Genomic DNA, 144,179 nt, shown 5'->3' on the forward strand with positions numbered 1-144,179 from the left:
TAAGTGGAATAGACCTTTAGTCCAACCAACTAGATGCTCTTAAGTTTTGTTTATTAAAGTTTTTTAGTTGAACTTTTGCATCCACCTGAAAGTTCACATAACACAGTGTAATTAAGTAAATTAAACCAATTTGTAAAAATCAGTTATGTTTAGTAGATTCAGTGATTACTTTTTACAGTGACAAAGACATTCACAGTTTACAATAAACATTTTTATGACAGCTTTAAAAAAAGTGTAAGATACAAATATTCTGTTTCCATGACACACTGTATACTGTATACTGTATATATATATATTCCAAAAGTCAGGGATTAAACCAGGAAATAAACTGTTTAATTTAAGGAAAATTGTGATAAGGAAAAATGGGCTGATTATACAGTGAAATTATGATCTATTCACCTTTAAGCAGTGAGTATTTTACATGACAAACCTTCAGTTTTAGTAACCATGACAGACATTAAATAATTTCCCAATATAATACTAACAGCTGGACTATCAGATTTGCTGTATCTGTCCACAACCTGCAATCTGCTATGAAGCCTGCAGTGTAGCCTAAAGTGTAGTATTAGGTTAAATTACTTTATTTCTTTGTGCTTTCTCCCCTCATGGTAAATACACACTTGTTGTATATTTGACATGTAATCTTTAATTGTAGATAGCCTGCGCGCTAATATACAATTTATGAATAATATTACAGATCAATGCACTGCAGCCTCTATATTCCTTTTCGTTGTGACCAGTAGATGACAGCATTCTCACTGATAGTCTGGTCCTTGCCATTCTTACATTTTAGTAGGTGTATTTTGATCTCCAGTAGGTGGCAGTGTTTTCTTTTTGTCTATTAATGCCATTCATGATGTCTACGATTCAACTTCCACTTCTGTGCGAATATAGTTGAAATGTTTATGATAACGTCTTCAATATTTGTCAAATAATAACATATTTAAAATTCTAATGTCTTATAAAATACACTAATCTTTATGAAGAAATTCCATAACAATCTTGAAGAGAGACATGGTATTGAATTGAAGAATTGTTTATTTTCTCATTTCATCAGTGTAGCTTTTATAGATTACATTTAAATATCCCCGAGACATATTTAGACGGACACACTATATACAATATAAAAATAAATAAATAAATATTTTTTGTTCGATTGGCATATCGCTTTGGATTGTTTAACGTTTAAAACGCTGATTCACACGTGGTGACGTCACCTGCACCGCCCGCGCAGGTAACGCTACTGTTGTCAGCAGCTCAAATGGCGCGCTTTTATTCAAATGTTTCCTAGCAACGAAAGATGACCAGAGCAGAGGACACAAAAGGAGTCACAACTTGTCTGACAGGAACTCTGTGGAGGATCAACCAGGTAACATTAACAGAGCTCAGTCAGGTAAGAGTGATTATTGCAAATATTATCTACAAAAAAAGAAAGAAAAAAAAAGAAGTAGAAACTAGATGAAATAAACTGAGGTAAATTATATGAATATGAAGACAAGGTTGTGCTTTATAACTTTTTTTAGAAACTGGGTGTAACGTTAATCGAAAATGCATCACTTTTGACTCATAGAGTGCTATGACTGTGTTTACATGCACAAGAATGATCTGGTTGGTATTAATCAGTCGATGAGTAAATGTATTATCATGACTGCCAAAACTAGATTACCGGTAAGTCAATATTCCAGTTTATAGGAGCCTCTAGACTATATGTTGTCAATCTGGAGGCTACAAGGAAATACTAGGGGGTCCATGAAAAAGTTTAGGTGAAAACTATGTGGGAAAATGTATAAATAAATAGACAATAAAAAAAAAAAAGGATTAAGAATAATTATATTAAAATAAATAAATACAGTACAGTACTATGAATAGAAAATGCAATAGAAAACTTAATAAAAAAAAAATCACTTTATAAATAACAACCTATAAAAAAAAGTATGATGTGGGGGTCCTTCAACATGAATATGATTATATTTTAATTATAGTTTTATCTAAACAGCTGGCATGTGACTGTATTAATCTGTTATTATTTTTATTTATATTTTACAAACTGTAAAAGACATGCTGCTGTGGATTGTGTCCACATGATTTATAATTAATAAGCTGTATTAATTACTAATTGATCTGCATAAGTAGCAGCAAATGCAAGCATTTCCAGTATTACCAGAAGAGAACAGCAGGATCCATTGGAAAATTAAACCAATGTGATGTCCCCTATTCCATGCAGAATTCAGAGAACTGACTTCAATGATTTCTTGGAGGCACCTGGATCTTCTCTATGGCTGAAAGGGAATGTGATTTTGCTCCCCTGGTGTTCAGACTACATGGAGGAGCTCCTCAGGTGGTACGTGAGGTGCTGCTGGAGCGTGGCTGGGATGAGTATGATGAAGAGGAGCAGGAGGAAGGAGACTGGAACCTCTATTGGAGAAGCTCTGGCTTCAGAAAGTCTGACTACGAAAACATCCTTCCCTGGCAGAGACTGAACCACCATCCCAAAATGAGCCAGATTACACGCAAGGACTGTCTGGCACGACACATGAGAAGAATGAAGATCGCTTTCGGCACAGGCCTGTATGACTTCAGCCCTGCTGCTTTCATATTGCCAAACGAATACACAAAGTTTCTAGGGGTGTACACTAGGAATCGCACGACTGATAGAGGGAAGTCCCACTACTGGATTTGTAAGCCAGTTGACCTGTCAAGAGGAAGAGGTATATTTCTGTTTGAAGACATCAAGGACTTGGTCTACGACTCTTCGGCAATCGTGCAGAGATACATCAGCAAGCCGCTTCTCATTTCAGGCTACAAGTTTGATCTACGCATTTACGTTTGCGTAAAAAGCTTCTCCCCTCTTGTGATTTACATGCATCAGGAAGGCCTAGTGCGTTTCGCCACCGAAAAATACACCCTTGCTTCTTTAGACAGCCTGTACTCTCATTTGACAAATACCAGCATTAATAAGTTTGGAATGTGCTACGCTATGGACAAAGAGCGAGTAGGCAGAGGATGCAAGTGGACCATGAGCAGATTCCGTAGTTTTCTTCACAAACAAGATATTAACGAACTTCTGCTGTGGCACAGGATTAGCAATATTGTTACGTTGACTCTGCTCACAGCCGTTCCTTGCATTCCCTCCAGCCCCAACTGTCTGGAACTGTTGGGGTTTGATATCCTCATCGATGCCAGCTACAAACCGTGGCTTCTAGAGGTCAACCACAGTCCGGCGCTAACATTGGACTGCCCTGCTGATGTAACGGTCAAGAAAGGGCTGATCAATGATATCATCGACCTGATGAACTACAGGATGATTGATAGCTTCAGACAGAAGGGATACTGCAGGAAGAGATTGGTTAGCCGCTATTTACGGCCAAAAATCTCTCGAAGGTTTTTGTTGCCCAAGATTTTGCAGGCACCTCCATCAGGCAACAAAAGCTGGAATCAGTCTGTCTCAGGCTCTTCAAGTTCCGAAGACACTAGAAATAACACTGGTTATGCTACTTGCCCCATTCACCCCAATTCAAAATCCATTGGACATGAAAAGGATCCTCAGAAGTTTGAGGAAATTAACAATGAGGTGGGATCTGATGACCTAAAACTCACAACATTCAACAGCACCAGGCAATTGCACAGAAATGCACCATCTACCGTGTGCAAGTTACCATCTCTTCGCTTACATAAACTCAAGTCTCCAGCCGTCCCGTGGAACCGCGTGACTCAGGATAGAGGTGTCCCTCCTTGTCGTGTTGGCGACTTCATACTTACATTTCCCTTTAATCAGGCTACGTGGAAAGCCTGTCAGGACCAAGCAGATGTTAAGGCTATTGTGAACGAGGTTCATAAACTCACAAACCGACTGGTGTCCTCCTTTAATGAAAAAGAAAGGACGAAGATGGAAAGCAGTCAGAGCATTGGTATCGGTGACAAATTTGAGCCTCTGCTTTGGGGGCCGAAAGATCCCCCTCTTCTCAGCAAATGCTGCTCCTTAAATTCAGAAGTCAAGTAAAATGGTTCAAGCTGATCTAATTTTTCACAGTTTATAATTTCTTACAACACAACATAACACAAGAGGAGGAAACTAGGAAGAGCACATATAGTATATAGTAATTGAACATAAAATAATGGATTTTTACCAATTTAGTCAGAATTTACTTTTTGCCTCAAACTATTGCATCAGATATCTTTGACGTGTTACCACTGATGATCCATGTCAATTAAATTCACATGTGTAAATAAAGTGTATATGTGTGTGTGTATGCATGTATATACATACACTACAGTTAAAAAGTTTGTGGTCATCATTATCTGGTAATGTTTATTTTTAAGAAGTCTCTTATGCTCATCAAGGCTGAATTTATTTGCACGAAATCAAAGTAAATAATGTGAAATATTACAACTGAAAATAACCGTTTCCAATTTTAATATATTACTTTTTTTTTACATTTTATACATGTAATGTAATTTATTCATGTAATGGTAAAGCTGAATTTACAGCAGTCATGACTTTAGTCTTCAGTGTCACATGATCCTTCAGAAATTATTCTAATATTCTGATTTGTTGCTCCAGAATAATTTCCTCTTATTGTTAAATGTTTCTGTGCTGCTCTATATTTTGTGGAAATATGATTTTTCTTTTATCCTTTGAGATCCCTTTATCCTAAAGAAATCTTGAAACAGAAACCTTTTGTAACATTATAAACATCTTTATTGTCACTTTAAATCAATTTAATGAATGCTTGTTTAATAAAAGTATCAATTTCTTTAAAAAAAAAAAACATCCTGACCCCAAACTTTTGAATAGTAATGTACATTTCATGTTCATATACTAAGGTCAGACAAAAACATCTACAACCACAAAACATAGCACCAAGACAGATAAACTGACACATATTTTAACATTTTAATAAACGTAAAAAAAAGTGTTTTAAAGGCATAACAGGAAATATACATAACATGGAAGTGAAACTAATCTTAAAAATCCTCCCTTCGAAAACAACAGTAAATGGACACAGGTTTAAACCTTCTCTAAGTGCCAATTTCTATTATATTGAAAAGTAACATGACGATATTTGATTAAATTGATGTATTATTCAATAATAATGTATGGCTTACTGTAAATAAAATAAAGACCAAAAATGACATAAACTGTTCCTTCAGCCCCCGAACTGTTCCTACAGTGGGGTTAAAGTTAACAATGTTACCAGCTCTTCTTTACTATTTCAGGAATGTTTCTCTACTGAAACCAGAGTGTTTTAATGTAATACAATGTCAGCACTAGTTCAGAGGGACACAAGTCTACACCTGCATACTGTATCAAATGTGTTCATGCTGAGAGAAACTCTTAGAAATACAAGACGCCTGCTGTCAGTACATGTAAAAATAAACCGGCTTAGTTCATCCGATTGTCATAAAGTTTATTGATATCTTTAGATCAAAAAAGGTTTAGATGATTTTAGCCAGTTGAAATCATAATAAAGAATATTCTTCCTGATTATGCTTCCTGATTATGGCTTCAGTAAAGTTGTGTCTATAGTACTCACCATAAATAAAATGCAAAACAGCACCTGAAACTCCAAAAAAGTATTTTTTCAATATGTGGTCAGGGAAAGATGCTAAACAATAGTTACTAAATTCTATCAATAAAAAAACAACAACAAATAAATAACATGAAAAGGGTTTTTATAAGTTCATTTTTTGTCCATTATAATGAAGCCTTCATTGTTCTTAATGCGAACTCTCCCAGATGAGAACTTTGTTTCTTGCCTCCCATTCGTGTAGACAGTTTTAACCGTTCCATCCGGGTACATCCTTCGCTTGTACTGTGAAGTATGAATCTCTCTCTGCCCATTAGCAAACTCCACCACCTTTTCCCCAGTTCTGTGGAAACAGTGAGTAAGGGAGTAAATCAGAAGAAGAAAAGAAACAAACAAACAGGAAAGGCACACATTAATCTTACTGTGATATCTTGACAACAGTTCCATCTGGAAAAATGCTCTCTTCTCGACCATCAGAGTGGAGAATCTTAGCTGTGCCATCTGGGAAGGATATTTCCCTTGTACCATCAGGATGATGTTTTTCTAGGAAAAAGTAACATTTAAAAAGACATTTAAAATTCCAAACTTCACTGAAACGTTCTGTAGAAGTAAATTTCACAAATAATTACAAAGAAAGCAAGTAACATGCTATAATGATCCATGTTTAATGTAGAACTTTGCATGTCTTTCGCATTATTTTTCTGACCTCTCTGGTTGTTTGGAAACTGTACAACCTCCAATCCAGATGGATAGGTTGAGTGTGTTGTCTGAGCATCACAATGGTAGTATATCTAAATGTAAAGAGGTAAAATTGTTAACTGTGAAATTTAAAAGAGTTTAATTGGTAATTGAACCCTCAGGTTGTGTATTTGTCATATAGAAACTGGAAACCAAAATATAAAATGAAATAAAAAAACTGTAATAATCCTGATCTGATGACTTATTTAAAGAATACAAATGCAGGAACAGACAAAAAAGTGTGACACACTTGTAGAATTGTGAGACAAAAATCAAAGGCTTGGACCTGTAGGAACATGTTTATGTCCTGGTGGATAACCATAAAGTAATTACTGAATTTTGATATGTTGCAACACACCAGTAACTGTGGGAACAGACGTGACAAGACTTCCTCATTCACTCATGATACACACCACTGTCCCGTCAGCCAGCATGCGTTTAACATCGCCATTGAAGAACGTAACAGTGACTGACTTATCAAGACCGATCTCTTTCTTCGTTCCGTTGCGGAATGTGATCACATGACATCCATTCCAAAAAAAACGCTCTACCTAATGAAAAGTTGAGCATTTTGAAAAAGTACTGCAAAGCTTTGTGTAATAAAAATTTCAAATCGCAAAACACCTTCATTACCCTTCCATCTGGATAGCAGGTTTCCTCACGTACATGTTTTTTTTTGGCCTGGGATGCCATTTGGGTATCATTGCAGTCAGTATGATGATAAAACAAACTTCCCTGTGGACAAAAGTGTCATTATGAAACTATGATGCGTTGTACATTTCATAAAAGAAACTGGTTCAGACTATTCTGTAATAATGAGTGATACAATGGAATAAAACACTGTACAAGTGTGTGTCAACTTTATGTTCTAATTCTGTGTGTACTGATATTGGCTGACTGCATCAGGTGAACTATCCCTTAAGAGTAGTTTAAATACCTTTCCGCCTTGTGTAATCATGGCATTGTTCAGTGGAGTGTCAATAGAAAGTGCAGGATTCTTTCCTTTTTGGAAAAGCATAACACACAAGACATGGCAAGTTGTACACTGTACATCTAATATGTGATGACAACTTGTATGTTGGTTTATAGGAGATGAAGCATGAGAGGACCTACTTACTCAAAGAGTTGTCTGTGCATTCTGTTAGCTTATTAGCTTTGGTAACAGAGCGTCTATTTGCCTGGCCATTCAAGGAGAAAAACAAGAAGCTTTCAATAAAATGAAAAAGTATCACTCCACAAAAATGTATCAGTATTTCTGTTCTGTTTTCCAGTACAGATATCTGGACATTTTTTATAAATCTTACAAATGTTTATGCTTAAAAAAAAACATGTTTACAAGAAAAGTACTGATTAAGTACTAATTACTTAAGTGGGTCAATAAAAGACAAAGACTGAATAAGAAAGTGATGCTATACACTGGTCTGACTAAATGTTACATTTATAGTGAATAGCTCTATGTGTTCATAAATTATAAACAGGGAAAACAATTACAATATAAAATCATGATTTAACACTTACTCTGTATGAAATAGAGATGGGTAGATACATTACCCATGAATGAATTAATTATAAAGAACCGAGTCAATTATCTGACACTGGGCTTTGAGAGGCACCATGAATTATTTCTGACGAGCTTAAAGGCACTCGAGAACATATTAAACACCTCAACGGGTTTACAGGAAATGAGTTTAGCTCAACTAGTTGAATGGGTCCTTACCTAATAAATAACTAAAAATAAAAAAGTACACATTTACTTTAAAGCTCTAAAAATATTTTGCAGATCAAAAAGCAGTTTAATGATGTTAGCATACTGTAACATTGTCCTGTTGCGTCCTATGGATGGAGGGTTTGTTAAAGGCAGGAGTTGCGCTCCTTATATGAGTCCTCTGTGGTTCCTCTCTTCTCTTCTCAAACTGAAGTAAAACACAGTATTAAAAAACCACAAAGTGTTTTAACAGATTAAAATCACATACAATAAAAAGTGAACACCATATGCATTTTTTTTTTTTGAGTAAAGATCAAAACCTGCAATAGGTAATATTCCCTCCATTTTTTTTTAATATTGAATAATTAAAATTTGTTAATTACATTTCCATTTAAAAGATGTTTCTATAATTTTAGTGGAAATCTAGTGTTTTAAATGAGCTCTCACAGTGTTGTATGATCCAGCCTGAAGAGCAGAGGAGCCAGCACTCTGGTACGATCTCTTGTTCACATTGAGCCTGCTGTGAAGCTCCTGGTTCTCTCGGGTGAGTGCTTCAACACGGCTCTGGAGGAGACTGTGGGCCTGTGACCAGTGAGACTCCCTTACCATCAACTTCTGCTTCAGAGATGAGATCTGCTGTCTCAGCTCCTGCATGCACAATGATTTAAATATATTAAGTATTTTCTGGATGGGAATCCCCATTTTAAGTACTTGGATGTTTTTTTTCTTCTTCTTCTGGTTCATTAACTGCTTCTATGGGAAGAATGAGGTGGACAGAATTTAATAACCATTGCACAAAAGGTGTTTTAAAGTGTAAAAAAAGTTATTTAGATTATTCAAATGTTCTTCACACTAAGAACTGTTCAGCGAAAGGTTCTTTGGAGAACCAAAAATTATTCTTGCATGGAATTGCTGTGAAAATAAAATAAACTTTTTGGAATCTTAAAGTGGTGATTCTATACTCTATGCAGGCGTGATGTGAAAAAGAAGAAAAATTCAGTCTAAAATGTGTTGTTGATTCTACCTGAGGTTCATGAAGTTCTTTCTTAAGCCTGAGCAAAGGTCTGCAGCCATTCTCACCATTAAAACCACGCTCTCCCATCTCTTCCCTAGTCAAATTCATGAATATGTTAAAAACAGAGATACTTGAGCTTGAGGGCTAGTTTCTTCTCAAAATACCAAAAAACAAAGAAAAAACAATGTGAAAATCATCTTTCTACAAAACCTGATTGGAGTACGTGGTTGCTCTAGTGCCATGGCATGAGTGGTGTCTTCTGGATTAACTTTGTCTTTTGGAAACATCTTTGTGAGGGGTTCAGGAACAGAAGGTTGTCTAAAGTCACTGTCAGTCCCCCTCTGTTCTGTTTTTTTGGAGTAGTTAGCCATAGACCCCTGTAAGCTCTTGAGTTCAGAATCGCTGCTGAAGCTTGAGGAACTGGACGTAGGAGTAGAAGTGCGCTGTCCTTCATTGAATCGAGTCTCACTCGGGGCATCACTAGCATAGTCTCCGTCTGACAAATCCAAACTCTGATCTTTGTGATCTATGTGCCTTGAGAGGTAATGAAGTAATGGCTGCTGAGACTGAGAGCTGGGTCCGTCCTCACTGGTAGTGCTGTCGTGGGAATCGCTAAGAGCCAGTGACTCCATCACCTCGTCAGTTAGACTGACTTCTTTAGATGTATATCCACTCTGGCTGTAGTTTGTAGCTAGACCATTTTTCTCAGAGATTTTGACAATGTGGTCATTAATTTTTTTAAAACCAACACTTTTTCTACTTTGTGCCAGAGCAGATCCACTTGACTTGCTTCCATTGGTTTTACCATAATTCCCCACGACTCCTACACTGTGCTTACTTTTAAGTGAGACTGCATTGTTATTAGCAGTCAAAGCTTTGAATTTCTCTTTGTTGTTTGATGATAAATAATCATCTTGTAGAAAAACGGTCTTCTTTTGAGAGTTTTCCAGGCCCGATTTTTGGTCACTGAAGTTTCCTACACCCTTCAGTCCAGGACTGCTCCTATTTGACATCTCCTTCTGATGAAATTCAGTGAGACATACCGTCTGCTGACTGAACTTCATGTTCAGCATTTGTGGACTAACAGAGCGTCTCCTCTGGAGTCTTTGGGAGCAGTCCTTACCCTTTGAAATTCTGGATGCCCCTTCTCCTTTACGAAGGAAATTCTTCTTCTCTGCTTCCCCGATTTGTGTATTAGTCTGTAAAATAGAGAGGACATTGCTTAGAACACACTTTAACTGTGTGAGTTACTTTTTGAATGCTGCTCATACCTGATGCTGGTGTTGGAGAATAGCTAGGTCTGTTTTGAGATGTTCTTCAACAAAATCTTCAAATGTTTTTTGCTCTTTTCTCAGTCCTGGTCTAATAGGCCTGTGTTTAAAATATAGAATTTTTATTAAACCGTGAAGCTTATCTTATTTACACTACTGTTCAAACGTTTGTGGTCTGTAAGATATTAATATTTATGAAAGAAGTCTCGTAAGCTAATGAAAGCTGCATTTATTTGGTCAAAATGCAGTAAAAACAGTAGCCTAATGTTTTAGGCTAATATTTAAAATATATTTTAATATAAAAAAAATTAAATATGTGTTTTAAATGTACATTTTAAAATGTAATTAGTTCTTGTGATTACAAAGCAGAATTTTCAGCAGCCATTACTGCAAAAAAAGGGTTCAATAATATAAATCATTTTAATAATAATAAAATAATTAAATCAAGTTATGTATATATATACAGTACAGACCAAACGTTTGGACACACCTTCTCATTCAAAGAGTTTTCTTTATTTTCATGACTATGAAAATTGTAGAGTCACACTGAAGGCATCAAGGGCTATTTGACCAAGAAGGAGAGTGATGGGGTGCTGCGCCAGATGACCTGGCCTCCACAGTCACCGGACCTGAACCCAATCGAGATGGTTTAGGGGTGAGCTGGACCGCAGACAGAAGGCAAAAGGGCCAACAAGTGCTAAGCATCTCTCGGGGAACTCCTTCAAGACTGTTGGAAGACCATTTCAGGTGACTACCTCTTGAAGCTCATCAAGAGAATGCCAAGAGTGCGCAAAGCAGTAATCAAAGCAAAAGGTGGCTACTTTGAAGAACCTAGAATATGACATATTTTCAGTTTTTTCACACTTTTTTGTTATGTATATAATTCCACATGTGTTAATAGTTTTGATGCCTTCAGTGTGAATCTACAATTTTCATAGTCATGAAAATAAAGAAAACTCTTTGAATGAGAAGGTGTGTCCAAACTTTTGGTCTGTACTATATATATATAATATATATAATACCTTTCCTCTGGGTTTGGTGGGAAACTTTGCCTCGATCCAAAAGGACTAGGAGGACAGTCTTCTTGTGCAGGTTCTGAAGACTCTTCTTTAATAGGAGACAAGCCTCTGAGCTCTGCTGATGGTGCAACATCTGCAATGCAAACCGAAATCTCATTTAATATTATTACCTACCATATTTCAGCTAACCTGAACTGTTGTTATGAAATGTTATGCAATACATTTTCCAACATTATGCAAGATATAGTCCTAAAACTATATCAGGACAGGTCATGTCCTTTTGCTAAAAAGGCAATACTTGCCCCTCAGCTAATTTTCTTCACAAAACCCCTGTCTACTCAGATCTGTTTGGACAAGCCACTAAACAGTCCTACTATACAAACTAAGGTGTTTCAGACAGAAGATCAATAACCGTCAAATTTTTTCATATACACATGTTATAACTTGCACAGTGAAGTCAACACACCCTACTATTGTACTGCTACAATATGCTCTGTTCTTATGAGATACGATCTTTGCAAATACATAAGACTATGTCTTTAGCTACTTTTTTTAAAAGTGTGCATTAGCTTTGTCCATTGTGTCAGCCTTCCTGACACTTGATCTTATCAGTGATGCTCACTGATTGCTCTATAAAAGATTTACATGTAAACATTAGTTGTCTTTGATGACAGCCCTTTCTTGTCTTTATCACGGCAGTTCGTGAGATCAGGCTTTTACTGTAACCTCTCAACAAGTAGAGACTTGAAAGCTCCAGCAGAGGAGGTGCTTTGCCTTTAAGTCCAAGCAGCGTTTAAATGCTCTGCTTTGGTAGAACAGACGTTCACAGTTGTGTTCGCTACTTACATTAGCAATCATTTTGGATCAAAATTTGGGAATATGGACAACTCAAGCTTGGACAACACAGACAAAAATTGTCAGGAAAACATCGACCATAACCGAGCGCTGTATATTTTCTACTCTTCTGTGATAGTGCTGGAGTTGATCTTGGGTCTTCTGCTGAATGTTACAGTTATCCATCTCTTCGTCTTTAAGCTCAAGTTCTGGAAATCTAAGACCATTGACATTTTCTTGTTCAATCTGGTCCTGGCTGATATTTTGTTGCTGATTGGATTGCCCGTAAAGGCTTATAACTTTCAACAATGCAGTGAACACAAGGTAGTGTGCAAGGTACAGCTCTTTCTGCAGTTTCTCAACCGAGGAGCCAGCATCGCCTTCCTGACAGTCATCTCCATTTATCGATATTACAGCGTGGTCCATCCTGGGAAGAGGAGAGTCCTGAGGATTTTGAGAATGTCGCCTCAGATTTCTGTTTTCATCTGGGTGTTGCTTGCAATCTTGACCATTCCAGCCATGTTGCAAAGTTTTATCAGATGCAACATCAGTGAAAAAGATGAGGAACTCACCACCATTGTTCTACTGAGAGAAATTGTGTTTTTTACTCAGATTTTCATACCCTTTTTTGTTCTTGTGTATTGCTCAATACGGATTATCAGAAGACTCAAACAGAAGTCAGTGGGTGACAATACTAAGCTCCGGAGAGCGATGTTCCTCGTCACTTCGGTGGTTTTCGTCTTTGCTGTCTGCTTCTTGCCTTATGCCATAACAAGAGCAGTGCAGCTATATAAAACTGGGCATGTGTTGCCAGAAGAGAAAGTTACTGTCGTAAAACTGTACGATGGGCTTATTTGTCTGTCTTATCTGAACTGTCTGCTGGATCCAATCCTGTACTGCCTGAGCAGCAGTAAATTTAAGAAGTTATACATATCAATGTATCTCCCCTTTCTACTGGAGAAGGTACAACCTGAAAGTGCAGAAGATACTGGAGATGACTAAACTCTGTAAAAAAAAAATCCTTTGAAAAGGATGTTGGGAGAATTTCAGTCAGTTGCTTAAAATTGCATTTTAATACATTTTTAATAGTATATGGGTAGTTGACATGTACAGTATCATGTACCAGATTTATTTATTTAAAAAAAAAATGTTTTTAAACCAAAGTCTAGATTTTAGCTTAAAATTGATAGGAATGGATAAATTACAGAAATGTATATTTTAGACCATTTTAAATCACATTTGTTTTCTGCCTTCCCTAGTTAATTTTAAATAGCCCTGTGGTGTGACAGACAGTCAACAGTCCATGCAGTCATTATGAATTCAGCGCATGACCCCTTTAACAATAAATAAAATGATATAAGGTCATGAGAGCTAATGACATAAGAATTAGCCATATGCTTTTAAAAAATAGTTTTAGATGAAGTAGCAATGTCACACTGAAGCATGTAAATTAAGTTTTGAATTCACCTCCTGTTTACGCATCTTGCCTATATTGGACTTTCTGATGGAAGTGATTTACATTTGTAAATGTGATTAACGATTTTTATACTGGAAACTAGAAACGCATGAATTAAGAAATTTCTCTGTCAGGCACAGAGGATGAAATGTGCAAGATTTCATGTTTTAATTGCATCTTATAATTTTTACATGTATGATTTGTCTACTGATATGTGATATATGTGAAATTTTATTTTATTTTCTTGCTATTGTATATGTAAATTTGTCTAAAGACTATAAAGATAAAGACTTCTTGATTCCTACCATTGGTGTTATTTGTTGCCAGAGCCTCTGACTCATTCTCAATCTCACCAGAACATGAGGCTTTGGTTGAGCTTTCCACGAAGGCATCTAAACCAGCAGGTTTGGGGGGAATAGCATCTGAAAAGCGCGGAGGTGTCTGGACTTGCCAGTGCGCTAAGAATGTGGGAGATAATATCTGTCCTGAAAGAAAAAAGTAAAGTTCTGTAATGAAGAAAAAGAGTGGTGCATTTAGAATTGAAAACCTAAAGACTGATGATTTTCTCTATAACAGAAACATAATAAACAACTTTACCTTTAATTAACCCTGTTACGCAAGAGTTTCTCCAAACGTACCTGGACTGATAAGAGAGAGCAATGCGTTCTGTTCCTGTAAAACCCTCTCCAACTGCTTCACCTGAAGCTGAAGGAAAATTTTCTCATTTTGGCCTGGATTCTGTTCAGAAAGAGATATGATCAAGATATAAAATCAAAAATCTTTATTGAGATAAAATAAAATTATAGGATCTATACTTTATAAGTTGTGTCTATATTAGCATGACAACACATTAATCAGATTTGCTACATCAACCACATTAACCATGAAATTTGTAGTTAAAAAAAGGTTTGTTATACAAATGGTAATCTACATAACTACACTTTTAGTATAATACATCCATTTCTTAAGGGATTTGTATCGGTGTAGACCTTTTTATATATTTTTCTGTTAGATTTTTATAACTGTACTGTAAAGTATAAGCTGAAAGCATCCAGTCATCTCAAACAATTGAAGCGAATGTTAAATTTAATCAGTATATATTGTAATAAATATATAAATATAGTCAATAAAGTGTTATAGTAAATGTAAAAAAAGGGCAAATGGGAAAAGCAGATGAACATAAAACAGCAGGTGAAGGTTTGATTTTGACATTTCCAACTACCTTAACATCTTTACATTTATGATCAACTTTTGACCAAACTTTCATGTCATCTGACGTTTATTGCTATTGTAGCCAACATACATTTATAGCTATGTAGCCACTAGCCACATACTCATAAATGTTTTTTTTTTTTCAGCAAAAAAGATTTTTTCCAAGACATTTTCTCAGTTTCTTTGTACAGATAAAATTTTTGTCAAAGTCAGGACAATTAAATATCAAAATATTATTTTCTTTGCAAATTTCCTGCAATGCCTCTTTATGCAACAACACTATCTAAAGGTGGTATTAAGACAACAGATAACTTTGTAAATGTGGATTCATCTCACATCTACAAATTTCAACCTACACATTATTTACTGATGATGCTAAAGGACACATTCAGCATCAATCATGCTCACTGGCTAATAAACGATAAATGCATAAAAAAGCAGCAGCAAAGACTTGAGACTAACTTCCTGAGGGGATCTTTGAGACATTATATGTTGGGCAGGTTGGCAGGCAGCTCTCCCCATTTCAGATCTCTGCTGTTCCTCAAACGTCTCTTGATTCACAGACTGAGATGAGAAACCGGGCTCAGATTCACTCATCTGAGGCAGCTGACAGCTCGGCTGGTTTCCCTCATGATGCTGGACAACAGAGCAGACAGAGTGAAGGGTCCCCAAATAGTCTGTCTTCGGACTCAAACTGGTTTCTACCACAGTTCGGTTTCGGGGTATTTCTGCAGACATTGCCCTCAAGTTTGACTAGAACTTAGGAGGAAGAGGTTTTTGTTTGATTGTTATGAAATTAGTATCAGTTATCATTACAGCATTAGTTAGGGACAAATAAATCAAACTGAAATCAATATAATCCTAACAAATCTTACGATGTCACAGCCTTGAACAACTAAATGCAACTTCACAAAACTGAAGCAATTAACAAAATGTATAATGCAACCTAATCTGTGCAATTTAAAGTCAACAAAACTACAGTTTACCTTGATCAATGTGTCCACATGCGTAGACACCACACAGCTAACAGCTTCATCTGCAGTAGTTATAGTAACTGTAAACAGTGGACGTTGATACCAGATTAAAAAGCCAAACCTTGATTGCTTTCTATAGTTTTGCTGAATGGAGGTAGAGTAGGGAAAACAAGCTTAACTAGTGCATTTTTCTGAGACTGCATTTTTTTTCTTCCTTATTGCACTATTGGCTTATTTTGCCATCATTCCCACCATTTTCCCTTCAGTTAAACTGCAGTACAACTGCAAAACTGAGCTGTTCTGTTTAAGACGGCTCCTGTCTTCTCAGTTGATAATTAACTTGTTGTTTTGTGACATTGATGAGAATATACTTGACTGAATTTATATGTTATGTAATTAATTGTATTATTTTAAATGCTTTATTAAAATTATGAAAATAATATTAAATTGTCTGGGCCTCAAGAAACAGCAGTTTCTGTAATCAGTTGCTTTACAATTATTGACTTTATCTGCCTGTCCTTTTTCACTATATCTCATTGTTTTTCAGTGCAAAGTAAAACCACTAATGTTAATCAAATAAAAAGTCCTACTCTGATAAATCATGCAAACAAACACATCTTGACCTGGTCCATGTCCTTGTTTGGACAATGATTGATGGATGAGTAATGGCCTTATGATGTTTGTTTTACTGACATGCTTAAAAGACTGAAATCCTCTCAAAGTGCCTGCCTGTCAATGCTCCGACATGGAGGTTCATAAAGAAGTTCTTTTACTTTGTCTCTTCCTTTTTACAGGTAAGCCAACAGAAATTAATTCATAGCACTTAAATATTTCTTCTATGCTATACATAATAAAATGAACCGACTTAAACTTATGACTAATAGCATTTATTAATCTGTATATGATCATGTTACCTTCAGGTTTCCTCAGGTGCCACAGCCAAAACACAGGTAAGAAAATCTAGTCATCTGCAAATATAAAGCAGATGTGCACATTCAGTTCACGCTTTCGAACAAAGAGTACTGCTGATCAAGTTTAAGGATCTTTGCATTTTAGAAATATTCTGTATTTTAGTTTGGTAGGAGCTTACATGGGCTCTAGTTTAGGGCGTTTTGACCTTGTTTCATCGAGTCTAGGAGAATACAGTAGCACAGTTCAAAGAACCTATAAATCTTACTTCATCTTACTTAGCCTTTTTTCCACCCTTTCTTACATTCTACAGATGTTCTGGAAGCATATATTAAAACGGATGGGGCCTGGATAGTGAAACTGCCTAAAAATCAATATACTGTGAAAACAGAGGAGGATTGTGCCGTCAAGTGTAACAAAGAAACTTCCTTTACATGCAGGTGCAAGTCAGGCCATAACTTAAACTCTCAAAAAATATTGTGCTGTACTAGTGTAGACTGATCTGATGTTAATAAGTGATAAGTGATGCCTTATTCTAATCTATAATTGTAAAATATATGTGTTTTTATATGTGTTATGTAGGTCCTTTTTGTACATTGAAAAAGACCAGGATTGTGTAACATTACCCGCAAACTCAAAAACTGATCAAATACTGCGAAGAATGAGTGCTACTCTCTATGAGAAAAAGGGTAAGATTTTATAGCCCAGTCTTTTTTTATTACTTTACATATTTGTAGGTTTAATAGCAGATGATGGACCCCAATAAAATAATTTCAGCATGCATTAATATCTTTCATATTACCTTTTAATACATTATGAATTATAAGTAGTTGGCTATGCTATTTCAAAAGTCTACCTGAGTTAATAAATAATCTACATTTATCAAAGGGTAGTTTGGTTCGTGTCAGTAGATTTTTAGATAATCTTTACTTTGTTTACAGTCCAATGAGGAGGTGCTTTCTTTTGCTAAATGCAAATTATTATTTTTTTAATTTTGGGTGGTTCGAAATATGACTGATAGATGTTGTCTTAAGCTTTCTGAAGGTCAGTTGTTCTCAGCTGGTGCTTCAGGACCAAGATTTTACCATTTAAAATCATGTTGTGATCCAACACAGTACCAAAATTACTATTATCTATTATCATAAAAAATATTTAGTGATACTGTGTTAGACCATACAACATAGAAAACAAAAATAGATACTTTTTTGAATCCATAAACAGCAGAAGTGAGATTTATAATGTTAGCGCTAGGCTATCACATAGAAGAAGAAACATTGGGCCAAAATACTGAGTTTGTTTCGCCTTACAGTCTCTGACACTGGAATCAATAGATATGGGAAGCATTTTTGCCATCTTTAAATACACTTCAGTGATCACACCTTAGTGTTAGCAATTATCATATTTTACTGCTGTCAGAAAAGACATGAGATTCATTATTGTGTCATACAACAAACCATTTAGTGGGTAATAAGAATGTACAGTAATGTGTTTTTTGCATTGAATTCCTTCTTACAGAGTACTTACTGGAATGTGTGAATGGCATTGGCACGGACTACAGAGGGACAAGATCCAAGACAAAATCAGGAAAAAAATGTCAGCAATGGGAGGAAACATTCCCCCATGTGCCAAAGTATATGTTTTATTTTGACTTTTTCATTCATGATGCTGCAAAAGAAAAAAAAAATGGCTATGGGAAATACAAAAACTACAGTGATCAGCTAATTAACCAAAACTTTCCACAGCATTACTCCAAAGACACATCCAAAAGCTGACTTGGAGTTCAACTTTTGTCGAAACCCAGAAGGAGATAAAGGGGGTCCCTGGTGCTACACCACAGATCAAGAGAAACGATGGGAGCACTGCGATATCCAAGACTGTACAGGTACTTTTAGTGAACAAACTGCTAAATAGTGGTCAGATATCAAACTGATGGGCAAATCTCATGCAGAAGTTATTCTCCCACAGGTCATTACTTGTGTCACTGCCACTTTTCCTTTATCATGTGAACATATTTACACTTAATTTACAGTATTTCAACTTTTTAAGAGATGTACAAGGGTGCAAAAAGAATTTGTTTAGAATTTGCCCCTTGAATGTACTCTTGAATATCTGCAGAGGAATGTATGCAGTGCAGTGGTGAAAACTACAGAGGCAAGATCTCCACCACTGCGAGTGGATTTACCTGCCAACGCTGGGACTCTCAAAAACCCCACAACCATGAGTTCATCCCTTCAGAGTGAGACGTTATCTTTTATAGTACAAATGGGACATGGTCTATTTTGTGCATATTTTGACTATGGTCTGTTATTTGTAGCCTTCCTGATAAGTTTTTGGAAGATAACTATTGCAGGAACCCCGATGGAGCATCCAAGCCCTGGTGCTTTACCACTAGTCCGTCTAAACGCTGGGAATCCTGCTCCATTCCTCAATGCAGTAAGCAATGTTCTTATCAACCTGAAACACAAAGTTGTGTGTCAAATGATTAGTTCTTCATTTAGTGGTCATTGTTTTCTTGTAGCAATGGAACCACCCACGATTGTACCAGAGCTTACCTGTGCAAGTGGAGAAGGTAGCTCCTACAGGGGCACCATTGCGGTGACAGTCTCAGGAAAAACTTGCCAGGAATGGTCATCTCAAAGTCCCCACAAGCATTCTAAAACTCCAGAGAACTACCCATGCAAGTAAGCATCACCATGATGGTTTTGAGGGACAAATTTGGGGGGTTCATTTGTTTTGGGGGTTCAAACTCTACACATGGAGGACTACCTTTGTGCAGAGTAACTAATCAAGATAATCACAATTACAGGCAGGTGTTTGAACAGGGTTAGAACTGAACTCTGCAGGACAAGGCCCTCCAGGAGCATTATCGCACACTTGAACTAGAACAGGTGTCCATTTCTGCTCCTGGAGGACCACTGTTCTGAGTTTAGCTCTCACCACATTTTAGGTCTAAAGAATTACTAGCAACTTCCAGGCAAGTGCATTGGAGCTTATCTCTGTGAGACAGGACCCTCCAGGAGCAGGGTTTGACAGTTGAAGTACCAAAGAGAAATAGATTTTACTTGCTCCAGTATGCCAAACACAATACTGACTGCACAGAGAATACAACTAAAATTTGTTTCCATCTCAGAGGTCTTGATAAGAACTACTGCAGAAACCCTGATAAAGAAAGAAGTCCATGGTGTCACACCACAGATCCTGAGACCCGCTGGGAGTACTGCAGTGTACCTAGTTGTGGAGATCAGCGTAGACCTGGTCTGTGTTAAAGGAGCCATTACAAATCCATATCTCATTAATTGTACATTTTGGTGTCCTTTCTTTATTTACTTAAAGAGGTCATATGATGCATTTTCAAGTTTTCCTTTCTCTTTGGAGTGTTACAAGCTGTTTGTGCATAGATAAGATCCCTAAAGTTGCAAAGACTAAAGTCTCAAACCCAAAGAGATATTCTTTATAAAAGTTAAGACTTGTCTGCACCCTCGTAAAACATCGTTTAAACATCCCTCCTACGTCTGCGCCACTGTGTGGGAAGATTTGCATAACACCGCCCAAATGTTTACGCAAAGAAAGAAGGCTTAACTTTGATTCTTGCTGTAGTATTGTTGCTGCCGCCGCCATGTCATCGAGACAAGCAAAACTACTTTGTTTGTGCCGAGTGCCGAGCATTTTACAGAGGACTGTTTCCTGAAACAGGGAGAGTAGCCTACATGTTGTCTGTGCACAAAGGCTGTATCTTTAAAGTGGGGCAATTCCAACTTTGCAAGGACAGTCTGGCGCCTCTTACTCATAGCCTGTAAGTTTTCATATTTAAAGAATTTGCAACTGATGATTCAAATGCAAGTGTTAAGCAGCGTAGAGTAGCGCTTGTTTGTCTTTTCTCTGATCACAATGCAGACATGGTTTTATGTTAATGTGGCGCGATGCAACGCAACACGTAAAAAGACAGTATAAGTCATTATAATGCCTCGTTTGTAATGGATTTAATTGTTTTTGTCTCATCGCACTGGGACAAGGCATCATAGTAGGGCAAGGGGCGTAAAATTTCCGTCACACGCTTATTTGGCCTATCACAACGCACTGGATAGATGGTTATTCAGGGCACACCTTGCTTTTCAGACCGATGAGCTTTGTAAAAATGTACGTGTTTCAGAAAGACGGGTATAGAGGAGCAACAAAAATGAAAATTTAGTGGAAAATAATTAGTTTTTTTAACCTTAAACCGCATAAACACATTGCATTACACCAAATACAAAAAAATAATGTTCTTTTTAGCAACGTCAGATGACCCCTTTAAGAACAGTTATAAGAGCTGTGTATGACATAAATATGTTATTTGCAGGGGAGCCGGTGATCCCTGTAGGTGAGGAATGTTATGAAGGTGATGGAAGATCTTACCGCGGTAACATGTCAGAGACTGTCAGTGGAAAGAAATGCCAGTTCTGGACATCCATGGAACCTCATCAACATTCCAAAACACCTCAGAAATTCCCTGCAGCGTAAGACACTACACCCAAATGCATCAAAATGAACTGTGGCAGCCTTTGGTTCAACTCATTTCATCTCTGGCTGCTGTCATGGTTTCACACATCATGCAGAGATCTGAGGAGAAACCTGTGCAGGAATCCAGATGATGACAGAGCCCCTTGGTGTTACACCACAGATCCCACAGTTCGGTGGGAATACTGCAACATTGAGCGGTGTGACAGCAAGCAAGCAAGCACACAAGAACCCCCTACCAATTCAATAGAGCCTGCAGCTTCTCCATCCATTTCTCAGGAAACAGGTTTATCCACCTTCAAGCTAATAAATTTATCAAATGTCAAGAATACCATAGTATTGCCTAGGGGTATGGGTTACAATGCGCTTTGTTTATTTTTGCAAGATTGTAAGGTTGGCAACGGAGCAACTTACCGGGGTCCCACATCCACTACTATAATGGGAGTGACTTGCCAAGCATGGAGTTCTATGACCCCACATCAGCATTTCAGTTTTACCCCTGAAACACATCCAGACAAGGGTCTAGAGTCGAATGTAGGTCTATGTCTATATTTTTAGCATTTTTGAGGGAAATAACTGACATTTTAATAGTTTTTACTTGGTTACTTTGTTAGCAATGTAGAAACCCAGACAATGATGTGAATGGACCTTGGTGCTATACAACAGATCTATTTAAGAAGTGGGATTACTGTCAGATCCCAGACTGTGGTAACAATTCTTAATATTCCTCTTTGGAAAGTTTTGACTCCAACTGCAAGGGAAATTATTGAATGCTAATTGCTGTTACTGGGGCTTAAATACAAACTTTTAAATACAAAATTACTTTATAACCAGATGTGGAAAACTTTATAACCAGATGTGGAAAACCAGCAATAAAACCCAAGCAATGCTTAGGGAGGATTGTTGGGGGATGTATTTCCAAAGCACACTCGTGGCCTTGGCAGATCAGTCTTAGGACCAGGTAAACAAATAAGTTAGCTTTCTTTACCTTTGTGCTCATTAACAGGCAGAAAATAAATTGTATTTATCAACCATTATCTTCTGTCATACCAGAGGCAAAATTCATTTCTGTGGTGGAACACTAATTGATGCCCAGTGGGTCCTAACTGCAGCTCACTGCCTAGACAGGTAAGTGACTGTTTTTTTTTAATTGTTTGAAAGCACAAAAAGGCAAATAAAGGGTTTATATGATGCAAAAAAGGAATTGTATCAATATAGGAGTACAAACGTGCAGTGGATCTCACTTTGCTTCTGGGAATACACAACCCCGTACAGTACATTTTGTTTGTTTGTGGATCTCTGAACTGGAGTTGACAACCATGCACTGCAATAGCATATAGATGACCTTAAAGCCCCAAACAGACATGGAGTAAAAACCAACTCTTAATGGGTTCATACAGCTAAATGTGAACGTCCCATTATGCAGGTCTGAGAGTCCATCTGCCTACAAGATCTTGCTTGGAATCCACACAGAACGTGCAACTGAATCATCAAAACAGGAGCAAGACGTTTCTAAAATTATTAAGGGACCAGGCGGAACTGACATCGCTCTTCTTAAATTGGACAGGTTAGTCTTCTGTTGTCCACTTATCATGTCTGTAACTGTTGCTTTGCCATTGCAAATAAAATAACACACTGTGTTGTGGGGACATCTGGTGAAGTCTGTAATGTTTTAGATTTAGATGTTTATATAAAAAAGTTAATTCCCCGACAATGACTTAATTATTGGTATGAGTTTATGGTGGGACTTTCTGTTTGTTTGACCAATGGCCGATGGAGAGTGATCAGGAATCCTGATTAAAAATAGCCACTATCTTTGCATTTACAACTGGTGACACTAGTGGTGAAAAATGTGCACACTTCTCTTTTAAAGTGCTCCTATTTTGCCATTTTTAAGGTTCCTACAATAGGTTTACAGTGACAAGGTCAAAAAACACTTTCATTTTCTCAAAATATCACTTCATTCTTCAAAGATTCTGAAATAATTAATTCAAAGCAGTTATAAAATTAGTCTCTCTAAATCCTTTCCTAAAGCCTACTCTGCTATGATTGGTCAGATGGCCCAGTCTGTTGTGATTGGTCTACCGCGTACAGCGAATGTCGGAAATGATACGCCCATTTCCATAGTTACATATTTTAAACGATCGATAGAAAATACAAACATCTATTTTTCAACTAACAGGCTGTGATTCAGTGAAACACTGGTCCAAATAAACTGGGTACTGAGCCATGTTGCAAGAACAAGCGCTTTGTGAATCCTGCATTGAACTCCCCGAGATGAGAGTAAAAAAACGGGAACACAAAAAAAGAATGGGATTGTACTGCTGTGGTACAGTGGAAAAAAATGTATTGTAGCCTCATCATTCTAAAGTGTAAATAAAACTAATTTACTTTCACAGCATAGGCCATACTTTCAAGGCATAGGCCACAGCGTCTTCTCGAAATGATGTTAACCACACAAACAAGCCTCAGTGTTTGTGGGCGGGGTTTCACATACAGCTACATTAAACACTGCATGAAAGCCAATATTGGAAATGGCGTAATGGGGCACTTTAAGAATTATTTGACTTTGCTACTTTGTGTTAAATTAAATGCAGATCTGGCTTTTGAAATTGTACTCTAGTGTAATATATAATAACCTAATTTTATTTATAATGACATTAAGACATTATGTCTTATGATATACTCATGATTGTATCCGATTTTAGGCCTGCATTAATAAACGATAAGGTATTGCCTGCTTGCCTACCAGAAAAGGACTACATCGTACCAAGCGATACTGAATGTTATGCAACAGGCTGGGGGAAGACAGAGGGTAGGTCACTTCAATAAGTACATATAGCCAGATGGATTCTTTATCCGTTTAAAACCATTTTTGACCTGTATATAAAAATAAATAAAAGACTTCATAGTTTCAAGCATATCTTTTTCCTAGAAACTGGTGGAGAGGGTTTCCTGAAAGAAACTGGCTTCCCTGTAATTGAGAATAAAGTCTGCAACGGTCCATCGTATTTGAACGGCCTTGTGAAGGAGCATCAGATGTGTGCAGGAAACATAGAAGGTGGAACAGACAGTTGTGAGGTAAGGGAGTGTGGACTACAGTCACATTAGAAAAAAATTACTTTAGGTTCTTCTAGATTCAATTACTTTATTTGCTCAATTCCAAACCCAAAACATTTTTAGGCACAATCATGAATACAAACATTAGAAGCCTTATGAAGTGCCTCACTTGGGCCAAATCTTAAGGGAGAATTGCGAATATGTTTCTCACTGATTCAACAATGCCACAATGTATTTCAACAAACTACACTTTATTCGGTACTAGACAATAGATCCATCCGAATGAGATTTGAGATCAGAGTGACAGATTTTCGGTGAATAGCAACTTCAATTGTGACCTGTTCTTCACACTCATTTAGGGTGACAGCGGTGGGCCTCTCGTCTGCTACTCACAGAACACCTTCGTCCTTCAGGGAGTGACATCATGGGGTCTTGGCTGTGCCAAGGCCATGAAACCAGGAGTGTACACCCGCGTCTCCAAGTTTATCAACTGGATAGAACGGAGCATGAAAGAAAACTGAGAATGGAATAGTCAAAACTTCCCTTAAAATGGATGTGTGGAATTTAAATGTACAACCAAGAATGTAATAATGAAAATATGTTATTAATTCATAAGCTGTTCTAAAGTAAAGTAACACACACTGTTCAGAAGTTCAGCCCACTCTCAGTGTGTACAGTTATATGCACATGCTGGACATGCTCCGAAAGATCATATTTTATTAAGTTCTTCAACGACCCTAAAATGTAATCAGATCTAATATTAAAAAAAATGTTCCTACATTAAAGGGGCGGTAAACATCTTTAGAGAACATCTCTTTATTTGTGCTCCAGTTTTTCTGTTGCAGTAACAATGCTCTTAAATATTTAAAACCTAATAAGTGACAAAACAAATACAATAACATTTACTATTAGCATGAATAATTTAAGCCAACATTTTAAAACATACATAGATATTTTACTGAGTTACTTTGCATTTTTTAAAATAAGCATTTTGGTCAAAAATGTATTTAAAAAATGTAAAACTAAAACACAATAACTATCTACGAGAATAAAAAAACAGTAACTACAGTCAATAAAGTTTTTTAATTAAATAATTACAGTTTGGAACAATTAATGGTCCTCTGAATTTTTTTTTTTTTTTACCTTATTACTAAATCAAATTAATATTTAAGTTTAACTTTTATTGGAATGATAAAACTTTGATTAATAAGAAAATGATTTCATACTGATATTTGGATTAAATCCTCAAAGGAGAAGGGATAAGCGGCATCAGTTAATAATAAAGTTAATGAGGTTGCAGTGTTCTGTCTCAGCTCAATCAGACTGCTGTAACTTCTTTGTTTGATGTCACATCAGAGGGCAGCAAATTCTCTAGCTGTTGACTCTTCAGCTGGTTTTCTTTGTTTCTGCATGTACAATTCACATTTGTGAAGAAAGGTTCAAGGTGACAAAGGTTACCATGGCGAGCGTGCAGGGAGTCAAACCTCACCTGTTTGGACATTCGATGTCATCAATGGTTTCTGGAAGAGGCACACCTTTGGTTTCAGGTAACAGCAGAACCAGTCCACCGGCCACGAACGCAAGAGCACCTGTGAGAGAGAACATTCACTTCAACAGCCTCACACTGCAGCTAGAACATACTCAACGTCACAATATCATGGCCAAGGGTGACGTGTGTCTGTTTATTTTTAAGGGACACCAGCAGAGGTTAAGCTAGAAAATATTTTTTTTCATCCAAAGAAAAAAAATATTTATAGTATATTTATGTGTAGCTTACAGAGGGGGCCAGGGTTCAAATGCTGCAATATTATATATATATTATATATCATCTTGTAATATTTCGATTTGATTGGAATGGATGTAGAAATGTTGATCCAATGGGTCATAGTTTGTCTAGTTATCATGACTAGCCCCTGGTGGTAGATGCAGTAACTACAACATTCAGGAATTAAATAGAGTGGATCTATACATTAACATATATTTTGCCAATTGTAAAAAAATTTTTTTTTTTGCAAGAAACATAAGCTGTGTATACATTCATGCATGTATACATTTACACACACACACATATGATATATACACACATATAATATATACACATTATATATATATATATATATATATATATATATATATATATATATATATATATATATATATATATATATATATAATAACTTTTATTTTTCTCTGCCGCCTTTAATGTCACTCCTATAGTTTTCTAGTGAAGTGTTTGGGAGTGTGCATGTGTACCATCAGCCAATCAGCTGTCAGGACATAATTTTCCTGCATCTCAAGGTACATTAGTAACATTTGGTGACATTTGACAATACAAACAAAAGAGTTTGTGTGCAAAATACACATCTGTTTTAGTACCGAAAATAATGAGAGGTAGTTCTAGCCATATGACAGCAAGCCTGTAGAGCAGGAACGGCGCTATGATCCCGCCAATGTCACACAGTGTGGAACAGACCGAAACACCCAGATTTCTGAGCCAAACAACATCACAGTAGCATTAGCAGCATAGTAGCATAAACCAACCTGATACTTATTTACATAAAGTGTGGAAGTCTAGAAATGATTTACATACTGAATCTTTACGATAAATATTATTTGATACATAATGAAAAAAAAGAAAAAAAAAACATGTTGCATTTTAACTTACCTGATAACAGTGGGATAAAGTTCAGCATTCACAAACACTACCATTTCAAAAGCCATAGTGATGCCCAACCGTCCAACACAAGCAACAGCACTTTTTAACCAGAACATACCTGTGGAAGAAATATAATTTAAAGTTATACATAATAACCACCCTTCTTCAGTCAAATTTAATTCTAAGTTGAAATGATAACCCACTGTCGGGGATGAACACTGTGATTAAGCAGGCCGCCCCTGCCACGATATTTGCAGCTGCAAAAGGAAGCCGTCGACCGATCCGCTCAATAGTGAGGAGGATGAGGAAAGCTGCTGGCAATTCCACGATTCCAGAGATGAGGAAGTCCACATACACGTTTCCTCCGAGGATTCCCAGCCTCATAATGAGACCCTGGTAAACCACAGCACTGGTGAACCTGGTGAAGCAATGGACAGGTTACAGATTGTTACGTTCACCCCACTGGACGTAATGTTGCGTTTTGGATCTGACGTACCAATTGAAGCTCAGGATGAATGTGAATTTTCTCAATTTGGCAGTCTTGAACAGGTCCATGAAAGACACAGTCGAGACGGAGTCTGTGTTTTCATCAGTCAGTGTCTGATAGATGAATTTGAATGTTTAAGAGACATTTGAGCATTCAGTGCTATTTTATGATCATCGTTGTAATGTAAACCTTCTACCTCAATATTCTTGGACAGTGTCTTTTTGTTCTCCTTGGCTATTGCTTTCATGATCTCTAGTGCTTCGTTTCTCTTGTTTTGGCTAAGGAGCCATCTTGGTGATTCGGGGATAAACCTGAAATTCAGAGTGTATTTAAATAATGTAACATTGCTCCATTTATCAAACATAGTGTAAATTTTCCAAAAAATGGCAAATAAATAAATAACTACATGTAAATATCCTAAATGTATTTAAACCCTGGTTCTTTGTGATCATCCTGAAATCACACATGGTTAAACATTAATTTCTTTAAACAAAAAAAAAAAGTGTATTTTGCAGATGTACATTTGATATTGAAAGTCTGCCTGTAAACACAACAGTATTTGTATCTTAATTTATATTTTTATATTCTAAACTAGGAAATAGATAGAAAACAAGTTTAATGAAGGTGGGTTGGTGAGGATTATAAAAGCACACAATATTCCTATAAACTAATTTGCACATAAACAAGTAAATAAATCTGAAGACTTCATCTGTAAGGCACATCATGCACCCGTGTACAGGCCCTTACCAATAGTACGTCAGAAAACAGATGTAAGGTATGGTGAAGACCACCTGTAGCCAGCGCCAGTTTGGTATGAAGTACGCTAAGAGAGGAAGGATGAGAATGCCCAGGCTGAAGAACATCTGATAGGTCACTCCCACCGTTCTCCTGTATTCCACTCCGACCAGCTCTGTGGCTGCAGCCAGGAAACAAGACATAATGGAACATGAGGATTTCTGAAATATCAAGGATGCTAGTAAACGGTTAATGCATTACCACTGCATCTGAGGAGAAACAAACATACTTAACAGAAACATAAGTGTGGTTTAATAATTTAAAAATTTTTTGTTACTTAGCACGTATCCAACCATCCAGCCGCCCTTCACCCCGAAGCCAAAGAGAACTCTGAACACCAGCAGGGCGATGTAATTAGGGGACGTGGCCACAAGTATCCCTGCTACTCCGATGAAGAAGTTGGTCATCAGAAAACTCTTTATTCTGCCGTATCTGTAAGAAAAAATAAGAAAACATTTGTGAATCAATTAGATGGTTACTGAAACAACCATTTCGTGCATGCCAATTAAAATAATTACTTGTCTTTTATTTTGTAGGCTGACTGATAAAATGTACACTACTGTTCTGTTCAAAAGTTTGTTAGCAACAATTTATGTTTTTGAAAGAAGTCTCTTAGACTGCATCAATTTGATTAAAGAAAAAAAAACTGTAATATTGTGAAATTTTATTACAATATAGCATAGTTGTTTTCTATTTGAATGTATTCTAAAATGTAATTTATTCATGTGATGCAAAGCTGAATTTTCAGCGTTATTAACATACCTGTAAAAATGTATCATCAATTGTGAAAACATTTGTGCTGCTTAGTATTTTTATAGAAACCATTATATATATTCTATGAATAGAAAGTTCAAAAGAACCCCATTAAGTTATTCTGTGACATTATAAAATGTTTTAATGTCACTTTTATTTAAATTTAATGCAACGTTGCTGAATAAAAGTATTATGTATTTCTTTGTATAAAATCTTGGTCCCAACTTTTGAACTAGTGTAGGAATCTCGATTGCACTGAAACAAAAAACAAAACAATTGAATATTTTATAATGTGCATAATAATGGGAATCATTCTTTTCCTGTAAATAATACTATAGATTTCAGAAACAAGATTTTCTTTTCACTGCATAAAATATTAGGAGTTGTTTTCAGAGAATATCTTTAATATGAGAGCATTTTATCTTCCTGCAATGGCAAAGTTTTAGCCATGTTTAACTATAAACAAACTAGAACAAGATAAAATATGGAAAAAAAAGTACCTTCATGATACAAATTTATCTCTCTCTCTCTATATCATATGTACACACACAGAGATACACTGATCTGTATATATATATATATATATATATATATATATATATATATATACATACATATATACACACACAAACACACACACACACACACACACACACACACAGGAAAACAAGTAAAAAAAAAAAAAAAAAAAGGCTAATTAAAAACTCAAAATGCATCTATATAACATTAAAAATAATAATAGAGGATTAGGAAACCCTGTGGTAAGTGTGGGTCATACTTGTCTGCCAGGTATCCAATTGTAATGCTGCCCACTAAGAAACCAACACTGAGCGTGGCCTGGAACATGTCAACATACCAGGCATCTGCACACACTAGATCAAACTGCAACATACAGGTCTCACATCAGACATTTAGCTCTCTCAATGCACTTCACACAATTATTACCAAAAGAAAAGGCTTGTTTTGTGATCACACTACTCACCTCCGTCACGAAGGACTGTCTCCCTTCATAGTCATACTCCCAGCCGTCTTTACAGCCCGTCATGGGTAGAGTAGAAATCTGGGCCTGGATGAGCTCACTTTCTGGATTGTCACAGGTTAGACCGGTGGTGTTCCAGTCCATGTCCAATCTCTGACACTGACTGTATGTCACCCCAGCGGAGCTGTTCATCAAGGGTACAGTTGCCCTCCGTGCGTCTTGAAGGCTCCAGCCGCATGTCTCCCGGATCCCACTGACGACTGGGTCACGGCACCAATGTTCAGGGGTGAAGCCCTGGAAAACAATCCCTACGTATACGAAAGAAAACGGTACGGAGACCAAACAGAAAATGGACACAATTCGCATCTGGCTCCGACCGAATGCGCCGACCTCCTCTAAGATGTCTTCAAAAGTGATCATTGTCAATGTATGCCTGGCGGTGGAGGACCTGAAGGCGTCCGCAGCTGTAAAAAGAGCTCCTCTAAGTTAAGGCAGAGTATTTACCCGCAGCTGGCTGACCAAAAGTCCAAAGGAGGTTGAAATTTAATATATATTTGTGCTGTGATTGATCAAATACATGCTGTGATGGGACAAGGGCCACCAAGTTACATTTTAACCAAAGAGACATCTGAAGCCTGTTACGTAATTTGTCACTTTATAATTTTTGTTCAGAAAGTGTTGTATGATAACGGTTCAGTAAGTGGTTTATTAAGCAGTCTTTGAAACTGTACCAACACACACGGCCAGACTTACTAAACAATTAATAATTTAACTAAACCCTGAAACAGTCTGGGAAAACTTTTTAGACTTTAATTGCGAAAGCACATAACACATTAAACATATTTAAATTATTTCAAATAAAGCTGAAATAACAAAATATAAATATAAGATGAAAAATAATTATAGACTTTATGAACTTTAAAAATGTTTCCTTGAAAACTAAATGAATTAATTTGAAACATTAAAATTAATTGGAAATAAATAAAAGCTAGTAGAAAATTGTTAGCCTGAATGCAATGTAAGTCACTTTGGATAAATGCATACTTTTAAATTTAAAAGCTAAAATTGAACTAAACCAAAAAATTAAAATGTAACCCTAAATAGTAATTTACACTTCTAAATGACAAAAGCACATTAAAAATTGCTAAATTATAGATAGATAGATAGATAGATAGATAGATAGATAGATAGATAGATAGATAGATAGATAGATAGAAAGAAAGATAGAAACTGTAAATCGATATAAAAAAAATCTAACTGAACTACTCCTAAAGCGGAAAGAAAAATAATTAAACCTAAATATTAAGAAAAAAAAATTTGTAAAAAAATTGAACAAACACAAAATTGCTCAAATTTAAAACATAAAGCTGATAAAAAAAATAATACAAATATTAAATGAAAAACATCTAATTCAGTTTGATGCAAAGGCAACATTTCTAATGTTCATTTTAGTGTGTTAAAAACAGGAAATAAAGTAAAACTAACAGAAAATAAATAAAATTTAAATGGTGATGAAAATGACAACAAAAAACAACAAAATGATATAAAATATTATATAAAAATATATTATTATTATTATAAAAGACAAACATATTAATAAAAACTAAAACAGTGGTTTGATTCAAATTGCTTGAGCAAGCCTTCAGAGACTAGTGAGATAAAACACAATAAGAACAACTCCTAATAAGAATGCATGCTGAGGAGCTCATAGTTTTATTGAAATAATGGTATAATATCTCAGCATATACTGTTTAAATCCCAAAACAAGATGCTATAAAATATGACAAATACAGTCTGAGAAGAGCTAAAGCCTCCATCACAAAAAAAAAAAAAACTATCTCAGGACCTTCTCTTTAAGTATTTCAGACAACTGTATAGTACAATATCTCATACAGCAGGCACAGTAATTTTCCAGCGAGGGGAAGCACATGATGACCAACAGCCATCAAGTGCACCACGCACCTTCTGCCCCTAAAGGACAGGAGAAAAAAAACTGTCCACCAAGGTGCAGAGTGCTAACATGCATGCTTTCACACATCTTGATGTACCGTCTCGCATATACAGAACTGTTGTGGCTTTAATTGGCAACTATATATGTGAGCAATACCCTGACGGATGGTAATACAAGCCTATGAGACACAATATTAGAGCACAGAGCATTGAGCCAGAGTGAAAAACACTGTACACATTCTGCCAAACAGGACCAGTGTCCCATTGTACCGTCACTGTCCTGAGAAAAAATCTTTTGGTAAATCATTTCTGGAGAGCTGACAGAAAACCTGCAACACAACTGTAAATGTTTGCATCTTTTTAAAAACCCGAGTTAGTCAGCAAAAAAACATGAGCTGGAACCGATTCAACAAATAAAACATTATTTTTGCAGAGGTTCGGGGTGTTCCGTTAATGCAACTGAAAACAAAACGGTTCACGCTAACAGGAAAAGTGCTTTGTAAAAGACTTTCTATCACCTGGTATACTTTTGGCTTCTTTCATAGGCACTGATTTCTTCTGTGCAAAACATAAAATGACAAAAAATTGATTAAAAGAAAAAGTAACAATTTACAATAAAGTTCAATTTGTTCATGTTAATTAGTGCATTTGGTGTCACCAACTAACCATAAACCACACTTTTACAGAATTTCTTAACGTTATTTCCAAATATTCGAATACATCCACAACATTTCAAGTTGTATAAATAAACATTAGTTAACGTATCATGAACAAACATGAAATAACAAGTAACAGAACATTTATAAATTAACAGATTAATAAATTCTGTAAAAAAAAGAAAAGAAAAGGGAGACAAGGGTAAATGGTGATTAGAGGCAAAATTTGAGTCTTTGCATTCATTCGCAATCCTTTTTAGAAGTAAATTGGCCATTTGCTCGCAAAACAATTGTTCTTTCGCAAAACTATTGCGTTCCCCTGAGAAAATTTGCACTCACTTGCAAAAGCACAAATATAGTTTTTCCTCCCACCTCATATTATTTCCATCACAAAAGTTTTGTTAGTGAATGAAAAAAATCTTGGGGAAACGCAAATGTTTTGCAAGCAAATGCTTTAGTTTTACAAAAGTTTTTCAGGGAAACAATTTTTTTTTTTTACAAACAATAGTTTAGTGAGCAAACGGAAGAGATTATGGGGAAAGTTTCATGCTCAAACACACGAAAGCGAATGAAAAACAAATTATCTGGGATTTTATGATCAATTAGTTCTGTGAGCAAACAGAGGTTCTCAAGATAACGCAAAAGTTTTATGACTTACGAGTTTTGTGAGTGAAAACAGTTTCTCTAGGAACCGCAAATGTTTTACCAATGCAATAGTTTTGCAAATGTTTCTCCAGGAAATTAAAAAGTTTTACACTGAAATGCTTGCGAACAAACAAACGAAAGAATGTTTCTCAGGTGAGAGCAAAAGTTATACAATCAAACAAAAGTTTGGGGAGTGAACAAAATGTTTCTTGAGGGAACTGAAAGGTTTTACGAACGAACGCAAAAGAACTAAAATACAGTTTTTCCTCCCATTTTTATTTTTTTAACCATCACCATGTCCCATTAATGAATTGAATCTTATCGTAAAGTGCAACTAAACAATAAAGCAAATAAACACGACAATGAATACAATCATTTTTCTTCTGATTGCAATGAGGAATTATGATTCTAAAGGAAGTCTGCAGCAGTCATACATGTAATGTCATTCCTCCATGGCACTAAATCTCTGTCTGTGCTCGGTGCTCTCTCTCTTAGGGCAAGTAGAACATGCGTTTTGTCAGAACAAGGGGGAAAAAGCATGATGTTCGAAGGTTTTTGATTTAAATATGAACTTGGCAAAGCGGATCAGTCTCCTCTCGGTGCTACATGGCTCAAGATATGTGAAATACTACTTCAGATTGTAGTTTAGAAAAGATCTTTGACTGTATCTGCCACAATCATTCACAATCATTTCAAAGAACAGTGTATTTTTAAAGTGAGTTTGTGAATTAACAAAAAAACAGTTCCCAAAAATCTTTAAATAACAATAAGAAAATCTATATAGTCCTTTTCTGTAAGTTTGTTGGGAGTGACTGAATTCACATACGATGTTGTACAAAATTCATCTTAATCAATGGAAAACAGAACACACAAACAAATAAACGATCAAATGACAAAAACGTATTTTGTCAGAAAGGCATCAAATTTATTTAGTGGACGAATCGACCAACTTGCTCGTGAATGTGGTCTTGCAAACAGCTCATAGAGAGATTTCCCTTTAGAAAACCCAAAATGGAGCAACTAAACAATTGGAGCGTTGTGGCAGAGATATTTGAAAGTTTAGTTTGGGCCGCCCAGCGCCCTCAGACTTTGAGTAGGTCCTCGTCGCTGTCATCGGGGTCTGGCTGAGGTTTGCTCTGGTTTCTGCCGCTGTATTGGGTCTTATTTCTGCTCCGTGTGTCCACCAGGAGCCCCACCAGATCCTCATCGCTCTCTGCTTTCAACAAAGCTGACTGTAGCCGTGTGGAAGTGGACGATGAAGGGGTGATTCGGACCCCTGGGACTGTGAGCACCTCGTCCTCGCTGTCCTGCTCGTCCAGGGAGAAGGAGCGCAGGGCGTCTGCGCTGACTGGCTTGGTGGTGATGTGACCGTTCCCTTGTGGCTCCAGCGTGGGCGTCCCGGTCTCTTCCATTAACCATTCCATCTCATCTTCACATCCACCATCATCTGCGTTCACCTATCAGGAGAGACGAACAGAGACAAAACAAGAGTTCTATTCATACTCAATCTGATACATTTTCACTTCTTGTAAAACTTGCAAAAAGGAAAAAACATTACCCTGGAGTATTTGTAGGATACTGGATTTCCTTTCCTGCAGAGACTTGACACTTTCTGTATTACAAGTTGCCTAAAAATACGAAAATGCATATTAAACACTCAATTATCGCTCAGAAATTGCTGGTACATTTTTACAAATAATAAAATTAACAAATTACTTAGCATTGAACTAACATTACATTTTAAATAATATAATGTTTTATTTACAGCTTTATTTGCAGCTTTTTCATATTTTTTATATTTTTATATACAGAATTTTTATATTTTTAATAATAAATTGTTTTGAGTTTAATTAAATTAATTAATTAGTTGTAGTTGAAATTAATTAAAATGGCTCATTCGAATTCTGCCAGAGGCATTCAGAATATGTGTGTTACCCAAATAAAATTGACAAACAGTAAGTCTTTGAGAAGGGTTTTATCAAGCTAGGTGGTGCATTAGAAAAGGGGCTCATCTCCTGTTTCCAAAATGCATCACAAAGTGCTTGAAAAAGCTGTAAACTAATTCCACATTGCACAAGGTGCAAACAACCTTACGCCTGTTTCACACATACTCCGTCTGCAGTGCGTATGCGTTGCATATTTTTTTACGCACCCATGTTAACGGATTCCAGTTGCGTTCCAGGAGCGTTGCGTCTGCAGCAGTGCAGCGATCGTTTACGTACCGAGTAGCGAACTGCCAACGTGTCCTGTGTGAAAGCACATTGAGTCCGTGCTGCACCACATACGTAACGCACACGGACTGCATACGCACTGCAGACGGAGTATGTGTGAAACAGGCGTGAGCAGGGCCGTAGCTGGGGTCAGCGGGGACCCGGTGAAGATTGTACCAGAGGGCCCTGTTTGAAATTGTTTAATTTGTATTTTCGTTTATTTTTATTTATTTGTGCTATTTACACAATGTTTAAGTTTTTTTCAAGTTTGTAGGTGTCAAGGTACAGAAACCAAATAATTAAATGTAAAATAGCACTGGATAGTCTTCAATGTAAAAATTAAAATATACAATCAAACCTACATTTTATTCAGACACCTTCAACATTTCTCACATTATTACAGTTTTGCTATATATATAAAAATTATATCTGGTGTCTGAATAATTTTTGGTTCGACTGTTAAAACTACAAAGTAATTCAGTCAAGAGCAGTGAGTGATTTTCATTTTGATTTTCTTGGATTAACATTACAGCAGCGAGTAGCTAAATTAGGCGCGGTCACTTTAAGAGACGATGAACGCATCCAATATAATACACATCCCATTTTTTTCCTCAACTGTTTACTTTCACTTAAGAAAATAACTGACAGTTTTTAGGAGCATCATTTCCAAGGTGGATATTTTTACATATTTTGTATGTATTTGTCGGCACAAGAACAAAAATAAGCAAATTCGATTTGTTCAAGTATTTTGAGACGCCTTTCTCTGCATGAGCCCTAAACACCAGAACACCGTGGTGCTGAATTGGGCTCTTTCAGATCTTTTTGTTTGTTCAAACTGCGATTTGTATTTGTTTGTTCAGGTGCAGGAGGGACTTCGAGGAGAACTTCGCAGAAGAGAGCTCGGTTCAGTGTCGAAGCACCGAACACAGCACCGAACACAGCGCGCGAGGAACCAGCTCTGTTCAGCTTTTCCGCGTCTTGTTTTTGGATGCTTTAATGTTTAAATCGACAAGCGGTAAGGCTTAAAAACATGTGAAAAAGATAAGCTTTTGTGACGACGCGCAGCAGTGGCCCGTCAACTGTCCTGAGCATCTTTTTAGGCTGGCCTCAGCCAGTCGGTTATATAAAATATCAAGGTGAAAGTCATCATAGCTTGCTTAGTATAGACCCAGCTCCCAACCCAACTTTGAGAATAGATTAACGGCGATATTTTTTTTTATCGCCCGATAAGAGTCTCACGTTAACACAGCACGTTAACGCCGATAACGGCCCACCACTAATTATAAATGTCTTTACTGTCAACTTTGAAGAACTTAATGCATCCAAAGTATTACCGTATTTTTCGGACTATAAGTCAAACCTGATTATAAGTCGCATCAGTCCAAAAATACATCATGACGTGAGGAAAAAAACATAAGTCGCATTTATTTAGAACCAAGAACCAAGAGAAAACATAACCGTCTACAGCCTCGAGAGGGCGCTCTGTTTTCAGTGGTAGGCTACAGGAGACTATGACTATAAGTCACAGGACCAGCCAAACTATGAAAAAAAGTGTGACTTATAGTCATAATATAATTCACACATAAATGTAAGTTGCATTTTACCTCCTGTCTCGTTTTTGCAGAAGAACAACAAGCAAACAGATTGTGAGCACAACCAACAGGATAAGCACGGCCTCTAAAGCCTGACTCGGCCCAGACAATCCAGCATGCTCCTCCCCTCCATCAGTGCTTTGCGGGTTCATGGAGCTGAATGAAATATGGGAAAAAAAATGTACTATACTCAAACTTACTTTGCGAACAAATCTATGTTGTAGAATTGTTGAATTAAAGCCTAAAATTATGTTTAGGTATTGGTTATACTCACAAAAATTCACAAACTGTGGCGGTGTGCCAAACAAACAGATACTGGCAGCCATCTGTCTCCAGAAGGAATTCTGGGATACCTTCTCCTGCCGTAGGGCTGCAGTGGAAAAGGATGGTCGAGGATACAGTTTTGGTTTTATCTCGTCCACATACAGATTCAGATGGTACCAAGACGTCAAGATTTCCACCTGCCAAAATACAACACCAGGTCATGCCATAAAAGTATTACAACATCACTGAAATACAAACCTAAACTAATAATATGAGTTCATACTACAAACTAAATCGTTTTGACAAAAAAAGTGATAGAAGTGGTCTTTTATATATTAAAAGAATATATTTCCAAACATTGAATAAGTATAAATAAAAATTCCACAAAATATATATACAAACAAAAATATTGTTACAAAAATAATTTGACAATTATTTAATATAAATAATATTAAAAATAAATAAATATTTTAAAATCTTTTTAAACAAAACATATTTTTTTAAACAGAACATTTATTTCTGCCATTTGTGTGTTGTTAAAACAGAATTTAAAAATACAAATAAATACATTAATTAAATATAATTAAATAAGCAAACATTTTTTTTAAACAATAGTTTCATTTGCGTATTGTTCTAAATAAATAAACGAACCCCTCTTCCCAACATGGTCACTTATAGAATTTCGCTCACCTTTTATATAATACTTTGCTTTGCTGGACGAGCCAATTTTTCTGCGGTAACTGTCATTAATCTTGACCTGACAGATATTTGCACCCAGACAATTGGAAATGGAGCTGTCGGTGATGCCTGACAGCTGGATGTGGTAGATATAGCGATCTCCATTGGGACGGATGTCTCCTGAGGCGTTGTGGAAACTGAAAACAGATAAAATACTGTTGATCTAATGCACATTACTAGATGTGGTGTGGTGTAGTTGTAGGCTCTGTGTTAATGAATGAGAGTTGATGGCCAGAGATACTCACCGGTAATAAAGCGCTCCCAGGCTGAAAATGGCTCCTGTCCCAGGTACTTTGATGGTTCCATTGATCATCACCACTTCCTCCTGCTTCACAGCACAAGCAGATCGAGTCTCCCACTCCACCCAGTACTCACATGCTGCTTTATCCTCCCTAAAACAAACAGACAAAAATATGAATCTTATTTACACACATTACATTAAAAATACAGATCAGCATCTCTGAATAAAAAAAAAAAACTATACATATTCCTGTGATGGCATTATAAATCTTTACCGTCATTTAGGATCCATTTTTTTGATTGATAGTGGATTGATATTAAGCAGCACAACTGTTTTCATTGCTGATGATAAGAAATGTTTCTTGAGCAGCAAATCGGCTTATTAGAATGATTTCTGAATTATGCTGAAAATACAGCTTTGCATCACTGTAATAATATTTCACAATATCACTGCTTTGACTGTATTTTTAAATATAGCCTTTGTGACCAAAACACTTAAATAAATCTTAATTTAAGAACCTATTCATGCCAAGTTATTCTTAACTTACCTGATTAATTTCGGATGGCCCACTGTGCTGCCACACTTCAGCTGCAAGATTGTTCTTGCTGGTTTATTGCTTCCACACACCTCGTCACCCATGGAATAATTGACGAGGATTTTTCCATCTGGCGAGGACACATACTGTTGAGAAACCAACAAAACCGCAATCACGTCAGAGAAGGATTAAAAATACTTACTGATTAACTCCATGGTCTGTGTGTGAACGCGGCCCAGAGTCTCTGTCTTTCCGCTGGCACGTCTGCGACACACAGCGGCTTCTGCTGCACACCCTGGCTGACCTCCATGAATGGCCTGGCACAGATTGAAGTAGTACCTATGAGAACAAAAATAGTCCAGTTGTTGCAGATTCAGATGCAGGTGCAATATTACACCAGTGTGTCATTACTCATTAAATGCAATGTGTCCAAATTCCACAGACTTGAGTACAGAATGTACCTCAAAAATGGATGTCTAAAAAAAATAATAATATATAGATACAGAAATTAATGCTGATACGAATAGTGGATAATTATTGCTCTGTCATGAAATTAGATGTTATAATATATATATATTTTTTTTACACATCATTACAACTCTAGATACTGTATCAGAATCGACATAGAAGATAAATACATAAATTGTTTTTTATTTATTTACTCTTAATTAATTTTATTGGATTATTTTTATTATTATTATTATTTTATTAGATCATAGATTATTTATTTTGGCGGAAAGTGTTAATGTTAGGTGCAAAAATGCATTATGCAAAACGTACATTTTTTTGTTATTGCTTTGAAAAGATGAAAATAAAATAAAAAGAAGCCATGATATTATGTTTTTCTAATATCAGCCTAAAAAAAATGATACTAATTTCCATCCCGTGACAGGGGCAAATGAAACTGAACAGAACAACAGGTGTGAAACTCACGAATCATCTCCGTTTTCAAATTTCCATGGTTCTGTTAGAGATGAGAGCGTGCGCAGGTCGTAGGTCTGGTGTTGTCCTGTAAACTTGCACTCCATCTTTTTGGGCGGGCACACCACATCCGTTCTCCACTGGAAGCTAGCAGAACATCCTAGGATTTCACTCATCAGCTGTGGACTTCCACGACCTGCCGCTCTGTCACACAAGAACAAAATGGACGACTGCCGTTTCTCTCTTACTGCTGTGAATTAAACAAGAAATAATGTGTAAATACACAGCTTAAAAATCAAGTTTCTAATAATTAAAATCAACATTCAATTAGACAGAAACACATTTGTTATTTAAATCTTAAAAACCACAGACAATTTAAGTAATGTTCACGTTATGTGCTGCCAAATTGATGAACCTTCTGAAATTATTACATTAGGTTTATTCAAACATTACGTAATTATTTCAATAGGTTATTACTAGTATTTACTTAATTACATTACATTAATGGCATTATTTTTTTATTATTTAAATGATCTTACATTTTTTAAATATAGTTATTTACATTTTACTTAAATGATTAAATTATTTTTTATTTAAATATATAAATATTTGATTCACTAATTAACACATCTGTAGTTTTCTTTACTTAACAATGAACAAAAAACAATTAAAAAACAGATTAATAATAAAATAAAAATTAAATGAAATAAATACAGCTTGTCCAATAGCACTATCCCAAAATAGTACAGGTATTTCATACATGCAATAGTACATGGTAAATGATTCATACCGGCAGAGCAAAAGCCCCATTTCTGATCTTTGTCATAGTCGCTTGTAGTGGCACACCACTTCCTGCCATTAAACTTGCCATCAGTTGTGCACTCAGTATAAGATTTGTTCCGGAATTTATAGGGGAAAGTGCACACCTCATCTTGGTCTGTAACTGAAAGACAATAAACACACATTTTAATCATTTAGGGGAAAAGTTTAACTGGAGTCTATCTACAGATTCAATCTTAAATCTTGACTTTGGTTGACTGCAATGCATGGTAGTGCTGCATTTCCTATAACACATGCATGCAATGTTGCCAGATCTTACAATTATTACCTCCTAGAACAAGCATTTCAAATATTGTCTAGGTAGGCAGCTCAGTAGGTTTATAGAGTGACTAGAGTGTTTGTCTGACCTTGAGGACAGGTGTCTCCTCCACTGTACTGCATGATCACAGCCTGCTCTTCTCTCTTGTAGTCTAGGTTCATGATTTTGGTGTTTCCGTATGAAGACGCAGAAGTCTTTGAGATCAGACATACCGCGCTGTCTTTACATGCTGAGCCCACCACAGTCCCACACACATTGATATTAAAGGAGCCAGAGCTTCCAGGAACCTAAAACACACACACACACACACACACACACACACACACACAATAAACTAAGCTTCAGAATCATCTCTTTGCTACTATGTTTTAGTAGATTTTTGGCACATACTGTATACACACACACTACCGTTCAAAGGTTTGGAAGTCTGGATTTGTTTTATTATTAATTAAATAATTATTAATTAATTATTTTAAAATGACTACTTTTATTCAGGAAGGATGCATTAAAATCATGAAGCAACAGTTAAGACATTTATAATGTTACAAAATACTTTTATATGAAATAAATGCTGTTCTTTTGAACTAGTCAAAGAATTCTGAAATAAAACATATCAAGATTTCCATAAAAATATTAAGCAGTACAACTGGTCTCAACACTGCTAACAGGAAACATCTCATGAGCACATCAGCATATTAGAATGATTTCTGAAGGATCATGTGACACTATAGAGAGGAATGATGCTGAAAATTCAGCTTTCACTCACTGGGAATAAATTACATTTCAAAATAAATTTGAATAACAAAACGGACATTTTAAATTGCAACAATATTTCACAATATTACTACACTCTTGCTTGATCAAATGAATGCAGCCTTGGTGACTTCTCTGAAATGCAGCCTTGGTATAAGAGACTTCTTTCAGAAACATTAAACAATATAACTGACCCCAAACTTTTGATGGCATGAATGTTCAGTCTTGGAAAAGTCTTTCTCTCTTCATTACCTGAACAATCCCTGATAGAGCCGAGAGGTCAAATGTATAGCGCAGCTGGGAGACAGTCAGACTGCAGGCATTTGGTGTGATGGTCTCCGGGCAGACCACAGGAGTGGCCCACTCAAACACATACATACAGTCCTGAGCCCGGATCATCTGGGGAGAACCCTGTTTGTGCAAAACCAACACTTACATTCAGGTACAACAGAAATGGCGGATGAAATTCTTGAACCAACAATCACTCGGATACACTCGACACCATTTATGATGGTTTTGGTTCCTCTCTTACCAGCTCTGCCCCTTTCTGGCAGGTGAAAACGATCTTGGAGGAGTAGTTGGAGGTGGGGTCAGAAGCGCAGACGGTTGTGCTGCTGAAGGTGATCTCCACCTCATTGGTGTTGATATTAAAGCGAGGAGTGGAGGTGATTCGTCCGATGTCCTGCGCAGAAAAAAACAAGCCCATACTGAATTTAAAACCAGAAAATCTCATTCAAACGTCATTTAATATCAACTCCCAGTGCAATGGTGTGATTAGTAAAAATATTTTGCTCAAACAGACTCACAGTAATATGAATAATGTCACAAATGCAAAAACGACAGTATGTTATTTCTTCATTTGAAGTGTGAACAGGTGTGCATGTAATCTAAGACAGCCTCCAATATAATCATTTTTTTAGAATTTTTTTTATTTATTATTATTATTATAATAGCGATAACATACGAAATTCCATAATTAATGCTTGGGCTTTACATTGGGGAAAATTCTAATGGTGATTTTTCTGATAAAAATTATTATTTAAAATGTGATTTTAAAAAATTTACACAATTGCTCAATTTGGGCAAAGAAATAAAAATAAAATAAATGTGATTATATATCAATGTGACTATACAGTAACAACAAAACAATAAAAATTATGATTATAAATATTATTATTTTTATTAATACTACTAAAACTATAATATTATACTACAACCCGAATTCCGGAAAAGTTGGGACGTTTTTTAAATTTTAATAAAATGAAAACTAAAGGAATTTCAAAACAATTGAGCCAATATTTTATTCACAATAGAACATAGATAACGTAGCAAATGTTTAAACTGAGAAATTTTACACTTTTATCCACTTAATTAGCTCATTTAAAATTTAATGCCTGCTACAGGTCTCAAAAAAGTTGGCACGGGGGCAACAAATGGCTAAAAGAGCAAGCAGTTTTGAAAAGATTCAGCTGGGAGAACATCTAGTGATTAATTAAGTTAATTGATATCAGGTCTGTAACATGATTAGCTATAAAAGCTTTGTCTTAGAGAAGCAGAGTCTCTCAGAAGTAAAGATGGGCAGAGGCTCTCCAATCTGTGAAAGACTGCGTAAAAAAATTGTGGAAAACTTTAAAAACAATGTTCCTCAACGTCAAATTGCAAAGGCTTTGCAAATCTCATCATCTACAGTGCATAACATCATCAAAAGATTCAGAGAAACTGGAGAAATCTCTGTGCGTAAGGGACAAGGCCGGAGACCTTTATTGGATGCCCCTGGTCTTCGGGCTCTCAGACGACACTGCATCACTCATCGGCATGATTGTGTCAATGACATTACTAAATGGGCCCAGGAATACTTTCAGAAACCACTGTCGGTAAACACAATCTGCCGTGCCATCAGCAGATGCCAACTAAAGCTCTATCATGCAAAAAGGAAGCCATATGTGAACATGGTCCAGAAGCGCCGTCGTGTCCTGTGGGCCAAGGCTCATTTAAAATGGACTATTTCAAAGTGGAATAGTGTTTTATGGTCAGACGAGTCCAAATTTGACATTCTTGTTGGAAATCACGGACGCCGTGTCCTCCGGGCTAAAGAGGAGGGAGACCTTCCAGCATGTTATCAGCGTTCAGTTCAAAAGCCAGCATCTCTGATGGTATGGGGGTGCATAAGTGCATACGGTATGGGCAGCTTGCATGTTTTGGAAGGCTCTGTGAATGCTGAAAGGTATATAAAGGTTTTAGAGCAACATATGCTTCCCTCCAAACAGCGTCTATTTCAGGGAAGGCCTTGTTTATTTCAGCAGGACAATGCAAAACCACATACTGCAGCTATAACAACAGCATGGCTTCGTCGTAGAAGAGTCCGGGTGCTAACCTGGCCTGCCTGCAGTCCAGATCTTTCACCTATAGAGAACATTTGGCGCATCATTAAACGAAAAATACGTCAAAGACGACCACGAACTCTTCAGCAGCTGGAAATCTATATAAGGCAAGAATGGGACCAAATTCCAACAGCAAAACTCCAGCAACTCATAGCCTCAATGCCCAGACGTCTTCAAACTGTTTTGAAAAGAAAAGGAGATGCTACACCATGGTAAACATGCCCCGTCCCAACTATTTTGAGACCTGTAGCAGAAATCAAAATTGAAATGAGCTCATTTTGTGCATAAAATTGTAAACTTTCTCAGTTTAAACATTTGCTACGTTATTTATGTTCTATTGTGAATAAAATATTGGCTCATGTGATTTGAAAGTCTTTTAGTTTTCATTTTATTAAAATTTAAAAAACGTCCCAACTTTTCCGGAATTCGGGTTGTATAATACTTCACTGTAAAAGCAATAATTATTATTATTACTGCAACTACTAAACAGAATATTACATATAGTACTAAATAAATATAAAATAATTAAAAAAATATATAATTTACTTTAAGTACTTAAGAAAATAATAATAATAATAGTATTTTACAGTACAATACAGTAAAGTTACAATACAATTTAATAGCTTTTTTAATTTCTTCATTTACTTTTTAGGTCTGTAGATCAAGGCAAGTGGAGTTCACTGTTGTACTGATGCATTTACTCACAACTGGATCTCCATCAACAGGATCCATGCACACAGCGGCCCCTGGAGGACAGTTGACCCCTGGGATGGGGTTGAGGGGCTGGCAGATGTTGATGTAGAAATCAGGAGACTTGTCCTTGCCTAAATCCTCGTTGATAGCTGTGTAGTAACCAGTGAGATGGATCAGAGGACTGAGGTCAATCTGGTTGGTACCGTTCCAAACGGAGCACTTCACCTGCAGAGAAGAGACTCTGAATTTGTTGCAGGTTCAACTGAAGCGAGGTTTAGGGAATCAAAAACTTTAAAGGCTTCCTGTTACCTGTTGTTCGCAAACCAGAGGAGTGTGCCAGGAGAAAGAGTGAGTACAAGTGAGGTCATCTGAGTACACCAGCACGGGTAGATCTGTACCTTCTCCCTCAGACTTGCAGACGAAGCTGAAGATGCTCTTGTGTTTGAGGGAAGGGTTGGTGGCACAAGCGTCTCCATCCTCATAGGTGAGCTCCACCACCTGATTCGTATACACCAGCTTCCTTGTGGTTTTCCCAGCACTTATGGCCTTCGGAGTGTCTCTGATGCACACAGCTGCAGCAAAAAACATCTCAACATTAACGTACAGTCTTTTTTTTGTTTGTTGTTGCTTAGGGCCTAAAAGTCTTAAAACATGACGAATAATTCAAAACAAAATCACAAACAAAACTATTGTGCATACACAAAAAATTGTCTAAAGTGACAAAATGTATTGAAAAAAATTATTTTGAAAAATATATAGCTTGTATATTGTATATAAAATTAAATACAATTACATAATATATACATACATTCATATATAAATTTTTCAAGTTACATCAAGTTCATTTTTCAAGTTCAATTAAGTTTATTACTAAAAGCATATATATATATATATATGTGTGTGTGTGTGTGTGTGTGTGTGTGTGTGTGTGTATGTGTGAGTTTCAGAAACATAGATAACCCTGTTATTTAAATAATAGTACAAAATGGAAATATACCTGTTCCAGGGGCACAACCAACATTGTCTACATCTCCACAAATGTTCAGTCTGAACATCTTACTATGGGCTGAGGTATGGTAGATGGTATAGCCACCTGTACGACTGAGGGCATTAAGGTCAAAGAGATGACCTGGGGAGAACAAGGACAAGCACAGTACATCTCAGACTGATTTAGGCACAAACATAAATACTACAACTTTCAGCTGATTAGTGTGTGAAAACACCCTTGCTGTCATTCAGGCTATTTGTATGCAATTACATGACACTGTTATGAGCAGACAGGAAGTGTCTGGGTAAGATGATTCAGTCGTTCTGGTTCGGAATAATTGTGTATTCAGTGTGAGTGAGGCTCATGTGGGTGACTCACCTGTGGCTGGATTTGAGACTTTACAGTCCCCGTGCTGTGTGCTGTTGAGAGGACAGGCTGCAGCAGTGAACCACACAAAGCTATAGAAGCAATCCTCCAGAGCCGTGATCAGAGTAGGTTCAGATTCCTGCAGAGAGACAGACAAGGAGAGGAAGGCATTATGCTCACTGTATAATAATTATAAAATAATAATATTTGCATATTTACTATAACTTTAGGTTGATCTATTTTTTTTTTTTAAGTTTTTTATGCTCACCAAGGCTGCATTTATTTGATAAAAAAAGTAATATTGTGAAACACTAAAATTTGATATAACTGATTTTATTTGAATATAATTTAAAATGTATTTAAATTTATTTCGGTGTTAAAAAAAGCCGAATTTTGAGCATCATTACTCCAGTTTTCAGTGTCACATGATCCTGCTGATTTGCAGCTTAAGAAACATTTCTTATTATTATCAATGTTTAAAATAGTTGTGCTGCTTAATATATTTTGCGGTAACTAATACATTTTTTCAGGATCTTTTGATGAATAGCAAGTTCAAAAGTACAGCATTTATTTGAAATAGAAATCTTTTATAGCACTACAAATGTCTTCACTGTCACTTTTGATCAATTTAATGCATTCTTGCTGAAAAAATAAATTCTAACTAACCCTACATTAGTGTGCGTTTGTTAAACTATCAATACAAATACAGTATTAGTTAGAAATGAAAAAATAAACAGTAGTTCATCTATAGTAATTACTGTATGTTAACTTCAGAACATGCATGCCTGAGTGTACAGAAAAAAGGATAAATAAACAGACCACTTTGTCTGGGTCGCATCTGAAACGAATAATGGTGCTCCGTTTTCTATTGACATTAGGACAGGCTTGTCCATTGGTGTAGTTCAGAATCAGGATGTTTTTATCCCACTGTGGACCCGCCTCTGCCTCCCCTAGATTCACATAATCATCTCCATCCTTCAGACAGGCCGCAGCGCTAGATGGGCAGCTCCACAAACCTAAAACAATCAGCAGTTATAGATCCAATGCTGACTGGTCAATTCGCTCTAGTTGTGCGGTTACAACTCACCGGTCTGAGGCACCAAAGACTTGCACACGTTGATATAGTAACGCTGCTTCTGATTTTTCGCATCTGGCACAACAATCCAATTGAATTTGTGCAATGCCAGCGAGGATAGATCGTAGGAGTGGCCACTGCCATCACTGCCAGACAAAGAGGAGGTTATAGGGCATTTAAACAGTTCTATCATGTGTTGGGAGGAAATGCATAAGCAAAACAGTTCCTCTTTACTTGTAAGAGCAGGTTGTGGTTTTGAAGGAAGGACAGGCCAAAGCTGTTTGCCATTCAAACAGATATGTGCAGTCCGCAGTCTCCTTTATGAACTCCGGCTTACCCTGATGAACAAAGGAATTAGATTAAAAAAAAAAAACCATTCAAGAAATTATTTTAACTCCTTAACTCAGTCATTGGCTGAAAGGAACTCACAGGATTCTTGCTGTGGTCGCAGGAGAAGAGAATAGCAGTGGATCGCTCGTAAATCTTGTGGCACTTTTCCCCATTCGTGTAGTTGATCATTATTATCCCATCATCAAATGTGAGGTTTTGATTGGATAACCCTGAAAAGGAGCATGAAAACTGTTAGGAACGATCACCCAAAAATGAAAATCTTCTGAACACCGACTCACCCTCAGGCCATCCAAGATGTAGATGAGTTTGTTTCTTCATCAGAACATATTTGAAAAAATTAAGCATTCCATCACTTGCTCTCCTATGAGTCCTTTGCAGTGAATGGGTGCCGTCAGAATGAGACAGAGTCCAAACTGCTGACTGAAAATATCACAATAATCCTCATGTAAACCACACCAATCCAGTCCATTAATTAACGTCTTGTGAAACGGAAAGCTGCATTAGTAATAAACCCATCAAGGTGTTTCGATTTAAAATGTGGCTATTGGCCAAAATATAAATCCATAATAAAGCATCCTCCAGTGAGGAATCTAACAATATACTTTTGTTCAGAATGGTTTTGGACTGTTTTAACTTATAAATGGTGCTTGATCTGTGCATATTTCTCCCCTGATTCAGAGATGATGACTTTGTCACTGGAAAAAGCAATATTATTGATAGAGGATTTATATTTCAGCCATAAGAAATGGTATGAAAAATAATTATAATGGATTTGTTTATACCAAACATGCAGCTTTTCACTTCACAAGATGTTAGTTGATAGACTGGAGTCGTGTGATTACTTGTGGATTATTGTGATGTTTTTATCAGCATTTTAAAATGCTCATTCTGACGGCACCCATTCACTGCAGAGGATCCATTGGTGAGCAAGTGATGGAATGCTACATTTCTCAAAATCTGTTCTGATGAAGAAACAAACTCATCTGAGAGTGAGTAAACTTTTAGCAAATGTTCATTTTTGAGTGAACGAATCCTTCAAAAATGAAAATAATGCCCTACTAGCTCGGCTTTGATACTGAACAAACCCAATAAACTCACCTGATATTCTGTGTGTACTGCCCTCGACCTGACAGGAGGACACTGAATTGCTGGGACCATGAGGGCAGACCGAGGATGTAATTGGGCCACACACTGCAAAGTGATACTCATAACTCAATTTCTTCACTTCATAGTCCTTTCCGGCCAGTGGTGTAAGATTGTACTCGTAGCCGCTCTTGGGGTCCTTGACTTTACAGTTTTCACCTGTAAGTGACAGGAACTAAATTGAATCAAAGCCAAAGTAAGAGCATTTCTTCACATTCCTGTGAACAAATTGGCAGTTGATCGTACCATGCACTCTCTTTATTGGGCAAGCTTCTGAGGTTCTCCATATGAAGACATATTCACAGCCATCTTTGCGATCAAACATGGGTGCACCCTTTAGATAGAGGAAAGAAAAATAAGTTACAACAGCTTCAACATAAAAAAAAGTAGAGTACAAAATAGGGCTTGGGAATTTTTATAGAAGTCTCTTCTCCTCACCATGGCTGTATTTATTTGATCAAAAATACAGTAAAAACAGTAATATTGTGAAATTACAATATCAAATCTATGTCCTATTTTATTTTTTATTTTCTTACTATATTTTTCCATTTAATTTGCCATTTAAATATATTTAAAAATGTAATTCATTCCTGTGATGCAAAGCTGAATTTTCAGCATCATTACTCCAGTCTTCAGTCTCATTCTAATATGCTGATTTGCAGCTCAATAAACTTATTTCTTCTTAATATAAATGTTGTAAAGAGTTGTGGTGCTTAATATTTTTTTCTCTCCAAATATTGGTTTCAAGATACTAGAAAAAGATTACTTTTTTATGTGCAGCAACAGGGTTACATAAATGTAGCAGATGAATTATGATTCATTTGGGCTTTTCCTAAATAATTTAACTATATAGACATTGCATGTGTTACATACTATCGCACTGTGAATCTCAAGTTAGATTAGAGTTTATATGTACATATCCAGTAATAACACCAATTTGTTCCATATTTGTAGAAAGTGCCATAGATAAAAAACTATTTGCACTTAAGAGAGAAACCATGCACTTGCTTACAGGACTGTCATCACACTGGAAGATGATTCTTGTGGAGTAACTTCCTGAACCGCACTTGTCCCCATTCAGATAAACAATACTGATGGAGCCATCTGCTGCTGACTGCAGACTGGACTGCACGTATCCCAGATTTACACCTCTGCCTTTCAGCTGGCCACATGCTCCAATCGCTCCAGCTGCCAACAACACTTTAGTTTACTGCACGGCCATTCAGACCAGAACTACTGCTCTTGGTTAGTGTTACAAACAGAAACTTAATTTCACAGTATTGGGCTAAAACAGGAAGATATTTTAAAAGAGTCTGTCAATATCTGTCCAGAGACACTCACCAGGGCAGCCCTGGACACGAGGCAGCGGTTTACACACACTGATGTAAAACTTTTGAAAGCGGGCCTGATCTGAGGTGTCCAGAGGAACGTAGTATTTGTCATCCAGGTCACTCAAGTCATACTCTCTACCTTGTAAATCTGGAAATGCAAGACAGATGGATCAGCTTAAGTTTGGGAACATAGTAATGATGCTGAAATGACACCCTTCAGCATTAACAGCATGTTTTTTGTGTACGGGAAAGCTTACCAGTGACTTGGCAATCCACAGGAGCAGGTTCACAGGCTAGCGCAGTGGAAAGCTCGAAGAACACATTGTGGGTTACATATGTAGTTGTGCCCAGCTCTTCCTGTTTGAGTTTTAAAGAGGGTGGGTTGGCCTTCTGGTCACACACAAATTTTATGATGAAGGTGTCTTCGGTACCTATAGTACAGATGGGAAACAGGGTAAAAATGGATTCAGTCCAGGGCAGAACAATTATTAATTTTAAGCTTTATGCAAGTCTCTCTAGAAAAGCTTGATTCCAATTGGTCAGTCTTGATGCATTATGATCCTAAACCGTATGTTGGACTGCTGTCCCTGGCAACTGATTTTATGATGTGACGTCGTGACATGACTTGACGTGACATTTCCCACAAAGCTATGCTAGTTTTGTTACCTTGCTATCACCCGAACATGATCACATAAGGTACAATGAAATACAATAATGCATACACTACTATTAAAAAATTTGGAGTCAGTAAGAAGTATTACTCTTTTTAAAGAAATTTATATATATATATATATTTATATTTATATATATATATATATATATATATATATATATATATATATATATATATATATATATATATACACACACACATACACACACAGTACAGACCAAAAGTTTGGACACACCTTCTCATTCAAAGAGTTTTCTTTATTTTCATGTCTATGAAAATTGTAGAGTCACACTGAAGGCATCAAGGGCTATTTGACCAAGAAGGAGAGTGATGGGGTGCTGCGCCAGATGACCTGGCCTCCACAGTCACCGGACCTGAACCCAATCGAGATGGTTTAGGGGTGAGCTGGACCGCAGACAGAAGGCAAAAGGGCCAACAAGTGCTAAGCATCTCTCGGGGAACTCCTTCAAGACTGTTGGAAGACCATTTCAGGTGACTACCTCTTGAAGCTCATCAAGAGAATGCCAAGAGTGTGCAAAGCAGTAATCAAAGCAAAAGGTGGCTACTTTGAAGAACCTAGAATATGACATATTTTCAGTTGTTTCACACTTTTTTGTTATGTATATAATTCCATATATAATTCCACATGTGTTAATTCATAGTTTTGATGCCTTCAGTGTGAATCTACAATTTTCATAGTCATGAAAATAAAGAAAACTCTTGGTTTATTTTTATTTATTTGTGCTATTTACACAATGTTTAAGTTTTTATCAAGTTTGTAGGTGTCAAGGTACAAGGTCTTCAATGTAAAAATTAAATATACAATCAAACCTACATTTATTCAGACACTTTCAAAAATTCTCACATTATTACAGTTTTGCTATATATATAAAAAATTATATCCGGTGTCTGAATAATTTTTGGTTTGACTGTTAAAACTACAAAGTAATTCAGTCAAGAGCAGTGAGTGATTTTCATTTTCATTTTCTTGGATTAACATCAATTAAATTAGGCGCGGTCACTTTAAGAGACAATGAACGCATCCCATTTTTTTCCTCAACTGTTTACTTTCACTTAAAAAATAACTGACAGTTTTTTCGAGCATAATTTCCAAGGTGGATATTTTGACATATTTTGTATGTATTTGTCATTGCGCAGCAGTGGCCCGTCAACTGTCCTGAGCATCTTTTTAGGCTGGCCTCAGCCAGTCGGTTATATAAAATATCAAGGTGAAAGTCATCATAGCTTGCTTAGTATAGACCCAGCTCCCAACCTTTTTTTAATCGCCCGATAAGAGTCTCACGTTAACACAGCACGTTAACGCCGATAACGGCCCACCACTAATATATATACATATATATATATATATATATATATATATATATATATATATATATATATAAAAGAGCAGTAAGAAATGTTTATTGAGCAGCAAATCAGCATATTAAAATGATTTCTGAAGGATCAGGTGACACTGAAGACTGGAGTAATGATGCTGAAAATCACAGATAAATCACATTTTAAAATTAGAAAAGAGGCATTTTAAAATTGTAATAACATTTCACAATATTATTCTATTTACTGTGTTTTTAATCCAGTTAATGCAGCCTCGGTAAACATAAATTTCTTTCAAAAACATGAAATCTTACAGACCCCAAACATTTGAACAGTGGTCTACACAACAGAGAACCAATATATTAAAAAGGAATTAAAAGAAAACCTCTCACCTATGAGTTATTTAATCTGGTAGGTTTTAGCAGGAAGCATAATATCTCTAACTAAAGCAGACATGGATTCAATAAAAGGGTAGCTCATCAGGTGATTTTTGCACAGTCGGTTACGCACCTGTCTGTTTGTCCAGGGCCCCTTTGTATGTGAGCGTGAGAGCGCCGTCAGTGGAGAACTGGAGAATCTGTTCCACACCAACTTGACTCACAGGCTTCTTATCTTCCAGCTCACAGCCAGATACAGATTTATTTTTGACAGTCCCGCACTCTTTCACAGAACCACAAATATTCACCTACATTCGATGAGAGGGACATGTAACATTTGGTTTAGCATTTCGTTTATTAAGGGTATAACATTGATTATTTGAAATAAAAATATTTAGTAACATTAAAACTGTTTTGACTTTCATTGTAATCCATCAATTGAATGAATCCTTGGTGGATAAAAAAGTATTAATTTATCTCAGAAGTACTGACCCCAAATATTTCAAAAGCAGTGATTGAATAAATAAAGAAAGAAGGAAGGAAATAATTACTGACAATGAGTTACTGAATCTACTGAGAGTCCCAGTTTGCTTTTATCAGTCATCCAAGCCCATTTAAATTAAATTAAATTTAATTTAATTTGTGCATTTAGCAGACGCTTTTATCCAAAGCGACTTACAGTGCATTCAGGCTATCAATTTTTACTTATGTGTTCCCAGGGAATCGAACCCCCAACCTTGAACACCATTTATTATTGGGTCTCTATTAAAGTATGGATACTGATGTACCACAAGCTGGTATCATACTGAAATCACTTCTGAATCCATCCATCCCCTATTCAAGATCATTTGAAAGATTTTAAAGTGCTTCTTACGACAAAGTCTTTCCCATGAGCGTTGACGTGGTATCCGTTTTCAGTAGCCAATGGTTTCAGGTTGAACTCAAAGCCAGTGTTGGGATCTTTCACTGAGCAGTTCTGTTGACAAATAAAGAGAAATAAGAAAACCTCCTCGATTCTGTCAAAGTAATTGATTTTGTGCAGAAATTAAGGTTGACCTGACTGGTGTCCTCAACGGATGTGATGGCGCAGGCTGCTTCTGTGTCCCAAACAAAGTCAACGGTGCAGTTCTGGTTCATCAAAAAGCGAGGACCAGATGGCTAAAGAAAAAAAAAAATACTATTCTCATATTGTTTTTTTTTTTTATAAATTGTTTTATAAATAAACCTTATTGCAACAATTAAAATAAGAGTGAAAGGTCAAGAATGACTCACTGCTGTCCCAGATGAGCAGACGAAGTGGATACGAGTTGTGTAAGTGGTCCTGACTCCATCTGCTTCACACACTGAGCCATCAGTGTACACCAACATTAGCTGGTCCTCCTCCTCGATCACCGGCCCCTTCTTAGCAATGCCTAAGTTGCTGATCTCTACTTTCTCAGACAGGCCTTCCTGCTCGAGTAACATGTATACATACATTTGCTGTCAGTGGTGCCGTTTTTTTTTTTATTTTATCATGTCATTCCAGTGTTTACAGCCAGCAAACTAACCTTGTCGGCCTCAAATTTCACCTCACAGACAGAAGCTTTCCTGTCACAGCCAGGCACGGCTTTAAGTGGCTGGCATATATTGATGTAGTATTTCCTCGGGCTGCTCGGGTCAGAGGCTTGCATGGCATGCCAGTTCCTACCGCCATTAGATACTGCCAAACTGCAGAGAGGAAGGAAACAAGAGATCTACTGTAGAGTCATTGCTGTTAACATTGTCTAGCTTTTTGAAACTAGCACTTGTCCGGATGTTGTAAGACTCGTATAATGGAGTGATAACACTTCCTGAGAAATTATGAAGATTAACAGTGCATTTATATCTAATAAATCATATCTAGCATCAAATGTCTCCACTATGACAGACAGAAGGCTACATCCAAAAAGTGAGATTGGGTACAAATAAATAAACAAAACAAAATGTAATTAAAAATCTATTGCTTAAAAGTAAGCCATGTAGAATTAAAAAAAAAAATAAGTAACAAACTTTATAATACATTTGAAAATAATAAAACCACAGTACAAAATAAACCAAATTTTAAAAAAGCACCCTGAATGATCAAGTCAACACATGCTAACCTAACCTAATGATAAGTTTGGGATGGGACTTATTTGTTCAATCAATGGCAGATAGAGGAAGTGTTTAGTAAACTGAAGGTGTACTGAAGTGTGTCATTTATGCAGCTATAGTGGCACCAAACTTGCTTTAAAAATTAAACTAAAATATTTAACAGGACAAATATTTCTAAGACACGTGAGTCTTGAGAAAGGCAAGCTAACCTGGACAGGTCGTACTGATGTAGAGTTTTGGGGTCTGTTACAACACACTCATGTGGTCTCTCAGGACAGGCATAGGAAGTGTACCATTTGAAGTCATAAGTGTACTCATCTTCTTTCTGGAGAAAAAAAGATCATAAATGAAGGACATTTTTGGCTTGCAGACAAAACAAAAGCCTTATAGAAATAAGAAGGTGTGTCCAATGCAAAGCTTAAAACACAAGCCCTTTATGCTGGAGTAGCATTACTTGAGTACAGGCTAAAAATATTTACCTAAAGAGGCTAAAAATATCTTTATGTGTTAACAGCACAATCAGAACAAAGAAGCAGGTGCGATACCTGAAACTCAGGTTTTCCTGGACCAGCCTCTCTGTCACAGAGGAAGGAGATGTGTGTGGAACGCAGTGTGTGCTGCTTGTTGTTGTACTGAGTGCCGTTTCTGTAGGTCAACTGGATCATGCCATCATAGTAGGAAAGCCTTGAATTAAACTCGCCGAGATTCCAAGAGGTTGTGCCACTGCAGAGATGGAACAAAAATGGTTAGCTCCGCCCACAGTGAAAACGTATTGTGTCAAAAATCATGCACGCCATAGCTGCATGTTAAACATCAAATATGTCAAGGTTGGCTGAGATTCCATTGCTTTACTTACAGAGAAGACAAAAACTTGTCGCATCACACCTTGTTAAATGAAAATGACCAAAGCAAAATTACCTCTGGTCAACTTGACAGGCCCCTGCTGTTTCTGGACACTGTGCAGCCTTCACATTGCCACACACATTGATGAAGTAGTCATACTTGTCAATGGACATGTTATAATAACCTCCACTAGGTTTCTGAAGCGGGGACAAGTCAAATGAAATTCCTGCAAAGAAAAAGATGCTCAATTAAAAGTAACACAATTACCAGGCTAAATCTTTAACCACTGGGCTACACATCCCCACAAAAATGAAACAAAGTTTTACAAATAATTAGATATTGTACAGTAAAATTATATATATATATATATATATATATAAATATATATATATATATATATATATATATATATATACTGACTTTGTTTCATTTTTGTATATATATATATATATATATATATATATATATATACTTCTGAAACTACAGATCAGAAACCATTTTTGTAAAATAAAATGAAATAAAATAAAAATTCAATTTCAATTTAGTGTAGTTCAGTTAAATTAAAAACTGAAACATAACAGCCACAATATATATAAATGTTAAATATATTCGCATGGATGAATAATCTGGTATGAGAGAAGATGCAGATTATACAGAATTACAACACATAACAGATACAGTTACTTTGTTGTACAAGTGTAGTTTACTAAAATTAAAAGTATGAAAAATCATTTTCAGTAACTGAAATAAAGCTGAAATTAAAAGATATTAAAACAAACCTTGCAAAAATGAAAATTAGAAATATCTTAAATTAGTTCATCAAAGTTCTTAAATTACTAAAACTGAAATATAATAAATTACATTTATATAGAAATTCAAAAAAAATGAAACGTAAAATTATAATGAAAACTGAAAATATCAAAATTCTATATATTAACATACCATGAAAACGGAAAATATACAAATTGAATCCATCTACAAATACATAAAAGTACATGAACAAGACTAAAATACCACTGTCTTGTACCTGCTTGTGGGTTTTCCACCTTGCAGTTGTCGCCTTCTGTTTTCGAGAGGACGCAGGCTGAAGTGGTGAACCACTCAAACTCATAGATGCAGCCATCACTGGACACACTCCACAGGACCGGAGCGCTCTCAACATCTCCAGGCTTACACTTCAGAGTGATGATGGTTTTTATTCTCATGTTATCCCCGCATTTGTCTCCATTAGTGTAAATGAGTCTGATGTCATCCCCCTCTGCCGCCTTTTGTGGAGAAATCAGGAATTTGCCCAAGTTCACAGCTTTTCCATTTCCTTAGAGAAGAAGATTTGGGAGAGAATGAAACGTCCCGAGTAAGACAGAACTGAAAAAAAGTTATATAGGAAATAATCTCTAATGGTGCACTGACCTACTGCACATATTGCTGCGTCCTCGGGGCAAGATCTGGCCTCCCCCTCTTTGATGATTTTATGACAAACATTGATGTAAAAACGTTTCTTATCAGAGTCTGGTGCCTTGGCGCTCACAGCCTCCCAGTTTTGAGATCCCTCTGATTCTGAGAGAAAAACATTTACAATAAGCAACATGCTGGTACAATTACTTTTTGAAAAGTATACAGAAACTTTCATATTTTAGAAAACAGGTTTCAAAGATAATATTTTATGGCCCATCAAATGCTAAGGATTTATCCTTTAATCCAGCCAGCTATTTTTTTTTAAATTTATATTCAAACAAGATTTTTGGCCTTTAATTTGACTTATTTCAGTCTGTTCCTCACACAAAGTGGTAAGTTGTTTTTATCGTGCATTGTTTTATTTCTTCTATAAGCTGCATGAATATTTTTGGAGGGTGCAACAAAAAGTGTCTTTCTTTTTTTAGGTGAACTGTTCTTTTAGAAATTAGACAATGTTTTGGCATGATGAAGTAAAAATAAATAAATAAATTGATAAGTCAGCAATGAAATTTTTTAATGAAATTACCATATTTATTCAGCTAGGATGATTTAAATTGATCAAAGTTGACTTCTTTGAAGAATAGAGAGATAAAAAAAAACAGTATTTATATATACTGTTCTTTGATCTCTCTATTCTTCAAAGAATTCGGGGGGGGGGGGGGGGTAACTGAGTAACTGCTTTCAAATTACATTTTAAAAAATATTTAAAAATATGATAACATTTTTTTAAATTGTAATTTCACAATATTACAGTTTTTTTTATCAAATAGATGCAGCCTTGGCAAGGATATGAGACTTCTTTTAAAAAACACTAAAATATCGACCTTAAATTTTATAGTAAATTAATTTACTTGTCATTAAATAACTAAAATAAATCATAAAGAAAACACAAAAGTCATTTTGCTCATCTCTACCTGGGTAGCGCGTAAGAGGCGACAGATCATAACGCTTCTTGTGGTCTGTGACATGACACAGCAGATCTTCCTTCTCCTTCACACATGCGTACGCTGTTTGCCAGTCAAAGTAATACGTGCAGTCAGACTCTCCTGTAAAGACTGGCTCGCCATACTCTGCAAACCACAAGTCAGCTGTGAGTGAAACATTTTGAAAACCAAATTTCCAACACGAAACAGAAAGATCTAGGTCACATCGCTGCATTTCCTTCCTTCTGGTTCTCATCCAAATAAACTTTCACAATCAGGCAGGGTTAAAACAGTAGTGTGACTTCGTGACTTCACGAGTTACTATGAGAGGAGTCATTTTGCCACTCACCAGCCGTTGCATTGCACTCAAAGTTAATGATGGTCATGCGCTGGAATCCAGTGCTGCAACTGATGCCGTCTGGGTAGATTAGCGTGAGATCACCATCTGAATATCTTAAGATAAAAAAAGAAAAGGATTACAACTGGTCCTTAACATAAACTTTCACTGCATTTAAGGGTGGATCAGTAACACAAGCTAAGGCGAACCTCAAAGTTTGGTTCTGGAATCTCCCAGCAATCTTCCTCACATCACCTGTCTCCTTGACTTGGCAGGCAGACACATAACCTTTGTCATCACCACACTGTCCAGCATTGGTCTCATCACACACATTCAGATAGAAAATATAGGTGTCCTTGCCATTTTTGGCCTCAGCCATATAGGGTTTGTCTGAAGCTAAGGATAAAAAAAAATAAGAAAAATGGTAAAACATTATATTTGATAACTAAGTACTTGATCACATCAAGAATGAACCATAGCTATATGTACTTGTTATTGAAGAAGGGTTTTGTGTTGATCTGTGCTAAACTATATGATGTTCTGGTAGCAACTTAATGCATGTTTCATGATGTTTACAGTGAGTTTAGTATACTTGTTCTCAACGTTCTTGTTCTAGTTTGCCTTCAGTGGGAAAAACTAACTCTTTATCTAACAATTTATCTTATAGTTACGATTTATCTTAGTTACAAAAAAAAGTACCAAAACAAAAGAGTATGATGGAAACACCATGTCTTTTCAACCAAGCACCATGCAAATGTCTTGCTTTGTATTTTATTTATTTTTTTACTGAGGACAATGGAAACACCTTTTTTTTGACATGGTAATGTGCCATTATCATGTTTTTACCATGTTCATCTCTGAAGTTCAATGAAGTAACATGGTAATAGCGCAGTAAATTAATATGCTTCAATGCCATGATATTAGTGTTACTTTAGTATTATTTATGATATTATTTACTCTAACAGTATTATTAATATTTTAAATGAGCTTTAATTTCATTTTAAGTTTTAGTAACTTTTTTCCAGTTTTAGTATAACATTTGTGCTTCAAAAATGTAATTTTATTTCAGTTAGTTGGCAAAATGTTACATTATCACTTAAGTTAAATTTTTCATTAATATTTATCTACTATTATTTAAATAAACATATATTACTTTTAATATTTCCAGTGTAAAATGGCACTGGGATATCTATGGTTTGTTCAGGTAATCTGTTATTCATTAAACATCATATCAAATCCTTCATCACTTCATTCTTTTCACAGAAACAACATTTACATCACTGCCTCTTACTAAACTAATAGAGTTAACTCACAGTGGTATGTCAGGGGAGTAAGGTCAATGGAGATGTCGTGCTGTTTGCTGGTCAGTTTACAGTTTTGACTCTCCAGGTAATCTCTGTGGCAGGCGTACTCAGTAACCCACTCGATCTCATACCGACAGTTCAAGCTGCTGACCATCTTAGGGTTACTTCCCTAAAAAACCATTGAGAAAGCTGTGAGGTGACTGAGTATAGTAGGTATACTGCAATGAAATGAAACACTAGGCATCTTCTTACCGTCTGCCTTGCGGATGGACAAATGAATGTAATCGTCACTGCTGGTCTGTGGTCATTACAGAAGGGTGGGCTTTCATTGACTCCCTCGTACCGCAGTCTTAGTCTGAAAAAGAGAATATCAGTTATGCAGCTGCTCCAGTTCTTCTTGAGCACCAAATCTGCATATTACAATGATTTCTGAAGGATCGCTTGACACTGAAGTAATGTCTGTTAAAAGTTTGGCTTTGCATCACAGGAGCAAGTTACATTTTAAAATATATTAAAATAGAAAACAATTATTTGATATTATAATAATGTTTCACATTATTACTGTTTTTACTGTTGGTGAGCATAAACCTACCAATCAAAACTTTTGAATGGTATTGTGAAAGCATTAGACTAATAACTAATTCGTTATTAAATTAGCACATACTTGTCATTTGAGAGCAGCTCAAGCTGATGAACAGGCTGACCCATGTTGAAAGAACTGTCGCCAGAGGTGAGACAGGCTGCAGATCCCTCGGGACACAGGCTTCCAGCACGGTCTGGACGGACAAACATCAAGTTACTTGCATTGCACTTCCAAATGCATTAGTTGTTTAAATAAGAACCTGCTCAGGCGCTTTGCAGATTGTTTTGTGTGATAAAGCAGCTACAGTATATAATCAAAATCTTTGTTCACTGGGCACCAAACTCTTAAAAAAAAAAAAGTTTACAGAAACTCACTTAGACTTCTGCATATATTAATGTAGAAATCAATTTCATTGTCTGGGTCATCAACCAGGTATCCATCTGAGAGTTTTATCAGCGGGCTGAGGTCATGCTTCTTTCCATCCGAGTCAAAGACATAGCAGGGAACCTTTAAAAAGAGAGAGTGGGGTTTGTAAAAAAATAAATAAGAAAAAATGTAACACCTCCCAGAATCTTAAACCATTTCCTCTGGTGTAGCTTAAATAAGATATTAAACAAAAAAACATTGTGTAAATGTTTCTGGTGCTTGGATTAGCAGGATAAAAGAATTTTAAGAAAAAAACGTTGTTTCCCTCAAATTTATAAACCAAATATATACTAATATTTTATTCAAAAAAAGGGGTAGCTAATTAAATAAATTAACACTGCGCAAAAGGATTAAATGCAATTTTTACAATAGGTAAAAATGTTTTATTGTTAATAGTTCTTTATGCAGATTTTGCATTATTGAAGTCTATTTAGAAATTCATATGGTCAAAATGTTTTGTTCAAAACTGATGACTTTAATTCTTTACGACACGGAGAACAACCGAAACCGCCAAACAGACACACTTTAACATTCACATCTTCCTCTATGTTAACGCTTGATCAGATATGCCATCACGTCTCATCATCTCTACTCACCTCCTTATGTGGTCTAAATTGATCACGATTGCAGGCGGCGTACGTCCTCCATTCAAAGTAATGCACACACTCAGAGACAGTAACAAACTCAGGTGTGCCCTGTAAAGAAAAAAAACCACATGTCATCCATGGTGTGAAAATTACTAGAAATAATAAAAATGTAAATGTGAAAAATTATTGCATATAAATATATATTTTTAAATTAAATTATTACAATTAAGTAAACAAAAAGTAACAATTTTTTGTCCTTCACACAGGAACTGCAGTAAAATTAAATATGCATTCATAAAAAAGGGAACCCATATTTTGGAGTACATTGCATTATCAGACAGATCAGCCAGCCCTACTTTCACTTTGCCTCAGTATAATATCTTTGTGCCATCTAAGTCATTTCTTCTTGCTTGGCAGAAGTTGGAATGAAACAAACAGCCTTGCAAATGTCACACTATTCACAAGGATCACTGACTAACAGTGCATGCTGAAGAGAAAAGCTCACCATTGTTTTGCCGCATTGAAAGGTGATGCTGCTCTGAATGTTTCTGCTCTTGTCGTCGCATTTCGTCGAGCTGTTGAAATCAAGCACAGCAGGCAAGACTTTCCGCAAGGAGAGCTCACCTATGGGGAAAAAAAGACCTGGTTTGAATTTGAGTTTTTCACAAGTTTCACAAATGGAGTTTTTTTTAGCAACCTGGTAACACAATAAATGCTGAATGTTACTGCAATTAACTAACTAACTCTATATGCATCTGGGCTTTAGTAATAGAAATAAAGTCAAATGTCATTTGTTAATGCACGGCTATGTTGAGGACAAGAACAACAGCCATAATACGTTTATTTGCCTGTATTCAAACAAATTAGTAAAAGTCTCTGTGCCACCCAACAAAGCAAAAATATTACAGCATGTGATCTGGAGAGGTTAGAAGTTCATAGGCAAAACGTCTAGCAGTGCACAACCCATGGGAACAAACAGCATGAGAAGATGACCTAAGTGCACCAATGTGAGAAAACGTTCTGAAAACATGCCAAATAGAGCCAGAGAAACTACAGGGGACATTTAAGGCTGCTGGAAAACATTCAACATGCAATGTGACGAGAAAATCAATACTAGTGCACTGCCTACTAAAGCCCGACTGATATGGGTTTTTGGGGGCCGATACCAATATTAGGGAGTAAAAAAAAAAAAAAAAAAAAAAAAAAGGCTGATATCGATATATCGGCCGATATTCTTTGTGTATATTATACAGTACCATTCAAAAGTTTGGACACTTTCCCATTTCGTGTGTTCAAACTTTTGACTAGTACTTTATATAGAATACAGTATATACATAAACAAAATATATAAACATGAACACATTTTTTGCAATGATTACTCAAATGTGATGATCAGACATTATAATGGCGTGACACAGATATGTAACGGAGGCAGAACAATATATCACAGGCTCGACTGCACAAAATTTCTCACATATTGGTGCACATGACTGTAAAATTGTCTTATTGCAATCACATCAAATAATGAATCATGAAAAAACTTAATTGCAGATGACATTATTTCTGGTTCATTCATGATACTGGATATGGAAGGTCAAATCAAGCTCATTGCATTGTGGGATACAATGCGCCATGCAGTGCATGTGCATCTGCTTTTACACTTCAAATTTTGGCAACAGTTTTCCGAGCATTTAAAAAAGGCATAATGCACACAGTATGCAAACTGCATATAGAAAACTATAGTTTTTACTATAGTACAAAAAGTAGTCTAATAAAACCCTAGTCTGTTTTTAATACAACAGATCTGTTTAGTATGTAAATGGTTTGATTTAATCAACCTGATGTAACCCCAAGTAAGTGTAGCCTATGCTTTTAACGTTTATTAAGATGGCAAATATAGTTGATGTGATAGGACATTTATGATTTATGTATGTGGTGGAGCCTGAAAATTTTAATTACTGCCATTTAAAAACTGTCACTTACTTACCGTCACTTTGTACTACTGCACCTGCTGCTAGATAACTTTGACCTACTTACTGTGAAACAAAAAATACGACTGCAGGAACACAAGATAAAGAATACCAGGATATGTGAGCGAGTGTAGACACACACTAAAATTAATGCAAACAATTTCAGATGCAACAACACTATTGTGTGTGAAGCACATGTTAATGGCCCGGAAATCCCCATAACGCATACACACCAACCACCAAAGCATGTAACACTGAGAAGCAGTACGACTAAAATCACCAGTCAACACAGCATGAAACATTACATAAATAGACATCACACAATGGTGTTTGGATGTTTTTTTTTACTAAGGTACAAAGAAAAATTATGTACTCTATGTAACAGTGCTGAAAGCCACTCATTATGAATATCAGATCCAATCAGCACGATCAACATTTGCAAGTTGTCTCATTCTGTCATATGACCAAATGGTTTGTGATGCAATATCTCTGTTTGTTCTGGTTTGTTCTGCCAACAAGTGAAATAGATCCCTTTATTTAAATCTAGAGCTAACAGTTAACTCAGAGCCACTATGGGTCGGGGTGTTCAGATGATAGGTTTGTGTTATATGGAGGTCAGCTGACTAGTTGGATAACACCAAGTAAACAAGCACTCTGTCTGTGCTCTGTCATGCAGCTCTTGCTTATGAGAGCAATGACCATATAATAGCGCTGAGTATCTACTACAAAGACAAAACATGAAAATTTTAATGTTTAACCTGAATATCCAGATTAAGCAAAAAAAAAAAAGGAAAAACAATTAAGTGTGACTTGAATCAATAGGAAATGCTATAAATCACATGCCCTAAACAACTAAAGAGTGAACCTTGCATGAAAATATGTTAAGGTCACATTTCACCCTAAACTGAAAGTTTATATATTAGTATACAATATATATACTTTCATAAAAAAAATTTATTCAGTTTTTTTAAGGATTTAATACTTTTATTCAGCAAGCATTAAAGGTCCCGTTTGTTGTGCTTTTTGGAAGCTTTGATTGTGTTTACAGTGTGCAATATAACGTGTTCATGTTTCGCGTGTAAAAAAAACACAGTATTTATCACACAATTCACCTATCTGTATACCGCTGTTTTCACTGTCATAAAAACGGGCTGATGACTTCCTTGTTCTATAAAGTCCCTCCTTCAGAAATACGTTACGGTTCCTGTGTCGTGATTCGACACCAGCTTAGAGCACGCGGCCCTCCTGTAAACGCGATTGGGCTAGAACGCACGTGCTGGAGATATACTTATAATCACAGGAGCGTTTTTATTGACGAGATGCGCATGAAAATCGCATAAGATTTTTTTGCACAGCCCTAACATCTAGTTAACAAAGCTAAACAGCGTTGCCTTTTGTATAATAAGTTACAGAAACTGTTAAACGCACCAACTTAAATAATAAAATACACTTACCGGTTGTGGTCCATAAACAACGCCTTCACCAGACAAAGAGGGAACTGCTCCATCTTTCAAGAATAATCTTTGTGCGAATCCGGCATTAAACTGATTGAGATTGAGGAAGCTTGCTGTCCTCAGCAAAATGTGCTGCACATAGTTTAACATGTGGATTATAATTTTCGGGAACCGAGTTAAACATAAATTGTAACCATTAATCTCCAAGTACAGCGTCCCTGGGAAGCCCAAACAAAGGTGATTGGACTCCGAGATGAAAATAACAGCATTTCGACGTCATGGCGACAAACACAAACGCAGCTCTTCTTCTCCGTCGGAGCACAACAAGGCCACGCCCCCTTTTTTGCGTATTCAGGTGGGCGGAGGTTAGTCAAAAAACTGTTTTAGTGACGTCATTACTGCAGGAACCAGAGGGATGTAGTCCAGATATTATTTATACTCTAACAACAACATTACACACTAACTAAAGTTTAAAACATGGGATCACGAAAAACGGGACCTTTAAATGTATCACAAGTGTCAGTAAAGACATTTATTGTTTGATCACTTTATAAAGGCTGTTCTTTTGAACTATATATCCATCAAAGAACCTTAATAAATGTAGCAGAACAAATGTTTTCAACATTCATAATAAACTTAATAAGAAATGTTTCTAGAGCAACAAATCAGTATATCAGAATGATTTCTGAAGGATCATGTGACACTGAAGACTGACATCACAGGAATCAATTCGATTTTAAAATAAAGTAAAACAGAAAACGGTTATTTTATTTAAATATTACAATTTAACAATATGATGCTTTTTAAGAAATCATATATAGTGTACTGTATTGCATAAAGGAAATAAAATCTACTTTAGGACCATTAAGACTGTATTGTCTCATTATTTAATAATGCAGATTGGAGTGCAAATTGGCAAACACGGAGTACAAGAATAACACCATAATAACCAATAAATCAATGAGAATTTAGAGAATCTGAGAATTGTTTTCTTATACGGACCTTGGATGGTGACACCAGTGTACTCTCACAGTTAGTGTCATTATCAATCCTAATTAATCAAATAATCAATTTTCTAATTAACATACAGTTTAACTGGTAATCATTATGCCATGACAGAAAGCTGAATATTTAGAAAAACATTGAAAAAATTGGTATTTTTATGTTATATTAGAAAAAAGGAGCATCATACAGGTTTTCAGGTTTTTATGAACACTGCTGTTGCAGTTCGGGTGTAAATCATTGGCACATCGATGCATTGCACTTACCTACTGACTGGAACAGGCCACTCTTCAGCGTGTGGGCACAGACCGCGCTTCCTTTTCCACATTCTGTTTCCGGGGAAGATTCACAGAGCTTCAAAGTGTATGTCACATTGCTGTCTTGGTCAATGGCCTCCCATTTGTAACTTCATACATACAAAAAGAGAGACACACAATTTCAGCATGATCATAATTTATTCCAGTTGCACGACATTATCCATTGGCACATCCAGCTCAGTGCCTAAATTAATGCATATGTTATGGTTTTATTAGGTCTAGGTACATAATGCATCCAGGCTCAAGGGCCACAACTATAATTTAAATATATAAAGCAAGCCAGATCATATTTAAACGCATTTAATTCTTTCTAAACAACTGTTTGTATGCTATCCATAAGGGTTTGCCAGCAATGATTAGCATTAAATGTATTATTTATTTAAGATCTCACCTGCACAGATCATGGAACCATAAGCTGTCATCCGAGCCCACTGCTGATGATAGACACTGAAGCACTATGAACGAAAACAAACCAGTGGCAGCGATTCCGCAAACCCGCGTACGGCCCATGTTTTAGACTAGGAAATAAATTAGTGCGCACAGTCCGACATGATACAGCAGTCCTTTCTGATTACTGATCATTACCATGTAGCAGGAACCACTCACAGTCACATGACGACATGACTCGTGGTACACGTCACGTGGTGCGTTCCGCTCGAAGAAGTAGAATGGCGTCAACACTGAAAGGCCCGTCCTAAAGAGGCGTGGCTTCGCTTTTTTTATTATTATTATTCTCGTCAAATGCCTTGTCTAAATACCCACACTTGTCTTTACTGGTCTTTACACTTGATCACTTGACTATTTAAATTAGGTATTTCCTGTATTTGGCCCAAGTATTCAAGTTTGACTATTTAAATTAGGTATTTCCTGTATTTGGCCCAAGTATTCAAGTGAGTATGAAGACCACAAGTGTGTGCAACTTTTCATTACCTGATGGGACCATCATCGACTGTATAAAAACATGATGGGACACACTTGTAGTATTGTAAAAACGCAAGAGTTTTAATTTTTATTTTCAATACTTTGCATTTTAAAACAAACTTTTAAATGTCTGTTCAGTAGTCACAATTTCATTTCTGGAGCTTCTAAATAAGTGATAAAAAGCAGTTGCAAATGATCCACCAAATACTCCATAAATACTCAAAAAATGTGCACCATTAAAATATGTAGGACTTTGTTTAACTACCAAATTATATGTAATGTCTAATATTATTATTAGCCTAATATTTAATTTACATTGGAAAGGTTTCTGTGACCTCTCTCAATCTTGGCAAAAAGTCTCACCATTTATGATGCATGATGGTACACACTTGAGAGCGGTATTCAAGATAGTGTGGATTTAGTGTGCGTTAAGGGCACTGCGGTTTGGTGTTTTTCAAATCTGGACAGTCTTGCACACTTACTTCCTGTCGTGCGCATGAGCTCCTGAAGTGGCCAAGGCCACAAGTGTGAGTATTTGGACAAAAGGCAAAAGTCCCTTTCAAGGAAAGTCTGTTCATATGGTGGCCATATTTGCAATGCCTCCTGGCAGCTCAAACTAAATAAAAACTGCTCTATGAACTCAAAATTAAATAAAATATTTCACATCAGCAACATAATCTGAAATGAACTGCCCAGCAAATGTTGGTTCTTATGCTCAAATAGCGTTAAAAAACATATTTTTCATGTTTGTATGGTTACGGTTAATGGCCAATCAGTAATGCAATCACTTTATCAATCAGCAATAGGCTCTTTCCTTTCGAAGGTGACTATTCCGCCATATTGCATTTATCATATTTATCGTATATTATCTGCAACCGAAAGCCTAGGCAGCTGACTTGCTGTCTAAGGAGGCTATGACTTTGCAGGCAGCGCTTTTGCACAAAAGCACTTCATGAAACTGATTTCAGACAGGCTTCGGTGACAGCATAACAGTTTAATGATCTAAAACAAAATAGATGAGTTTTGATGATAACTAAACAAATATTTAATTATTATAATACTGATTTCTCGCTAGAAATAACATCAAATGTGCAAAAAGTTAGTCAGAAACATACATTTACACACAAACTGACATCCCTACGCAACTTTCAGACAGCATCTTTATGTTTTACATCTTAACCGTCATGGAATGGAACGCACAGGATTGTGGGATATCAAAGGCAGTGAAGGATACATAACTTAAAGATTATGCTAAGAAAAAAAATTATTGCATTTTAGAATTCAACAAAAAGTTTAATATCTAGTGATAATTATTATTATTCTTCAATAAAAATGTAGATTACTGTGTTTATCTAATCTATTTAATGACAATTTAACGTCTTCTAAGTGTATGATAGCTCTTTTTGACTTTTGTTAATTTGTACCATGGGAAATTTAGACAATTGTATTTCTCTGAATGTGACGATTTACCAATCAGAATCAAATATTCAAGATAATTTTTATTGTATAAAACGTATAAATTACAACAATTATATAAATGCCTCTTTTCAATAAGACAAACATCCAGGGGCGTCTTACAACTACAAGGTCTGACAAGTAACTTATTCTTAAAATAAGACTGATTAGACTTGGTTTACTAATAGTTTGTCAGTCTACATAAAGAGGCTAAATTTAAGCACCTGGCCCCAGATTAGTGTTGCTCAGTGTATGTTTGAGCCGCCACGCGCCCCCTCCTGGACGATTGTTTCATCTGAAACATCTAAAACCTTGTGACATGTGCCATCCAATAATTGCCAATGAGTCATTGTTACAAAAAAATGCATGAGTATGTCCTGTTTAGCTAAGAATGCTGTATTCCACATAGTACAATATAACATTAATGAAGTGAGTGATATCTAGATGTAATTCAAATCACCAAGAAATGGTCGTAATAGTGTAATAGCTATAATAGGGTGTAATAACCATGTAATTACAGTCAGGATGGCCGAGCGGTCTAAGGCGCTGCGTTCAGGTCGCAGTCTCCCCTGGAGGCGTGGGTTCGAATCCCACTTCTGACAAAAACCTTTTTCCAGAGCTACTACAAAACAACTGAATATGATATTTTTATTGTGTGTTCCAACAGAACTAGAAAGAGCATTTTCAATCACAAAAAAACATCACTGCGTTACAGATCACAATCAAACAGAGGTCAAATGTCAATCCTTATAATTACTTAATAAAGCTTTTTTGTTCAGAATTTAAAGCCATCATAGCCAACACAGCCATCAATAAACTGACTGTATATTTCATCAGTCACATGTCCATTTATAGATGCATAAGACCTGGCAAAAAGCTGGAAATCCAGTCTTTAGTTCTTTAGTTTTAGAAACTTTAGTTTGTTTCATCAAAAATAATATGATATAGAGTTTCATGATTCAATTCTTACGATTTTAATATCTTACTGTGACTATAATGTACAATACAAATTGTACTCCATGAAACAAAATGCTCTATTTCTACAAAACACACTTATCTAAAAAACATCACTTTTGAAACAAAAAGATGAAAATAAACAATTAATTTGTTAATTGGACTTTTCTTTAAGTGCAATGTCAAGTGTAACTCGCCAACTTTTCTTTTCTTAAATAAACCAGTTGGAAAATTATGTTCATCAACATACTCCTCAATATTACAAAAAGAAAAACTACATTTTAATACTTACAAAAAAAATAATAATAATAATTTTGATTACGGTAACTTTAATCACATAAAAATAATTGCACGGAGATAATAATTGTACTGTGGCTTTGTAACAGGATAAGCCACTAATTGCAGTGTCTGAATTAAATTCCATGCCAACATCAGTACTTATATCACATGCTAAATTAAGATGGCTGTTCAACAATTCATGTATTAGATGCATGCCTTCAGCAATTATTTTTCCACATTTTCAACAGACGAATATGTGCATTGAGAGGACATGGATTATTAGTATTATTTTTCTTTCTTGTTTTCTTGTGATCACAACAATTTTTTTTCGTGATCTCTTTATTTTTATTTTTTATTACAATTGTTTGATTTTCAACAGTGCATGGTGAGTCAACTGTTCTTTTTACAAAGTGGGGAAATAAAATTATGCATGGATTCATACTGTGCTGGAATATGTTTAACAAAGTTATGGTAATGCTCAATACAGCTGCATGTGTAGAGTACAACAACAGAATAAAAGACAACTAAAGTAAGAAATCAGTGAAGAAATTGAGTCTTGAGCATTCTTTCAACAAAGACCAGCATGCAAATGGTAGTCCAGCTCAGTCTGGTCACATTTGTTTGAATGAAAACCCAATGTAAATCCAATCTTTTATTGGCAAGGCACTGCACACACATAGAAACGTCTGCATTAAATTAACATTTGCATAATGTTTTATTGTTTTGTGAGCATCACAATGCTATGTTAGCTCTACATACACATATAACCCATCTGTTTAAATACAGATATCTTGCTTTAAAATAACTTATATCAGGCTGCATTTGATTAATCTCTTTAATTAATTACACACTTTTTAATCAATATTTACACTACCATACAGCCAGTTTTACTACTGAATTCTAGTAGCATAAGTATAGTGTCTTTGTAGGGCTACTCAAACAGCAATGGTTTGACACAAACATCTAAAGACACTGTATAGTAAATAACTTGAGCACTCCAAATACAAAGCAAAATAATAGTTAGTGCACACAAATAATTGAAATTATTATATTTCAACAAAAAAAAGTGGAATGTTGTTGTACAGAGTGAGGCTTGTTAGGGGCATGCTTAAATTCACTGTTGGACTTTTTTGTATATTTATCATATACACAAGACATGACCACAGCACATCATTTGATACTAAATACTACATAAATATAGCTATGCACATGACAGAATATTTAAGAAATGGCAGTTATATGGAATGATCCTTACCTCTCTGTTCGACTCCAAGACATTTGAATCCAATCTAACCATGTAGTCGTGGTAAATGTTAAGGCAGTGAGCTCGTCTGCCACAACTTGGGATGATGGAGGTCAACACACTAATAAAACAGTGTTAATATACAACACATAGAAGTTAAATAGTACCATATCTTATAGTACACTAATTATTTTTACCATTTCTGAGCTGCACGATCATGTCACATAAATAAATAAATAAATAAAGAAGCACTAAGTAGTAAACAGCTGATGACTGCAGTTCTACCGATATAAAGTTGGTTCGACGTTTGACGTTGGATATTACACAGATATTCAGCTGCGAAAAAAATGCAATAAATTCTTAGTGGATGAGTATAATTGTATAAAAAATGGCTTTTCTAAAAAGCAATAAAACGTAGAACTGAACACACATTGCAGTTTACGACTTGTTGCGACTAGGGATATGCCGGTATAAAATTTTCCTGTTGCGATTAATTGCTTATGCTTTTATCACGGTATATGGTATTATCACAAAGTCATAATGCAGTATAACAGGTTAAATAACTTTTTTATAACAAAAATAACTGAACATTTAAATACAATAAAGCAATACAGAAAAATAAAGTTAAAAGTTTTACATTGATTAAAGTGCAAAAGTACATTTGCTACATAAGTTATTAATCTTTGTTTAAAAAAAATATAAAGTCTTAGATCTTGTTAGCTCATTAAATAACACAGTTGCAACTTTAGATTTTAACAGTGTGTTATTAAATATTGGAATACCTAAGATTAATGAATGTTTACAAGAATTTTTAATTAGCAGTTTATGTTAACTAATGAATTTACTAATGTTAACTAATGAAGCCCTAATGTAAAGTGAGAATTAACAATAAAGAATCAAAACTCTAGGACATGTTGCAGTCCAGATTAAAATGAAAAAAAAAGTTTAAAAATAAATAGCATATTAAGTCTAAATATTTAAGTATTTGGCACTGTGATGAACACCATTGCAAATCCACAAATTTCAATTGCTATTTAAATACGTTTTAGAAAGTTGCTTTATTTATAGGGTTTATAGAGTAAAGGCTGCTTTTTTTCTGCAGTTTAGCGCCATCTGCTGTCAGAGAGGGAATGTGCTTTCATTCAGCGTGTCTCTCACGTGTTTTCCCATGTGCTTCTCATGCGTGCTTGTTTACATCAGCGCTTTCAAGCATCATATATAGCGGTTTTGTGCATTTTGACCATTTGATGGGAATAGTATTCTTAAAATACATTCCAAATTCGGAATAATTGTAATATATAATTATTCAAGGTATTTAGAAGTGTCCATGATAACAAAATCGTGCATATTCATTACTTTGATATATCGCAATACCGAATACCAACACATGTCTAGTTGCAACACATAAAAACTCTAGCAGTGGCACTAGCACTTAGGCCAGCTAGGGACCGTCTACAAAGTATGAAAATGATACGACACAACGATTAAAATTTTTCCATCTGAATTTTTTTTTTATAATTAACAAAACAAGAGCAATTTGTGCACCAAGGTCTTTGAAAGAGACCATTATAATGCTCACTTGAATTTAAATAAGAAATATTGTAAACAAGATATGTGATAGTGGTTATTATTATATTATTACTATTAATAAATATATTAATAAAAGAAAATCAACATTAAAAAGTATTATCATTCCATAATCCAGTGGTTATGCAGTAGGCTGATTCCAGAAAGAACTTTTTTTTTGTTTGTTATATTCACAGAAGTGTGACACCAAAAAAGTACAAGCTATTGAAATTAAAACCAATAAATACATTTCTTTAAAATAAATACAATCTTCTGTGTCAACCTCAAGGTGTGTGTCTTCCTATTGTTTTCATAAGAACATTTGTTTTAGTCACAGAACTATAACAGAAAACATGCTATTGAAATCCATCAATTAAGACAACCCTGGCAAAGAGTGTTGTTTTGCAGTTGTTTTGACTTGAAATTGAAAATCTTAATTTTAATCAATTTAAAACACACATAGTTTTATTACACAACTTCAATAGGTATGTCTTGTTACAGATTAGACAAACATTTTGATGGTGGTTTTAGCCACAGAACTATAGTTGAACACATACTGTAGAAAATGAAGCTACTACATAATTTAGTGCAAAATAAATACAATCTTATATCACAGCTACAAAGGCTGTATCTTGTTACAGATTTAATAAAGGATATTTTGCAGTAGTTTTCATTGTCAAAAGCGATGCTAAAGTCATGCTATTAAAATTCAAAAATCGCTTGCATAGAGTCTCCAGATTTACTTCCCCCTAGAGGAATGTGCTGCAATTGTTCTGAACGAGTTTGACATTCGAACTTATAAATTCTTCTTGAATCAATAAAGTCTTCTATTTCAACTTCAAAAGGTGTGTCTTGTTTCTGATTTCTAAATGGCCTTTTAAATTCAGGTTTTACACTCACATGTAATTCACATTTAGGCCCAGGTAAATGTATATATATACATTTCACAAGTAAAGCTTTTACCCCCAATTTCCACCAGATGTGTAACGGCTGCGTTACGGCTCCGGCACGGCGGCGGAGTCAATAGGTTTCCATTAAAGTCAATGAGTGTATTTCCACTGAATGCGTTACAGCTGCGTTCCGACTCCGGCGATCCGCAGCCCTCCGGAGCAGATACGCAGAGCTTCTATTTTTGCCGGATGCCGGAGCGCTCCGCAGCACTACAGGGCAGAGTACGCAGGACTGGAAGTCGAGTGACAAAACAGAACAGCCAGAAACAAAATAAAAGATCCGTTTAATTTTCAAAATAAAATACACCGCGCTCATATTTCCCTACACTACTTGAAAACGTCATAATGGGCGGAGACAGGCTTGTTGAAGTTTTAACCCCGTTGACATGATGGATGAAGAAATGAAAAGAGAAAAGAAAAGAGTTCTATCCTATACTCCTTCGGATGGAAAACTGTTCCTGGTTTGGTAGTTCTGTTTATAGAAACTACATATCGCGCGATCACACCAGAATTCGCGAGATTACATGGGGCATCGTGACGTCAGCTGTCAGTCATGACCGCAACCGTTCCGCAACAAATACGGACCTGGTGGGTATTGACGGACGACGGAACACGGAGCTGTCACGCAGCGGAGTCGTTACGCAGCCGTTACGCATCTGGTGGAAATTGGGGGTTAGATCTGGGGTGCCCAACCCTGCTCCTGGCGATCGACTGTCCTGGAAAGTTTAGCTCCAATCCTAATCAAACACACCTGAAGCAACTAATTAAGGACTTCAGGCTCACTTAAAAATTAAAGGCAGGTGTGTTTGATTAGGGTTGGAGCCAAATTTTGCAGGACAGTCGATCACCAGGAGCAGGGTTGGGCACCCCTGTTTTAGATGGAATAATTTGTACTTTTTGCTCTTCATTTTGCACTTTGCAGACGGTCCCTATGCTGCACTTTTACATTATAAGGTCTATCAGTTACTTAAGGCACATTAACACAGATAAAAGACATTGTGTGTTCTCTTATACATTTGAAAACAGTTAGAACACAGCATGTTTCTTTTCACTGTGCTAAATAGTTAAAAGAACTATTGAAGATTTCCGAGGCTGAATCTCTGTCAAACGTCGAACCAACTTTATATCGGTTGCAGACCTTTATATGTAAATACAAAAACTCTATCGGGACATAGTTATTCACATTCCATCATTTATGAATCGTTTAATCGTATTCTCTGAATGAAACCAAAACTCAACAGATTTTCGACTTACTGTAAGGTGTTGAAAAGTGTAGCTTTCTACGGCGTTTTTTTAAATGTATACTAAAGCCACGGATACCGAGTGTATTATATGCAAACATTTTGTCTGTAGCATTCATAAATTAAGTTGTTTTTTACCTTCTCATCTGCCAAGATTCTCCGCGCACACATCATGTATTCGGGAGATGTCGAGATGACGCGGCCTTGGCACGTGCTGAGCAGAACGCTACACTGCGTTTTTGCGCCAATAAGGAATCATCTGGATATTTTCACAAATCAAATGTAGGTAAAACTAGGCTAGTTGTCACACAGGTAGGTTGGCTCTATATCAGTAACTTTTATAGTAGGTTTTCAATCTTTTGTCCAATTGTACAAATGTTTGCTTTCTAAAAAGCAGGACCTTTTTTTTTTTCTTCTTCTTTTTCAGGGTTACAGTTAAATCAAATGGAAGTTTTAGATTAAATTAAGATAAAAAAATATTTATTACTTTAAAAAAAATAAAACAACTGGAATAATATTTTTAAGAATTGTTTTTAGCTAGTTGTCAAGGCAACTTTTCATTTAGTTTAACTAGAAGTAGGCCTAAAATGACTAGAGAAAAGTAAAATGTCAAAACAATTAGGAAATATTAGAAATACATACAGATAAAAAATATTAGAAAAATTAATCACTTTTTTATTTTTTTACTAAAATGAAAATTTATTTATTTTTTAACTTTAGAAAAGTGTCAATTGAAAAAATATAAACTAATTCAAATACACACACACAGAGAGCGGGGTGAGTTTTTAAAGTGAGCACATGACAGTTATGGGTCCAACTTAAATATACTGTATACAGTCAAACCAAAAATTATTCAGACACAGATATTCAGATTCAGATATAATTGTTGATATTTTCTTAATAGTGGGTGCAGTACACTATAGTTAGTTATGTAAGTGAGGATAGCAAAATAAAGTAAACTGTGACATATTATACCCCAAAATTCTTCATACAGTGAACTACCAGTAATATTGACAAAAGTTGGGGAACAAAAATTATTTAGATTTGACCTGATCATGTTTTGGGTGTTATCTGACATTAGCAAGATGAATTTGATGAAGAGTTCTTTAGAATATTTTATTACCATTTTCTAAACTATAGCGAATAACCTGTTATAATCTGTGAAATGTTGAAGGTGTTTGAATAAATTTTGGTTTGACTGTGCATCTATTTCAGAATGGATCCTTGGGAATAATCACCTTTGATCTAAAACAAACTGCTTTCAATTATGGCTAGGGAGAGGTAAGTTGACCCACATGGAGTTATAGTGTGCCACTGATAATGTCGAAGTAAAACATTTTCACCTCATGCTATATCAGAGGAAGAGAGATTGAATGAAATCGACTTGTGTGAGCCTTGTGATGCACTGGTCATCCACCCAGTGTGTTTTCCTGCCTGTGGCTCAAGATGACTGGTTTAGGCTCCAGCTCCCTGCTACGATAATAAGGACAAAGGACTTTGGAAAATGGAATGGCTGGATGACTTCTTAAAACTTTTATTTAAAAATACAATACACAATTTTGAAGGCTTTCTTTTAATTATTAACTGAACAAAATAAAGTTCAAATTGAATAATAATAATAATATAAAAAAACTGGACTAATAGTACTCAACATCCCACTTATAAATATTACAGGGAAATACAATTTCATAAAATCTTCAATGGGCTATTTTCATAAACAATTCCTATTTAAAATGTAAACATTTTCAGAACAAAATCATGCTTAAATGCTAAAATTAATGAAATATAATGTAGAATAACAGTAAAATAATACTTTATAATCATAAAAAGGATGAACCACTTACCCCAGGAATTTTGGCTCAAATTGCCCCACTCCATATCATTTTAACAAACTTCCTCCAGTTTAGAACTAACATCATGCTAAAAATATAGCCTCATGTTATATCATATTATAACTCATATTATAACTTCCTAAAGCACAAACACGTGTGATTTTTTTTATTGTTCAGACACAAGAAGCATAAAGAACATAAAAAAAATCACTTTGGACAGCAAAAATATTTTTTGCTTTGTTTTTTAACTTAAATGTAGTTACCAATTATTCCATGGGCACCTCTTCATCACAGGGTGAGTAAAATTGATAACTCTTAATATATTTGTGGTCACATTACCAATTTTGTTTAATGTTACCTAGAAACAAGGGGTGGCTCAACTTCCCAGTTCCCAGTGATTCACAGTTTAATTATAAGTTGCAATAATGGGGCACGTTGTCACAAAATAAACACATGTTGTGGGGTGTTTTACAGTTAAACTTTTCCACAACAACTCAACACCTAAAACCTAGCATTCTTTTATTGTTCAGTATTTGTGTTTATTTGGCCATTTCACAATTTTCTACTTATTTGACATGGATTTTTGAAACTCTGCCTATAATACAAGGCCGGCATCTTGGAGTCTACTCTTAGTAAAACTAGCAATAGCTAATTGTTCTGAATATAGTATTTGAATGTTTGTAAATTAAAGGCAGAGCAACACTGGGGAGGCTGACTGGCTCTGATTAGGTCTATAGCTGAGCTGCAAGTCCAGCACCAGATTTCAAAGAGATGATAACCCTATTGGTTAATCATTAAATCCCAGAATCCATTGCCAGTCTTCTGTAAATAAGATAAATGGCCTTAAGGCACTCACCTTCGTGACGCACCATTTCACGGAGAGCAGAGTTTTAATTAAGACTGGAAGGTGTTATCTTGCCCGTTCTTGGATTAATTTATTTTTACAGGATTAATGTTATATTTGAACGATTATTTTTAGAGTTTCCGTCACGCTACAGGTTTATTTTGTGAGCATTTGTTTCTGAGGAAAGAGGAAAAGCAACACACATAGTTGACGGATTGTTTAAATGTTTTTCTGAGATTTATTGGGATGTTTTAGAGATGCGTATCGTTTCAGGAATGGATATATGCATCACATTGCTAAACATTAGAATGGGCTGTGTTAGTTTTGGAATGTTTTATGAATTTAGATTTTGAGGGGCATTTTTTTTATTATTTCACTTGGCTGTTTTAATTTTGCGTTCCAGTTTTTCTTTTTAATTTCTCCTTGAACATGCCAATGAAAAGAAATATAGGGAGTCCATTGAAGAATGACATGCTTCATCAACCACAAGCGTCGCAGACAAAGAGAGCTTGCAAAAACGCAGATGACCTCCATGCTTCAATTCTTGTTGACCAAGACAATCTCGGGAACAACATGTTTTTCAAAGCCAGGCTTGATGAGGAGGAGGATTCTGGCATTAAATCAGGTGGGGAAATCATTGTTTTCAAACTGGCTTTGATTAAAGTATTGCTATGCTTTCAGTTCAAAATTCTCAATCTGTCGCCAGTTTGTTGAGCCATTATACGTTCTGAATAGTTTTGGCACATGTCACGGTTTGAAAGCTATGTATGTTATTCATTTGGCAGAAGCTGATGAAAGTAATGGAAGCATTTCTTCTGAAGAGGACCTGGGCCACTTGGAATATTCTAAGACGTTCTCTGTGAAACAAACTGTGCCAAAGAAAAGCATCAGTCAGATCATCAAGGACAAGAAGAAACAGACTCAACTCACTCTACAATGGTATTCTCTTATCATTTCATCTTTTATGAAGCTTGCCATTTAAATAATGTACAGAAAGTGGAAGCAAAGAATGATACTACTGTACATTTGGGTTTTGTTGTTGTATTAGGCTTGAGGAAAATTACATAGTTTGCGAAGGTGTTTGTCTGCCACGGTGCATCCTCTACGCTCATTATTTAGACTTTTGTCGGAAGGAGAAATTAGATCCTGCTTGTGCTGCCACTTTTGGGAAGGTAAGAGGAGTTTTTATATCTTCAGTTATATGCCAAACAGTTATTAGAAACATTCTCAATGCTGTATTATAACTTCTAAAATTGATTCCTGTTCTACCGAAACCTATTGCTTTTAAGGTGTATTTTAGTTGCTCTTTAGAAAGCTGTCAGACATTATCAGCTATTGTTTTGTATTTACAGTTCATAGATGGCGACCATACGATATATTAGAGCTCTATTCTTGTCATTTCAGACCATAAGGCAGAAATTTCCTCTTTTAACAACTCGGAGGCTTGGAACCAGAGGCCATTCGAAGTAAGAGAGAGCCTGGTTTCTGGCTGAAAATATTATTTATTACTATTTAATTTACTATATAAATGGCTATGTCTAAAACTCAGTGTTTGGCTTCTGAATGTTTTTCAGGTATCATTATTATGGTATTGGAATCAAGGAGAGCAGTGCGTATTATCACTCTGTGTACTCTGGAAAAGGTTTGACACGGTTAGTTTTGACCTTCGTCCCTTCAATTCAGCATACAATCGAAAGTCCTTGGATGTTTTGAATAAACTGTAATAGGGCTGCACAATTAATCAAATTTCGAATCGCGATTACAATTATGGATGCAACAATTACGTAATCGTTCAAAGCGTCAATTAATCGTTCAATGTCCTCTCATGTTATTCTTCATGCTTAAGATGCATTTTTTTCTTTCTACATATATAAGGGTTTTTCCCATTATTTTAATTTTAGTTTAACATTATAATACCATTCATATTTTTACTTTTTTAGAATTTAAACAAGAAACCAATCCGATGTATAGTTGACATTTGAGGCTTAATAAAAAAGCACTAAATGTGTTATGAGTGTTTTCAGCTAGTTTATTTTCATATAAAATATGGCATGCAGTTGCATCAAACAAATTGTTTAAACATCATTCAATGTAAATTGTGATAATTGTCATTTATAATAGCAATTACAATTTCAAGGGAATAATCGACAATTATGAGTTTTGTCGTAATCGTGCACCCCTAAACTGTAATGCAAGTGATTTTTCAATGGCCACGCTGAGACACATTATATTTATTGATGTTTATTTTCATAATTCTTTTACATTTTATTTAAATTTTTTATCATATTAGTAATGTCTCCTATGTGTTTTGTACAGATTCTCTGGAAGCAAGCTAAAAAATGAGGTTTGCAGTTTTACCATAAAAATCAATCATGATTTTTCATATGAAATAGGAATGATGCACTTCAGTTTCAAAATCTCAACATTCTCAGGAAATTGATATGTACTATTCAAAAGTTTGGGGTTGGTATTTTTTTTTTTTTTTTTTTGTAAGAGCTCTCTAATGCTCACCAAGGCTGCATTTTCTTTATCAAAAATACAGAAAAATTGCTAAATATTATTGCAATTTTAAATAACTAATATTTTCTATTATAATATATTTTCAAATTTAATTTGTTCCTTTGATTTCAAAGCTGAGTTTTCAGCAGCCATTACTCAGTCTTCAGGGTCACATGATCACATGGTGCTATTATTATCATCTATGATATATCAATTCAATGCATCCTTGCTGAATAAAAGTATTGACTGAATAAAAGTGACCCTAAACTTTTGAACCTTTACTATTAAATGGTGGAATACCATTTTTGCATTCTTGCATATTATGAAACTTTTATATAAATTGCATATGTATATATATTTTAAAAATATTGTCATGTTTTGCTATTTACAACAGCAGAATAACATTACTTTAATATTCACAGGGGGGATTCACCAGGAAATACTCCCTTAGTTCTAAAACAGGAACTCTTTTACCCGAATTCCCAAGTGCACAGCATTTAGTGCTTCAGGAGTCTGTTTCAAAAGATAAGGTCTGTTGATTTCTATTGAGACCCGTTCCAAAATGATGTTTATATGAACTACTCCTAATTTACTTACCTTAGGTTCTGCTGTTCTTTTAATTTGTTAGGTCGACACATTGATTATGATGTACAAGACTCACTGTCAGTGCATTCTGGACAATGCCATTAATGTCAACTTTGAGGAGGTGCTATTTTAAGCTCTTGAAGTGTTTGTTATCATGACATCTAGATTCTAGACAAATACACGGTAATCAATCCCATTTGTTCCAGATCCAGAACTTTCTGCTTCACTTCTGGCAAGGAATGCCTGAACATCTCCTGCCACTGCTAGAGAATCCAGTTATCGTGGACATCTTCTGTGTGTGTGACTCTATACTCTACAAAGTGAGTGTCTATGAACCATATCAGGCATTACCGTTTAAGGTTTTGGGCTCCATTAAAAATGGCTTTGCTGCTTGTGGAATTTTTTTACCAGGATTCTTCGATGAATAGATAGTTTAAAAGAACAGCATTTATTTGATTGCATTTACTTTTGTAAAATTACAAATGTTTTTGCTGTCAATCTTGGTCACTTTAATGTGTCCTTGCTGAAAAAACAAGAACAAAAAAACAAAATAATAAAAGAATCTTACAGACCCTATATTTTTTTAATAGTAATGCATGTCTCAGTAGTTGATTTTTATTAAAACACATTTAGTAATGTAGTTAAAAGCATTTCTGGTGCACTTTCTACAATAACTTTCTGATTTTATTATGCTGCTTTTTAAGTTTATTATTGTACCCTTGAACTATTGTACCTAGACTTTAAATATTAAAATAAAAAATCAATCACAGAAATATTATTACATTTCTAAAGCATTAATAATATACAAAGAGTGAAATAACAGTTTCAGTATTCATCTTTATTCAAATGTTTTCTATATACTTTTTTACATGAAGTAGACTAATATTTATGATGTCATTTACATCAAAACAAGGTTTTTTTATTGTTTTATTTTTTTTTTTTTTTACAATAGCATGTCATAGTTGTACTGACAAACTGGCTGAACTGTTTTTCACAGGTTCTGACTGATGTTCTCATCCCTGCTACAATGCAGGACATGCCAGAAAGGTTTGTCTATTAAACTTTTGCATTAATTCACAATTGTTTTTTTAAGCCATTGATTCAAAAAGATGTTGAATCTGATGTTGTCAAGTGTTTTTGAGTGAGTTTAGGGAAATATCTCCAGTCTTTTGGCAGATATTCGAAATTTTGCCAAGCACTGGGAACACTGGATGGTGTCTTCCTTGGAGAATCTTCCGGAAATCCTCTCAGAAAAGAAACTGCCAATAGCGCGACGATTTGTGTCCTCCTTAAAGAGACAGACCTCCTTTTTACATCTTGCACAGGTAGCTATGTTGACAATAAACATGAATAAATCTTGCTTTTGGTCATTTTTTTAATAAAAGTAATGCATTTACATCCTTTCAGATTGCAAGACCTGCACTTTTTGACCAGAATGTAGTGACTTCTATGGTGAATGATATCGATAAAGTGGATCTTAACAGTATTGGTTCTCAAGCACTCCTTTCGATTACAAGTGACCAAGATTCAGACTTCTACTCTGAATGTGAGTTACTGTTGGCTTGGTAGTCAACATTTTTTTAGATATTTTTTTAATCTCATATCTTGAGCTTCAATCCATATTTATGATTTCTTCATCCTAGATGACTCTATTTCAGTGTTTCAAGAGTTGAAAGACCTCCTGAGGAAAAATGCCACAGTGGAGTCTTTCATTGAATGGCTTGACTCGCTGGTCGAGCAGAAAGTTATTAAGGTTTATCGCATTTCAAGCTCTTAGTATTCCGGCTAGCCATGACTTATAATATTAAATTGCATATTATCTGTCTTCTAGCCCAGCAAACAAAATGGTCGGTCAGTGAAAAAGCGAGCTCAAGATTTCCTTCTGAAGTGGAGTTTTTTTGGAGCACGAGTGATGCACAATCTCACCCTAAACAACGCTGCTAGCTTTGGTAAACCTTTAGCATGCATTCATACAAACTGCAGTCAGTGATTCGGCTGCTTTCAATTTCTCTGCGTATAATTGGAGCATAATAGCATAGTTAAATCTGGACTATTCGTTCAGGCTCTTTAGCTGGGGATCTACTGCAGAGAATGAGCCATAAAAGCCTTAACAAACAAAGCTTTATCTTGTGTCGCGTGTGTGTGCCCTGATTAGGGAGCGACCTTTCTTAGTGCTTCTAACATTTGATGACCCTACAGGTGTTCACAAAGCTAAACAGTTTCACCTGGAAGGCCACACATCTGACCTCAGCAATAGCTCAGTAAAACCCGTGGGAAAGTCAGGTTGTGCTCACTGCATTGTGGGATATATAATCAGTCATGAACCATTCACTGCAAAAATAGTACAAGCGGTGTGTTATTCTGAACAAAGCCAGAGTTTGTGTGCAGCTGAGTGAAGCTACTTTAATCAGAGGTCAGATACCTTTGATTATAATGGTTATTAAGATTTAGGAAGTGATTTTTGCAACAGGCCTACTTAAACAATTAAACCTAGTTTAATATTACTGACAGGCTCGTTCCATCTCATTCGGATGCTTTTGGATGAGTACATCCTGCTAGCCATTGAAACACAATTCAACAACGACAAAGAGCAAGACCTTCAGAATCTACTGGAGAAATACATGAGGAGTGCAGGTACCTTAATCATTTTATTTATTGGCATATTAGTAGGCCTTTTATTCGTTTATTTTACTGTACACTGCCGTTAAAAAAAGTAAGATTTGTTGATGTTTTTGAAACACCAAGGCTGCATTTATTTGAACAGAAATACTGCAAAAGCATAAAGAATTATTACAATTTAAAATAACTGTTTTCTATTGTAATATGTTTTAAAATGTCTTTTTTTCTGTGATAGAAAAGCTGAATTTTCAGCATCTTTACTCCAGGCTTCAGCATCACATGATTCTTCAGAAATCATTCTAATAAGCTGATTTGGAGTTCAAGAAACATTTATTATTATTATCAATGTTGAAAAGTTGTGCGGCTTATTTTTGTGGAAATGGTGATCCTTTTTTTTCAGGATTCTTTTATGAATAGGAATCTCAAAAGAACAGAAAATATTTTGTAACATTATAAATGTTTTTACTATCACTTTTGGTCAGTTTAATACATCCTAGATGAATAAATGTATACATTTCTTAAATAACAAAATACAAATTTCTAACTGACCCCTAACATTTCAATGGTAGTGTAGTGTATATGCAAATTTCTTTAACCTAAATGACTGTGATCTTTTAATTTTGACAGATGCTAGTAAGGCTACATTCACCGCCTCCCCAAGTTCCTGTTTCTTGGCCAATCGGAATAAATCCGGTGTGGCGTCCAGTGATTCAACTGTCAAGGATGAGAACCCACCAGATCATGACTTCCTGTCGCTCACAGCTGCACAGCAGGGGCTCGGGGCCAGTACTGCTGTGTACCATAGTACCGATCCGGACAACTTTACTATACCTGGTACTTGAAAACAGCAGCTCACATCAATTTGACACATATTCATGATAAATTTAGTATTATATATATATAAAAAAATGTTAATAACATTAATAAATCTATAAATTATTTTAAAATGTAATTATGTTTTCTATATCATTGCTTTACAATGTCAAAGCTCATAAATAGAAGCAAATTTACCATATAAAAAAATTTCACTCAGAAATTGCTAGTTAATTCCACAAAAAATTATAAAGAAATGGCAACACATTGAATTAAAAATTACATTTTGAAGTATAAAGACTGGAATATTATACTTCAGTAAATATACTTTAGTAATCTTTGCTTTATTTATGCATTCCTTCTCCACAGTTATGCTGTTATAGTATTTTAATGTTAATAAATTAATATTTAATATTAATAAAATAGTATTCGCATTTCAATATTTATAAAGTAAATATTTTTCTGTAAAGGTTATAAAGCAATTCAGAATTTCAGTATTTCAGTATTAATATAGTAACTGCATCATTTTGGAGGGAAAATGCATAAATCTTTTAAGACAAACCTGAATATACTGTAAAAAAATATTTTTCAATGTTGTAAATAAGACAAGAAAATACTATTTCAGTCCTTCTGCTTTTAAATTTCTCATTTAATTCAATGTTTTGCTGTTTCTTTGTAATTAATTGTGAAATTGACTAGCAATTTCCAAGTAAGAATATTTTACATAATAATTTATATTAACATAATTACTAATATTTTTAAGGTCAAATGGATTACTCGCTGAACAGCGCCCCCCTGATGACCCCTCCGATCTCTCCTGCCATGATCAACCGTAGCAGTGTGATCAACCAGGGCCCGATGGCTGTGAGGACACAGAGCAGCTGCCCCATCCAGCCTCAGGTGTCCTGCCAGACCTTCTCTGACACCATGTACCAGAGTCTGCACAATACCAGTTCTGGCTCGTACCCCAGCTCCTCTTACTACCAGCCTGTGTTCAGAGCTCAGACTCACACTCCAACATCAGCCTATCAGGCTCATGCTGAAAGCGGCCGCTACGCACCCTTCTCTGGACACCAGCTGACCAAAGACTGCTTCAGCAGCAGCTGCACTGTGTCTCCTTACAGCTCGAGGGATGCAGTGACTGGATACGCAGGCTCAGGTGACCCTGTGATGGATACTGAGGGAGTTCAGCTGCTGGACTCCACAGGGTACAGCTTTGGAGGAAGTGCTGCCAGTGGAGATGGATGTTCAGCTCCAGTTTGCAGCTCTGGGCACAATGGTGAGAAAAGCTGAATTTTTGTCCAATGAACAAATGTATATAAAAAAAATATAAACAGCTGTTTGGACTCAGTAAGATTAAAAAATAAAATAGAAATTAATACTTTTATTCAGCATGAATGCATTAAATTAGTGTTCCTGTAGCTCAAGTGGTAGAGCATTGCGCTATGAAGTGCAAGGTTGGATTCCCCGGGAACACATGATAGGTAAAAATTGATAGCCTGAATGCACTGTAAGTCACTTTGGATAAAAGCGTCTGCTAAATGAATACATTTAATTTAATCTAATTGAATTTAAATTAATCAAAAGTGACACTAAAGACATTTATAATGTTAAATGTCTTATGTCTTACATTTTAATGTAAAAAAAGTTTTAACCTGCTATTCATCAAAAAATCTTCTATGTATAAGGTTTCCACAAAAATATTAAGCAGCACAACTGTTTGCAACATTGATAATAATAAGAAATGTTTATTGAGCAGCAAATCAGAATATTAGAATGATTTCTGAAGGATCATGGGACACTGAGGAATGATGCTGAAAATTCAGCTTTGCATCACATGAATAAATTAAATTGTAAAACATATTTGAATAGAATATATTCAAATACTGTAATAAATACAGTATTACTGTTTTACCTTTAAAATTTTTACAATTATATATCTTTAATAATATATTTTAAATAATTACATTAAAAATAAAACAATAAAAGGAAATGAGTATATGCCTGTTGGAACATGTCCAAGTATTTAGCGTGCCCAATGAGCTTTTGTGCTTATGCGGGGAAAGCAAGTTTGAGTCCAGCTCATTTCTATTCTTCCCTATTCTATATATCATTTTTTGTCCTTCCTTCACTGTTCCTATTAAAAAGGTAGCAAAATTGGCAAAAAGGAATTGCATACATGAATAAGGAAAACTATCAAATAAATATATTTAAATAAAAAAGTGATTTACCTTATGTTTATTCCAAATAGATTTATCTGTAACACATTTGCAAAGCCCAAAAACTGACCTCAAAGGACGAGATTTATCCTGTATTTTAATTATGTTAATATGCTGCTCAGAAAGGTAAATATGACTGTTTTCAGATGCTCCTTTTGAAACATTAATCTTGGGCTTTCTCCTGGTCAGGATATTACAGCAGCAGTGGGTATGTGGACGCTCAGAGGATGGGCACGTTTATCGATCAGCATGTGTCAGTTATCAGCAGCGTGAGCAGCGTGAGCAGCATTCGCTCTGTTTCGGCTTATGCTGAAGTGCACGACCCTCTCAACATCCTAGATGACACGAGCACAACAAGACCCTACTACACTGAACTGTCTGCAATGGGTGCACACACAGCAGGTGAGCACAGAAACCCTGCTAAGGGAGACCGGGGCTAGTTGTCATATGTTTATATATATATATATATATATATATATATATATATATATATGTGTGTGTGTGTGTGTGTGTCATTGTATTTGCATTATCAAAGTAAGAAGAAAGAAGTCTCTTATGCTCCCCAAGGCTTTATATATATATATATTTTAATACGGTAAAAACTGTAATATTGTGAAACATTATTACAAGTTAAAATAACAGTTTTCTATTTTAATATATTTTAAAATGTGATATATTTATGTGATCAAAGCTGAATTTGCTTATACATAGTGTGACAACTAGACCCAGCCTCCCTCATATATTTAACAAGGCCTTTACATGGCTATTTATTGCCCATTTTTATCTAAAATATCTTCCATTACTGTCTTATTTCATCCTAATTTTTTCAGGATCCAGCATTGCTCATTCCTGCTCCATCTCGGCACCCTGCATGTATGGAGTTCCTGCTCCTTATCACTCCCAGAATGCACTGCTGCCTCTCCAGGGGACCACAGAGATTAGAGAAATAGTGTCATCTTTGCCCCCCATTAACACTGTGTTGATGGGGTCAACTGGTGGGCCGTCCTGACCGAAACCTTATCTGTAATTCAACATCTCTGCTGTACTCACAGAAGGTGAGATGTGTTTTAGCTCATTTGTATATCTTATAGTACATTTTTCTTTGTCAAATGCATTGCAGACGGGCTAATTGATTCGTTGAATTGTTGTTTCTTTGTTCTTATGCCAGGTAATGGCACAATCATATCTTTTATTTAAGATGTTGTAGTATTTCATATATTACCATTTCATCATTGTTCTTAATTTGGCATTCTTGTATATACTATTAAAATACATATATTAATTTTCACTCTCTTTATTCTGGAGGTCAAAAGCTTTCTTTAATAAATTACAACCTAAAAAACATCTACACTGTGAACATCTTATATTGTTTTGTAAATGTTTCCACCAAAAGAGGATCAGCCTTCGATTACAAATGATACTGTAGCTTTCTTAGAAAAAGCTTTTAGCCATAAAGGACATTACTAATGAGACATTAAAAATAGATGAGCATGAAAGCAGCAGAAGGACATTAATAAAGCAGATCTTCAAATCAGATGCAATGAAGGCCTGTTCACACCATGCAGTATTATAGTTTTATTTATATACTGTTAGCGTGTTTATTAATATTTTCCCTTAGCTTAATTTTACATTTCCAGTTTTCATTTTCATTTTATTTCATTTTTTATAAATTCTGCGTGTGGTTTTGTCATTTTATTAATTGTTTTTTTATATTACTATTTGTTTAATTTATTTCTATTTAAGTTTTGCTTAAGTTTTACTTCATTTTTGTTATTTGCAGTTTATAATTTTAGTGCTTCGACATAACCTTAGTTTAGTTTTTAATTTCATTTCTGTTTTATGTATTTAATATTTCAATTGCTCAAATGTATAATTACAGTTAATTATAATACTCTGGGCATTTCAAACTGAAAGTACAATCGTGTTCTTCGTGTGAAGAGATTAGTTGATTTCTGCATTGTTAAATTAATATTGTTGATAATTATGTTGACTAAAACCAGGCATCCAGGCCACAAGATGTTCATACATTGTGAGTTTTGGAGTGGTTTATTCATCCCTGGGTTCTTTAAATCCAGCTTTGTTAGTCTTTGACCAGATGGATGCTAATAAATCCGTAATCAGATCAGCTGAAATCATATAATTGCATTATAATATATTTGTATGGTGCTGGTGCAAACTCACACAGCTCAGAAGAGGATTTCAGCATTTGTCTATGAGTAAAGACGTGACGATAAATGATAAGACCGGCCACATTGTACTGGCCTTTATCTCTTTAAAGGGAAAATCCATTTCGGGCCTTTGACAGGAACAGATGGCTTGAAATGTAATGATTACAAAATCCTGACGTTAAAATAGTTTAATTACAAAGTCAATAATGCCTCCAACAATTGCCTGGGCTTTAGTGTAAAAACAACAGAAGGCACAACGCAAACTTTGGGACAATGTTTAACCAGAACTTTGCATTAGGCAGGAAGACTCCATATGCAGCTCTGGTAGAACAAAGATCAACAGATCCTGTGTAATTATGACTCTGTGTGTGTGTGTGTGTGTGAGAGAGAGAGAGAGATGAGATGAGAGAGATGGGTTTAGTGCAGTAATGTGTGCTTAACTGACTATTCTCACAATCATATTTACCTCTTACGCATTTATAATCGTTGGTATTCTTCTTACAACAGCTTTCAAATCTTAATTCACATCTGTATGTTTCTTTCTTAGCATATCACTACAGCCTGAATATAGCCATCATCCATAGCACAGACCATTTAAGGTTATTGAAAGATATTTATTATGCTCACCTGCGTTTATTTAATGAAAAATACAATAAAAAAAGTAAAATTTCAAATAACTGTTCACTTAATGTTTTAAATGTAATTTATTCCTGTGATGCAAAGCTGAGTTTTACTCCAGCATCATTACTCCAGTCTTCAGTGGCAGTGTCACATGATCCTTCGGAAATCATTCTAATTTGCTGATTTGCTGCTATGCAGACTGCACACATTATCACCAGTATCAACTCTGCAGTAGAAGTGTTTCCTCAACACTTGAGATTTCAGGGTTGAGAGGAAAAAACCCTACACAGCATGTGTAGCAACACATCCATGGAGGAACTTTATCACTGTGTACAGTTTGCAGAGGAGGCTTTTGACTAGATTTCCCAATAGGACTTTGTTAACAGGTTGTCAGATATCTTTCTATGCATCAATAGCCAATGGAATGCGTAATAGAGGCATCAAGATAACTTTTTGCGTGAACTGTCCCTTTAAATCAGTTTCTGTATAGACACATAACATAAGTCTTGACCAATAACTGAGTATGGATTAAAGGAACAATTCAACCAAAAATCTAAATTTGCTGATTTACTTTGGCCATCAAAGATAAAGATTAGTTTGTTTCTTCACCACAACCGTTTTGGAGAAATGTAGCATTACATCACTTTGCTCACCAATGGATCCTCTGTAGTGAATGGGTGCCGTCAGAATGAGAGTCCAAACTGCTGAAACAAACATCACAATAATCCACTAGTAATCCACATGTCTCCAATACATCAATTAACATATTGTGAAGTGAAAAACTGTTTATTAAAAAAATAATTAAAGTAACATCACCAGACATTTTGCTCTCAATTGGATTCATTTTGGTATATGGCGAGAAGAAATGCTAACTCATTTTGTTTCTCCATCTTTTTTTGTCTAATTCTTGTATTACAATTCATGACTCAAATGCCACAAGCATCATGATGTCTTCTGCACGAGTAGGATTAGGTGCTAGGTGCTTTATGTCCACATAGAGGCAGTGTAGTGCAGGAGATTGAGTACTAATGTCTGGCTCCGAATCATGAACCTGTTCAGGAGCACTTTGGCAGTTTCATACATTATAATCACTGTTTTAACATTAAATGTTAAACGTGTGTGTGTGTGTGTGTGTGTGTGTGTGTTTGTGTGATGTAACGCCACAGTGTGTGTTTTTATATATATTCACTTGCTCATTTGTAAAGATCTTAGTACAGTATAAAGCACCGGCTTAATAAACAAATGTATATGTACACTAAAAGGCTATTGTTTCTTAGTGCAGGGGGGCCCCCTAGGGGGGCGCCAACACCTGTTAAGGGGGGCGCGAGAAACTGTGAATTCAGAGGCTTAAGTGAAACGTGAATTTAAGATAGCAAATCTTTAGTCATCCACTAGAGGGGGCAATCTGATTAGTCCCGCAGCTAATCATGCGGGGCGACCTCAGTCTCTGTGACGTTGCCATGGTGATATATTAGTTGGCTACAGAGCAGAGGAGCAGAGTTGACGCGATCGAGTTCAAGCTAAATATTAAAACAAAACAAAAATGGACCGGTGGCTTAAACGTAATAATTCCAGTGATAAAACGGGTGAACCGTCAGGCAAAAAAGAAGAAGAGTGTCCGACTGAACCCGTACAACTTCCGCAAATTGATGTCGAACCCTCCACGTCAACGGGGCTTTCCACGCAGAGAGGATTAATAGCAAAAACCAAAGGCCTGGGTGCATCAAAACGACGAAAGTATGACGAACAGTACATAAAATACGGATTCACGTGCATCACACTTAATCACGAACCACGTCCACAGTGTGTTGTATGTTCTGAAGTGCTTGCAAATGACAGTTTGAAACCTGTGAAACTAATACGTCACTTACAAACCAAACACCCGACGTTAAAAGATAAACCGGTTGACTTTTTTCGCCGTAAAGAATCAGGATTAAGACTTTTGTTTGTTGATTTGAGTTTTGTAAATAAAACGTGCGAGTCCCAGTCACGCCGACCCTGTCTTCCTTCCTAACACTGAACCTCTTCACAACACTGAACCATTTTTCAAAAATAAGTTTGTTCTTAATGAAAATTTTGAAAATTGCAAAGTGGAAATGGCACCCGTTTCGTAGAATGACTATTGTATAGCAATGATGTTCGTTTGCACGCACTTTGGGAGGGTGGGGGGCGCGAATGTAATTAGACAAACTTGGGGGGGCGCATATCCTAAAAGGTTGAAAACCCCTGTCTTAGTGGATCAAAAAGGAAATGCCAAAAATATGTATTTTTGATCAGCAGTATTTGCTTGTTTTGCTGTAAAACATTAACCTGTGAAGCAAAATTGTATAAAATATTAAGACTTATTTTCAAATAATATATACATTTTCTCATCGTATTGGAAAAAACCCTGTGAAACCCGTAAAAATTTTTTATATTTTTCCCCACAGTTAGTTCGTCACAGCCACAGGCTGTCTATCATTTCAAAGGTTCTGACTAACAAGAAGCCCAAGAATTCCACAACTGCGTGTGTCCTAACCTGGAGTGAGAGCATTGTGGGCATTTCTGTCATTGGTGGTAAATGTGTGGGAGAATCTCTCATGGGCTCCCTGACAAGAGACGCTCCTGCAGCCCTACAGACAGCCAGACAGCCAGAGAATCTAGTGCATATAATAAATTCTAAAGTTAAAGAGGATGATATGATTTTATTTGGATGCTCGACAAAAACTAACAAAATATCTAAAGTGCATCTAGACAAAAATGTTTACCTCACAGACGTTCTTGTGCCACTTAATGTCTTTTACCTGTTCTTGGTTACTTGACCTTCATTCTTTTGCTTCAGTTTAAATGGCTGATGTCAATGCGTTTCTCTAACGTGCCGCAGAGGAAATGTCCATGTTCTATGTCGTATCAATGCCAACGCAGAACTTAGAGAACTTATCGAAGAAATATAACAAGCAGAATCAATACAAAACAAATTTAACATAGGAGATGAACTGAATAGACATGAATTGTTCATAAGTTAAAAGATTCCCAGAATTGTCAAACATTTTTATAAGATGACTATTGTCTCTGTTAAAACCAATTTGTTACAAATTAAGATTTATTTGAAACAGTTATATTGCCATGATTCCAAATGAGGGGAGTGTGAGAAGAAAAATTGTGACAATTTGTAAAAAAAAAAATTCAAAGCAAGAAGATCTTGCTGACGAAATTTGGATAATCTAAGGGGGATTTTAGAAATATTATAATCACGTGTTAACAGAAATGTCAAGCCACCTATTTGATTAGAGAGGCTATGAGGAATATGCTTCAAAGAGAATTAGGGGTGATCAACATCTCTTAAGCATATTAATCTTAAAGGTCTTATTTACGTCGTCAATTAGGGAACCTTTTAAGCACTCCATGATTAATGTTAAATCTTTTGGAGGTAGAGGTATTAAGAATCACAGAACTATTGTATTAATATCAGTGTCAAAAAAAATAAAAATAATAATAATTATTATAATTATATATATATAATGTACATATACACACACAGCATCTTAGCTTGATCTAAAAAAACTAAAAAGATGTAGACTACCTGTTCAAATAAGACTTAAATTTGAAATGCATTGTTAATTTCAGCTACTAAACTATCCCCAAAAAAATTGTCAAAATGCTAATTGTTTTGTATGTTTGCTTTTATCATTCTGACTTTTCTTTTACAATGTTTACAAAGTGTCTTTGTGGTTATCAGGTTGGCCAAACACAGCTTAACCTCCTTTGTGCACACTATTTTATCCCTCGTTTTAAAACAAAAATAATTGCAGTTGTTAGCGTGAACCCTAATGCGCTTTATGCAGACACTGAGCATCCAGCTGGTTCTTCTCCTGCTTTTGCCCTGTATGATCTCCATTCTACAGAGGGTCTTTTGGAAATGGAGTCTTTACACATTTATCTTTTAGCTGGGTGGAGTGAAAGGAGTCTATTCATAACATCATTTTAATTAGAGTGGGAGGTGAGATGCCATTGAGGGCCACTTGATGCAAATGGAATGAAAGTGTCAAATGTATGAAATCAAATGAATATATCCCTCCACGCTCATGCTTTGGCATCAAGAAGCAAAAGATATGTGAACAAAATCTCCCAAATAATGTAGGTAAAAACATTATTGAAACCTAATATGCAAACATCCTCCTTGAAGTTCATATCATTTGCAGCTGACTGAATCTGATGCAGTGCAGAATCACATTAGGTTTTTTTGTTGTTGCTCTGTGTAGCTTTTTGATATTTCAGTATTGCATTTTGACTGTGTATGTCAAGCTAAATGAACGTTCCCCATCCCCCTTGTCTCTTTGTTACGGCCCTTTGCCTCACTGGCCTGTGTCAGTGTCTCTTTTGTGAGGATGTCCCGTGTCTCTATGGCAGCCCAGATGAGGTTCAGTGAAAGCAAGACATGTGATGTCTGGGCGAATATGGCCAGGTGTGACAGGGTACTTTTCAATGGGGCAAGACGTGCCGAGACAAATATCTCAAAATATTAACACAACGCTTAAAATTAATGCAGCGATGCATTTTTTTTAAAGACCTCCACCAAAAAATAAAAACCTGCTTTAAAGATCAAGCATAGGTGGAAGAGATGTGTCTTTCATATAAATATATATATAAAGAAAGAAGATATACTGAACAACAATAAATAACTTACATGTTCACTATTACTTTCTAGCATACTCTGAACACTAATAGATCTCTTGAGATGTACGTGGATGCTAAGATTATATAGAAACCATAAAAACGCTTTGCTTGCCTTTATATGTAAGATGTAATTTAATTAAGCATTTGGAGCCTTTTGAGGGGCACTATTTTTCCTGTTTGACCTTGAGGGAACAGTCTTCTATATATGTGGGAAATCAATAGCATTCTAAAAAGGAACTTTCTTGTGTTACAGCATTCTTTCAGCTACAGATGAATCATTTTAACAATGGGAAGGAAAAATAAATGACTTCCAGAATGTGCCACATACTTTAATGACAATCAGTTTGTCTGACATGGTTGTTCTCCTGTAGTCTTCCTCAATATAAAGTCACTGTAGTGGAAGAACGCCATGCTTTTCATCTATCTCCAGATGGGTACAGGTTAAAATAAAGTTACTCTGCTTTACTTTTTGATATATTTAATAAAAGAGAAATTAATTAATTTTAGCAAGTTTATTTTTAAATGACAAATTTTACCATTCTCTTTCCTCCCTGTACTCCTCTCCTCTTTTTACTATAATAAGAATAAAATGTCTCATAAATAAATAAAAGGAGGAAAGATAATTCAAAGTCTGAGATGCTCACTATTAGAGGCATTTGGTAAGGCAAATTTTCCAAAGCACTAAACTGAAGCATTAAAGGGTTAGTTCACATGAGAATGAAAAACCTTATTTCAAAATGTTTCTTTACAAATCCTCCTTTTGTGCTTATAATTCATGACCAGCATTTTGTTTTGGTCTCTCTCCGAGTTCGTCACTAACTACGCAGTGCTGAAGAACTATGACATCCGCCTGCACGTCTTCCGGTTCCCCACAATCAGCAGAAGTGAGAAAAAAGGGGAATTGTATTTGAAATCTGGATATTTATCTTACAAAAACGCATGAATTCGCTAGAGGGAGGCTTTATTCAGTTTTTAATATAACTACGATTGGATTATTCTGAAAGAGGAAAGTCACATACATCCAGGATGCTTTGAGGTTGAGCAGAACATGGACAAATTTTCATTTTTGGGTGAACTAACCCTTTAAATATCAGGACTTTTCTCAAACATTTGGGCTACAAACATGAATTATACCTACATTTACATGGCCTGTTGGGGAGAGGTGTTCTCTTACATTTTGGACTTATGAACTGATATTCACAATAAAACTGAAGACCAGAAAATCATAGAAACTTGCCCAATAATCAAGCACATAGGGACACCCTATAGAAACCACATAGACATGCACTACAACAATCCAAAACACCCTAGCATTTGCAAGAACACAAATCATATGTTCTTCAGAAATCAAATTTTCTGTCTTTGGCATTTTAATGAACTTGCTTTATTCTATGGAAAGATTACCTGCTTTTTTTTTTTTTTTTTTTTTTTATCAGTCCACCGTCTTGCGCAACCTTTTATTCCAAGTTGCATGAAAACTGGGAGAATAGATTGACATGCTTTATTCTTGGACCTTCTTTGATACTATATTTTTGGGCTTCATAAGGAGCCATGTGCTTACAGACTCCATTGTATGAAACATCCTACTTCCCTTCAAAAATGTATGAACATACATATTACTTAATTCATCCAGTACATTAGTTACTCTGATGTATTTGAACAATGCACAGAAGCCTCTTAAGGATACTTCATAATGAAAAAATCTCCACAAACACAAAGGCCCTGCACATGCATACAAACATTTCAAGAATAAAACAGCCCTTTGAGAATGTAGTACCAACACACAGGGTCAAAGAGTCATATCACCAAGACACAATCATTTTTTGATTTGCACCTGTTGTGGCGTGAATTAGAGGAATATGTAGAGGGTAGATCTTTCATCTGTTAATGAGCACATTTGTAGAAAGGCTTCTCAAGCTGGCGACATCCTTTTCCTCCCCTCGTCTGCCCTGCTTTTTGTCCCTTCAAGCTCACCTATACAGCAAGCACACTATATGAGCATTCAATTAAACTCTATGGAGGCGGCAGAAAAATGCTGGGGAAGAGACGGACAAGAAAAACAGGCCTTTTCTTCCAGGAGGACATTGAAAAGGCTTGAAAAGGGTCTTAATTAGGAGATATGTCATGATGTTTAATTAAGGTGATGCCGGGATTGCGATATTGGTGCGTCAATGAACAAATTCTCAAATGATCCCAAATGGAGCAAAGCTAAAATGTGAGAAATGTTTTTCAAATGGTGTATTTAGAGCTGTATAATGAGGCCTTTTATAGGCCCAGAATGAATGACCCGTCTGACTTGAAGCTGATGAATACCTGAACCCACGGCAACTGTTATGTATTCCTCAGAAAAGTCTCCGCTACCGACCGGGGCCAGATACACATGTCTGTGCCCCTCTACGGCATCAGCATACGTAATGGGTTTTAACGATATGTAGATTTTAATTAATAGAAATACCACTACTAATGAGATAATTATGGGCTCCTCAGGCATCTCATATCGGTTGGCATAGATTAAAGAGTAATGTGTTTGATTAACACCTCATTACAGACAGACAGACAGACCGATCGATCGATCGATCGATCGATAGATAGATAGATAGATAGATAGATAAAGTCCTACCTCTCTGATCGCAAGCAGTTTGTTGTGATGGGTGGTTGCAGGTTTGAGGTCGGTGTGGTGCACTCTGGTGTTCCCCAGGGATTAGTTTTGGGCCCTTTACTTTTTAGTATATACATTTTTCCATTTGGCCAACTTTTAGGAACACTTGGCCTTAACTTTCACTTTTATGCTGATGACACTCAGATCTACATACATTTAAAACCTGAATTCAATATTCCTGTGTCTTTCTCAATGTTTTGCTAAGATTAAAAAAATGTATGTCTGAAAATGTTCTCTGTCTGAACAGAGACTAGACTGAAGTGATGCTTATTGGTTTACCTCACCAGTTGCTTAAAGCAGAGTCTGTAAACTTAAGTGTGGATGACTCTGCTTTACAGTTTCAAACTAAACAAAAAAAATCTCGGTGTGATATTTGACGTCAATTTAACATTTGATCCGCATGTTCGTAACACAGTCGAAACATTTTTTTTTCATATCAAAAACATTACCAAATTACATCCCATGTTGACTTTTTCTGTAGCTGAAAAGTTAATCAACACTTTTGTTTTTCCGCATATTGATTATTGTAATGCATTGCTAGCTGAAGTTTCTAAAGCCACCCTAAGCAAATTACAGTTAGTACAAAACTCAGCTGCTGGAATTCTGACTAGGACCAGTGCAAGGGAGCACATCACAACTATCTTGGAAAAATTGCACTGGTTTCCTGTTAGTTTTCGTATTGATTAAAAAATTCTCATGCTCACTTATAAGGCCTTGAATAATTTGGCTCCTCAATATCTGTATGAGCTTTTAACCCTTTACACCCCTACACCTGTTCTACGCTCTTCTGAAGCTGGTCTTTTAACTGTTCAAACAACTCGGCTAAAACTATGGGTGATCAGGCTTTCTCTTCTTTGTGGAATTCCCTGCCCTCTGAGATTAGAAATGCAGAATCCCTTAGTGTTTTTAAATCTAAAAACATTAAATAAATTACTTTTTTTAGAGTAGCTTTTATGTGATATCTTTGTTTTTTATTATATTGGCTTTGTTAGGTCTGTACTGCTTGTACTGTTGTGTGTATCTTTTAACTTAATATTTTTTATATTTATGTAAAGAGCTTTGAGATCCTACCTTTAAAGGCGCTTTATAAAATAAAGTTTATTATTATTATGTAATGTGGTTAAGTAACAGCAAGTAGCAGCACGTTCAAATCGACACACATACAACCAATCTTTCCTGCTCTTCACTCTTGGCCACTTATTTTGTCTATTTTTCAGCTGTCCTACTAGGGTTACAGGGCTGTTTATAACTCAGTGTCTGTCTGAGTGTGTGAAGGCTCCACCACATGACTGGTGATTCATGGGGACACCCATAGAGCTGTCAGTCCCGAGCCAGGTGTCGAGAAACTAGCAGAGCGCCTGAGTAAAGAAAAAGATTGTGACCTCATCCTGAAATACTGCAAGATGATGGCCCTGTTGGTCACAGGACCCAAGCTAATGTAATAAAAGTGCTTTTCTAGGTTCTCAAATGAAACCTGATCAAGACAAAGCAAAAGTCACACTGAAGACTTATGATGTGTACACATGACAGCGATGACAGCCATTTCTGAAGCTGGGTTCCTCAGTACATAGAAATAATTAGTTACATCAGAAGTATTAGGGGTCAATAACAAATGGTTGTCCAAGGTAAGACAAGATGAGAGAAAATGTAAAAAAGTTCTTAAATATGTAATATTTATAATTATGATTTGAAAAACATAACATTTAAAAAAAAAAAAATATATATATATATATATATATATATAAATAAATATATAAAATATATATATATAGTCTAAATAATAGATTTTGATATGTAATGCATTATAATATATAATATTTTAGTAATGCACCTTATCACAAAGCTCAGATCATCTCAGACTGGTTTCTGGTTTCTTGAACATGACAATGAGTTCGGTTTACTCAGATGGCCTTCACAGTAACCAGATCTCAATCCGATAGAGCACCTTTGGGATGTGGTGGAACAGGATATTCACATCATAAATGTACAGCCGATAAATCTCCAGCAACTGTGTGATGTTATCATGTCAATATGGACCAAAATCTCCGAGGAATGTTTCCAACACCTGGTTAAATCTATTAAATAATATATATGAAATAATATGTAAATATAACAATATGAATTATTTGTAAAACCATTCCTTCTTAAAATATTGAATTGAAAGCTGCAATTTATGTATGGTTTTATGTGTTTTATTTATGGAAAAATGTTTGCAGAAATTTATTCTGCTTGTTTTTACATGAATGAGGCCCAATGACATTTATCTGCATCTATATCAATGTCTGTGATTGACTTTTTGCCACTCTATATTGAGCAAGATGATGCATTTTAATACTATATGTTTATGTTTATTTACTGTGTTTGGTTTTATTGAGATGCCACAAGAATCAGGAATGCCTGCCATGAGGAACATGATCCATAACTAAGTGCTACCATTGTGTTTTTTAGCGGAATAAGCGTATTACTCTGGCAGCATGTTTCCCAAGGTGCCATGCTGTAAAAGTGTGCATTCTCTAAGTTCACTACTTAATTTAGCACCCAGTATTAACACTTTCGCTGTGCTTTTTCATCTTTTATCACTCAAGACGCAGCGTAAGTTAAGGTTTTAGTCAAGACCATATAATGATGCACAACTCATTCAACTAAAACTAGCAAATCACTTTCCAGCTGTCCTTGACATAAACCTCTGTGGCCCAGATCCTGGAAAATCATTTTAATCGTATGAGCGGGTGGTGATGATCCACAGTCACCCCCTCACCCCTAAGGTCTCACTGAAGGCTTGAAGGCACAGTGGTTTAAGCTTCAGATTCTCAAGATTCCCCACAACATAGCAGCAATGCTTTAGAGAGTTTCTGCAGCTTGTTATAGGAGATGCCTGAGATGGTTCTCCCAGTGTATATTTTCATTTACTCTGAGTGCTTGGCACACTCTCTTTATAAACACAAGCCTATACACATAAACAGAATAGTTGCATTGCACTCCATGTGATAAAAGAAGCTATTCATTAACATATCTCATTTACATAGCTGAGGAGCAATATTTAGGGCCCTGAGGAGCCACAACCAGACAGATTATGGTTCCTTAAGAAACCATAGCAAAAGATACTTTACTAACTATTTTTTTCTTTGGAAGTGTTTCTAATGTTTGCTCTGACAAAAATGTGATTTCATCACAATTATTTTCTAGATTGTGAAATGCAACATGAAATGTAACATTTGTTTATCAACCAGTTCAACTGAATCAGATTTTGTGAGAATTCAAAGTAATTTCTTAAAATATAATGTATGAGATCAAATTGGAGGAAAAATAATTGGTGGACTGAAATGGAAAATGTCAAGAATTATTTTTTATATGAAATAATAAATGCATAAAACATTACAAATATTTTCTTGATATTATGTTTGGTTATTAAAATACATAATCACTGCATAAATGTATGTCAAATGATTGCAGTATGCATTTTAATGTTAAGAACTAACTACTACTTAAATTAGCAGTGCAACAAATGTAGCCTGACAGTAGCTGAACAGTCTAGCTTTTCCAGTAAAAAGCTATAAAACAAGCAGCAGGACAAAATTATAAACTAATGTTTTTGTGGCACATTATATTGCACACACAGCTTTACTGCCAAGTGAGGCACTCAAATATTACACCATTCAAAATTAATTATTTGATTTGGCAAGAATGCATTAAATTGATTAAACGTGACTTTTACATTGTTACAGAAAGTCCCAACTTGAAATAAAAGCTGTTCTTTTGAAATTCCTATAATCAAAGAATCTTGAAACAAATTAAGCAGCACAGCTGTTTTCAAGACTGACAATAATGGTCTTAAGCATTAAGAATTAGAATGATTCAAAAGGATCATGTGACACTGAAGCCTTAAATAATGATGCTCAAACTTCAGCTTTGACATCAAAAATCTTCCTTTATTTCACAATATAACTGTTATTTTTAATCAATTAAATGCAGTCTTGGTAAGCAGAACTTCTTTCTTTCAGACTTAAAACTCATACTGACCCCAGTGTGTGTGTGTGTGTGTGTGTATATATATATATATATATATATGTGTGTGTGTGTATATATAATTTTTACTGCATTTATATAAGTCATGATTTAACAGAATAATTTTCTCTCTCTCTCTCTCTCTCTCTCTCCTTCCAGGTGTCTGTGGTCCCTCAGCGGCTGTTTTTGTGCGTCTAAATTGTGTCATGCACCTTGTTTCCAAGTATAGCCACTGTAAAGGAACCGTCACTGAGGGCCTTTGTGGGAAATTAATGGTCACAGAGAAGGGCAAAAAAGACACGCCAGCTGCCTCTGTCACCACCGGGGTCAGACTGCAGGCACTGTGCAACTTTAGGTGTTCCTGCAGTATGTATACCTTGCACTTGTTTTTCTGCTAATCTGATTTCGCTGTCTTCAGCTGTCTCTCCTCATTTCACATTATTTGTCTGCTTGGCGCCATGACACAAACAAACAAACACATACACACAGTTAATAAAATGTTGTTAAAAGCAACTTCTAATTATTAAATGTTAAACTAAAGCAACATGGTTACTGCATCGTGGACCTTAGAATGACTGTACAGATCAATCAGTGTAGTCTTCTTTATGCGAGCAGAATGTTAGAATAACCTTCCTGAACAAATACACTACAGTTCAAAAGGTTAGGTTCAGTGGAATTGTTTTATGAAAGAAATGAATGCTGTTATTTAGCAGGAATGCATTAAATTGACCAAAAGTGAGAGTAAAGACAATTTACAAAAGATTGGTTTAAATGATGCTGTTCTTTTGAAATTGATATTCATCAAAGAATCCTGTATGTATCACAGTTTCCACAAAAACAATAAGCAGCACAGTATATTAGAATGATTTCTGAAGGATCATGTGATACTGAAGACTGGAGTATTGATGCTGAAAATTCAGCTTTGATCACAGGAATAAATTACATTTTAAAATATATTCAAATCAAAAGCAGTTATTTTACATATAATAATTATTTTATATTATAATAATATTTCCAAATTTTCAAACAATTTTTTACATTTAGTTAACATCATTCAAGGAATGTTAAATTATAATGTCACTAAGGGAGTGATGTGGTTTAATATTATTAATAATATGCTATCTAAGCTATAAACTACATATTATTTGAACATCTTTTAGTGCAATCAGAACATCAGAAAATCAGACAATTTAAACAAAGATTTTTACCAACATAGTGACAACTTGTCTACAAATACTAATCACAATACTAATGATAAAGATGTTCCATAAACTTTATTTGAACCTTTTCTTTTACTTCACTGGATCTTAACAGTCAAAGACATCCAATAATAAGTAGAATTGACGATGTGCAAATAGCTCCCAAGAAGTACAGCAAGGTATAGCTTTCACAGGGCTGTCATCATTCAGACAAATGTGCATTACACTTTCAACTAGCCATACAGTACAATCAAGTTATGTGCATTGGGAAAAACTGGACATACTTAAATCTTGAAACAGCAAAACAATCATTATTTCCATTCTTTTAAAAAATATATTTAAAAAAAAAAAAAAAACTCCCAAAAGCTGCTTAACAAAGGGCAGAATAATTAGGTTTTAAAAATGAATACAGGCTAAAAACCAAACATTAGATTTAATTTAAAATGATCTTTTTTGTTGTTGTTGTTGTGAAACAAATCTCTTTCAGAGATGTGTGCTGTCCAACAGTCCTAATGGCCTCTTATAAATAAGATGTAGAAACAAAAACCTCAAAAGAGGACTCAGAGACCAAGGACACATCTGCCACTGTGTTCTTCAGAGGCACAATCAAATCATGTTACATTGTGCTGACTTCCCTAATCGCCCCACCAGAGCTGAAAAACATGAAGATAGTGCTTCGTCTGTCAGCTAACCCATTTGATCCTAAACGCACGAACACTTGTGTTAGTTGTCTCTCCGGTAGTGAGTTTCATTGAACCAACACTGATAATGTTTTAGGACCCCATTCATGACTTCAAACTGCACAAAAAGGTTTGGCCTAAGGGTCTCCTCCACTACCCCAAACCCCACAAACAGCCCCCTGCTCCCCTCACTTTCAGCTGTCTCCTGAATCACACGACCCAATGATGATGGACGGCACATGACCATGACACTGCTCCCTACTGCTCCGCTATCCTCATCGACGCACGTCTTTGTTGGAAGAGAGTGTGTGTTGTTACAAGCAGGCCACCCTAATTTTAACCGCTATAATGGGCCCAGCCCTGCCTGGATCCAAGTCCCTACCAGGAATAGCCCACCGACTGACAGTCATGGGTTTGACGAGGAGACAGGACTGAAGACAAAAAACATTCGAGCCGGGTGGAATTTCTTACCACTGTGAAAATGCAGCACTAATATCTTCCTCCTCCATTTTTTGCCCCTCCACATCGCAGTTGCCCCAATTGTGGCCCATCTGGCTTAACCACAACCACTACTGTAAATGCCTCTTCAGTTGAATGGGCACAGTCAGAAATAATGTCAGGATGGTGTAAAAGGAGAAACTTTGTGAAAAGGAAGCTGATTCTTTGCATTGCATATTGATTTGCATATACTTTCAGTCTTGAATGTCTTTCAGCGAATCAGCACGCAAAGCATTTGGGTAAATTATTTGGTAATTTAACACATTTGATCTGCTTCCTCTCTCAGGTAGAGCTGCAAGATATATCAAGATAAAATCAATAGTGAGATATGGATAACTGTCAAATTACAGCAGCCATGATTTAATTTATATGCGCTGTGGGTTTAAAGCACAGAAGTGTGATCGATTACATGCATGCAACTCATGATAACAGTGTATCTGAAAGGTTTGGTTCAATAACTGTGAAACAAGCTGTTATGAGATGCTGAAACACTATCATAAACAGCACACAGTCAAAAGAACAGTGCCACACTTCACAGAGAATACATTTATTTGCAGGCAAACTGTCAAAATAAAGGTTCCATGGTTTAATGTTTGAAAATATGTCATTTATATGTGTATTTTTGTGCTATAAAATAACACGATTTTACTAAACATCATTTTACAGTACAATAGTATTACTACAATAATTCTGCACATATTTATACATAACCAAATGACACAATTAATATGTAAGTATAAAGGAAGGCCAAACTGCTCTAATATTTGAATAATATAAGTTTAGTCATAAATTGTATTCTCTATGTACTTTGTATACACAACCATAGCATGACCTTGTGCTGTATGAGCTGCAAACACTTCAATTATTTGTTTTCATGTTAAAATGGCAGCATCTCTTTCTAGTCTTTATGAGGTAAGACTCAAGAGTTCTTCCAAATAGGTAACCAGAGGAGAACGCACTTTCTTCCATGAAATGGTCTATTTTTAAGTAATGGTCTAAACAAGCATCTCAGACATACACTCTTTTTAGAGCTAGCTAATTGGATGTTGGTGCTTATATACAGAGCAATTTTCAATGCATTGTTCAGAAAAAAAAGAAAGAAACAAAAACACTTGAAAATGAAAACGTCTTCCTGAGCATCAGTCCAAGTACACTAAGACATTAACCTCAGATGAACTGTAATGCATGGCGAACGAGAGCTAAAGTAAATTTTCCAAATTGGTCATTGGTTATCTCAAGTGACAAACCTGAGGTGTCCTTGATGGTATCTTTAAAAGACATTCCTGTCTCTTGTTAATTCTCATTTAAAAAAAAAAAATCACAAGTAAACAAAGGATCCACACTGACTGACTTCATGTGTGGTTTGAGAGAGCAAACAGGAGATTTCAAATTGACTGGTACAGTAATTCTTCAGTAGAAGCACATTAACACTTCGAAAGTCCATGAACATTCAAGGTCTTCACTGCAGAAACTCTCCATTAGCCCTTTCTGCACCAGCTAGGATGGCCAAATAACTCCACCAAACCATTGGTTTATTCAAACATCAATTTAAATAGTTGGCCTTGCGATTCTTAACAGTAAGAATAACTTTAAAAAAATGAATGGAAATTGCATTTTACAAAACATAATGACACTTGTATGGGCTATTGAGTTTGATATTTGAATGTCTGGGCAGTGGCTTATTTTTAACAATGAAGAAGGAGAAAGTGTTTTCTAAAAGGACGTTTTAACACTGCCCAAATGCAATAATAGAAGAACTTGGCAAGGATAAATAATCAGTTTCTGTAATTAAAAGTTAGCCGTGAATGAAAAAGTAATTAAAAAATCACCCGTGATGATTTTTGGCACGTATCTCTTTCAAGTTAATATGCAGAGTTGATGTAGATTTTTTTTTTCATCTAATCTCTGAATAGAGAGAATTTTGTCTTGTCTTATGCACATATTATTGTAATCAACCTCTGCATTGCCATTTCAAAGGGTTTTTTTCAATTACAAACATAATTCAGCAATAATGTGAAACATATTTTAAATTCAATATAGCAGAAATGTACTGGCCCAAGGCCTGTTTAACACAGAGACGTATGAGTGGCATTATGACGAGCGTGTCTAAAACCCAGCTTTATGGAGGGGACGACTGAATGGAGACACTGTGTAGAACAAGTGAGTTCACTGTATCTACTGACACTCAAATGGCACTGGGAGCTAAATTCACAGCTGACACTGTACTCTCAGTGAGTGAAGAGTTGATCCAGAGAGCGTGCATTTCTACATTTCCTCCTCAGTCTGGGTCACTACTTCATCACTGCCAGAAAACAGCAACAGGTGTGTCTAACGCTGGTAGAAAACTTCTGTTGTCCCTGGATATATCCATCTATATATCTGTCTATCTATCTATCTATCCATCTATCATTTTTGTGTGAACTATCCCTTTAATTCGCAAATTTGATCCATTTCTAAGCTAGAATTGCTTCAAATGAATCGATTCAGAATTCTGATTCACCAATCCGATTGCGTCATGACTACTGGCATTTGTTTAATTAAATATCATATATTCTATTCGTATATAATATAGCAAAGAATTTCAATAACGAAAATGTTGGAAGGTCTTAATATAAGCTGGATTTCCTAAATCTGACTATTGCCTCCACAACAACTATTAAGCCTTAAAATAAAAAGTTATGTGGTGGTCTTCCTGTAGGATCTACTGTCCAGGAAGTAGATTGTCCATACGATGTGTGTCTCTGCGGCTGGGACAGGTGCCACTCCAGCTCTCCTAAAACAGACAGTCTCTGTTTCGTGTTGCACAGCAGACCCCCCCCCCCCCCACTTCTCTCAACAGTTGCCGTGGTCACGTTGAATGCAGCGGTTCACTTCCATGTCACAAACCCACAATTCAGCAGGGCTTCTGTTGCCTCATCAGCAGCACATGGAGCTCAACTGTTCCCCTGATTGCAGGCCAACTAAAATCATTTCTTGTCATGGTTGCCTACACTTTTTCTTCTGAAAGGTCAAAAATTCTGTCATCATTTACTCACCCGTATGTTATTCTGAATGACTTTTTTCAGAAACATTTTTGCTTCAGGCATTAATAAATCTGCTTATGGAGTGTAATGCCATTTGGGCTCACCATAAAATCACTGTGTGTCACCATTTGGTCAAAACATTTCTTCCTCCTTTACTCAAGTACATGTTTACATTCCATTCTCTCTTCAACTTGCCGTGACAATGCCTTTGCGCTCTCTTTCTCTCATCTCCTACCCCCCAGATTACCTGCAAATGCATGACTGGGGGCCAAGGGTCCCCTCTGTCAGCAGAGGCACAAAGCCAGGAGACTCCTTTATTCTCAGATGTTAGAGGAAAGAGCCTATGTTGAAAACTGCAGGCCAGTTAAAGCTGTATGTGATGTGCCCTGATCTTCTCTGATTCATTAGATGTGTTGAATGCACTGTTGTTTCAGTAGGTTAGGTCCTATTAGCTGGGTGTTAGCACTCAACAATTCCTTGTCCTTTAGCTATTTGGGTAGAAATAGAAACCTTGTCAGGTTACTCAGTCTAAAACCCCCATTGTTTGAGAGCTGTCACATCAGAAATGGAGAGTTATTGCATGCTGTAACTCGATCTCTGAGCAGGTGTGAAAGAGCTAAACTTGAAGCATGAACAGGGAATTTGAGTTGATTTAGAAGCAATTAGTATCTTTTTATTGCCATATTTATCACGATACTCTCCATGCAATATAATTTATATTTCTAGAATTTATAGCTAAATATATTTTATGAAAAATTATTTTATGAACAATATAATTATTAATATAATAATATAATTATTATTTGCTTCAAATTATAAATGATTATACATTACATGTTTTACAGTTTTATTTTTTATAAAGGATTATAAATTACATTTTTTATTATTTTATATTAAAATTATTATTTCCTACTTTAAAAAAATCACTATATTTTCTGTTGATTGCATGATTGTTTTTTTTTTTTTTGTCCTGTGTTGCTGTATTTTAATGGCTTTCTGGAAAATATGAAACTGTTTTTTTATTCAAACTAAGGACATTTTCCAGGCTCATGTAAGTGTTTTGTTGTTTAATAAAATCATTTGTCTCATTGTTTAGGTGCTTAGGAAATATATGGGAATGTCTACAAGCATGTACAAATCCTGGGAAAATACAACTACAGTAAATTCAGAAGTTACAACTGTGAGGATCACTTTACACCTCAGATACTGCTATTAGTGTTTGTTGAGAAATAACTGGAATATTTCACCTCCAGCACTCTGGACAGCGCTAGATTAGCTTAATATGTGAAAGACATGAAGTGGGTTATACGTGGCAGAATACCAAACATTCCTGTGAAATTCCCAGTAAAATCATGATGACACCACTTTAGCTGCTCATCTGAAGTGTATTGGATACTATAGCAGCAGAAGCATTGATTGCACTGTATCAGTGTTTTCTCAGTTGCAGCATATTGTTGATTTTAAATGCCCCTTGACCCTTGCACCAGTTGCATGAAAACTATCTGGCCTTCGACCTGGAATTAGCTCAGGCCAACTGGGCACAGAAAACCATGGCATTTTAAATAGACCAATGGCAGCACATTTATTTGGCAATAATGTATCTGTTTAGTTAGTAAAAAATGTATTCCAGATTCTCTGAAATATGTTTATTATTATTATTATTCAAATGACTTGAAAGCTTTTTGAATTTTGATTTTAAATAGCTTGGCTAACATCATGCGTGAGACAGAAGAGACCAGACAATGTTATTATGTAGATATATCAGCAGATGTGTATTGCTTGTGAACATGCACTCAAATCTAAAATAAAAACAAATATATATTTTTATTTGTAATACCAGAACAGTTTGATGGTTAAATGTACTTGAGCTACTTGTAGGAACGATTCATAATAACAAGGAGTTATTGATCTCAGGCGTATATGGCAAAACGCCTCGTTTCCCAGAGGTTCGATTCGCGGAGGAGTCGTTTATTTGAACAGATTCATTTTAACGATTCATTCACCGATCTGCAGTGTTTCTGATCACGAACTTCAACAGAGGAACGAAATATCATAGAAACACAACGCAATATTAGACCTTCCCCCTACAACATACAAGACAAGGCAATACAACAGAGCATACAAGCTAAGATCTCAGTTGAGATGACAAAATTAGACTTGAAGACATCTAAACTGAGAAAACGGCCTAAATTTGGACTATTTTTTGGAACATGGTAGGTGGTCTAGTTAATCTTATAAACTCTATAAGAATATATTGTTGTGCTATTCTCTTGTTTGAAGATTTTCTAACATGTAAACTAAATATTTATTTTTACTTCAAGCTTATACCATATAACTCAAGGACTTCTGCACTTTGAGTGATGATTCAAATGAATCGACTCACTGAACCACTTGTCATTCAAATCAACCGAATCCCTAAAGTGAATCAGACTCGTGCGTAAAGACAGAGTACAGAACATAAAAGCTGCTCAGTGCGCTTCAGCCGGACTCCACACGGAGCTTCATTTTCTGTCTGTACACGCTGAGCCAGCGCTTTATTTCAAATGAAGCGTCCTCTCATTCCGCTAATAAGTTTTTACACGTGATATAACAGCTATCTTCGCCATGAGCTGCTTGGATGTCATGTATCAAGTTTATGGTCCACCTCAACCTTATTTTGCCGCAGCATACACACCATATCACCATCAGGTATGTTCATGTATACGTTAACTGCATTATGCTTCTTTTGTTTTAAAATGTATTTTAAATGTATTTTAAAGCAATGATTTCCTTGTTTTGGTTTTGTTTGAATTCGTGCGCGAAACTTTCTCTGAGATCTTGACCAAATAGTTTTACAAACTTTAAAAGAAGTTACATAGTAAGATGGCCATTAGAACTTTTTATGAAGTGCAGTTTAAGTGTTAAGAACATTTTAAGAAGTTAAAAAAAATCTGTATTTTACAGATATCATATTGTTATCATGAATGCAGTTTGAATGCTATTGGCATGTGTAATGCTTTATGGAGAGTAGCTATATTACGTTCTTTTTTATGATTTAATTTATATATAACAGCTTTGTATATATGTATGTGCTAGTGTTTGAAAATAAGCTTTGAAACATTACAGGAACACAAATTGTGCAAAACCAAACTCACTGATGTTCAATTCTGTATCATGTAAATTTCAGACTTGAACATAAATAGATTTTGCCATTTTTTTTTACATGCTTTCAGAAATTGGCATTTTACTCCAAAATGCAAGAATCCACAGAAACACTGAGCGGAAGCAGCTCTTCTTTTTCCAACCTTTCCGGGCCATCCATAAAAGAGGAGGACTGTGCCCGGGAGAAAGATCACCCGCCGGAGGCTGAATACATCAGCTCCAGATGTGTGCTATTCACTTATTTCCAAGGGGACATCAGTTCGGTGGTGGATGAACATTTCAGTCGGGCTTTGAGTCAGTCTAGTAGTTGTGCAACTGGTTCCACCATCAGCAAGACAGCAAGAGGCACATCATCCTGGAGAGGTGGGAATCTGAGCAACCTACATTTTCATTTAAATTGTAATTAATATATGTTTTTCTTGCATCCTTTTTGATTGCACAGATTTTAGTCATGAATTTCTTTCTTTTTTTTTTTGCATTGTTAGGATAGATAGATAGATAGATAGATAGATAGATAGATATTTTTTTAAAGCTAATACAAATTCAGTTAAGATATACAGACAATTAAGACAAATTTAATTAATATATTTTTCTTGCATCCTTTATGATGATTATATTAGTAATGTCAACAGTCACAATTTTATTATTATTGTTTTTCATGATCAATAGATAGATTTTTTTTAAATTAGTATATACAGTACAGATAATTGGACATAATTCTTTACAGTCAGTCAGGATTGCATAGCTAGTAATCATGACAACGGACACTATTTTTCTTTTTTTTTATTGTTTCAAGATCGATAGATCGATTTTAAAAAAAGAATGCAAATCTAACTAGTTAGGATATACAGATAATTAGGACATAATTTTGCACAGATATTAGGCATGACAACAGACACAATTTTTCTTTATTTTTTGCATTGTTTCAAGATCAATAGATATATATTTTTTTTACTAATGCAAATTAGTTAAATACAGGAAATTAGGAAATAGATAATTAGGACATAATTTTTACAGTCAGTTTGTTGCATTTATGTTTTGTTAATCCAAAGGTGTGGGCATTAATCTCAAAATATGTAAAGGTTCAAGTTGTTGTATATTTGAATTATCATATGCTTTGATGCACATTAATATGCAGATAATTTATAATAAATGTGTCCCTCCCCAGATGGATCATTCCCTATGATCCAGAGAAGCTTCCCTCCCTCGTTCTGGAACAGCGCGTATCAGCCGTCAGTGACAGCATCTCTCGGCAGCGCCCTGGGTTCCTCCCACACAGATCTTCCCTTCCCGCCGGACCCGTACTCCAACGCGTCTCTACACAGCCACCTTCACCAAGCCACCCCAGAGCCCTGGCACCCCTCTCACCACCATCACCCTTACTCGCTCAGCGGAGCCATCGGCACCCAGGGATCTGCTTACCCCCGGCCCTCTATGCACGACATGTACGGAACACACTTTGACCCCCGTTACAGCTCTCTGCTCGTGCCCTCGGTGCGGCCGCATAGACTTCCTCCAGCCACGGTTCCCACACCTGGAGCCTCTCCGTGTGATATCAGCAAGAGTGAACCGGGAAGCTCGACGTGGACCGGAGCTTTCACAGCGGCGAGCTCTGATATGAGCCTGAACATGGATACAGGTGTGAACAGCATGCAGTCTACATACAGAAACATCACAATGTGTTTATTCACATGAGCTACACTTAAAATCGAATGGATGTCATTGGTTACTTTGTCAGGGTACCTGTGTGAATAATAGGAGAACTGACATCATGCATCCACTAAAATTACCTTGACATCAGTTTGAGTGCAGATAATTGTGAAGAAAACTGAATTTATTTCAGAGAAAAGCTAATCTGCAAATGCCAGTTTAATACTTTGTTATATAATGCAATGACATTTAGATTTTTTAAAGAGTGACTTAAAGCATCTAAATACATTTTAGGGCCAACGCAGGTTAAAATCGCAGCATAAACAGTCAGCTCAAAAAATTCTAACATATAATGTCAAAATAATAATGTCTCAAGAGCTTGTTGAAGTACATATTCAGAGTTTAAAATATAGTTATCTCCAAGCTTTTTGACTTTGCCCTTTGCGCTTCTGATATATATTCGTTCCTCACTCTTCACTCTCGCTCTTAAGGCTTTAATGCTTTCTTTGCATCGAGTCTTCTCACTTCTCTATATTTGCTGCTTATTTTCCCTTTCCTCATTTCTTTATCCTTTTCTTCCTCTTCCTTCCTCCTCTCAGGTCTACAGAGCCAGGATAAAAGCAAGGACTTGGTCTGGTTTTAGTGCCCTGTGGCTGCTTCTTTCTCCGCTGGCTTGTTTTTCTGTGGCTTTAGTGTAACAGATTCTCATCTCACTTGCAGCTCGGCGCTACACCCTCTGCAGCGGGACCATCCTAAGCTGAACCCTTCGGATGAATGCAAAACTCTCTCTCTCTCGATTAAGACAAGACAGTAAAGAGAAGCAAACATACTTTAGTGATGTGACTAGCAGCTGCTCTGGCACTGACCCTCAGCAAAACGGACCCAAACTGAGCTTTGAGAAAGGACAAACATTACTTTAAGGGGACATTTGAGAGCAGAAAAGATGGACTGACGCGAGAGCTGCATTCCCTATCATTGCTGAAGACAGAGAGCAGCTATTTGAAGCCACTTGACTCTATCTATATTGCTTTCAGCACCTGTCACCGTCAACTGTTGTGGAACTTAGCAGACGCGCACACAGCGGCACTGTGCGCCGTTTGACCGAGCGAGCACCCTGGATTTCATTAAACAGGCGTTTTGTTGTATCTGGACACACGGCGAAAGGGAGCAACTGGGTTGTCTTTTTTTTTTTTTTGTGAGGAGTGGGGTGGGTTCTACTGGAAGTAGATACAAACACCATTAAGCTGTACTGTATATACTTTATGTGTCTTAGTGTGTCCAGTGCTACAAGTAGGAGCAAACAGCATGACAGAATATAGATTTTTTCATTTGTACTTTTTTAACAACCACTTTCAGTCACCGTCAGCCTATAGGGTGACGTCTCACCATGATGTATTTGAATGTATGTAATATATTACCTTTGAAAGTATTTTTCCAGTGCATTGAGGAGAATGAGGTGTTTTTACCAGCTGTCTATCTTCATCCTTCGAAACAAAAATGGAAATAAAACCAGACGGTGCACACGTTTTTAAATATTTTTTAATATTTTAGAGAAATCTTGTTAGACTGCAAAATTTTAAAAATTGAAACTCACAATTGTTCATGCACACTTCAGTATAGTGGCATCTTTTCATACGAGACACTGTCTTGAAATGTATTTCTGCTTGCTTTGGGCTCTTAAGAAAGAAACAAAAGGCTCTTAAGAATTCGCTGCAACCTTTAAAACCTTAAAAGCAAGGTCATCAGAGATTCAATTATTTATTTCAATATAAATTTTCGCAACATGAGAAAGAATGTAAATATGGGCTACATTTAATGTGCGTGATGTTTTGGTCACTCAGCCATAGAGTCAGCCAATGGAAAGGAAAAGGGAAGCAAGAAAGAAAGCAGCAGATTGAATGTTATCACATGCCATTTGATCCTTTTCTTTTTGGTTGTGTTCACTGTGAATACCGGACAGCTGTAGATTAATATTGGCTTATGATAACAGTAATGATGGACGAGAGATGTGTTGCCAGGGGTTTCTCTTGCTTATGTGTGTAAAACAAAGGCCTCTTTTTTTTTAAGCAGCACTGAGGATCGTCCTAAAATGTACAACTAAAATGTACAACTACAGTCTTCAGTACTTCTGACAATGAACCACACTAGGTTTTATATGAACAAAAATAAATAAATTATATAGAAGAAAAAATGTATATGTATATATATATACATTGCAAATGTAGAGGAGACCAGGGTTGTCACAGTTTATTTTTGAAAGTCAGTTTCAGTATAAACATTTCAGTATGAAGGTTTTTTTTTGTTGTTGGTGGTTTTGTTTTTGTTTTTTGACATTTAGTGGGGCATGTTGTACCACAATATGGGCCCTGCTGGTTACATCTCAAAAATATTTTCTTGGAGTACAAAAATCACAAAAATGTAAAGTTGTTTTAAACAACAACAAAAAAAAGTGAAAAACATATGTGTAGTAGTTAGACTACATTACAGTGTGAAAGAGTAGGTAAGTAGCTATTATTAATAATTGTTAGCAATAGAAAAATAAAACATTACATACAATAAAGTAGATATACAAATGGTTATGCGGTCATAAATCTATAAACATATGCTTACGCAAAGCTGCCCGGTAACTCAGCGCCAATATTAGAAAATTAGCATGACAGGACTATTTCGAGCCGCGCCGCGCGCGCGCACCGGACCCGCACAAGCGCGCACTCGATATGCGTCATCTCATCTCACCGACTGACTGCAGGATTTCTGATATTGATGCATAATCTCGTGGCAGCATCTCATAAACTGCCGAGCTGTCAGTCACATCATACCAAAAATTCCAACGCGACTCCCGTGTACTTTTTTGGAGTGGTGTCGAGGAATCCGCAGCCAAGTGTCACTTTCCCCGCGGTGTTTCGAAGGGACCGACCTCAGCCATGTGAAAGGTCAACTACCCGCACTTTAAAAAGCACATCAACAGGCCGCTGGCATTTTAATCAGCTTGAGTCTAATGTTCTCTATCAGTCAAGCAGTTAAGTTAAATGACCATGTGATAACTGTTATGCTTTGCCTGGTAAAATTATTATCGGTTGAGCTGTGGTTTTTAACACATTTACAATGTTTTACAACCCCGAGTTCTGCTGAAAAGAAGTATAATTACTTAAACCAATTATAAAATAAAAAATTTAATTGATAAATTATATTTTTATAAAATATATAAAATGCATTTATCATGATATATGCAAAAATCACATACATCATATATAAAATATATAGAAATAAAAGTTTTTTTTACATATTAAATATCATATAAGATATTTATATATAGCCTATATATAAAGTACAAACCAAAAGTTTGGAAAAAATTACTATTTTTAACGTTTTTGAAAGAAGTTTCTTCTGCTCATCAAGCCTGCATTTATTTGATCAAAAATACAGAAAAACAGTAATATTGTGAAATATTATTACAACTTAAAATAATAGTTTTCTATTTGAATATACTTAAAAAAAAATTTTTATTCCTGTGATGTAAAGCTGAATTCTCAGCATCATTACTCCAGTCTTCAGTGTCACATGTAACATCCAGTCTATCACATGGTCATTTAGAAATCATTCTAATATTCTGATTTATTATGAGTGTTGGAAACAGTTCTGCTGTCTAATATATTTGATGAATAAAAGGTTAAAAAGAACTGCATTTATTCCAAATAAAAAACAATTTCTAATAATATATATTCTAATAATATATTTTCTTTACTATCACTTTTTATCAATTTAACACATCCTTGCTGAAAAAAGTATTGATTTTATTTAAAAATAAAAAGAAAGAAAAAAAATTACTGACCCCAAATTACTGACCAGTAGTGTATATTGTTATTACAAAATATTTATATTTTAAAAACATAGCTTCTTTTCTTTTTTTTTTTTTACTTTTTATTCATCAAAGTATCCTAAAAAAGTATCACATGTTCTGAAAAAATATTAAGCAGCAGAACTGTTTCCAACTTTGATAATGAATCATCATATTAGAATGATTTCTAAAGGATCATGTGATAATGATCCTAAAAATTCAGCTTTGCATTACAGAAATAAATGATAATTTAAAGTATAATACATTTAAAAACGATTATTTTAAATTGTAATAATATATCACAATATTAAATTTTTTTCTTTTCTGTATTTTTGATCAAATAAATGCAGGCTTGATGAGCAGAAGAAACTTCTTTCAAAAACATTAAAAATAGTAATGTTTCCAAACTTTTGGTCTGTACTGTATATATATATATTATGTTTTTTCCATATAAATATTTCCATATAAAATGTATGTAAAAAATTATGTGTTTGTGTGTGTGTGTGTGACACACATATATATATACAGTATATATATATCATTCACATATAATCTAAAGTGTATCGAAATATGTTTATGTATTATTACATATTAAATATTCGTTAAATATATATAATGATCACATATAAAATACATAATATGTCATATAAAATACATAAAATAAATATATTTAATATAATAATTTATTACATATTAAATATTATCTAAATATATAAATCTATGTAAAATATTATACACACACACGCACACACACACATATGAGATTACTTTCCCAGCTCTTTTGACAAACACTTAATTTTACAACTTAATTATCAAAAGATTAATTTCTTTTTTGTTTGGAAATTGTATTTAAACTCTACTTGGCTTGAACATCTGAAGAGGCACATGCCGTCTGAATGAGCATGAAACTTCTGGATGCTGCCGTGCATTAGCTCTCCTTCATTTGTCCTAATGAATGCACTCAACGGCAAAGCATTACTGCTTCCAGCTAGCATTTATACAGTAACAAGCGACCAGAGCTCTGTCATCAGAATTTTACCAAACATAATCTCAGTGTATGGCCTGTGGTAATCCAATCTCAATAGTCAAGATGGGAATATAAACATGTGTTGGCCAAATCACAGAGGGAATTGCTTTTATTTAGCCTCTGAATAAACTCACACACTTTGAGCTGCACAAACACTGCAGGCAGTGATGGGCTCTGAGCCACAGCTCAGCTTACTGTTAATAAAAGAACTCAAGCCTAATGCTAAATCATTCTTGGGAGATGAGTGAGTATATTAAAATATATCCTTTACTTCTGCTAACATTGACCACCTTTGGTTTGTACAGGTGTATTTTACAGATAAAAATTATCCTTGCATAGTTCACAAAAAGAGATGTTAGGTAGTATAATGCTGCGATTTTGCCAAGGTCCAAAAATAACAAACAATATTAAGTAGCATAAAAGTACCATAACAGTAGTATATATTACAGACCATTATTGCTCACCAGGCTGCACTTATTTGGTCGAAAATAACAGTAAAACATTAATATTGTAGAATAGTATTACAGTTTAAAAGAGTTTTCTATTTTAATATATTTTAACTTATTTCTCTGATGACAAGACTGAGTTGTCAGCATCATTACTCCAGTCTTCAGTGACATAATGATCCTTCAGAAATCATTTTAATATGCTTAAGAAACTTATGATAAATGTTGAAAACAGTAGTGCTGCTAAATATTTTTTTGTGGAATTCATGATTTTTTTTTCAGGATTCTCTGCAAAAGAAAAGCAATTTTTATATATATATATATATATATATATATATATATATATATATATATATATATATATATATATATATATATATATATATATATATATATATATATATATTTTATTTTTTTTATTTTTTTTAATGTTATACAGTAAATGTCTTTACTGTCACTTTTGATCAGTTTAATGCATACTTGCTTAAAAAAAGGTTTTTTTTTTTAATCTCTGACACCAAAATTTTGAATGATAGTGTATGTGCTATTTAAATATGTGCATACATTCATCAGTTACAAAGACATACAATAACAAATGATGTAAGACCTCTATGTAAATATATTTGTAGATGAATTAGATTTGAGTGCTTATACATTTTATCACACAAAGTAATGATATGGCTTCAGAAGACTTGGAACATATGGACTACTATTTTGGGACTTTTATTGTGCTTTTTTCATTTTTGGAGCTTGACACTTTCAATATATAATAAAAATAACACATTACATGGGTTTGGGATGACATGATGGTGAATAAGCGATGACAGAATTTCCATTTTAAGCTGTACTGCTCCTTTAAGATATCATGTTGTACCCTGATGACAACCAATTGAGCATGTCACCTCTTTCTTGTGTGGACTTTCTGAAACAGTTACAAACAGACTAAATGATGAGGGTGGTGGTTTTTCTCTTTTTCTCTTTACAGGCAGAAAAGGCAGATTTTGGAGTGTGTGATAACATCTCACATGCTGGTTGAGGAATGTGAACCTCACTAATGCCGGAGCTGAAGGCCAAGCTCTATATGACATTCAGAACATCCACAAGTGCCACATGGCTGTTAATTTTCACACCACTGCTGGTGGTATTTTTCACATTAGCCAACATAAGCAGTAAGTATCTGAAAAGCGTCTAATGCACAGGTTCAGTGTACAGAGCACAAAGATAGATTTGCATAATTTGTTATTTTCTTACTTTAATTATAAAGCAGGACAGACTTAGCTATGTTCCTGGGAACACTGTGGCCTTTCCTAAACTATGGAATGATCTGCCTTTGCATGTTAAGCAGGCCTCTTCTTTATCTGTTTTTAAAACCCTTCTTAAAACCCATCTTTTCTCTTTGGCTTTTGACACCTATAAGATGTCAACTTTATTTACTTGATTTAATTTGTTACTTTGAATGCTTTTATTGTGTGGTTATTAATTGTACATTTGTTTATTTTTTCTGTACAGCACTTTGGTCAACTTTGGATGTTGTAAAGTGCTTAACAAATAAAGTTGGTATGGTATGGTATGGTTCTGTGTCAAGGGCATTACCGCTGCACCTCAGCTCTGAGCTAATGCTGTCAATTAATTAGCACAAAATCAGGTTCAAACAATTTGGAGCATGTAACAGGATTGATGTTACAATTTTAATTATGAGGGTAATGATTTCTTTAAGGTCAGAGAGCAGCAGAGATGCTTTAATGGATGGAGAATGTCGCTGATCCCACTTCTAAGACTAGCAGGTTTGTGAAACCTTTATCTTTAATCTAAACCCCAAAGCCTGGGGCTGTCACTCATCAGCAAAGGACGGACGACACACTCCTGAACAAACATCAGGCCTTTGGCTTTGAACACAGAGCTTTTGTAAGGTTAAATGTTGCAGAAATAGTGTTGTTTAATGCCCCATAAATAGTGAAAGAATCATTGTTTACTAATATTACTGATATTAGTTATATATACCAATATAAGCATTATATTATAAAATATTTAAAAATAAAGTATCTCAGTATATCTACAGAATAAATTAGAATAAACAATTCGGAAACGATTCGAAAACTATTATAAAAAATTATTAAATTATAAATTCATATAAATTCATATTCACAAATACATACAAAAGTATAATTATATTATAATATTATATTATAAATATATTATATCTATAACTTTAGAAATAATGAATAAATAAACTAAAATTTGGGGGCTTTTATGTTGCATCATTTATACAAAGTAATTTCAACAGAATTAACTTATATATAATTATATTATATTATATTACAAATATATTTAAATATATCAGTAAAACCACAGAAATAATCTGAAAGGGGGAAAAAAAACTTTTTGCCACCTTCAACAAAAATGTTGTGCTTTCAACAAAATTAAGTAATTTATACATTTACAAATTCAAGTTTAAAAGTATAAACATTATGAAAACTCTTATGCTTTAACTCGCAAAACATGTTCAGGTTTTGGTTTTTGTTAAAACGTCCTTATAATGCCATGTAAATACCATAGTATAAAAATTCGTATAATGGTACTGTATACCATGACTGTACCACAACGATCATAAAAACTCCAATAAAAACTATCAATAACATGTTCAATAAAAACTATAAGCACAAATTAAATATCTAAAATGATATCTAATGCATCATTTTCAGTTCATATGTTAATATACCTCGGCTTAAGGGTTTTCACTTTAATCAAATTCCAACTCAAATGGCCTTGAATGTATGGAGATGAAGCCTAACTTTTACTTTTAAGCATCATGGCGATGTTGTGTCTGAAGTGCTAAGCCTAGATATCACATTTCATTCCAGTGCACAGGGTTTGGCTTTTCACCCAAGCTGAACGTACCTTACAGCAGCAAATGAATCCAAAGGTCTTGAGCTGGGAATTCCTCACATAACTGCTGTGCTTTGCTACAGTTCTTCTGATGGAGAATACAAAGCCTTTGGATTCAAATAGGACTTTGTTCTGTTCACGGCAGGCATTTATTAAAGAGTTAGGTGGCATATGAAGGATTTTAAAAACAGGATAAATTGGATGAATAATCACAAGCCTGCTTGAACAAATATGTGATTTCAACAGGGCTCTTCCACAACTGTGTTTAGGTTTACTAACATTTCCGTGCTATAAATTCACATCATCCCCTGACAATGCGTGCACCTTGATAGACTTTAAATGAATGAGAACACATGTAAACACAGAACATTTGGTCAGACCCAAAGCTCATTGCTGAAATACAAGCATCAACAAATCCATTGCCAGCTTACATTAACCAATCCAAGAATGTGCAAGCGTTTTGTCACTTCCACAACTACTTGATTGGAAATATAGACCTTTTTAGGTAAAACAGAGACCAAAACAGTCAAGTTCCTGCTGTCAAAACTGTCTACCGTGGTGTAGAAGAAAAACATGCAGTAGAGTGAGTTTTCTTTATGTTTCTTCTCTTCTTTTACCTGCAGATGACCACAGACAAGTGGACAGAACATGTCTGTGTGAGAATGAAGAGTCAATCATTGAACAATTACTCCCTGTCAGCGAGACATTTTGTCATAAAATAAGCAAAATAGTTTGTAATGTTCATGTCACACTTATCTAAGGCAGCGTTTAAATTACGTGATTGCAGGCACATGTTTGTTTAGGTTGTAGAAAAGATCAGAGGATCTAATATATAACTGCACACCCCAGGCAGAACCACTGTCAGTCCATACATACGACTGTATTTGGGGAAGTGTTCGTCTCAGTCCTGGATCTCAGGATTGAGTGTCAGCCTTTTCAACATCAACAAGCCTCCACCTTCTAATGCTTCAGCACGTCTTGATGTTCCATGACCTCCGGACTCACAGTGATAAAAGTAAACAAACATTGTCTTACCTGTCCAGGTAACATGAGAGCCACTGACTTCCTGCCGTGGATCCGTTAAGAGGTCACTTCCAACCACCCCTGCCATTAAGGGCCGTGCCTTAAGGCTGCAGGGGATTTACGGGATGGGGGGAGGCGGAGTGATCTGGGGGGCTACTAATGGACTTCAGATACATTAAGCTGAAAGCAGCAACTGAAGGGTAAAGGGATTGGGGAAAGAGATTTAGAATGAGGGGTGATTTGTGTAGTGTGAAACTGAACTGGTTTGCTTACCTAGAGAAGGTAAACCTCTAGAGAAGGTCTCCAGCACACGTGTTTAATCACCACAGAAGTGTAAGAATGCGTATGAATCACTAATCGATTTTAAACTGTCAAATTCGTTTAGTACATTTAATGTCGTGATCAGATCATAAGTGCATGCGAATTGACGGATCCCAGATCACACTTCCAGAGCAGTTGTTGCATGTGTTATTTATATGTTTGGTCCTGGTGACTAATATTACTATTTTAGCATGAAATTTCAAGTTATTTCATCAGACATGCATTCAAATCAGATTTGTCTCTATAATTATCTTGAGAAGAGATGATGCAATTAAATCAAAAGATTTCACTTGAAACCCATCATAATTATCAAATCAGATTAAGTGCATAGTAAGTGATGTAAGATCCATTTCATATTTTAATTATGTGCACTTTGAATACAGTAAGAAAAATTGGAATGCATAAGAAAAAACACATATTTTAAATGGTGTAACAAGTCACCATTTATTTCAAAAATATTTTACCATTTAAATGATGTGCAGGTCACTTAAATAGTCCTGCAGAGTAAATTAAGAATGATTTTGTCATTATTAAGACATTAAAATTACAAATAAAAAAATGAATAAAATATATGAAAAATAAAATAAAATATAATTGTATATCCTTAATTTATTACATTTCGTATTATTCCATATTATAAATTATTTAACAAAATTATATACAAATGTAAAAATATTGTTTTAAATACCTTTAAGCAAGTCACATTGCTGTTACTGTCACGCCAGGGATCCAATGAGGCACGGAGATAGAACCAAGTGCGGGTATGATATTTATTTAAAGGGTAATCCAAAGGGGTAAACAGTCCAGGCAGGGTCAAAACCAGAATATCCAAATATACAAGACACGAAGACAAGACAAGGCAAGGCAAGGCAAGGCAAGATGACGGACATGAAATAACCTCAACATTAAACAAGGACTCCGTCCCACAGACTCAGACAGACCGGGTATAAATACACAGAAGGATAATGAGGGAACAGGAGACAGGTGGGGAACAATCAATTACTAACAAGGAGGAAGGTGACCAAATAAGGGAACAGGAAGTGATAAGGTGACAGACACCGTGAGAAAGGGGGACATCTAGTGGAAACCCAGGGACACAACCCAGACACTGTGACAGTACCCCCCCTCTACGGAGCGGCTCCCAGACGCTCCACGACAGACACAAAACAGAGACCAGGAGGGAGGCGGACAGGTGGAGGCTCAGGGGGAGGGACGGAGGGCCAGAAAAAAAAATCATGGGGAACAGATACCAGAAGTGTAGACACAAAACAGAGAGACCAGGAGGGAGGAGGACCGGAGGAGGTTCAGGGGGAGGGACGGAGGGCCAGGCTCACAGAGAGGAACAGGGACAGGAGTGAACACAAAAACAAAAAACAACATGAAGCCCCTCCAGGGCGGGGCAGAAGACCACCACGTCCTTGTGGACGAAGCCAGAGTCCTCCAGGGCGGAGCGGAAGACCCCCACAACCGTGTGGTCAGGGCGGAAGGCCCCCAGGGCGGAGCAGAAGACCACCACAGCCATGTGGTCAGGACCAGAGCCCCCCAAGGCGGAGCAGACCTCCGTGCGGCTGGATCAATGGGACAACAAAACTCTGGTAATCCCCTGGTGTCCTTACTGGACTCCAGAAGATTGGTGCTGGCCTGACACTGCTCATGAAGATAATTGGTGACTTGCATTTGCTCATGAAGATCATTGGTGACTTGCCTTTGTTCATGAAGATCAGAGGTGACTTGCCTTTGTTCATGAAGATCACCGGTGACTTGACTCAGTCCTTGAAGATCACCGGTGACTTGACTCAGTCCTTGAAGATCACCGGTGACTTGACTCAGTCCTTGAAGATCACCGGTGACTTGACTTGACTCTGAAAGGTCAACGGTGACTAGCCCTGACTCAGGAGGATCCGCGGTGACTAGCCCTGACTCAGGAGGATCCGCGGTGACTAGCCCTGACTCAGGAGGATCCGCGGTGACTAGCCCTGACTCAGGAGGATCCGCGGTGACTAGCCCTGACTCAGGAGGATCCGCGGTGACTAGCCCTGACTCAGGAGGATCCGCGGTGACTAGCCCTGACTCTGGAGGATCCGCGGTGACTAGCCCTGACTCTGGAGGATCCGCGGTGACTAGCCTTGACTCTGGAGGATCAGCGGTGACTAGCCCTGACTCTGGAGGATCAGCGGTGACTAGCCCTGACTCTGGAGGATCAGCGGTGACTAGCCCTGACTCTGGAGGATCAGCGGTGACTAGCCCTGACTCTGGAGGATCAGCGGTGACTAGCCCTGACTCTGGAGGATCAGCGGTGACTAGCCCTGACTCTGGAGGATCAGCGGTGACTAGCCCTGACTCTGGAGGATCAGCGGTGACTAGCCCTGACTCTGGAGAGTTCACTGGCACCTGACTCGACTCTGGAGAGTTCACTGACACCTGACTCGACTCTGGAGAGTTCACTGGCACCTGACTCGACTCCGGAGGGTCAACTGGCACCTGACTCGACTCCGGAGGGTCAACTGGCACCTGACTCGACTCCGGAGGGTCAACTGGCACCTGACTCGACTCCGGAGGGTCAACTGGCACCTGACTCGACTCCGGAGGGTCAACTGGCACCTGACTCGACTCCGGAGGGTCAACTGGCACCTGACTCGACTCCGGAGGGTCAACTGGCACCTGACTCGACTCCGGAGGGTCAACTGGCACCTGACTCGACTCCGGAGGGTCAACTGGCACCTGACTCGACTCCGGAGGGTCAACTGGCACCTGACTCGACTCCGGAGGGTCAACTGGAACCTGACTCGACTCCGGAGGGTCAACTGAGACTCTCATCCTGTGCAACGGCGCTGGGCAAGCAGCCATCTTGGGCCATGACTCTGGACAGGCGGCCCTCTTGTACTGTGGTGCTGGGCTGGCGGCCATCTTGTACTGTGGCGCTGAACCGGTGGCCAATTTGGGCATTGGCGCTGGGCTGGCGGCCATCCTGTACTGTGGCGCTGGACCAGTGGCCAATCTGGGCATTGGCGCTGGGTTAGCGGCCATCTTGTGCTGTGGCGCTGGACTGACGGCCATCTTGTGCTGTGGCGCTAGGCTGACGGCCATCTGGTGCTGTGGCGCTAGGCTGACGGCCATCTTGGGTTGTGGAGCTGAACCGGTGGCCAATTTGGGCATTGGCGCTGGGCTGGCGGCCATCTTGGGCTGTGGTGCTGGAACGGTGGCCAATTTGGGCATTGGCGCTGGGTTAGCGGCCACCTTGTGCTGTGGTGCTGGACCGGTGGCCAATTTGGGCTGTGGCGCTGAACCGGTGGCCAATTTGGGCATTGGCGCTGGGCTGGCGGCCATCTTGGGCTGTGGCGCTGGAAAAGTGGCCAATTTGGGCATTGGCGCTGGGTTAGCGGCCATCTTGTGCTGTGGCGCTTGGCTGTTAGCCATCCTGGGCAGTGGTGCTGGACTGGTGGCCATCTTGGGTTGTGGCGCTTGGCTGGTTGCCATCCTGGGCAGTGGTGCTGGGCTGACGACCACCCCGCCGGAAGAGACCGAAGTGGCTGGGGCATCCCACCGAAGCCGATGCTGCAGGTAGCGCACGAATTCCCAGAATTCCAGTGTCTCTAACTGCGCCATCTCCTCATGAGACACTGGATCATCCAGCCCGCCATTGAAATAGTCCTTGAGGGCCGCATCGTTGTAGCCCATGCCCTCGGCCAGGGACCAGAACACCTGAGCCAGGGCACCCACTTCATTGCCCTCTTGGCGGAGGGCGATCAACCGAAGGTACTTGGTTCGCCGCTCCGCCATCTTGGCTGGGGAACGGAAAAATGACATACCGCTGGTTCCTAGTGTGACGGAGTCCTTCTGTCACGGCAGGGATCCAATGAGGCACGGAGATAGAACCAAGTGCGGGTATGATATTTATTTAAAGGGTAATCCAAAGGGGTAAACAGTCCAGGCAGGGTCAAAACCAGAATATCCAAATATACAAGACACAAAGACAAGACAAGGCAAGGCAAGGCAAGGCAAGGCAAGGCAAGGCAAGGCAAGGCAAGGCAAGGCAAGGCAAGGCAAGGCAAGGCAAGGCAAGATGACGGACATGAAATAACCTCAACATTAAACAAGGACTCCGTCCCACAGACTCAGACAGACCGGGTATAAATACACAGAAGGATAATGAGGGAACAGGAGACAGGTGGGGAACAATCAATAACTAACAAGGAGGAAGGTGACCAAATAAGGGAACAGGAAGTGATAAGGTGACAGACACCGTGAGAAAGGGGGACATCTAGTGGAAACCCAGGGACACAACCCAGACACTGTGACAGTTACTGCTTGAAATATCATGTCAATAGCAGATTAAATATAAATGATTGTTGCATAAACAGTAACCGATGTCATAAAAGAGCACATACGTAATCTGAGGCTTGAAAAGCCCAAGCAGCCAGACCACTGACTGTCACACACGTAGCCCAAACTGTGGCCTGGAAAGCAGTACCCACGAACAGGAAGGCATAGCGCCTGTCAAGCGGGCAGAGATTGATGTGACAGGTTATGGTGCTGCTGGGTATTCTCTTTCGGCACAGACAGCTGTGCTGCACTGAAGGGAGATGTGTTGTCTCTTACAGGGATGGGACACACTGGAGCCCTGCAAATTCTACTGTCAGTTTGGGTCCAAGATCGCTTATTCAGGCCATCATTTTCATTTTTATATATAATCTACTAAATGATCTTTATAGTGGAAGAAGAGTGAGTGGAAATAAAGGTTCCTTTAAGATACATAAGATGTATATATACACAATAGTCCTAAATTATAATTAGTGAAAATAAGATTTTTTTCATTCAGTGTTTTATATTTATATATATATATGAACATTATTTATTTTTCTTATTTTAGTTGAGGTGTTAGTAATTTTATGTGCTTTTGTTTTTGTAACTGCTATTTCAATTGTTTTATTATTTAAACGGAAATGTTTTAGTAATTTAAGTACTTTAACTGAAATGGATGTATTTCTATTTCTTGTTCAAGTTTTTTTTTTTTTCATCTAATATTTATATTTTATTTTATTCCACTTTTATTTTATTTTTCACAAAAATGTTATTAAACCATTTTAATCATAATTTTAGTTTTAGTTTAATTTTTTTTTGTTTTAGTTTTAGTTTTCAGCGACTAGGTTACATTGTTACAACAGTAGGTTGCGACAGTAGGTTTTTATTAATTATTAAGTGAACTGGGGTGCGTTTCCCAAAACCATAGTTGCTAACCTGTTAGCAACTTAGTTGGTTGGTAATAGGAAATGGCATTGCAAACAACAAAGTTGCTAACTTAGTTAGCAACTATGGTTTTGGGAAACGCACCCCTGATTAGTTCAAAAATGATTAAATCAAGAACGAAACAAGTTACTGACCTTAAGAGTCATTTGAATCGTTCACTCAGAAAGCCATTTTTACCTTTGCTTTATGATATTGTTGCACAAGAAGGTGTATCCCAACAGATGGGCCTAATATTTTGAGTGTCTGCTGTGGGTTTAATAAAATCTCCATCTAGCGCAAATCAAAGTTGAATAGAAAAAGTGCACAGTTGTTTTAATTCAATTCAATTCAATTCAAGTTTATTTGTATAGCGCTTTTTACAATACAAATCATTACAAAGCAACATTACAGAAAATTTCGTTTCTACAATATTTAGTAGTAGCTTATAAGTGGTGACTGTCAGTTTGTGCACGTATGACAGGATTTTTCAGAAAAATGTATACAAGACGTAGTCAGCCAGATGATAAACCTTATTAACAGCAAATGAACTTTTTCTATACATCCCTCTTTATTCAATTTCTTTTTTAATCCATGTAACCATTTCCTTGATTTGACTAAGTTAAAAGAGGCAAAGTACCGTTATTACACTTGACCATGAAAGGCAGTTGCCTCCATCTGAAACATTTCCTTCTTTAATAATGTCTCCTAAGGATTTATAAGAATTGCAAGGACATTAAGAGTCATCAGAACAGAACTGTAAGCAAAGTATCCTTGGACTTCTTCCCACATTCATCTTTCAGTCCAGTGTTGTAATAAGTGTCTATAATGGTCAACCTAAAGCCGTATCAGCTCATACACGATTTATACATACAGTTCCTTTGTCGGCCTAGAATAGCTATTATCCCTCAGAAACCTTGAAGTAGAAGAAGGTAGTGATTTTTACAAAGCGCCACAGCATGTGCTTGGTTTCAGAAAATGGAGTCTATGGGCCTCAGAAAACATGAAAGCAAGTTCCATCACCTCTCAATTTTTTTCAAAAGTGTTTCTGGTGTCTTTGAAGCCTTTTCTAGAAGTCCATTATAAAGCAACAAAGTTGAAAGACAATTAATAGAGTAATGGGACAGTAAATTCTCTCTCTCCGGTTATTTGAAACAGAAATCTGTTATCCTCCTTGTACACTTTCAAGCTTTTTTTTCTTACAAAACACGAAGTATTTCAGAAAAGAAGATGAACTGTAAAGCTAGGGTTTGAGTATTTCGCCTTGCTGTTTTGTTATTTTTTCAATAATGATTCAAATACATTTATGAAAGACACCTGTATCTTTATTTACATGAAACACAATGCATGGCCTATTTATTTAGAAATTCATCATGAAGTGACAAAAAAAGTGACAACTCAAGTTGGAGGAAGCATAGCCTATGTATATTAAAAATAAGCAATTGTGTATTTGAGTATTGAGTGTATTTGAGGGTTTTATTTCAGCCTAAAGTCACATACAAGGTCACTTCAATTGATCAACCTATACCACGGCTTGTATTGTCAAAAAAGTTTAGAGCATTAAAAAAAACGTCTAAATGACTTGAATGAACTTCATAAAAAAAAAAAAAAATTCTGTTAAATAAGGAAATATAACCTTGCCTTTCTCCAGTAAAATCTGCCTCATTCTTCTAAATTGCTCTTTTACAAAAGGTCAAGGTCGAGGTAAACTTTACTATCCACAAGTAGGAAATTCATGTGGTCACCATTACACGCTCCATTGTTAAATAGTCTGCTACATAACAATAAAAACATAAATACAAAACATTAAATACAAAAGCATAAAAACATTTAAACATTAAAACCTAAGAAAAACAAAGACACGACAGACAAAACAATAAACATTGAAAAGAAAACATGACAAGCATGTATGGATAAATAAACTAGCTGCTTGTTGTACAGTCTAATTACTGTAGGCACAAAAGAATTGCTGTACCTTGTGTTCCTAATTTTTCTTTGCAGTAGTCTGCCACTTGACCTGTTGCTTCTTAAGAAATTCTGATGAAGAGGGTTGGTAGAATCATTTAGAATTTGTTCTATCTTTTTAAGACTAAGGTCATTGTACAATTGGGCTACAGTTAGCTGATCAACTCCAATGATCTTACTGGCTGTTTTGATTATTCGTTGCAGTTTATTCTGGTCCTTAATATACATGTTACCATAGGCACAAATAAGGCCAAATGATAAGACACTCTGCAAGAGAGCTTTGTAAAACATCTGAAGAATACAGCTGTCTACTCCAAAATGGTTAAGTTTCCTTAGAAAAAACATCCTCTTCTGTAACCTTTTGGACTTATTTTGTGCACATTCATTAAAAGTCAATTTATTATCTATTTCAACACCCAAATATGTGTATGTTGTGACCCGCTCTAGCACTACACCATTTATATTTAAGGGTGGAACTATAATTCCCTTTTTATTAAAATCTACGGTCATCTCCTTTGTTTTCTTCACATTAACCACAAGGAAATTATCTGTACACCAATTAATAAAACCCTGCACCTCCCTCTCAAAGCTCTCTAAGGATGCAATATTGGACTGTACAAAACCCACTAATGCTGTTTCATCAGCATATTTAAAAAATGTGTGGTTTGAGATGGTTGCTTGGCAGCTGTTGGTGTATAAGGTGTACAGAATAGGGGACAGAACGCACCCTTGTGGTGCCCCTGTATTTATGGCTTTTAACGATGAGACACATGAGTTAAATTTGACTTGTTGACTATGGTTCGTCAAAAAGTCAAAAATCCACAAAACTAATCTTGGGTTAACCCCAAGGTGAACCAATTTTTTTACCATCAGCTGGGGTTGGATTGTGTTGAAGGCACTGCTGAAATCTATGAACACAATCTTGACAAGAGTCTTTGGCTGTTCAAGGTGCTCATATATGTTATTTGTCAGAGTCAGCAGTGCATCTTCAACCCCTCTCCCCTCACGATATGCAAATTGGTTGGGGTCTAAGGATGGTGTGACCTCACATAAAAGCTGTTTCAAAATAATTTTTTCAAACCATTTCATTGCCGTAGATGTTAGGGCAACAGGGCGCAGGTCATTAAGTTCCCTAGGTTCATTATTTTTGGGTAGGGGCTTGATCAAAGAGTTTTTCCATAGAGAAGGAACTACACCAGTGTTTATTGACAGCTGGAACAGCCTTTGAAAGGGCTGTGCCAGCTGATCTGCGCACACCCTTAAAGTCCTGCTGCTAATACCATCAGGCCCACTAGCTTTACGGGGATTCACATGTCTGAAATAAGACTTAACATCGTCTATAGAAATATCTATATCCACACACTTCATGCTACTGATTTCTTTATAAACAAGTTCCTGTTCAGCTGTAAAATCATGAATATCAAATCTGCAATAAAAATCATTCAAGTCATTTGCCATTTCAAGTTCATTTTCCACTGCCATGAGATGCCTCTTAGGCTTGTATCCTGTGATTGCCTGTACCCCCTGCCAAGCTCTCCTAGTATCATTTCCAAAAAAGTTCTCTAATTTACGTTTATATGCTGCTTTACATTCTCTGATCATATCTTTTATGTTTTTCTGTACAGTCCTTTTCTCTTCTCTATTTCCTCCCAATTTAAACCTTTTTTTGGTTAAGAAGTTGTTTTAATTCTGGAGTTACCCAGGGCTTGTTGTTAGGAAACAGTCTTTTTGGGAATGATTGCGTCCTCGCAGAATGTTATGTAAGCGCCGCGTCGTTGACGTTTTCGGTCCCGTCGGTCACTACGTTCCAATCCGTGCGCTCTAAGCAATCTCGCAATGCCTCCGATGCGTCAGCGGTCCAGCTCTTAACCTCCACCTTTCTGACTTTCTCACGCCGCAACCTGGACACATAGGAGGAGTGTTTTTTGGCACATCGTCAAACACTTAACATCATTCCACGCTCCTATAAACCGAATTGCAATACGGCAGCGTGTTCTCAAAAGCAAAAAAGCCCGACATCAGTTTAGAAGTGTAGTCAATAGCCTATCCTTCATGTAAAAAGGGGCTACCAAGGTCTCTCACCATTCTTTCTTTGTCAGATGAAATCTCTCAGGTATTTCAGCAATCTTTTATTAATTAAAGAAAAATGCATGTCAAATACTCCAGTGGCAAATAAACACATCCAGTTCCCTTCACTTTTTACTTTCCTGTCTCTGTTCTGACTTGATAAGTCTAAGTCTTGCATTGTTGCAGCTGATTGTGTTAAATGAAATGTACAGTATGTGAGAAATGTGGTGCCAATAAGTATAAAAGACCACACAAAGTTAAGTAAAAATGTCTTCTTTGATGTAGTATGTGAGATGAAACACTAAAGAAAGAAAGAAAGAAAGAACCATTATACATTTCAGTAACATTTTAGAGTAAGCGCTTCAATTACTGACAGTAAGATGTTTCTGCCCTGTTCAGACAGGTGTAGTAACCCAAGTGTGAAAGAGACAATGCTGTACAGTCTCTGTATTACATTACAGCTCTTCATTCAAACCATCTGTCTGAGATGATTCAGTTATGAGCTGCACTTGTGCTTATGACCATAAAGGTGCCAAAATTATCTGAGCCATTAGTACTCAAACTGTTCTTGAACATAATTCTCTCATCGTACACTTTTCTGTCCAGCATCTCAGGTACATAGTACCTGCATTCATCTGTAGGCTAAATCAGATTTGGCATAACTGTATATGTTTTAATTACTACAACAGACAGTCAAACCTCACTGTTGCACTGTTTACAATTACTTTCAATTATATAATACTCTTAACTGCTTTGATACCGATTAAAATAATTCAGAATGGTTAAGTTGTCGAATAAATATATCCTACAGCACCATCTAGCGTTTAATACTAGATTTCACTGTGTAAGTACTGGAGCATTTAAGATTTATGGTCATTTTAAAGATCAAATTATGATTTAAGGTGTTACACAGGCACAGAATTTCATTTTAAATTTAAGATTCTCAATTCCATCATAACCAATAAACATTTTTTAGTTAAACTAGTTATTCTCATGCCAAGATTATGGGGCCCACGACCACGATATAAATGATCCCCATCAGCATTATACAATATAGCCTATACATACACATGTAATCTGGTAATGAGAAGAAAACGTTGTTGCATTTATTTATTTATTGGATTTAAAATAAAAAGTAATTGCAAAATTAAATGAAATAATTGTACTGACCTGTAGACTGTGTGTAGACTGATTGCTCTCCAGCAGAGAGCGCAATAGTTTTATAAGTCCAAAAGCTGCAGCTATTAAAAAAGCTTTTTTTTACATTTAATAAATTGTATTAAATTGTATATCTACAATATCATTTGCTGTGCTATATCAAATGCAAAAGTAAAAACGTGCAAAAATCTGCCCTTTTATTACAACCCGAATTCCGGAAAAGTTGGGACGTTTTTTAAATTTTAATAAAATGAAAACTAAAGGAATTTCAAATCACATGAGCCAATATTTTATTCACAATAGAACATAGATAATGTAGCAAATGTTTAAACGGAGAAATTTTACACTTTTATCCACTTAATTAGCTCATTTAAAATTTAATGCCTGCTACAGGTCTCAAAAAAGTTGGCACGGGGGCAACAAATGGCTAAAAAAGCAAGCAGTTTTGAAAAGATTCAGCTGGGAGAACATCTAGTGATTAATTAAGTTAATTGATATCAGGTCTGTAACATGATTAGCTATAAAAGCTTTGTCTTAGAGAAGCAGAGTCTCTCAGAAGTAAAGATGGGCAGAGGCTCTCCAATCTGTGAAAGACTGCGTAAAAAAATTGTGGAAAACTTTAAAAACAATGTTCCTCAACGTCAAATTGCAAAGGCTTTGCAAATCTCATCATCTACAGTGCATAACATCATCAAAAGATTCAGAGAAACTGGAGAAATCTCTGTGCGTAAGGGACAAGGCCGGAGACCTTTATTGGATGCCCATGGTCTTCGGGCTCTCAGACGACACTGCATCACTCATCGGCATGATTGTGTCAATGACATTACTAAATGGGCCCAGGAATACTTTCAGAAACCACTGTCGGTAAACACAATCCGCCGTGCCATCAGCAGATGCCAACTAAAGCTCTATTATGCAAAAAGGAAGCCATATGTGAACATGGTCCAGAAGCGCCGTCGTGTCCTGTGTGCCAAGGCTCATTTAAAATGGACTATTTCAAAGTGGAATAGTGTTTTATGGTCAGACGAGTCCAAATTTGACATTCTTGTTGGAAATCACGGACGCCGTGTCCTCCGGGCTAAAGAGGAGGGAGACCTTCCAGCATGTTATCAGCGTTCAGTTCAAAAGCCAGCATCTCTGATGGTATGGGGGTGCATAAGTGCATACGGTATGGGCAGCTTGCATGTTTTGGAAGGCTCTGTGAATGCTGAAAGGTATATAAAGGTTTTAGAGCAACATATGCTTCCCTCCAAACAACGTCTATTTCAGGGAAGGCCTCGTTTATTTCAGCAGGACAATGCAAAACCACATACTGCAGCTATAACAACAGCATGGCTTCGTCGTAGAAGAGTCCGGGTGCTAACCTGGCCTGCCTGCAGTCCAGATCTTTCACCTATAGAGAACATTTGGCGCATCATTAAACGAAAAATACGTCAAAGACGACCACGAACTCTTCAGCAGCTGGAAATCTATATAAGGCAAGAATGGGACCAAATTCCAACAGCAAAACTCCAGCAACTCATAGCCTCAATGCCCAGACGTCTTCAAACTGTTTTGAAAAGAAAAGGAGATGCTACACCATGGTAAACATGCCCCGTCCCAACTATTTTGAGACCTGTAGCAAAAATCTAAATTGAAATGAGCTCATTTTGTGCATAAAATTGTAAACTTTCTCAGTTTAAACATTTGCTATGTTATCTATGTTCTATTGTGAATAAAATATTGGCTCATGTGATTTGAAAGTCTTTTAGTTTTCATTTTATTAAAATTTAAAAAACGTCCCAACTTTTCCGGAATTCGGGTTGTACATTATCATTCATCTGATCTTTGCACAGTGCCGGTCTGCAGGGTTTTCCATAATGACAGTAATAAAACTTAATGGCCCAGGATGTTAAAGACAGGCCTGTGCTGTCCTGGCACAGATTATGTGTCATATGCTGTGGAGTCTATCAATGGCCATATGTGACTGTAAATCCACCGGTCACTTTCTGGCATTACAGCAAATAACGCTTTTATTCGGATGACTGTTTAGAAGTTTTCCTAAAACATGCTTTTCAGACTTTCTCGCTCGTTTATTTGCCATCTGACAATGTCTAAAAGTGTATACACCCACCACAGGAAAACTGTTACTGAACCAAGTCGTGAACCATATTTCAATCCACCATCTTAAGCATTTTGTGTTGCAAATTAAATTTTTACATTTTCTAAATAAAATTTTTTGTTTTGTCTGGCTATGACTGATTTCATAGCAAAAAATTCATGTATTCTAAATACACACAATTAAATCACATTATTTTACATAATTTGCTTTATCTGACGAAATTAAAGTCCTAAGCACAATAAAAATATATATTATTTACCTTGATTTTATATTGTTTTCTCCATGACATAGGCTATGTCACCTCATCTCAAGTAGCCACGCTTTCTTCTTAGTAGCTACAAGTACAACAATAATTTAATTGTTGTTTGTAGTGGAAATGACATCAAAACTTATAAATACGATATGTAATATTTCTTATAGTTCCCCCATTTTTATCACTTTAATGAAGGTATCAAGATCTATATAATCTATCTAATCCTTGTCTACATCCTGTAACAAAAAGGCAGGTAAAATTTTAAGTGTATGCTCACTTTTTGGTATTTTTTTGGTATACTTTTTTATGTTTTGTAGGAAAGATTGTTTTGTTTGTTGCTATGTGATCGGTTTAATTTGTTACCACTAATTTATCCTTTTATTTGTAATTGTTTTGTTGTTGTTATTTTTATTATTATTATTATCATCATCATCATCATTTCGCTCTTTCTCCTGAATTTTAAGTTGCTATGTATTGTTTTGCTATCCATGAACCCCTGGCTCAATTCCTTGGCATATGTTTTTTTTTTCACATTGTTTTCCGTAAGCAAGTTTAATGAAAAAAATAAAAAACACACACACTTATAGCCTATATATACATTTCTTATAGTTTAGAATCATTGATTTTCTTCTTCTTCTTATTATTATTATTATTATTATGTAATATATAATTTTTTTTACGATTACAATTCTGGGTCCGGGGGACAAGAGTAAAACATTTGAAGAATAGTAAAATAATAATAATAATAATAATATAACATAATGAAATAGGGAAAATGTGACGTAGGTTTAGGTTAGGACGAAAATGAAACGTTGAAATCTAATAGTAATAATCTAATAAAAAATCGAGTCTTGAGGCATAAAAGTGACTGAAGCTGGAGAACGCCGGTTATGTATCGCTTATATCTCCATTAAGTATCTCTTTGTATCCATACCATATAACTCACTATCTGTACCCTAACCGCCTGACACAAGCCAGACCTGTACGACTGGTCTAGTAACCGCTTGGTGACGCCTGTGGCAGAAACACGGAAGAAGAAGAGTTTATTCAAGGCGTTTGGGGATTCGCGCGGATACATGTACGCGAGTTTCTCCCGGTATCCTCTCGTGACGATTCTCCAATGCGCCCTCGCGTTTTACTCTCATTCGCAGCGGTTTTAAACGGAGATGCCTGGAAACACATTACTGCATGGACTGATTCTCTTATGTTCAATTCACCCGCTTGTGCTCGCCGAAAAACCGGGTAAGCGAACAAAAACACGACAGATGATCGGAAACAAAAGGGGCTGTTTGCTGAGGCGTCAGAGGTTACTGGTGGAGGACTTTGTAGTTGTTTGCATATAGCGTGCCTTTATATCATTATAAGTAGACGTGCAGCTTGTTCTAAGGAGATATAATGCTTCAAACTTTGTTACACGAGTTCCAGGTTGATCCTTTAAACTCTTGAGCTCTGTGAGTTTGACTTATCATTGTAGAAATAGTCTTGGATTACAGTTTAACCAGGACATATGTTTGTGTTTAGCGTACATACCGTCTTGTGTTCAGGAACAGTGACTTACTTGTTCCATGTTTCTCCATGAAACTGTAGAATTGCTTCCAACTCTTAGACTGGAGATTTAATACCTAAAAAGTTCATATAATTAGTAGTTAAGATATTTGGTATCATTAGAAAATGTGCTGACTGTGTTGTAACAGCAGTTGACACAACATGCTGGAGCAGTCTGTCCATGAGGACAACTCTCCCTCGAATCACTCTCACAGTGTGGGACTGGATTGCAGTCAGAGAGTGCTTGGATGGTCAAAGCAGCATCTGATCTTTAGTGTGGAAACACATCACTTTTAGGATGTCATTGCTGCACTGAGGTCTTTTTACTGCTGGGATATTTGTATTAATTCTGCATTTGACCATATCCAAAGTAGCTGGTGTGCACACATTGAGACAAAACAACTGGAAAAACCTTTAGTTGTTAAAGATATAGTACAGCCAAAAGTGAAAATGTTTTTATTCACTTTTAAGACTTTTATTACTTTCCTTCGTGGATCACAAATAGAGACATTTTGAAGGGTTCTACTGGTTGATGGAGGTTTTCAAGCTTTGAAGCAACATATAAAAGTATCCATATGACCCGTGCACTATAATTCCACGTTTTTTAAACCATATATTAGCTAAATATATTAGCTAAACAGACCGAAGTATAAGTTAAACATCTTCACATCTGCACTAGCTATCCATGTCAGTTTCATGAGAGAAGTTGGTATATGTCTGATCTTTCCAATGAATTGGTTGATTTACCTTAATGCATTCGGCAGAAGCTCTCATTAAAAGGGTTATTTCACCCGAAAATAAAATTGACATGATTTACTTACCCATATGATGTTACGAACCCATAAGACTTTGGTTCATCTTTGAAACACAAATTTTTCATAATAGTTTTGGAAAAGTTGTCATAAAATGAGTCCACATGAATTGAGCGCTTTGATTCAAGTTTTGTGAAGAGATATAATTTCTTAATGTGATGAACAGATTTATAACCTAATTGAATCTTTAAAAGTTTGGGTACCTTGACTTTAAGTGGAGGGACAGAAACCTCTCAGGTTTCATTAAAAATATCTTTGTGTTTTTTAGATGAATGAAATTCGTAAGAGTATAAAACGACATAACAGTGAGCAAACGATGAAAGACTTTTCTTTTCTTTAGTGAACTATCCTTTTAAAAGTATACATCTTATTGGAATCAAACCCATTGGCATTGCTCTACTGTTTAAGCTGCAGGAATGCTTAATGATTTAGTTAACTCACTAAAGCAGTCCACTTATGTTACCTTTTTGAAATTTGTTTTAATCTAGAAAGCTGTAGTACCCTCAAGCTCTAGTTGGATAGATAAGGGAGTGCTTCTTTACTGTATGGTAACACTTCCCTTGACGTGTTATTTCTATTTGTATTATGTTATTATTGCTTTAACATAAATACTGACAGTATTTTTGCTAAACATCACATTTTTGATTGTACACTCTTAAATATAAAGGTTCTTTATTGGCATCAATGGTTCCATGAAGAACGTTTAACATCCATGGAAGCTTTCCATTACACAAAAGGTTCTTTATAGTGATAAAGGGTCTATAGATTTATCAAATGTTTTTTACATAAGAAAAAAAGAGTTATTTTATGAACTGTCCGCTGAAAGTTTCTTTGGGGTTATTCTACGGCATTGCTGCAAAACCACAGGCTAAATGGAATATCCTCAACTAGTGTGTGAACCCTTATTTGGTGCATGTTAGGAGACAGTCGGATTGTCTGTACATGCAGAACCCTCTGTTGTGAATATTTGTCTTCCTCCCCGGGGCAGACGATGGCCAGGTGTTCCTCAACATGCTGAAAGAGCTGGTTTTGAAGCTCTCTTGTGTTCTTTTCTGTTGGAATGAATGGAAAAGAGAGCTAAAACCGCTTTTGGTCATTTTAAATAAATGTTATTGTTAGCTAATCTTGAATATTCTTCAAGGGAAGACACTACAGGCTAAAACATGTTTTTTTTCATAAACCGGTCAATTTTGAGATTTGGCTTTTCATAACATGTTGTTTCAGACTAGTTTAAAGAAAACATCCAAAATACATTAAGTATTTTATTGTGCTTTATCTGTTTGCTTCTGTATATTTCAATTACACTGAGACAGAATTCTTACCCAGCTTTACCATTTTATTCCTATATTCTGAAGGTGTTTACAGAGCAGTTTGTTCATATTGAATTAGGCTGATTTAAAAAATAATAATAATAATAATAATTAAATAACTAAAAACGTTGTGAAAGTTTATATTTTTCTGGCTGATGACAGTATTTTCTGATTCTGGAATATAAAAAGAGAAATATTGCCTCCGTAAACCCCATTGCCTCTAATTTGCAACAAATTTGAAACCAATTTTGATCCTGGTTTCATCCAGTGTTCAGATTTCTTTTCTGTAAATATATGAAAATGATTGCATATTTTAACATAAAATTTAAGAAAGCTTGTAATACAAAAAGGTTTTTTACCCTGTTCGCTTGGGCTGTCTTGCCTTGAAAGTGTAGTTGTAGATTTTAATTTGTTTGCATGGTCATGATTAATGTGATGTTATTCCTCCACCACCACTAAGGTTTCCGCCCATTCGTTTTTTGGGGGGGTTTTTGCACCGACCCAACCCTACATCTGGATGGAGCTCAGATGCCACCACAAAGGCCACTGTGTGTCTGCCAGTATTTTGCACTGACGTAATACCATGTAAGGTCAAAGAAAGCACTTCTGGTTAGTGCAGCCGAATGTTCCCTTAGAAACACACCGGAGCTATTTATAGCATTGGTCCTGTTTCATTCCTAGTGTCATTTAAGAATGGCGTCAAAGTCACAAAACTCTGGGGTCTCAGAGTCTGTTATGCGCATACATCAGCGCCAAGTTCTTGCCTGGCTGCTGGAGACTCAGCTGTCTGGAAGGAAAGGAGTTGATGGTGCCATCACAGGTGTGAGTGCCTTTACTGTGGGAGACAGTGGCGTAACGGAGCCTTAACATATCAGTGAACAGTAATGTTCTTGACAATACTTGCACGAATGCTCATATATTCAGCGTGGGAGCTCTTTGCCCGAGGATCATCCATAAGACTTGTGTCCGGCAGCTGATGGTTTCTAACACCACCTTTGTCACTGATCAATGAGCATATGTGAGGATTGAACATTGTATTTCCTCTGTAATAAGGGTGCTGTATCAGCTTTTAATTACAAAACTTATACTTAGATCTAATTTGAGACTTCTTCTGGTGTTTTGACTTGTCTTAGGGTCATTTACATGTTGAAACAATTAGTAAATTCAACTTTCTGCTGGCTGATATAGTATTATTTGGTTTACATTAGGTTGGCGTGCTTTGGCTTGTTTGGTTTCAAGTAATCTTTTGTTGCAACAGAATCAGCCATTCTTGTGCATTTGAAGTCTTTTGGTATCTACAATGAGTTTAATGAGTCTGGGGCTTGAATCAATATTATTTGATCTTTTAAAGTTAAGGAATGAGCTTTCAAAGCTTTAATTTAAGGTCATTTCTTTGATTTTGTCCAAGCCATCAGCCACAGGTGATATCTCTGACTATCGTAGATAAACAAAGATATTGTCTATCGTCACAACCCTAAGGCTGATTTGTTTCTCAAGAAAAATTTCTTATTATTATCAAAGTTGCAAACAGTTGTGCTGCATAGTATTTTTGTGGAAATCATGATGCATTATTTTTAAGATCCTGAATGGAAAGTTCAGACACGCAGCATTTATTTGAAATGAATTGTTCTGTAACCTTATAAATGTCTTTACTACCACTTTTGATCAATTTAATGCATCCTCACTATACGTAATGTCTTAATATACAAATTTTTCTGACCTCATACCTTTGAATTGTAATCTAATATGTTGTACATGTAAACGCAGTCAATGATTGTCTTTAATTTGAGCATAAAAATACACTTTAGTTTTTGCAACAAACTCTCATTTTTCTTTGACAGATGATGGCTGTGGTCATTATGTCCTTGGGCAAGAGAGTGGTGTCCTTTCCTCCGTGAACTACCCAGGAACTTACCCCAACAACTCCTGGTGTGAATGGCGAATCCGCGTACCCATTGGCCACACTATTGTCCTCAAGTTTGGAGACCTGAACATGGAGAAGAAGGACTGTGAGTCTGACTATTTGAAGGTTCTAAAAGGATCATATGGGGCAGAAATCGGTGAGCTCTTTGAATCAGTCATGTGTTGTACATGGTGCATACATAATATGTTGTTTTCTCAGCCATTATCTAGTCTTTCCCTAGTGGTCAATAGATCCTCCATTGGGGTCAAACAATATATGAAAACCAGATGTTCTCAGTTGCATCTTTTGTCAGTGTATCAGGTCTTTCTTGTTTGAATAATGAAAAAAGTTGTTTTTGTCTTAGTGGTTTTCTTGAAGCTTTAGTGCATTTCTCAAGAAGAACTGTCTTGCTGCTCAGGAATGTTAGACTAAAGGACATTTTGACAGCTGCATTTGAATTTAAATTCGAAGTGTGGCAACAAACCTAATGTGTATTTTCAGACAGGTTTCCCAAACAACCTTTGGTTGGACAAACAGGTACAGTCCTGCCCCAAACTGATACCATTGGTTGAGCCAATGTTGCTGAGTGGGGCTGAATGCTGTAGGAAAAACTGCTGTATTTATAAATCTAATTTGAGTCTGGTTGTACTTGTGCTGTCATATTGTGATATAGTTGATCATATGATCTTTAGTCAGTTTAAACTTCTCTAGATCACATTACTGTGAGTAAACCTGAGTAAAGCGCTGTAAATCAGAATGCTCTCATGAGTCGGCACCAGTCACACATTGATAAGTTTACTGTAACCACAGAAGTCAGTGTGTCAGAGGATAGAGGTTATGGTGAAATGTTTCTTATTCTTCCTGTTTCCTGAAGGATATTGTCACTTGTAATCAACCATTTCTGATAATTTTCTTTTTCAAATGAGCTTGCTGTTTTTGCACTATATTGGCATAAGTGTATGAGAGTTGAGGATTTATTTCTTTTTTTAATTGACCCTTTGCAAAGACCCGTCCTCCTTCGTTATGTCCGACAAGCCATGGCACTCGCGCAACACATCATGTGCTCATGCAGTGAAAAATACATTGTGGAGCAAAGAGGAAACTGATAACGCACTGACAGACAACAGAGCAGGTTACTTTTGGTATAAAACAAAGTCTCAACTTTCAAACTTTGTCATTTTGTAATAAATTCAAACAATAAAGACTGTTTTGTGGCTCTTTAACTCTTTTTTTTGAAAAAAGTTGCTAGCCACCATCAGCATTTTTGTTCATTTTCACTAAAATGTCATGGCCCCCAGAATATTTTGTTTTATATGTATCTGAACATGCAATACATCAAAATAAAGAACAGAGCCTCTCCTTTTTAAAAAAATCATCATTTTGAGCAAAATCACGTTTTTATCAAATACTACATCTGGATAATATTCAGTAGGATGATCAAAACAAAGATGCAGTAGATCGCTTCCATCAACACCCCAAAATTTGCACAGTGCTTTGCCACTTCCTGGATCGACATTTCACTCGGTAACATTAGGCAGTTTTCTTTTATATGCCGTTTATTGTCGATAATTGCATTGTTTTTCATATGCATATACATACATTACATTTACATTTATTCATGTAGCAGACGCTATTATACAAAGCGACTTACAAATGAGGACAGTGGAAGCAATCAAAAACAACAAAAAGAGCAATGATATATAAGTGCTATAACAAGTCTCAGTTAGGTTAAGACAGTACACGTAGCATGGGATTTTAAATAATATAATAAATTAAAATAAAACAGAATAAAAAAAGAATAGAGCAAGTGTTAGAGGTTTTTACACACACACACACACACACACACACACACACAATTGCATAATAAATGAAAAGAAAATATAATACAAAAAGATTAGAAAGGTAGTTATATATACTTTTTAAGAATAGAATTAGAATAGTGAGTGCTAAAGTTAGAGGGTCAAATAAAGATGGAAGAGATGGGTTTTGAGTCGATTCTTGAAGATGGCTAAGGACTCATCTGCTCGGATTGAGTTGGGGAGGTCATTCCACCAGGAGCGAACATTTAATTTAAAAGTCCGTAAAAGTGACTTTGTGCTTCTTTGGCATGGCATACATACATACGAGATCATTCGTTTCTGCATCTTCCTTGCATGTGTTTTTGATCGGCACATTCTAGACTCATTCAGGAGATGCATAATAGTGCCCCCGTATGTGTAACAGTGAGAACACAGAAATCTGGAGAATTCTGTGTTTGGCAGAGAAAGAGTTAATGTGTTGGGATAGATTGTGTAAGTCCCAGTTCTAGCGGCACGTGAATCGATCATCTCTTCCTCTTTACTAGTTATAGCACAAAATAAACATGGATAAGCATCAGATAGTATCTTGTTTCAACCGCGGAAAGACTTCAGTACACACCATTTTTCGAGTTCAAGTCCACACACTTTTAGCTTAGCTTAGATCATTAAATCTGATTATACCGTTAGCATTTCCCACAATATTGACCAAAGAGTTTTTATATTTTTTTCTCATTTAAAACTCAATTCTTCTGTAGTTACATTGTGTACTAAGAAAATAGTTGCAATTTTCTAGGCTGATTTGGCTAGGAACTAACAATACTTTCATTCTGGCGTAATAATCAAGGGACTTTGCTGCTGTACCATAGGTGCAGCAGGCGCAATGATATTACACAGTGCCTGAAAATAGTCCCAAGCAACTCTGCAATTGCTGCAACTACAGTCGTGGCCAAAAGTTTTGAGAATTACATAAATATTAGTTTTCAAAAAGTTTGCTGCTAAACTGCTTTTAGATCTTTGTTTCAGTTGTTTCTGTGATGTACTGAAATATAATTACAAGCACTTCATACGTTTCAAAGGCTTTTATCGACAATTACATGACATTTATGCAAAGAGTCAGTATTTGCAGTGTTGGCCCTTCTTTTTCAGGACCTCTGCAATTCGACTGGGCATGCTCTCAATCAACTTCTGGGCCAAATCCTGACCGAAAGCAACCCATTCTTTCAGAATCACTTCTTGGAGTTTGTCAGAATTAGTGGGTTTTTGTTTGTCCACCCGCCTCTTGAGGATTGACCACAAGTTCTCAATGGGATTAAGATCTGGGGAGTTTTCAGGCCTTGGACCCAAAATTTCAACATTCTGGTCCCCGAGCCACTTAGTTATCACTTTTGCCTTATGGCACGGTGCTCCATCGTGCTGGAAAATGCATTGTTCTTCACCAAACTGTTGTTGGATTGTTGGAAGAAGTTGCTGTTGGAGGGTGTTTTGGTACCATTCTTTATTCATGGCTGTGTTTTTGGGCAGAATTGTGAGTGAGCCCACTCCCTTGGATGAGAAGCAACCCCACACATGAATGGTGTCAGGATGCTTTACTGTTGGCATGATACAGGACTGATGATAGCGCTCACCTTTTCTTCTCCGGACAAGCCTTTTTCCAGATGCCTCAAACAATCGGAAAGGGGCTTCATCGGAGAATATGACTTTGCCCCAGTCCTCAGCAGTCCATTCACTATACTTTCTGCAGAAGATCAATCTGTCCCTGATGTTGAGATGGAGAGAAGTGGCTTCTTTGCTGCCCTTCTTGACACCAGGCCATCTTCCAAAAGTCTTGGCCTCACTGTGCGTGAAGATGCGCTCACACCTGCCTGCTGCCATTCCTGAGCAAGCTCTGCACTGGTGGCACTCCGATCCCGCAGCTGAATCCTCTTTAGGATACCATCCTGGCGCTTGCTGGACTTTCTTGGACGCCCTGAAGCCTTCTTTACAAGAATTGAACATCTTTCCTTCAAGTTCTTGATGATCCTATAAATTGTTGATTTAGGTGCAATCTTAGTAGCCACAATATCCTTGCCTGTGAAGCCATTTTTATGCAACGCAATGATGGCTGCACGCGTTTCTTTGCAGGTCACCATGGTTAACAATTGAAGAACAATGATTTCAAGCATCACCCTCCTTTTAACATGTCAAGTCTGCCATTCTAACCCAATCAGCCTGACATAATGATCTCCAGCCTTGTGCTCGTCAACATTGTCACCTGAGTTAACAAGACGATTCCTGAAATGATCTCAGCAGGTCCTTTAATGACAGCACTGAAATGCAGTGGAAAGGTTTTTTTGGGATTAAGTTAATTTTCATGGCAAAGAAGGACTATGCAATTCATCTGATCACTCTTCATAACATTCTGGAGTATATGCAAATTGCTATTATAAAAACTTAAGCAGCAACTTTTCCAATTTCCAATATTTATGTAATTCTCAAAACTTTTGGCCACGACTGTACACAAACTAGCTGGGGACTATTTTCAGGTGCTGCATAATATCACTACACCTGCTGCATCCATGGTACCCATCAAAACTCTTTGGTCATTTTTGAGCGAGATGCTAACAGTCTAATCAGATCCAATTGTCTATGCTAAGCTAAGCGAGCTACCGCCAGACCTGGAGATAGGCTGAATGGATTCGAAAACGGTAAAACTCAACTGTTTAACTCTAGGGGAGTTGGAAAATGAGTAGTGAAAATACACTATATCTGGTTCCAACCAAGCCAACCCTTTAACCACAAATGCTGTTATGGTGTCCGAGTCGACCCTCAGCCACATCCACTGATCAAAGCGTCCTGCAGCAGGATGGCTGGAATTCCATTCTGAGTGATTCTTAAACAGCAGTTGAGTGATGTTGGATGACTAAAGCTTTGTGTTGGTGCAGAGTTTGACAGTTTTGCCATTCACACCTCTTGGTGTGTTGACCCTTTGGTCAAATGTTTTACAGATTAAAGTGTTATGATAATCATCAGAGCTGATCAAAATCTCATCAGTGTTCAGGGTGTTATCCTTCATCAGTAGACAAGTCATACTTTCCAGAAACACACTATTTCAGCCTTTTTGGTGTCATAAGTGACTTTTACACCATTTATTTATGTTTTTTTATAATTTTATTTGGCACTTGGCAGGTGTTAATTTTCATTCATATTACTAATAACTCAATATGAATCTAATTCCTTATCTAGGGTTAAATTTCATTAAGTTTAATCAATTTACTTGCATTTCGTCTAGTTTCCTGGGAGTACTGTGGTGGTCTGATGCCCAAGCCTGCACCGATTCACACGGACTCCAGCGAACTGACCGTTCGCTTTCGTAGCAGCCAGCATATATCTGGAAGAGGATTCCTGCTTTCATACTCCACAGAAAACCACAAAGGTATCCTTATTTTAAAAAAAGTGTGTATAATCTAATGACAACATTGTACATATGTCTTCCTGTCTCTTGGCTGACCCTCATATTAACCGACGTATGATAGCCCCATGTCGTGGCTTGCCCCCTTCCCTCATCTGGATGCTTAAAGATCCTAGGATGGTTTTTTTATGACTTTGTTGAACAAAGCAAAGCAATGTTAAAAGAATATTTGATCTTAAAAAGAGAATTATATCATAATATACTTCAAAATTTGTGTGGAAAATGCTCTCTCACTCTATGCTTCAGTCCTATACATGGAAGTGCAGGAAGTGGGTCTGTCATCCTGTTGTGATGCTCATGTCCTGTTGTTCTTGATGTTGTTTTTGAGTTGGGGGCCTGTTTCCTTTCTGGAGACACTTCACATCTGCTCCATTTTTACCCTCATTGTGTGGCCTCCTCTGCTTTCCTCCTCAGAGCTGCTGACATGCTTGGACAGAGGCAGTCATTTCCCGGTGTCTAAGTACAGGTGAGAATATGTCTGTAGGATAGAGAAGCCAGGAAAATGTTACACCTACACAAGCTGGCTGATAAAGCTTCATATTTTTTTCAGTCTTATAAAAAAGTGTGCGGGTCAAAGACAAAAGATTTTTTTGATCTAGAAAAAGTATGAAGTTTGTTGATTCGTTTTAACCAGGGCTTGAAAACGAAAAAAAAAAATTCAATCGGTTCACTCTGAGCAGAATCGATATATTAATGTTTCTGTTCTGCGTTCCTCTGATGTTATTACCATTCCGAAACCGGTTCAGGTGGAAGAAAAACTGGTTAATAACGTTATTTTTTAAAAAAAAAAATTATTATTTGCCTATAATTTGCCTAATAATAATACAATAATAATAAAGTATAGTGTTTTCTTTACTCAAAAAGAAATAAATAGAGATCTAACGCTTAGTCACAGCCAATACAGCATCATCTTTTCTAGATTTTGGCCAAATGTAAGATAAAAAAAATCTATCAACACTTTAAAGACATCAAACTATTTTTAGATATTTAAAAATGTTTGCTGCATTGTAAAAAAAAAAAAAAAAACTTGCATAAGATTGCGTTTTGAGAGTGAAAAAAAAAAAAACCTTAAGTCAAGGCTCACATCGCATTTTATTAGCCCTATTTCTTCCGAAATAATGAAGGCTAAAATGCCTGTAACTGGTCTAATCTAAAATGTTTAAAACACTATAAAAACAGTTATTAGTTTATCTCCAAAGCAAATCCTCTAAAGTTA

The 144,179-nt window shown here is 36.2% G+C and overlaps 10 protein-coding genes and 1 non-coding gene across 17 annotated transcripts in view; 7 read left to right on the top strand and 4 right to left on the bottom strand.

Moving 5' to 3' along the window:
• The first annotated feature begins 1,253 nt into the window (after window positions 1–1,253).
• Window positions 1,254–4,015, top strand: ttll2 (tubulin tyrosine ligase-like family, member 2). Of its 2 annotated transcripts, none has more exons than XM_059497911.1 (2): window positions 1,254–1,393; window positions 2,225–4,015. In XM_059497911.1, the coding sequence occupies exon 2, from the start codon at window positions 2,276–2,278 to the stop codon at window positions 3,998–4,000; it is 1,725 nt and encodes a 574-aa protein (XP_059353894.1). In that variant the 5' UTR covers window positions 1,254–1,393; window positions 2,225–2,275; the 3' UTR covers window positions 4,001–4,015. The 2 variants fall into 2 exon arrangements, with proteins under 2 accessions (XP_059353894.1, XP_059353895.1); XM_059497912.1 differs by having other exon boundaries at window positions 1,289–1,369.
• A 693-nt stretch (window positions 4,016–4,708) lies between these two features.
• On the bottom strand, window positions 4,709–7,271 carry si:ch211-140l13.3 (centromere protein J). Its single transcript, XM_059497913.1, has 6 exons — window positions 7,204–7,271; window positions 6,900–7,001; window positions 6,680–6,817; window positions 6,235–6,319; window positions 5,951–6,071; window positions 4,709–5,871 (listed from the first exon to the last, which is right to left on the bottom strand). Exons 1-6 carry the CDS (start codon window positions 7,222–7,224, stop codon window positions 5,682–5,684), a joined length of 657 nt encoding a protein of 218 aa, XP_059353896.1. The 5' UTR covers window positions 7,225–7,271; the 3' UTR covers window positions 4,709–5,681.
• A 104-nt stretch (window positions 7,272–7,375) lies between these two features.
• Window positions 7,376–11,426, bottom strand: LOC132092860 (uncharacterized). The gene is made up of 7 exons (XM_059499286.1): window positions 11,280–11,426; window positions 10,258–10,357; window positions 9,197–10,185; window positions 8,996–9,080; window positions 8,419–8,619; window positions 8,084–8,179; window positions 7,376–7,444 (listed from the first exon to the last, which is right to left on the bottom strand). Exons 3-7 carry the CDS (start codon window positions 10,057–10,059, stop codon window positions 7,376–7,378), a joined length of 1,314 nt encoding a protein of 437 aa, XP_059355269.1. The 5' UTR covers window positions 10,060–10,185; window positions 10,258–10,357; window positions 11,280–11,426.
• A 581-nt stretch (window positions 11,427–12,007) lies between these two features.
• Window positions 12,008–13,811, top strand: gpr31 (G protein-coupled receptor 31). The gene has a single exon (XM_059497914.1). It carries the CDS (start codon window positions 12,156–12,158, stop codon window positions 13,110–13,112), a length of 957 nt encoding a protein of 318 aa, XP_059353897.1. The 5' UTR covers window positions 12,008–12,155; the 3' UTR covers window positions 13,113–13,811.
• A 2,608-nt stretch (window positions 13,812–16,419) lies between these two features.
• Window positions 16,420–24,874, top strand: LOC132092191 (plasminogen-like). Its single transcript, XM_059498319.1, has 20 exons — window positions 16,420–16,546; window positions 16,673–16,702; window positions 16,975–17,101; window positions 17,244–17,350; window positions 18,177–18,291; window positions 18,404–18,543; window positions 18,777–18,897; window positions 18,976–19,094; window positions 19,180–19,342; window positions 19,792–19,916; window positions 21,001–21,157; window positions 21,257–21,444; window positions 21,544–21,692; window positions 21,773–21,866; window positions 21,993–22,119; window positions 22,212–22,286; window positions 22,585–22,725; window positions 23,867–23,973; window positions 24,094–24,239; window positions 24,578–24,874. Exons 1-20 carry the CDS (start codon window positions 16,498–16,500, stop codon window positions 24,737–24,739), a joined length of 2,442 nt encoding a protein of 813 aa, XP_059354302.1. The 5' UTR covers window positions 16,420–16,497; the 3' UTR covers window positions 24,740–24,874.
• Window positions 24,875–25,446: 572 nt separating this feature from the next.
• On the bottom strand, window positions 25,447–30,411 carry LOC132092192 (solute carrier family 22 member 2-like). The gene is made up of 11 exons (XM_059498320.1): window positions 29,892–30,411; window positions 29,688–29,791; window positions 28,434–28,588; window positions 28,109–28,277; window positions 27,558–27,672; window positions 27,371–27,474; window positions 27,078–27,292; window positions 26,884–26,992; window positions 26,595–26,707; window positions 25,708–25,807; window positions 25,447–25,624 (listed from the first exon to the last, which is right to left on the bottom strand). The coding sequence occupies exons 1-11, from the start codon at window positions 30,306–30,308 to the stop codon at window positions 25,537–25,539; spliced, it is 1,689 nt and encodes a 562-aa protein (XP_059354303.1). The 5' UTR covers window positions 30,309–30,411; the 3' UTR covers window positions 25,447–25,536.
• A 3,629-nt stretch (window positions 30,412–34,040) lies between these two features.
• Window positions 34,041–66,112, bottom strand: LOC132092198 (cation-independent mannose-6-phosphate receptor-like). Its single transcript, XM_059498330.1, has 47 exons — window positions 65,910–66,112; window positions 65,468–65,607; window positions 61,281–61,399; window positions 60,785–60,883; window positions 60,137–60,269; window positions 59,844–59,955; window positions 59,432–59,534; window positions 59,189–59,348; window positions 58,085–58,271; window positions 57,888–57,991; window positions 57,530–57,685; window positions 56,571–56,717; window positions 56,188–56,475; window positions 55,236–55,386; window positions 54,863–55,040; window positions 54,527–54,642; window positions 53,762–53,912; window positions 53,478–53,654; window positions 53,262–53,363; window positions 53,080–53,181; window positions 52,339–52,513; window positions 50,078–50,251; window positions 49,831–49,968; window positions 49,502–49,677; window positions 48,736–48,823; window positions 48,445–48,648; window positions 47,425–47,555; window positions 47,230–47,333; window positions 47,008–47,141; window positions 46,740–46,936; window positions 45,933–46,059; window positions 45,564–45,695; window positions 44,876–45,138; window positions 44,579–44,791; window positions 42,025–42,174; window positions 41,745–41,903; window positions 40,828–41,026; window positions 40,431–40,583; window positions 39,653–39,890; window positions 38,922–39,058; window positions 38,732–38,849; window positions 38,189–38,335; window positions 37,896–38,080; window positions 37,216–37,402; window positions 36,954–37,097; window positions 34,698–34,767; window positions 34,041–34,596 (listed from the first exon to the last, which is right to left on the bottom strand). Exons 1-47 carry the CDS (start codon window positions 66,026–66,028, stop codon window positions 34,222–34,224), a joined length of 7,362 nt encoding a protein of 2,453 aa, XP_059354313.1. The 5' UTR covers window positions 66,029–66,112; the 3' UTR covers window positions 34,041–34,221.
• Window positions 66,113–68,413: 2,301 nt separating this feature from the next.
• On the top strand, window positions 68,414–68,496 carry trnal-cag (transfer RNA leucine (anticodon CAG)). The gene has a single exon. It is a non-coding gene; the product is annotated as a tRNA-Leu (tRNA).
• Window positions 68,497–76,728: 8,232 nt separating this feature from the next.
• On the top strand, window positions 76,729–86,767 carry LOC132091810 (DNA-binding protein RFX6). Its single transcript, XM_059497915.1, has 19 exons — window positions 76,729–77,428; window positions 77,589–77,742; window positions 77,852–77,975; window positions 78,208–78,269; window positions 78,378–78,455; window positions 79,120–79,147; window positions 79,725–79,832; window positions 79,931–80,008; window positions 80,094–80,207; window positions 80,885–80,934; window positions 81,053–81,212; window positions 81,295–81,433; window positions 81,531–81,640; window positions 81,719–81,836; window positions 82,399–82,521; window positions 83,134–83,340; window positions 84,083–84,598; window positions 85,728–85,940; window positions 86,369–86,767. Exons 1-19 carry the CDS (start codon window positions 77,233–77,235, stop codon window positions 86,545–86,547), a joined length of 2,757 nt encoding a protein of 918 aa, XP_059353898.1. The 5' UTR covers window positions 76,729–77,232; the 3' UTR covers window positions 86,548–86,767.
• Window positions 86,768–107,508: 20,741 nt separating this feature from the next.
• LOC132091811 (transcription cofactor vestigial-like protein 2) lies at window positions 107,509–110,783 on the top strand. 2 transcript variants are annotated; one of them, XM_059497916.1, is made up of 4 exons: window positions 107,509–107,735; window positions 108,260–108,551; window positions 109,357–109,827; window positions 110,438–110,783. In XM_059497916.1, exons 1-4 carry the CDS (start codon window positions 107,652–107,654, stop codon window positions 110,479–110,481), a joined length of 891 nt encoding a protein of 296 aa, XP_059353899.1. In that variant the 5' UTR covers window positions 107,509–107,651; the 3' UTR covers window positions 110,482–110,783. The 2 variants fall into 2 exon arrangements, with proteins under 2 accessions (XP_059353899.1, XP_059353900.1); XM_059497917.1 differs by having other exon boundaries at window positions 110,559–110,783.
• A 22,356-nt stretch (window positions 110,784–133,139) lies between these two features.
• Window positions 133,140–144,179, top strand: part of LOC132092193 (discoidin, CUB and LCCL domain-containing protein 1-like) — a 30,174-nt gene continuing 19,134 nt past the window's right edge. For 2 of the 5 annotated variants that reach the window (XM_059498323.1, XM_059498322.1), the window contains exons 1-4: window positions 133,144–133,388; window positions 137,655–137,873; window positions 142,784–142,927; window positions 143,378–143,423. In XM_059498323.1, coding sequence (XP_059354306.1) covers window positions 133,313–133,388; window positions 137,655–137,873; window positions 142,784–142,927; window positions 143,378–143,423 — 485 coding nt within the window. In that variant the 5' untranslated portion in view covers window positions 133,144–133,312. Of the gene's footprint in view, window positions 133,389–137,654; window positions 137,874–142,783; window positions 142,928–143,377; window positions 143,424–144,179 lie in introns of all 5 variants that reach the window. The other 3 variants (XM_059498325.1, XM_059498321.1, XM_059498324.1) reach the window with 3 other exon arrangements.

The sequence above is a fragment of the Carassius carassius genome, chromosome 18 (genome assembly GCF_963082965.1).
Source record: "Carassius carassius chromosome 18, fCarCar2.1, whole genome shotgun sequence".
NCBI classification, from domain to species: Eukaryota; Metazoa; Chordata; class Actinopteri; order Cypriniformes; family Cyprinidae; genus Carassius; species Carassius carassius.

Bases quoted from the DNA above. Each gene is read 5' to 3' on its own strand.
- ttll2 (XM_059497911.1), top strand. From the start codon at position 2,276: ATGGCTGAAAGGGAATGTGATTTTGCTCCCCTGGTGTTCAGACTACAT.
- si:ch211-140l13.3 (XM_059497913.1), bottom strand. From the start codon at position 7,224: ATGATTACACAAGGCGGAAAG. The intron at 6,818-6,899 runs GTAATGAAGGTG...ACTTTTCATTAG, and splicing joins CCTGCTATCCAGATGGAAGG to GTAGAGCGTTTTTTTTGGAA. The intron at 5,872-5,950 runs GTAAGATTAATG...CTGTTTCCACAG, and splicing joins ACTGTTGTCAAGATATCACA to AACTGGGGAAAAGGTGGTGG.
- LOC132092860 (XM_059499286.1), bottom strand. From the start codon at position 10,059: ATGCTGAACATGAAGTTCAGTCAGCAGACGGTATGTCTCACTGAATTT. The intron at 9,081-9,196 runs GTTTTGTAGAAA...GAATTTGACTAG, and splicing joins CAACCACGTACTCCAATCAG to GGAAGAGATGGGAGAGCGTG. The intron at 8,620-8,995 runs GTAGAATCAACA...TTGTGCATGCAG, and splicing joins AAGAACTTCATGAACCTCAG to GAGCTGAGACAGCAGATCTC.
- gpr31 (XM_059497914.1), top strand. From the start codon at position 12,156: ATGGACAACTCAAGCTTGGACAACACAGACAAAAATTGTCAGGAAAAC.
- LOC132092191 (XM_059498319.1), top strand. From the start codon at position 16,498: ATGGAGGTTCATAAAGAAGTTCTTTTACTTTGTCTCTTCCTTTTTACA. The intron at 19,917-21,000 runs GTCTGTGTTAAA...TGTTATTTGCAG, and splicing joins TGGAGATCAGCGTAGACCTG to GGGAGCCGGTGATCCCTGTA. The intron at 21,158-21,256 runs GTAAGACACTAC...CACATCATGCAG, and splicing joins CCTCAGAAATTCCCTGCAGC to AGATCTGAGGAGAAACCTGT.
- LOC132092192 (XM_059498320.1), bottom strand. From the start codon at position 30,308: ATGATCACTTTTGAAGACATCTTAGAGGAGGTCGGCGCATTCGGTCGG. The intron at 28,589-29,687 runs GTATGACCCACA...TTTTTCTTACAG, and splicing joins ATTGGATACCTGGCAGACAA to ATACGGCAGAATAAAGAGTT. The intron at 26,993-27,077 runs GTGGGTTATCAT...TTTCTTCCACAG, and splicing joins CACAGTGTTCATCCCCGACA to GTATGTTCTGGTTAAAAAGT.
- LOC132092198 (XM_059498330.1), bottom strand. From the start codon at position 66,028: ATGGGCCGTACGCGGGTTTGCGGAATCGCTGCCACTGGTTTGTTTTCG. The intron at 58,272-59,188 runs GTGAGTTAACTC...TTTTATCCTTAG, and splicing joins TACTCCCCTGACATACCACT to CTTCAGACAAACCCTATATG. The intron at 42,175-44,578 runs GTGAGTAAATGC...TTTTCTGCGCAG, and splicing joins CTGTTGATGGAGATCCAGTT to GACATCGGACGAATCACCTC.
- LOC132091810 (XM_059497915.1), top strand. From the start codon at position 77,233: ATGCCAATGAAAAGAAATATAGGGAGTCCATTGAAGAATGACATGCTT. The intron at 81,434-81,530 runs GTGAGTTACTGT...TCTTCATCCTAG, and splicing joins TTCAGACTTCTACTCTGAAT to ATGACTCTATTTCAGTGTTT. The intron at 84,599-85,727 runs GTGAGAAAAGCT...TCTCCTGGTCAG, and splicing joins TTGCAGCTCTGGGCACAATG to GATATTACAGCAGCAGTGGG.
- LOC132091811 (XM_059497916.1), top strand. From the start codon at position 107,652: ATGAGCTGCTTGGATGTCATGTATCAAGTTTATGGTCCACCTCAACCT. The intron at 107,736-108,259 runs GTATGTTCATGT...ACATGCTTTCAG, and splicing joins ACACACCATATCACCATCAG to AAATTGGCATTTTACTCCAA. The intron at 108,552-109,356 runs GTGGGAATCTGA...GTCCCTCCCCAG, and splicing joins AGGCACATCATCCTGGAGAG to ATGGATCATTCCCTATGATC.